Source organism: Stegostoma tigrinum, chromosome 3 (assembly GCF_030684315.1).
Source record: "Stegostoma tigrinum isolate sSteTig4 chromosome 3, sSteTig4.hap1, whole genome shotgun sequence".
Lineage (NCBI taxonomy): Eukaryota > Metazoa > Chordata > Chondrichthyes > Orectolobiformes > Stegostomatidae > Stegostoma > Stegostoma tigrinum.
Window position 1 is genome coordinate 101,594,679 of NC_081356.1, and position 144,179 is coordinate 101,738,857.

General features: G+C 40.0%; 2 protein-coding genes across 3 annotated transcripts; both read left to right on the top strand.

Annotated features, from left to right (window-relative positions):
* The first annotated feature begins 4,443 nt into the window (after positions 1–4,443).
* Positions 4,444–105,732, top strand: mccc2 (methylcrotonyl-CoA carboxylase subunit 2). 2 transcript variants are annotated; one of them, XM_048528008.2, is made up of 17 exons: positions 4,444–4,669; positions 15,250–15,316; positions 19,452–19,536; positions 23,802–23,903; positions 32,628–32,755; positions 35,331–35,443; positions 36,288–36,401; positions 38,315–38,379; positions 41,154–41,253; positions 51,016–51,111; positions 53,377–53,449; positions 59,829–59,905; positions 75,953–76,019; positions 77,064–77,220; positions 81,315–81,429; positions 83,605–83,690; positions 104,980–105,732. In XM_048528008.2, the coding sequence occupies exons 1-17, from the start codon at positions 4,532–4,534 to the stop codon at positions 105,095–105,097; spliced, it is 1,701 nt and encodes a 566-aa protein (XP_048383965.1). In that variant the 5' UTR covers positions 4,444–4,531; the 3' UTR covers positions 105,098–105,732. The 2 variants fall into 2 exon arrangements, with proteins under 2 accessions (XP_048383965.1, XP_048383966.1); XM_048528009.2 differs by lacking the exons at positions 15,250–15,316; positions 32,628–32,755.
* An 18,260-nt stretch (positions 105,733–123,992) lies between these two features.
* Positions 123,993–127,008, top strand: LOC125451125 (cocaine- and amphetamine-regulated transcript protein). The gene is made up of 3 exons (XM_048527891.2): positions 123,993–124,375; positions 124,837–124,920; positions 126,461–127,008. The coding sequence occupies exons 1-3, from the start codon at positions 124,235–124,237 to the stop codon at positions 126,566–126,568; spliced, it is 333 nt and encodes a 110-aa protein (XP_048383848.1). The 5' UTR covers positions 123,993–124,234; the 3' UTR covers positions 126,569–127,008.
* Positions 127,009–144,179: the final 17,171 nt, after the last annotated feature.

A 144,179-nucleotide genomic window follows, 5' to 3' on the forward strand; every position in this document is an offset into this window, starting at 1 on the left:
TTGTAAATTGTAATTGTGTTTCAATGATACAAAAATAATTACATTCCAAAGTACATCATTTGCTACACAATTGTCCAATGGTTACAAAAACAATGCAAGTCTTTTAGCATGAAAATGAATAAACAGATCTGTGTATTGTATAGTTTATTAGGTCTGCAACCATGCCCTGGATTTCCTATTGACCTGACAGTTGTTATTTCAGTCAAAAGGGAATTATGCTTCGAGACCCTGTAAAATCCCAAACACAGCCGACTTCAAAGGAATTGCCTGGCAATTTAAGGATTGTGTGGGAAATTCCCTTACAGTTGGAATTTTTAAAAAAAATCTTTAATTGGAACTCAATTAAATTATATCATTAGTCAGGAAACATTAGACTATTAAATACATAGGCAAACACCTGAGTTCAACTGACTTAAAGTGTACTTCACTAGACCATTTATGCATCTGGACCTTGAACTGATGCCACCCTTATCCCACTTGCCCCTTGTTGGACATGATTCCCCTCACCCACACTGACCTACCCTAAACATTGCATCACTTACCTGACACCCTTGCACTTAACCTCCTTTCATTTTGACATCTTACCCAGATGACACTATCTTGCCTTGTATTTACTTAGTGTGTGACACTGATTGTCAGGTCCTTTAAATGTCAGAAAAATCACAGTTGTCTACTACGAAAAGAGAGGCATGGTTGCCTCCACGGTTCTGCACCAGGAAAGAACTTTCAGAATGAAAACATGCTCTGCACTTCTGACAGAGCCCTCCTGTCATTAGAATAGGAACAGGAGTAGGCCATTTGGACTCTTCAGACTGCTCCCACAGTTCTCCGTGGAAAGCAGTTCCAAAGAGACTCAGCCTTCAGAAGAAATTCCTTCTTATCTCAGTGTTAAATTGGTGCTCCTTTATTCTGTGAATATGCCTAAAGACTCCAATGATGGCAAACATCCTATCAGTATTTACCCTGGCAAGCCACTTAAGAATCCCATGTATTTCAAAACAATCATATCTCATTCTTCTAAACTCCAGGAGAATCCCAAACTGTTCAGCCTTTGCTCTGAAGATAATCGCTCCATAGCACAAACCATTTTGCTGAACCTTCTCTGAACTGCCTCTAAGAAATAAAGACACCAAAACTGCTCACAGAGTACCCCAGAAATGGTCTCACCAGTACCTTGTACAGTTGCAGTAAGATTTCCTTACCCTTCTACTGCAACCCCCTTGAAATGAGAGCCAACATTCTATTAGCCTTCATAATTACCTGCTACAGCTGCGTGTTAGCTTTGTGTTTCAAGTACAAGGAGCCCTAAGTTCCATTGTATTGCAGCTTTACGCAGTTTGTGCTATTTAAATAATACCGGTCTTTCGTTCTCACTTCCAAAATAAACAGCTTCACATTTTCCCACTTAATATTCCATTGTCAACTTTTTGCCCACTTACTTAACCTATCAATATTTCTCTGTAAACTGCTGGTATCCCCCTCGCAAATTGTCTTTCTACATATTTTGTGTCATCTGTAAATTTGGCTATAGTAAATTCACTTCCTCCAAGTTATTAATATATATTGTAAACAGTTGCAGTCCCAAGCCACCAACCTAAAAAAGAACCTCATCTCCATTTGCTGTTTCCTGCCCATTAGTCAATTCTCAATCCATACCTATACAGTACCTCCTACACCATGAGCTCTTACGTTATGACTTAATCTTCCATGAGGGACCTTGTTGAATGCCTCTGGAAGTTCAAACACACCTACCAATTCATTCTAGTTGATACTTCCTTGAAAAACTCTAATAAATTAGGCATGGATTCCCTTTCATGAAGCCATGCTGACTCTGCTTGATTAGGTTATGATTTTCCAAATGTTCTGCCATTACTTCCTTTATAACTGCTTCCAATACTTTTCCAACAATAGGTATTGGGTTGACCGACCTACAGCTACCTGCTTTTTGCCTCCTTCCCATTTTGAATAGAAGTGCCATGTTAAACATTTCCAATCCTCTGATACTTCTTCACAGTTCAACAGTTTTTGTAAAATTACAATCAATTCATCAATTGTGTCTATCTTTCTCCTTTAGGATCCTAGGATGCAAGCCATCATGCTAGGGGACTTATCTTCCCTTCACCTCATTAGCTTTTCTAATACCACTTTTGTGATAGTGGTGGAATTTAATTCCTACCCTGTTTTCTCTGGTATTGATGGGATGTTCAAAATATCTTCCACCGATAAGACTGATGCAAAATATCTGTTAACTCTCCTGCCATGTCCTTGTTCCCGTAACCGTCTCCCCAGATTCATTCTTCAAGGGGCTTATGTTCACTCTGGCCTTTCTATTTCTTATAAATCAAAAGAAATTCTTATAATCAGTTTTTATATTCATTGCTAGTTTACCCTCATAGTTTATATCATTTATCTTTATTTTTGTTTTAGTCCTCCTTTGTTGGATTTTGAATTTATCCCAATCTTCACGTCTATGACTGAATTTGGCATCCTTGTATACTTTTTCTTCCAGTGTAATACTCCTTAACTTTCTTCATTTGCCATGGTTGATTTATTCCTCTCGAAGAATCTTTTCTCCTGACTGGGATGTATTTTTGCTGAGAGTTGCCACTGATTGTCTACTGTCATTCCCCATTAACCTATCTATCATTTTAACTACCTTTATACTCCTTTCATTGTAATTCCCTTTTACTCTGAGGCCATTATTGAACCTGCTGCCTAGTTGGCTCCATTGCTCTAGGAAAATATCCCTAACGCAGTCTATGAATTTGGCACCATAGTTATCCTTTTCAATATAATTAATCTTCACATTAAAGGAGTTAAAGTCATCTGTCAGTCATCTGGCATGGTTGCTTGGTGGTTAACATTGCTACCTCACATCACCTGGGACCCAGGTTTGATTCCACCCTCGGATGACTGTCTGTGCGGTTTGCACATTCAACCTGTGCCTGCACGTGTGCGCTCTGGTTTCCTCCCACATCCCAAAGATGTGCAGGTTTGGTAGATTTTTATTGTACAACATGACAGTTACATATTCTGTCCCTTCTATTTTCTGGTAACAATTGGCCCATCGCTATCTGCAATCCTACCTTCTCCTTTACCTTTGATTTTATAATTTGCCATGCATCTGAACCTATCCTCTCTTGTATTTAGTTCAAACCTCAATCAACAGCCCTAGTTATGCAATTCACTAGGACTCTGGCCCCAGCATCTCAGCATCCTATCAGAACAGCTCTCTCTTTCCCCAATATTGGTGCCCATGTCCCGTGAATTCAAACCCATTTTCCTCACAACAATCTTTAAGTCATGCATTTACCTCTTTAATCTTGTTGACCCTGTATCCGTTTGCTCGTGGCTCCGGAAGTAATCTGGAGTGTATTATCTTTTTGGTTTTGTTCTTTAATTTAGTCCTTAGCTGCTTATATTCCCTCTTTTCACCAATATTGTTTGTACTTATGTGGACCATGGCAACTGGATTGTTCCCCTACCAGTCCAAGCTGTTGAGATATCCTGAACCCAGGAACAAGGCAGGCAACACAGCTTTCAGGACTCTTGACCCTGGCCATAGAGAAAGGTGTCTATTGCATGGATTCTACTATCCCCAATTACGACCACATTTCTCTCCTCCTACACCCCCACTTTGAATGACTTCCCGTATCATGGTTTGCACATCGTCCCTACTCTCATCCACACGTGTGAAGCAAAAATTTCACATTCGATACACAAGCTCAAGAAATGGGTAGCTCTCTTGGTTTGTTTAAAAAGTTGGAGTCAGAGTGGCAATCTGCTGGGATACTTGCGTGTTTTTATTGGAGCAGAAAGAAAAGTTATAATGAACGCCAAACATTAATTTTCTCTCTCCACCAACTATTTCATCCTTTCTTTTCTACCCCTGTCACAATCCATATATTAAAGCAGAATTGTACACTGGAATAGGAAAAACTAAAAGATCAATTTTTAAAATATAAACTCGAAAAACTTAAAAAGACGAGATAATTTGGAGACCCAACGCAAACAAGTTGGGCAGATCGGCCCTCTACCCTATGAAAACTATGTGAAGAGATATTGCTGTCAATCTCTTAAAATCAGGGACAGCTGGCAACCTTAGTAGAGGCGCCAGAATTTAGACAAATCTGACCAGACACATAGAAGAGGTCGTTCGAGAAGTTTTTGTAATTTCCCTCCTTTGGAGGAGGAACTCAATTTTTAAACGAAACTTTTTGTTTCCCTCTACAGAAGCTGTTACTGTCTGATGAACGACCACATTGTTGTGAATAGAGTTGCTGCAGCCAAAACGTTAACTCTGCTTTGCGCCTAGTCTCTATGTTTGTTTGAAAGGCCTGGAAGGATGGGAGGTTTGAAATGTGAGCAGCCTGGTGTATGTGGGCGGGCTCTGTGAAACAAGTGCAAGTCGATTCGCTGTGAGCGGGAGTGTTTTGAGGTGGAGCTCTGAAGGTTGTGTCTCTGTGCAGGCGGGGCCCCAGTGTTTGCAGACCCATTCCTCCCGTAGCTCGCGCCCGGGTCTGGCTGCAGGATGCTGCTCCAAGTGCGGAACCTGCGGCTCTGCGTTCCTCGAGCGCGCGCCTGGCCCGGCCCGCGACCTCGCCGTTACCACGGGGACAAAGTGGCAACGGTTGGCTCGGAGCCTGACACCAACTCGGCCCTCTTCCAGGTAGGCCGCGCCTGCAGCCTTGGGCTCACCCGGGGGGAGGGAAGTCACGGTGGGTAGCACTGAGTGGCTGGGGGAACGGCTTATTCTGACTTGATCGCACGGGGAAGGATGGGCGTACACCGGTCGCCGCTGATACGACATTGAGTTTTGGTGGCAGTTCTTTTCGTCTGGCTCATGTGTCTGTGACCCCCCCGAAGTCCTTGAACGTTGCAGCTGTTCCATGTTTACTCGTGCTGCTGGTGCTAGCTTGAACCTTTCCTGCCACAGCACCAAGACTGGTCACAGTCTTAGAATCATACAGTGAAGGCGGAGGCCATTCTCCCGTCGTGCCCGTGCCAGCAGACTGACTGAGTGACCTGAATAAATCAATTGTCCAACTCTTTCCTGGTACCTCTGGCACTTTTCTCCCCCGTTGTCTAATTCTTCTGTTTTGAATGTTAATATTAAATCTTTACTCTCATTACTTTTCCAAGCGCTTTTTCTGTAGTGACAATTTGAAGTTTCTCCCTGCTGTTTTTCGCTTGATTTTCTACGACTGAGTATGGCAGCATTTATGTTGATCTTGAAAGCTCATGTTGTGCAATTGGTAGAATCATAGAATTGCTACAGTCTTTGATCTGCACGAGCCCATTAAAGAGCATCCCACACAGATTCAGCCCCCTGCCCTATCTCAGTACTGCCCACACATCCCTAGACACTATGGACAGTTTGGCACAGTCAGTCTGCGTGAACTACACACCTTTGGACTGCGTTAAGAAACCGGAGTGCCCAGTGGAAATCCATGCAGACATGGGCTGAATGTGCAAACTCCACACAGTTGCCCAGAGTTGGATTCAAACCCAGGTGCAGTGAGGCAGTGGTGCTGACCACTGTTCCATCATGCTGTCCACTGTAGTGTCGTTCTTTTGGATTAAGTGGCCTTGTTAGAAAAAACAACTTCTCTTTTTCCACTTGGATACCCTACAGAACTCAGTATCGAGTTCAATGACTTTAAGGGTTGAACACTCCTTCCATGTCCTGACTGCATCACCCATGAAAGAAGCCTTGTCATCCATGGGCTGTTGCCACAAACAACCCACTATCAGCTACTAATGGCTCCACTGAGCAATTTTTAACTTCCTCCACACTGACCTTTACTTATTCATTTGACTGTACAGCTGTTCTTTCTCTGGGCTTTATAGCTATCGATTGTTTACTCTTCCCACCCATCCTCAGTGCATATAGCAACCTTTCCCGAGGTACCCTCAATTCTGAAGAAGGGTCACTGGACCAGAAAAGTTAACTTTTCTTTTTCTGTCTACAGATGCTGTCAGTCCTGCTGAAATTTCCCAGTAACTTCTGTTTTTGTTTAATTTTGAGTCACAGGCTGTGGCATCATTGTAAAGACGCTATACTGAATCAAACGTGACACTTTTGGTTTCTGAATCTTTATCAACACTGAATCATCATCTTTACAATTTGTTGAATGACCTGATGGTGGTTTGTACATTAACAGCAGCCCACAATTTGATAATGAAATATTGCAAAAGATTCAACAAAATAAGGCATTTTTTCAAAATCTTTGTGAATGGCTATTTTCCTTTAACCATCTACTTGCCCTGTTTGGAGTAAATGTGATCTTTGAATGGCTTTTTAAGGCACACATTCTTGGGTTAGTGACCAATGATCCTTGCAAATAATTGCAGCTTGGGTGTTATTTCTTCAAAGGTGTTTTTTGATCTCATTGGTTATTTGGCTTCTAAGTCTTTTCCACACTACATTCTTCATTCTTTTACAGAGACTACTGGAATTTCGATAAAACATGTTGAACTGCAGTTTGAGAGGAGGCGATGGCCTAGTGGTATTATCGCTGGACTGTTAATCCAGAGACCCAGATAATGTTCTGGGGACCCAGGTTCTAATCCCGCAGTGGCAGTTGGTGGAATTTGAATTCAATAAATATCTGGAATTAACAGTCTTGTGGTGACCATGAATCCTTTGTTGATTGTTGGGAAAAACCCATCTGGTTTACTAATGTCCTTTAGGAAAGGAAACTGCCATCCTTACCTGGTCCTTACGTGGTCTGGCCTACATGTGAACTCCATGTCCACAGCAGTGTGGTTGACTCTGAACTGCCCACTGGGTAATTAGCAATGGGCAATAAATGCTACCTGGTCAACAGCTCTCCAATGTTTTCCTGGTGGTAGGAAGAAGTTGGTGAAGAGAAGGCATGACGCAGTCATAGAATGAATAAAGAACAAAAAAAATTTCACTCCGTCTTCGTTCATCTAAATGATGTTTGTGAATATGCATAAAAGCTCTTGCAGGAAGTTTGATTAAGTTTGTTCAAAAATGAGCTTAAGTTTTAATGTCATTCTGTCTGACATGCAGTCTGTCACCAATCTGAATCTTGTCATTTCCTGTGGTTTTCATTAAAACCTTTTCACTTCACAGTTTGATTGCTGTGTATGTTGAAATTAATGGGTGTTTCACCTGTGTTCCAATGTACTATAATGGGTATTCATGGGGTACTCATGATTTTTGACGTGAAGAATTGCTGGAAACTGATAAATTTGATATCTAGGTCTTTTGGTAATCTTTGAGCAGTCTTGGTCTTTTGTTGCAGCAGTAGACATTTTTGTTCCATCGATTGGCAATACCAATTAGCTTTCACTCTCAAATATTTGCAGGAATGTGAGTTTGATATGGCCCACTTAAGTGTGTATATATGCATCACATTTTTGACAAAATAACAAATGTTATGATTTGTAGGTTGAAACCAGCTTCATACTTCATTCATGTCTCCCATGTAACTTCACAAAATAGCCTCTACTTCTTACTCCCCACTTATAAGTGTGGGGGAAAATGCGTGGTTGAATACTAATGCAAATTTTGCATATTCTGGTTGAATTGAGGAGTCATACATATTCAATGCAAAAGCATGAATTTTGGGTCTGAGGAAAGTAACGTTAAACGTGTCAACTTGAAAGCCATAATATATGTTGTTCTTGGTATGATTTCTGTTGTTCTGAGGCTGTTTCTGTTATTCATTTTTTGAGAACTTCCTTAAAGGATTTTCAAAACTTTTCATTTGAAAGACTGAGGTATGGATTTTTTTTAAAGTTCACAAAACAGACACTTTGGACACTTTCTTAAAGATACTTGCTTTGAAGTCACATGTTTCAAACTAAACTTGGACTTGTTTTACTCGATTACTTTGCTACAGGTTGACGAAGTGTGTATATATGCATATATATGGTTACTTGCCATTATTGCTCAAGATAGTGAATGCAAGAGCAAGATGATTGTGATGGAGCTGAATGTAGCGTTAGTTAGGCTCCACTAGTCAGAACATTGTGATTGCACTAGATAGTTCCAGAGTAGATTCATCACGATGCTGCCTCCACTGGAGTAATTCAGCTATGATGAGAGACAAGGTAGGCTGGGATTATCATTATAGCAGAGAAGCTGAGGGAGAATCTAATTGATGTGTATAAAGTGCAAGGTAGTCAGGCAATTACTTTTCTGCATAGTTAAAAGGTCATAGACAGGGTAGGAAGAAAACTTTGTTCACCTAGAGGATTGGGGGGGTGGGGTCTGGAATTCACTGTCTAAAGGCAGTAAAGGTAGGAACTGTTGACACTTAACAACTGTTTTGGTGAGCACTTGAAGCACCATTGCATACAAGTCTGTGGGTGAAATGCTGGAAAATAGGATTGGAATATATCAATGTTTGATGACCGGCATGGACGCGATGGGCTGAAGGGCCCTTTTCCATGCTGTAAAAAGTCTTGAGTCACAGGTCTGAGTTTCTTTGTAAATCATCTTCTCAGAGATGTTATGACACACCTCTGGCATAGGTAGGGCGTGAGCTCAGGTCTCTTAGACTAGAGATAAGGGCGCTGCCACTGCAACTCTAGCCCTCATGTCTGAGTTTATCGCTGTCGGGAATTGTGGCTGTCTGATATTATTTGAAATTTGGTTGATGTTTAACTTGTTGAGAGAAGTCACTCAACCTCTTCTCTTCCACTTGCTTGAAAGGTATGTTGATAATCCAGAGCGAGAGCTTGAAAACTGATTCAGCTGTTCTTCTGAAGTTTTTGGAAGGATTCTTCTGTATACGCCCTAAATAAACTGCTTCTGAAAAGGTTTTAGTGACGAGTGCGTGTGCCTGGTAGTGAGCCATCTACTCATACCAGGACACCATGGGAAATCCAATGGGGTTTCCCCGTGCAGGAAGATAAAGATTTGCACAGTTTAATTCTATTCAGACAGGAAGCTTAAGGCAGTATCTGCACACCGATGTATAGTAAGATTAGGAGTTACAAAGTTTTACACCTAATTTCTAGTTGGACAGGAAGTTTTAAGGCAGTGCCTGCACACCTATGTGTAGGCAGATAAAGGACATTAATTTATAGAAGTATAGAAATCAATGGGATATTATCCCAATAACATCACAACTAGACCAAAAGCTATCTGGAACATTTCATATCTTTTTATAAATAACTGTTAAATCATTTTAAAAAAAAATTTATTCTGTACAGTTGCTCTCGTGCTCTTCTTTGCTGTGATATTGCATCTATCTTCAAAGAGGATGGTGCTAGAATACTCATTGAATATCTCAGCTACACCATCTGTCTCATCATTCCTTTTTGTTTTCCAATTACACATCCTTAGTTGTCTTTGATCTGTGTTGTTTGATCCGAGACAACACTCCTTGCTCGTGCACTGTGTCCTGTCCATGAACCAGTTCTGTGGGTCTTTGCTGGTTTCACCCCATTCTACTTGTGCCAAAATAGGCAGTGTGTCTTGAGCAGCAGTTTCCGAGTCCAGTCCCAAACGGTTGCCTCTGAAGTGTACTCTTTTGTTTTCAGTCTTCATGTGTAATCCCTTAGTGAAAAATACGGACAAAGAATCATTTTTCTGACTTATGTTGATGATGCCCACATTTACTATTTTATCCTTAACACCACAACCATAATATTGGCCAAGATATCCAGTTATGAACTAGCAGAACTTCCTTATGTTGAATAGTGAGTTGACTGAATTCACCAAATGGTATTTAATAATGCTTCCTGGTAGCTTGCTCAATCTGAATCAGGTAGTGTGTGACTTTGCTATGGATTGCATGATGTATAACACCATCACGACTCCTCAGATACTGAAGCAGACCATGATCAAATGCAAAAGATCTGGACAATATCCAGGCTTGGGATGACGAGTGGCAAGTAACATACATATCACACAACTGTCAGGCAATAACAGTCACCAGTAAGAGACAATCTGATCACTGCCCCATGACATTCAATGGTGGTATCATTGCTGAATCCCCCACTATCAACATCCTGGAGGTTATCATTGATCAGATACTCAACTGGACTCATCACATAATCACGGTGGCTATGCGAGCAGGTCTGAGGCTAGGAATACTGTGGAAAGTAATGCATCTTCTGACTCCAAAACTTGTCTGCCGTTTGCAAGCACATGTCAACAGTGTGATGGGATACAGTCTGCTTGCCTGGATGAGCGCAGCTCCAACAACACTCAAGAAGCTTGACAGCATCCTGGACACCACATCCACAAGCAACCAGTCCCTCCACCACCAACGTTCAGTGTTAGCAGTGTGTACTGTCTACAAGATGAACTGCAGAACCTCACCAAAGATCCGCCAATAGCGCCATCCACGCCCATGACTGTTTTTATCTAGAAGGACAAGGGCAGCAGGTATGAGAACACCACCTTCAAGTTCCTCTCCAAGCCTCTCACCATGCTGACTTGGAAATATTATTACCATTCCTTCACTGTCACTGGGTCAAAATTCTGGAATTCCCTCAACTCACAGCAGGTGGACTGCAGCGGTTCAAGAAGGCAGCTCACCACCTTCTCAAGGGCAACTAGAGACAGGCAATAAATGCTGGCCAACCAGTGATGCCTACATCCCACAAATGAATTAAAGACATTTGGTTCCTCGCTAAGCTTAAGCCCTATAACCTGTCCATCCTCAGAATTGCTTATTTCTAGCAAAACAGCTTGCTTTCATTATGACTTCACTCCTCCTGTTATGAAACCGTTATTATGATTTTGTTGTCTCCAAATCTGACATTTTTCATTCCCTGCTTAGCCATTACTATTCTTCTGCATTCCAGCCGATACAAATTTCAAAACTCAGCAGTCTGTATTGTATCCTGCACAAAATATAACTGCCATCTCTCCAACCTGGATTGTTTCCATTTCTCCCAGTTTATAAAATTTGAAATCTGTTTTTACCAACCTTTTGGCCTTCTCCTATATCTCTGCAACCTCCCTCAGCCCTCTTCCTAATGCATGCTCTAATTGGTCCAACTCTGAGCTTCTCACACTGTTCTAGTTATGTTAATCAAACTGTTCAGCATGTTATGACACACATCTGAAGAATAGAAAGCAGTTGAGGCCAGAACATTGAATGTTTTTAAGAAACAGAAAGATCTTAAGGCTAAAGAGGGATAAAGGGTATGGGGACAAAGTGAGGACAGGGTACTGCATTGGATGATCAGCCATGATCATGTTGAATGGCAGAATAGGCTTGAAATTCCAAGTGGCCTATACCTGCTCCTTTTTTCTATGTTTCTAAGCCAGTAGGACTTGACCATGGTGTCCTTGTGCAGAAGTTGGAGCATTACTTAGCGCCTCTTGTGGGTAGGGGTAAGTGAACCTGTTCAGGTGTATTATGACACCTGGAATAGATGGGACACAAATTTTGGCTTTCTCACTTCAAGGTAGGAATACCATCACTGCGCCGCAAGAGCCCCTCACACATTGGAATTTTCAGTAGTATCTTTTCTTTCAAACTGCCTCTTGCAATCCCTTCCTTTTACTACTACTTTTCTTGGAAAGTAGTCTTTGAATCTAATTTCAACACCGTGGTTTTGGTCTCTTCTGTAATACTTTCTCTGCTACTGGGGGGTCCATTTCGTCATGAAATGTCTCGGGACATCCCATGTTAATAGCATCACACAAATGCATGTTGTTCTGCTGAAAGTCTGAAACTGATCTGCAGATCACTTTAGTTATTACAGGATAACCAATTTCATCTACGCTACAAAGTTCAGGAAAGTTTTTTTTCCTGGTGTGGTTAACTGTTTTTAAAGAGCTTTAAATAGGAGTTATATATTTTAATCCCAGCTATTGTGTTTTGATGGAAACACTGATATAAAAATAAGCCATTGTTATATGAAGTAACATTGTGCTATGTGGAACTGCCTTACAAGGTAGAGAAAAACAGTTCAATAGTAGTGTTCTTAATCGGTGTTGTAGTGAAACTTCTGAATTTTTAAGCCAAAGGTCAAAATCAATATTGTGTTAAATTATATTTCTCTGTTTTACAGAGGAATGTATAGGCCAAATGTCACAGAAAATACCTGTTTGAACACATTCATTTGTAATTTTAATCCATTAACAGTTTAACCAGTTCACTGTGTTCAATGACTTGTCAACCTTACCTAAAGTTAAAACCTTTAATTTGTGACTTATTCTTCCACCTATTAAAGGTAATAAATACAGGTATTTTTCATATAATGTGTTAGCCGTGTTCTTGTGTGACTTCATGATATAGAAAATTGCTTTGGAAACTTGCGTTATAGGGGAATCACTAAAGAAAATTGCTATCAAAAAAAATATCGATTACAAGAGTAAGTCAGAGGTTAGGAATGCCGTTGTGTGTAACCACCTTCCTCCCCAAAGCTTGTCTACCATTTACACGAGGCTAGAATCATCTCCCCTTGCCGGGATATGTGCAGCTCCAATGAATCAAGAAGCTCAACATCATTTAGGACAAAGCAGCCCACTTGGTTAGTGCCTCATCCACTCCAAGATTTTCTCTCTCCACACCTAAGTTCGGTGGCAACAGTGTATGCCATCTGCAAGATGAACGGCAGCAAATCACCAATTCTCCTTCAAAAGCATCTTCAAAACTCACAAACTTTACTACTTAGAATGTCAATGGCAAAATATTTAAAAGAACACCACCACGTACAGGATCCCCTCCAAGTCATATGTCATTCTGGTAAGGAAATATATTATTGTTCCTTCAGGGTCGTCAGATCAAAATTCTGCAACTTGCTTTCTAACGGCACTGGCTATGCATTTATATGTCATGAATTGCAGTGGTTCAAGAAGGTGGTTCATCACAGTTTTTTTTCAGGGCAACTAGGGATGAGCAATTCATGGCTGAGCCAGTACCGCGCACATTCTGTGAATGAAAAACAACTTAGGACAAAGTTGTGTTATTTTAGTCATAGCAGATGTGATGCTGAAAATGTCCAACCACTAAAAATCCAACAGGATATCGCAGGTTACGTGAAACAGTCCCTCTTCCGCACCTACACAGGCCCCAAACCCCACCTCTTCCTCCGGTACATTGATGACTGTATCGGCGCCGCCTCTTGCTCCCCAGAGGAGCTCGAACAGTTCATCCACTTCACCAACACCTTCCACCCCAACCTTCGGTTCACCTGGGCCTTCTCCAGCACATCCCTCACCTTCCTGGACCTCTGTCTCCATCTCGGGCAACCAGCTTAAAACTGATGTCCATTTCAAGCCCACCGACTCCCACAGCTACCTAGAATACACCTCCTCCCACCCACCCTCCTGCAAAAATTCCATCCCCTATTCCCAATTCCTCCGCCGCATCTGCTCCCACGATAAGACATTCCACTCCCGCACATCCCAGATGTCCAAGTTCTTCCAGGACCGCAACTCCACCACCCCCCCCCCCAGTGATCGAGAACGCCCTCGACCGTGTCTCCCGTATTTCCCGCAACATGTCCCTCACACCCCGCCCCCGCCACAGCCGCCCAAAGAGGATCCCCCTCGTTCTCACACACCACCCCACCAACCTCCGGATACAACGCATCATCCTCCGACACTTCCGCCATCTACAATCCAACCCCACCACCCAAGACATTTTTCCATCCCCTCCCCTGTCTGCTTTCCGGAGAGACCACTCTCTCCGTGACTCCCTTGTTTGCTCCACACTGCCCTCCAACCCCACCACACCCGGCACCTTCCCCTGAAACCGCAGGAAATGCTACACTTGCCCCCACACCTCCCCCCTCACCCCTATCTCAGGCCCCAAGATGACATTCCACATTAAGCAGAGGTTCACCTGCACATCTGCCAATGTGGTATACTGCATCCACTGTACCCGGTGTGGCTACCTCTACATTGGGGAAACCAAGCGGAGGCTTGGAGACCGCTTTGCAGAACACCTCCGCTCAGTTCGCAACAAACTACTGCACCTCCCAGTTGCAAACCATTTCCACTCCCCCTCCCATTCTTTAGATGACATGTCCATCATGGGCCTCCTGCAGTGCCACAATGATGCCACCCGAAGGTTGCAGGAACAGCAACTCGTATTCCGCCTGGGAACCCTGCAGCCTAATGGTATCAATGTGGACTTCACCAGTTTCAAATTCTCCCCTTCCCCAACTGCATCCCCAAACCTCTCTGATGAAGAGTCTAGGCCCGAAACGTCAGCTTTTGTGCTCCTGAGATGCTGCTGGGTCTGCTGTGTTCATCCAGCCTCACATTTTGTTGTCTTGGATATCGCAGTACACAGCTAAAACTGTGAAAGCATTCTAGAAAATAGCTTTGCTGCCACAGGGCTATCTTAACTAAGTGGCCAATGAATGGAGCATTGTTTATCTAGGCCCAAAACGTCAGCTGTTGTCCTCCTCAGATGCTGCTTAGCCTGCTGTGTTCATCCAGCTCCACACTTAGTTATCATTGTTTATTACATGCTCCTTCCTCAGATTGACGTACAAGTAGTCCTGTATTGTGGCCTCAATTTTAGATTTGCCTGCTCCTGAAAGCCACCCTGTACTCTTCATTGTTGTTTCAACATTATTCATGATTGCCTATCAAATTTTTATTCTCTTGTGTGCATAAAATTTTGTCTGTAATCTTCACTCTTAACATTGTTTTTAACTAAACAACATGTAAAACTATATATGTGGACTGCTTTCTACCCCTATATCTTGCAGATGTTTTTAACTAAACAACATGTAAAACTATATATGTGGACTGCTTTCTACCCCTATATCTTGCAGATTTTCAAAATCCTTTGGGCTGACAGTTCTTCAAAAGATTCAAGCGCTGATCTTCTGAGCCTCTGTAGACTGTTGTACTGATTATCCTGAAGTTTACTCCTGATTTTATGATTTTAAATTTACAATTCAAATAAATTTTTAGATGACTGGACAAAATAGACAAAATAGGCTGTCATTAATGCCCAATCTCATAGATGTTATAAATTGGAAAATAAAGCAAAAGAATAAAATCTGGTAATGCATTAAAGATCAATCAGGAACTATGTAGAGGAGTCTTTATTTTGGGTTGCATATTCTTCAAAATTGAATTGTATATAGTCTGTTTTCTTTTGTTTGCTGAATTACCTAATTATTCAGCAATTTTTTAAATACATAAGTCTATACTTAGATTGGATTACTGAGTTGTTTTTCCTCTTTCTCTTGTCATGTAGTTAGAACTGGATGTTGTAAATATAGAGAGAAAATATAAATCCAAATTAACAGCACAGTCTCACCAAATCTTTATTTGTCTTCAAGGAAAACTATGAACGAATGAAGGCATTAGTTTCAGAACTGAATGAGCGAGCAGAGAAGATCAGATTAGGTAAGCGTGTAAGATAAATAATAATGTTAAACTAAGTTATTTTGGCTGGTTGCTTTTCTGTTCCCCATCATCGTCATTTTTTACGACAGCTAGTCAGTCCACAAAGTGTGGCTTCTTTTTGAACAAGCAAATGTTTTTTTATGGCTCAGATTTTAGGAAGCTTTCTTTGAGCAAGAAGCTTGTGGGTTCACATTGCACTCTACCTTTTGCATTTCAGTGCAGTCTTGTGGATATACTGAATCGTCAGAGGTTGTTTCATGCTACTGAACAAACATGACATTAAATTTTACTCAGTAAATCCTGCTTCTCTCCCTGAAAACATGATCAAAAATAATAAACTCTGTACCCCATTGACTATTTTTGGTGTGAACATTCTTTGAATGACCTGCCAGTTGTTTGTGAGACTGATTCACATTTTTGTTCCTAAGGATCGTTCCTGGGCTTTTATTGATCTTTTCTGAGATGTGTGAAATGAATAGTGCATGTAGAAAACGTTATTCTTGGGGCTGTGGCCTCATCCAGTTCATGTGGATTGGCAATATAAAGACTATCATTAACTTGAATTACTGAGCAGGTCAATAATACTTGAGATTTGAAAGGCTGAATCTCTATCACAATTTGGTGTTGATCAGAAATTTTTGTCTGAAGCAACCTAGAGGGGTGCTTTTCACATACTCAGAATTGGTTGCCTAGACGCTTTACTGATAGTTTTTGAGTTATGAGTAAATGGGTCCATCTGTCCCTATTAATGTATATTCAGAAAGGGGCAGTCCTTTTTTTTAGCCTAGTGAGCTTATTATCTTCAAGGAACGCCCTGAACAAATGAAGACACTAGCTACAGAACGGGATGAGCGTGTAGAGAAAATCAGATTAGGTAAGCATGTAAGAAAAATAATAATGTTGAACAAAGATTTGGTGAGACTGTGCCTTGATAAAGTTTGGGCATAACTGTCACCTTCAGGTATTTATTTGAAGTCAGATGCTGATCATACTGAGGGACATGGTTCATAAGCTTTCTTTGTACAAGGAACATATTCCGGATTATTTGGTAATGTTGGGATTGGAATTATAAGGGTTTGCTGTGGAATATAATCTGATCGTGATGATTTTTGTTTGCTGCCTTGGGCTACAGAATCATAGAATCCTCACAGGACAGAAAGAGGCTATTTGGCCCATCGAGTCTGCCCTGAGCCTTGAAAGAGCATCCATCCAATCTCTGTAACGCTGCATTAACTATGGCTAATTCACCTAGCCTGCACATTCCTAGACATTATGGTGCAATTTAGCACCTAATCTGCACATCGTTGGACTGTCGGAAGAAGCTGGAACGCCTGACAGAAACTCATCCAGACAGGGGATGAATGTGCAACTGCACACAATCGCCAAAGGCTGGAATCAAGCTGGGTCCTTGTGTTGTAAGGCAGCAATGCTAGCCACTGTGCTGTCCCTCTACTCTATGAATGTCTGAGCTATCTTTGCTTGTCCCCAGCGCAGAGAGAAGACAGTATTAGGAATATCCTTGTCTTGTGTCTGTCAAATGGCATTACAATCTGAGACCATTAGTGCAGCTGGTCAAACTGTAGTTCAAGTATAGGGATTGAAATTCACTCTTGACCATATTGCTCAATCAGTCCAATACAAAAATAAGGCGTCCTCTCTTCACAGTCTGAAATTGTATCTCGGACTAAAGTGAGGATTTGAGAATAGAAATTATTGCAGGATAAACTTGCTGTATTTGGTTTGGTACCCCACCTGATTGATTTATTTGGCTGTGGCCCAGCTTGGTGGCCAGGATCTTGACTAATATTTTGTAATTAGTTTAAGCAGGAACAATAAGATGAACACAGGATGGGGTATTGAGTCTCCACAATATGCTGTAAGAGTTCGGAAGGCTGTCCGTCCAGGAAGCAGAGATTTTCTATAACTCTGATTTCTACCTGTACCTGTTCAGAATCTTCGCACTGTTGCATGATTGTATTGCTAGGTTTGGGGGCACCGGTAATCATGCTTGATGAAAGGTGGAATGTTGTCTGAGAAGGGACTTTGGATCTGAAATGTACAGGGAGCCATTGAAGTCTGTAAAAACCCTTGTTGATTGTACTTGGGTGTGAGGTTAGAATCATAGAATTCCTACGGTGTGGAAAGAGGCATCAGGTCTGTACCCACCCACCAAAAAACATGCCATCCAGACCCACCCCCCACTCTGTCTCCATAACCCTGCATTTAGCATGGCAAATCCACTTAACCTGTACATCTTTGAACTCTGGGAGGAAATTGCAGGATCTGGTGAATACCCATGCAGACATAGGGAGAATATGCAGACTTCTACACAGACAGTCACCCAAGGCTGGAATTGAAGAGTCCTTTGGGCTGTGAGGGCAGTGCTAACCACTGAGCCACCATACTGCCACGGTCAGCTAACTGTTTGTTTTGCGTTGAGGTTTGTTGTCACAAGCTGGCTATTCGTGCCTCTTATGTTTTTTCGCATCATTATAATATTTTACAGCAGAAGTGTTTTGCTGTCATCTGGTCTTAATTAGGACTTTATCATTATTCTCCAATTTTTTTAAAAGTAATTCCATCACTTTGTGTTTAGAATCGTTTTAGTGCTGAATATTTCTTGGTGGAGAAGAGCAAAGTGATTTTTTTTCATTCATGAGATGAGGTGTTGCTGGCTGGGCCATCATTTATTGCCCACCCCAGAGGGTAGTTAAGAGTCAACCACATTGCTGTGGATCTCGTGTTACAAGCAGGCCAGATTAGGTACGTATGGCGGTTTCCTGCCCTAAAGGACATGAGTGAACCGGATGGGTTTTTCTGACAATTGGCAATGGATTTCTGGTCATCATCAGACCTCTAATTCCAGATGTTTATTGAATTCAAATTCCACCATCTGCCATAGCAGGATTGGAACCTGTGTCCTCAGAATATTACCTGGGCCTCTAGATTAACAGTCCAGCAGAATGAGCACTAGGCCGTCACCTCCCCTAAATGGACCAAAATATTTATGTGAAAATAATGATAAAACTAATGGTATCTGCCATTATTATTGTGAAAATGGGACTGCAATTTCATCTGAGGTTAGATGTGCACAGCTGTGGAGGCTGAATCATTAAATGTAGTCAAGGCTGAATAAGGCAGGTTTTTTTGATTGACAATGAATCAAGGCTTTTTTTTTCAAGGGGGAGTTTGGTGCAGGAAAGTAAGTAACATAAACGCCACAATCAGGTCAGCTATGATCTTACTGAATGGCAGTCCAGACTTATGGACCAAAAGACCTATTCTTGCTCCTCTTTCTTGTCATCCATGTTAAACGTAAAATTCCAAGATATGATGTTCAAGCTATGTTCCTTTGCCACAAACAGCATGAAAGTGTTCTGTCATTGTCTGGCTTCCTGTTCAAATCCATTGAACAGTGTGAAGTTTCTAATATTATAAATACCAACCAAACTTGCCACAGGATGTTTGGCTTGCTTATTTAAGTCAGTGTACTTCTTATCAGTGTGAAAAGCCTTAATTACCTCTCTGGCACTGATTAACATTTACAAATATGGGAGTATCATTCCTTTAGTTTTTAGGTTTTATTGGATCAAGCCTTTTTTTTAAGTTTCTTATTGTCTTTTTTCTCTTATTCCAAATATTGCTTTCCTTATTGTGCTTTCTGCTTCTGATATAGAATTAATTATTCTAACATGCTGTACAATTTCAGACTACTTGCTGCTCATGAACAATTTGTACGAGCGATGCATAGTTGCTTGTCTTGTTCACGTGGGTCCCAGCTGAACTGTTGACACTTATAGCAGTTTACCATGCAAAATCTCATGAAAATGAACTGAATGAAGACAAGTTTAATGTTCCACAACTACGGTTAAGTTTGCCCATTATACTAACAATGAACATATTTGATGGTATCTAGAGCAAATTCGAAACTTTTGTTTTCATCCGTCGTGTTCTGTACTTTGTCTGAAGGGTATCTGTGGTTAATATCAAAATAACATGAGTTGCAAATTCATAACTTAATCAGCGTTGTCTAAGGAATAGTTTATAAGCTTGTCACCTATCAAAGATCTGTTGGAAATTTAACTAGTGATGCATTCGTGCAAGAATTTATAACTTACCTTTTTTTAAAATTTAGGGGGAGGTGAAAAAGCTCGACAGCGTCACACATCAAGAGGGAAGTTGCTCCCCAGAGAACGTATTGACCGACTGCTTGATCCGGGGTGAGCCATCTTGTGCGGTTGATGAATTATATAAAATGTAAAAGTGTGTGGTTGTAGCACCCTTGTTTTTCTTTGGATCTCTCAGCAGTCTAAGAGTTAATGGAATTGACAGTATTAACTCTTCACAATTGAAGAATGGTATGGTGAACTTAGTGAGAAAAAAGCCTGTAGAACTAAGCCCTTTTATGCATTTTGCAAAAAAGCTCAAAATATCTTTATTCATTCACAGATTCTAATAAAAAGCAATAATTTTACTTTTCCTTTTATTAGTTTTAAACAAGTTAAATACAAGCAGATTTTGTGAAGTATATTTAAGGCTTAGGTAGAAATTTTTAATCAGTTAAGGAATCAAAGATTATCGGCAAAGTAGTTTTGAGGAATGAAATCAATGAATGCTGGAGCAGACTTAGGCTTAATGGCCTACTTCTGTTCATACATCTGATGGTCTTCTCCCGAGTTTCCAGTGACTGAATTGATGTAGTGTCCTAGAATAAGCTTAAACAGGCTGTAAAGTGCTTTGAGATATTCCAGGGCCATGTAAGGCACTGTATAAGTATGTCTTTTTGTGTTTTAATACCATTCTAAATATTTATGGATTCATAACCAGAATATATCTCTGATGTAGCAAAGGTTCTCTCTCTTCTTACGTATTTCTGTGGACTGTGTTTTCCTGTGTGTATATATAAGGTATGTTCACAGTTGTTGTCGTTAACTTCATTTTGTCTTGTTAATTTTTTTTTAAACTGTTGCTGCTGTAAGAATTCTAGATACATTGAATGGTAGTATGCTACCAAAACCCAGGTTGCTATAAGGATACACTTCAACTTAAAACCACAACTCAAATGTCCCCAGGCCGAGTGCAATTGTTTGTGGGGTGAGCAGTTGTAATCCTAAAGTATGCATATTTTAAATTCTTTCCACAAGTTTGTTGTAACTTCACTGTACTAATTTCATAGTTTATTTACCTCAACAAGAGTACCCAATGCATACAGAAATTTTACTGTGAGTCTGTGATATGTATGGAAATGAGTTAAACTCTAAGAGATTTACAGGGGTCAGCAGCAGAATGTTGTGGCAGGTTAGCCATGGTACAGGGCAAACTGCCCAGAAGCGATGAATTCAAGTCTCACTGTAGCAAATTGTCGAACTAAATGCAACTAATATACTAGTTAGAGACAATCATTTGGAAAAAAAAAAGGCAATTAAAGTTTCTTGATTGTCATTAAAGGTGCAACTGGTTCCCTATTACCCTTAAAGGAAGGGAGCCTAACCCCACGTGATTCAGGTCTTACAAAATGAGTTGTATTTTCCGAATTCATGGAGGAGTTGTGTAACAGGGACAAGCAAATTATGAGAGATGACAGGCTAATTTGCCAATGTCTTCCTGCCTTCTGTAGCTTTTCCCAGGGATGGTGGTATCAAGTATCGGAAACCTGTCTCTGCCCTGGATTTCTGATTATTGTCCGAATAATTTTTGCCAACTTTCACACCATGTGGCAATTTTTTTCTGCCATGATGTGGATCCTACCCCTGATGTGTTGAGTGCAGGAGGTTGGATAGTGGGAATTCGAGGATGTGTTTTGGTTGAAGGAGATCAAAATGCTTCTGGCAGAAACTGGCCAAAGTTGTTGTCTTCCCATATCATACTATTACCATAGTAATTCTGGGCAATGGCTATCTCTGATTGTTGTGTGCCTGAAATGTCAGCTACTTCCCTGATACTAACAGGCCGGGTGCGGACTGGGGGCTAGGTGCCAGTGCGGTCAGTGTTGGAAGACCACTTCCTGAATTTTTACTTATGCAATGCTAGATGTTTTATTTCTCGGTTTTTTTTAAAGATATTATAACTAAAGAAGCTGTACCTAGATACTTTATTACCTAAGATGGTGGTGTAAGTGGCGATTTATAAACTTTTCACTGTAATTGTTTGAGTACATGTGATAAGTTGTTATTGTAGAAAAGCAAAATACTACTGATGCTGGAAATCTGAAGTAAAATGACAAATTGGAAAATCTCAGCAGGTCTGATAGCATCTTTAGAGACAGAAAAAGAGAACATTTTGATTCAAATTTGACTCTTCCTTGAATCTGCTGATGCTAAAGGTGGCTTTAGTGTATTCCTGATATTTCCCTTCAGCATGGCTCCTCTGGTCATAAAGTGGAGGCTACCAACCTCCCTTGCCATGGGTAGTGCAATCAGCAGCTACTGTCTTCAGAATCTGCTTGTTATCCCTGATTGGGTGATGAATATGGAGGTGACGTACTCGCGGTTTTCTGATCAGAGATGTTGCTACCTACCTCCTGGAGCAGATGGGACTTGAACCTTGGTTGAAACCTTTGAATTAAACCCTTATCATCAAATGGTGGATTTAGAAGGTGTGCTGCGATCTCAAACTGGGCATACAATCCAAAAATGATTCTGATAACGTGTTCCAAATGCTGGTAATGAAATTCAGCCCTATCTCATAGATTAGCTACTGAACATTAGTACTGCTTAATGAGCCACACAATTCTCTAGATGACCTCTAGAAGCTACAGTGTTAATCCTGATGGGTATAACATTTGAAACGTTAACTTTGTTTCTGTCTCTACATATGCTGCCAGATCTCCTGAGTTTCTTTGGCAGTTTCTATTTTTATTATTGAAGACTTCTATAAAAGGTCTCCTGGCTTGGAAATGCCTCACCAAAACACTTTAGTTACATTAACTGTTTCCCTCGAGCTGACCTGATTCCCCTGTTAGCGAAACTGTTTATTTCCGAATTGAACCATGGATTCTTTAGACTAAAGCCTTGAACCTTCTGTTCCAAAGTTTGAACTGGTCTAATTGTTGGAATGTGTTTACCCTACCTGCTGTAAATCAACAGTATAAACATAGTTATTTGCACTGTGCATTTCTTTGAAACACCTGAGTGCAGTCACTTGCTTTCCTGAAATTGGTGCACTGACATCGTTATTCCGAATGCCCTTCTGATTATTTTTTAAAAAATACCTTAATGGAACTGACCCACATTTGCCTGCCTGTCTGTTGAACTCCAAATTTCTATCATATTTCTATATGTATATGGATGCCTTATGTCACAATACAACTGTTGCTAGAGAAAGTTTCAATTTCCAATGCTGATGGCCTTGAAAACCCAATTGTTTGTTCCTGTCTTTAACATATTTGATAACTGCATGATTGAATTGAGTTTGAAATTGTGGAATGTTTTTTAATCTTGAGGAAATCTGTATTTGATTCATTCAGTTTCTAATTTATTATCCTGTGTTGGAACTCATAAAAAGGAAAAGACAGTTGTTATAGTTAGTGGTGGTGTCATGCAAGCAGCAGGTTGAAAGCAACTTTTAATGGCATGAAACTTGTGCACTCTCTGTGCTGTTGAGAAACCTTCATGATGACAGGCGTTTAGTTATTCTTTTAATGTTGTTCCTAATTAACTGAATTTCTAAGGGCCTTTTACGGTTTAATGGTATTGTCCTTGACTCGAAGGTCCAAATACAAGTACGACCTTCCCTGGAGGTGTTTCTTAATGCGCCTGAACAATTGTATAGTTTTTTAAAAACTGTTTTTCTAAACTTGCTTGATGGCATTCTGTCATGTTTTACATGTCCTTAATTCGAGCCAGAGAATGGAGTACAGAACCACCTCAGACACTCACCTGTCCAATAGCTGAGGGATTCAGTAAATGATGATAAAACTGAAATAAGGACATTTTTCTCTAAATTGTCTTTGCTTTAACGTCACCCAGTTCTCCAAATTATTCTGAAGAAAAGTCATACTGGACCTGAAACATTTACTCTGATTTTCTGTCCACAGATGTTGCCAGGCCTGCTGAGTTTCTCCAGCATTTTTTTCCCAACTTCTAGCCTCTTCCTGATCTGATGCTGACATTTTGATGTAAGCTTACAGCAGGCATTTTAAAAAAGTAGAAAAGCATGCATTATGTTAGTCCTAGCATTTCTGTCGGATAAGGATGCACACTTACACAAAGCTATAGGGTTCCGTAACAGTGAGTGTGCTCAGCAAATGGCTGTGATTGGTTGATGAGCAACTACTGTTAGGAAATGAGGAATGTTGGTAAGGATGTTCACCCTGGCATTTGACAAATTCCGTCTTTGTAGACAAACTTCGCAGCCAACTGGTGCATAGTAAAATCTTACAAATGAAAGATAATTCAACTATTGACCAGGCAATGTATTATAAATAGTAATGTTAAGCATGTTAGAATCTTTTTTAAACTTAGAAAAGATAAATTTTATTTAACAGATCTCCGTTCCTGGAATTTTCGCAATTTGCTGGTTATCAACTGTACGGCGAGGAGGTGGTACCAGCAGGAGGCATCATCACAGGTGTCGGAAGAGTATCTGGGTAAGTATATATTTGAATTGCCCTTTACCCTTCTTGCTACTATAAAGAGATGTTACGGAAAGATGTTCAGGACATGTTACATAAGAAATATTGTGCGTGGGAGCTGCATGAGGTGGCTATGGGATTGACTTATAGTCTATTCTTCGGCCACTCTTGTAGGCAACAAGTTTTAAGGAATTATTACTGCTGCATAAAAAAGTTCTTCCTCCTCACATGCCTGTTGCTCAAAGCCTTAAGACTGTGGCATGCAGTCCTGTAACTATTTACTAATGGGCACATCTTCCCTTTGCCTTACCTGCACCTGCCATAATTTTGTACACCTTTATAAAATTTCCCTTCAGCTTCATTTATGTCCAAGGAAAATAATCCCATCCTCTCTAACTTACTCGTAGCTACCCTTTAACCCACTCCTTGATTGTAGTCCATGGCCCAATTCGAGGCCCTTCTTATCTCCTCAATCCTGCAGGCAGGCCCCCTTCCACCATTTTCCAAGTTTGGAAGGCTGTCACTTTTTTCTTGCCTGCTGGGAACAAGATCATTGGATTGTTGATAGGCTGAGGCTGTCAAGTGCTCATTAATGGATTACTGAATAGTTGGGATCAAAAGGGTGATATGTGTTCAGATGTGAGGTAGGGTTAGAATACTGAATGTGTACTTTGTTTTGGTGTTCAGTAAGGCAGAGGTAGCCAACAAAGTATCAGTGGAAGTAGAGATAGTGGAAGGTAATGGGTGAGAAGTGATGCAGTGAAATGGCTGGCTAATCTTAAGAGTGAAAATGCTGCATGATCCAAATGTTTGGCATCTCAGGATGCACAGCAAAGTCGAAGCCAAAATAGTGGAATGACTTGCTAAAATTTTCCCATGACATGAGGGAGATACCAGAGAATTAGGAGTGGTAAATTTGACATACTTCTAGAAAAAAGTGTGAAGAACAGCCTTCAGGACAGTTTAGTCAGTTCAACATCAGTGTGGGAAGAACTTTAAAAACAAAAATCAGTGGAAAACGTTGGAGAAGTTTGAGTTAACTCAGGAAAGGTAGCATGGATTTAGCAGTGAAGGTACAGTGGCATGGTGATAAAGCCAATGGATTCTAATCCAGAGGGCCATGCTAATGCACTTGGATCATGGGTTCAAATCCATTATGTCAGTCGGCAGAATGTAAGTTCAATTTTTAAATCTAGAATATAGTTCCTGTAGTGGTAATTGTGCAAACTCATTTAATTCACTAATGTCGCTTAGGAAAGGAAACCAGCCATCCTAGCCAAAGATAATTTCAGACTGAAAGTACAGTTGTTGATAGTTAACCACCCTCTTACTTGGCTTTGCAAGCCACTCAGTTTGAGTGATTAGGAATTTATCTTGGGTAACAAATGCTGGTTTTGTCCATGACACCAGTATCCCACAATAGAATAATAAAATTGCGGAGGATAGATTATAATTGACATAATCGTACTGACAAATCTAACTGAATTCCCACTGAAGTAACAGAAAGCTGACAAAAAGAGCCAGCCTGCCTGCTTTAGTATTTTCCTATTGGTAGAAGATTTAACTGCCATCTCTTCTCATGTTCATATTTTCCACTTCATTTTTCTTCTCAACTTGGTCTAATTGGCCTTGTTTGAAGAATTCATCCGAGGTGCAAGAACCTTTTTCCTTTTTCATTGCATACTCTGTCTCCCTTGTCATCTTCAGAGCTCTGGATTTGGTGAGTAATCACTTTTTTTAAACATTAGATCACAGGAATTGGATGTCACTGGCTAAGACATTGCATTTATTGCGGTCTTCTATGTAATGGCATAGTGATAAGGTCTAGTTCAAAATCGAATAAATCTGATACATAGATCCTACTTTGACTGCATCTTTACATGTCAGGCATCAATTCATTTGTGTATAATTAAGGTAAAACTTCCCCTTTCTGTGCTTGCAGATGCAGCCAACTGAGACATTAAATTGAAAATTCAGAGTTCATTTTATTTGTCTGCAGTTTAGGGAAACATGGTTACCATTTCATTTTTCTGTTACATACTAATTTCAGGAGTCATTTGTATTAGTTATAATTTGAGAAATGTTCAACCTTGTTACTGCCTTGGTTCAAGTATAGACACGAGAACTGAATGCAACAGGTGTCGGAGAGTGACTGCACTTGACATGGAGGCATTTGACTAAATGTGGCATCACGGACCCCTCCTGATTCCCCAAATCCTGCCTAGCATTTACAAGTCATAAGCCAGGAATGTGATAAAATATTCCTCACTTGCCTAAATGAGTGATTCCTACAGCACCGATAAAGGTTCACACCATCAAGGACAAAGCAGCTGACTTGTTTGGCTCAACATCCACCTCTGACACTTGGTTGCAGCAGTGTGTACCCGTATGCAGGACAAACTGCAGAAATTCACCAAGGCTCCTTTGGCAGTGCACCCTCTTCAAACCTACAACCGCAACTGTTAGAAGGACAAGGGCAGTAGACACATGGAAACGCTACCGACTGCACATTCCATTCCAAGCCACTTGCGATCCTGACATGCAAATATACCACTGTTTCTTCAGTGCTGGTTAGTCAAAATCCTGGAACTCCCTCCCTAACAGCATTGTGGATGTATTTACAGCATGTGGACTGCAGTAGTTCAAGAAGGTAGATTCAAGGGTAACTAGGCATGGGCAGTAAATGCTAGCCAGTCAGCAGTCCTACATCCCCATCAATGAAGGGCTCAGTTTGTCAGACTCTACACAAATGCAAAACCTTACCAAATCAGCCCTCCAGTGATTTGTCACAATCGTGTTATCACACGAGTAAGACTGAAACAGAACTGTAGCAGTGCCCAGCCGGTCTGGCACTAATGATATCTGAAGATAGAGAAATAATGTTAATGTGTCAGGACAATGACTTTTCGTCAGAAGATGTGCTTCATCTAAGCAAGTAAATGAGGATAGTTACTGCTAGAATCCAAAGCTCTCACTACAGCTTTAGAACTTTATCGATTTGCTGCTTTTTTTAATATTAGGAGTGCAGTAGTTTCTTGACTAGGTGACACCTTGATATTTAGGTTCCACCAGAGGGTGCTATTGCATTACTCAACCGAATTGTTCGTTATTAACTGATTTCTTGGCTGTGATCATTTCAAGAAAGAGTTGGTAATTTGATGACAATTTTGCTAATGATTCATGCATAATGTTTTATTATAATAACTTTATTACAGGAACTGATTTGGCCTTCCATTTATGTTCAATACAAGCACATAGGCTAACTGATTCCCAGACTCCAATACCTTACAGAAGCTACTGTAAGCAGAAGATCTAGAATGACCAGCGTGCTTTCACCAGGCCTTCTGTGTGTCTATGTTGCTGTTGACTGTTTGGAACATTACCATAATAGGGAACTAGTTCTGCTATCATACAATAGGATTGTGCAAATGTCATAAGTAGTCACATAATAAATCCCATGCAGATTTAATTGATCTGCATGTTTAAATTTATGTTGATTAACAATCTTTATACATGATCCATCCATCCAAATTAACTGACCCCTTGGTCCTCCATTTCATTTGTTCTTCCACTAAAGAATTTAAGAGAGTGCCAGCTCAGGCTTTTGGGTCATCTTGACATTCGTATATGTGTGAATAAAGTGAATGGAAATTCAGCATATGTAACCAACCACATTGCAAGGTCAGAATATGACCAAAAACTGGCCAACCAATTCCAACACCTCACATGCAGTCAATCCTGAATGCGCGAATGTATTTTTATTTATTTTTTTAACAAAGGATTATTAGCTGTGGTTCTATATTGTTTGAGAACTAAATATTTGGAGATCAGGATGCTTTGTAGGGTCTCTGTAGTATGATAGTCAGAATAATATTCAGTGTCGACAACAGAAATTGCTGAGAAACCTCAGCAGGTCGAGCACATGTGCAGAGAGAAAGCCAGAGTTGACATTTCGAATCCGGTGACCCCTCGTCCGAACCGATTGTAGCTAGGAAAAGTTTGGTATGTTCTGCTGAAGATGGGGTGGGGGTAGTAGTAAGCGATCAGTGGAGATGTAGCCCAGAGAGATAGAGAAAACCAGCAGTTAGACTGACAAAAGAATGAATAAAGGTCAGCCTGGGAGAATCAGTAGCTGCTAGTTAGGACCATTAGTAGTTGATGCTTGTGGAAGCAGCCTGTATAATGACAAGGCCTGGTGTGTGGGGGTTGGAGTAAGGACATGGGGAAAACGGTATTCGGGCCCCACAATTATTGAACTCCGTATTGAGTCCCTAAGGTTGCAGAGTCACCAAGTGGAAAATGAGATTCTGTTCTTCACAGGTTTGAGGGACATGGACAGAGTATCCCAGGAGCAGCTGTTTCCCTTAGTTGAAGGGTCAATCTCACTGGGACGTAGGTTCAAGGTGAGGGGCAAGAGGTTTAGGAGGATGTAAGGAAAAACATTTTTATCCAGAGGGTGGTGATGGTCTCGAATGTGTTGCTTGGAAGGGTGTTAGATGCAAAGTGCCTCACATCCTTTGAAAGATACCTGGATGAGCACTTGGCACATCTTAACATTCAGTACTGTGGGCTAAGTGTTAGTAATTGGGATTAGGTTGAAGGTTAGGTGTTTCTCACATGTCTGCTGGCTCGATGGGCCAAAGGGCCTTCTCTGCTCTGTATGATTCTATGATTGTTTCAGCTTGCACTGAGCTTTGCTGGAACATTGCACCACATCCAAGACACAGATTTAGGGCAGGGACCATGGTGGTGTGTTGAAGTGGCAAGCAACAGAAAGCTCCGGGTCATTTTTTGTGGACAGAACATGGGTGTTCTGGGAAGAGGTCATCCAGTCTGCATTTTGTGTCCTCAGTGTAGAGGAGATTGCATTGTGAGCAGTGAATGCAGGAAACAACATTTAGTGAAGTGCAGATAAATCGCTGCTTCACCTGGAGGGTGTGTCTGGGCCTTTGGTAGTGAGGAGGGAGTTAATAAACGGGCAGGTGTTATGCCTTCTGTGATTGCATGGAAAGGTGCCTTGGGATGTTGGGGGTGAAGGAGGAGTAGTGAAGGGTATTCCAGAGGGAATGGTCCCTGAAAAATGCTGAGGAGAGGGAAGAGGAATGTTATTGATGGCATCCTGCTGGAGGTAGTGGAAGTGGTAGCAAATGATCCTTTGGAAGTGGATGCTGGTGGGGTGGGAAGTGTGGTTTAGGGTGCTACCTATTTGTGTAGTAGGACACAATTATACCAAATGGAAGATGTGTTCTTCTGATACCTTCTGAATTTTTGGATTATCTTTAGAGTTTTAAGCAGAGTTCATATTTGCCAATCATAGCAGATATTTAACCCATTTTTGATGTGGAAAAGATGATCTATTCTTATAAGGGGGAAGTACATCTTGTAGTGAGTGGTGACAGTAACACTTGACTCTTTGTCCATGGCGATCTTGCTTTTCAGTTGGTAAACCCAGCAGAGAGAGGTCTTAATTTTCAAAGAGGACAGTGTCATTTTATCCTCTGTGTTGCTTTCAGAGTGCCTGAAAGCTGGAATATAACCAGAATGGTTGGAGTGCCATGAGCCATCATTTCCTAAAAGGAGTGGAATCTTTTTATTATCCATTTGCGGGATGCATGTATTGCTAGCTAACCAGTATTTATTGTTCATTCCTAGTTACCCTTGAGAAGGTGATTCCTAGATACCCTTGAGGAGGAGTTGCCTTCTTAAAACCACTGCAGTCCACCTGATGTGGTTGACCCGTGATGCTGTTAAGGAAGGAATTCCAGGATGTTGACTCACCAACCATGTCAGAATGCTGATATATTTCCAAGTCAGGATGTGAAGTGGCGTGGAGGGGGTCTTGAAGGTGGTGGTGTTCTCATGTATTCCTAGTCTTTCTAGATGGAAGTTGTCATGGGTTTGGAAGGTGCAGTCTGAGGTTCTTTGGTGAATTTCTACAGTGCGTCTTGTAGACTGTACACACTGTTGCAACTGAATATCGTTGCTGGAGAAAGTGGATGCTTGTGGATGTGGTGCCAGTTAACCAGGCTGCTTTGTCCTGGAGGGTGTCAAGATTTTTGAGTATTGTTGGAGTTGCACCCAGCCAGGCAAGTAGAGTATTCCATCACATTCCTGACTTATGCCTTGGAGATGATCGACAGACTTTGGAGAGTTAGGAGGTGAGTTGCTCATCACAGTATTTCTAGCTTCTTACCTGCTTTTGTAGCCCCTGTGTTTATGTGGTGAGTCTAGTTGAGTTTTTGGTCAGTGGTAACCCCCAGGATGTTGATAGTGGGGGATTCAGTGATGGTAACATTGTTGAATGTCAAAGGGTGTTGGTTAGATTCTCTGTTATTCCTGACGGCCATAGCCTGACGTTTGTGTGGGCCAAATGCTACTTGCCGCTTGTCAGCCCAAGCCTGGATATTGTCCAGATCTAGTTGCATTTGAACATGAACTGCTTCAGTATCTGAGAAGCCACAAATGGTTCTGAATGTTGTGCACTCATTGGCAAACATAGTCACTTCTGATCTTTATGATGGAGGGATGATTGATGAAGCTGAGTCCATCCAATGGAGAGTTTTCCCTGTTACCCATTGAGTTCAGTTTTGCGAGGACTCCTTGAAGCCACATTCGGTAGAAAGTGGCATTAATATCAAGGGCTGTCACTCTCCCCTCACCTCTGGAATTCAGCTGTTTTGCCCATGTTTGAACTAAGGCCGTCATATGGTCAGAGCTGAATGGCCCACGTGGAACCGAAACTGGGCACCGTTGAGCAGGTGCTACTTGTCATTGTCAGCAAACTTGTAGATGGCACTTGTTCGGAATCTGGCAAAACAGCCTTAAGAGGAAAGGGACTACAGTACGGGGCGGAGGATACATCCTTGGGAGGGGCCCAGTATTGAATGCTATTGTGTGGATTTTTAAATTATGCCCGAAAGGAAATGCAAAGCGTGTTGCAAGTTTAAACTTCATAACACGTTCTCCAGTTAGTGGATGTGCACAAATCTTCAAATCTTTTTTAAAACTTGTTCATGGAATGAAAGTGGTTAGGCTACCACACATTGCCCATCCTTATTGCCCTTGAGAATGTGGTGGGAAGCTGCCTTCTTGACGTGTTGCAGTTATTTGGATGTAGGCAAACGCACAGTGCTGTTAGGGAGTTCCACAACCCAGCAGCAGTGAAGAAGCATAGATGTAGTTCAAAATCATCATCATTGCAAATTGAAGGGTAGCCCGCATTTGGTGGGGTTCCAGTGTATCTGCTGTCCTTATTTTTGAAGCTGGTAAAGATCATGAGCTTGGAGGGTGCTGTCTATGAAGTACAACATTTGAACATTCAGAACTAAAAATCCACTTGTTACAATGAGAATTCTTATCCAAAAGATAGTGCTGTGCTACAGGATTTAAAAGCTGATGACTTTTAAATGTTTAAAATTGAAGTGCATCTCTGCTGTTCAGTTTTTTTTCAAACCGCTTGCTCAACATCTCTGACAGCTTTGAATGCTGGTTATGACTAGAACTTAAACTATATCATTCTAGTTTTAGTACTCATTGTTAAATGTTGCATTTTATCATGTGTACAGAATAGTATTGTTCCTTTTTGCTCAGGTCTGAAAGGAGATTTTCCTTTGTAATTTAAATTCTTGATTTCTTTCTAATAAAGAGCGAAACCTGGAATGATAACATGTCTAGGAGATAGCAAGAACTGCAGATACTGGAAGTCAGACTCAATACAGTGTAGAGCTGGAGGAACATAGCAGGTCGGGCAGCATCAAAGGAGCAGGAAAGTTGACGTTTATGTCAGTTCCAGACTCGAACATTGTCTTTCCTGCTCCTCTGATGCTGTTAATATGCCTGTTCTTCTTGTAGGTACAAACTGACCTTTTTGAGTAGTTCCAGCATTTTTTTTTTCTGTGGTTTAAATTTTGCAACACTTGATGAATTTTGCTTTTCATCTGTGTGCTTGGTTGGGTTTACCTCCACCTGGTCTATCTCTGACTCTCTCATTCCTTTCTTTGGCTTCTCTGTCTCCAGTTCTGGAGTTTGCTGTGTACTAACATTCATTGCAAATCCACAGCTCTAAAGATATCTTGACTACATTTCCACATACCCTGCTTCCTGTAAAGGCTTGATTTGATTCTTGCAGTTTTTCCAACTCCTCACATCTACTGTGATGCCACTTTCCACAATAGCACTTCTGACATGTCTTTCTTTATCCTTTGATACCTTTTCTACAATTCTGCCCTTACCTCCTTCCCAGAACCACACTAGGATTTTCCTTGTCCTCAGTTTCCGCTCCATTAGCCTCTACTTTTATCCTCACCATTTTCATACCTGTAGCATTACACTTATATTTCTTTCAATTTAGTCTGCAATGTACACTACTTGCAATGTGGTCTCCGCTACATTGGCAGATCTGATGCATACTGGGTGACCACTTTGCTGAACACCTCGGTCTGCAAGCATAACCCTGTCCTTACAGTTGCTTGCCATTTCATGACACCATCCTGCTGTCATGCCCATGTTGCTCACCTAGGCCTGTTGCACTGTTTTCGGTGAAGTCCAGTGCAAAGGAGAGGAATATCACTTCATTTTTCATTAAGGCATTTTAGAGGCCCTCTTAATGCAACATTCAACAAATTTGGAATGAGTTCTATCCTTCTCCCTGAGTTTTGTCTCCTGTTTCCTGATTTGCCTTTGTTTAACCTATGTTCTTTATCCACAGTTAATTCTGAACTTTGTATATGTTGCTTTCAGGGTTGAATGTTTGATTGTTGCCAATGATGCGACAGTTAAAGGGGGATCATACTACCCAATCACAGTGAAGAAGCATGTAAGAGCACAGGAGATTGCAATACAAAATCACCTGCCTTGTGTTTATTTAGGTGAAACTTTAATTTTCTGCTATATTTATAGATTCTTTAAACTACGTTTTACAAAGTTGATTTATGTTTTGAGCGCTTTTGCATTTTAGTATAAGGTAATAATAGTTCTATTAGTTTTGAAAGTTTGTTGTTTTTCCTAGGCTACAGCCCAGTTTATGGAACCTGAAACAAAACCAAAATTGCTGGAGGAACTCAGCTAGTCTGGCAACATCTGTGGAGAGAGAGTTAACAATTCAAGGTTCACTGGATTTGAAACATTAACTCGTGTTTTCTGTCCAGATGCTGCCAGAACTGCTGAGTTTATCCAGCAATTTATGATTTTTGTTTGAACCAACATTTATTCCTGTACCTGCATTGCCCTTGAGCAAGTGGTGTTGACCTCCCATCTGAACCATGGCAGTCCATTTGGTTTCAGTGAAAGGGAGGGTGTTCTGAGATTTTGACCCAGAGACATTGAAGGAAGAGTGATATATTTCAAAGTCAAGATTGTTAGTGGCTTGTAGGGGAACTTGCAGATGGTGATGTTCCCATGCCTCTATTGCCTCGTCTTTCTAGATGGTAGAAGTCATGTGTTTGGAAGGTGTTGTGTAATGAGCTTTGGTGAATCTCTGCAGTTCATCTTTTAGGGACTGAACATATGTTTGCTATGGGTTGTTGATGAGACAAAGATATTTCAGGTGGTAAATTGTGACAAAGGCATAGAGGTTACATGGGATTTAGGTCAGGCAAAGATTTGGCAGATTAATTACTGTGTGGAGAAATGAGAGTTGTCCACTTCACCAAGCAGGATTGAGAAGTAGAATATTATTTAAATTGTGTGGGGGATCTGGATGTTGCGCATGAATTTAAGTTATTATACAGGTGAAGTAAACTAGAAGGAAGGCAAATGTTGATGTTTATTGCAAGACAAATGGAGTATAAAAATAGGGAATTCTTCTACACCTAGCACAGGACATTAGTAAGAACACACCTAGAGTACTGTACAGTTGTGATCAGGGATTCTTTTTTATATGGGATGTGTGTGACACTGGCTAGCCAACCTTTATTGCCTCTTGATCTGAGTGGTTTGCGAAGGCTATTTCACAGTGCAGTTAAGAGTCAACCATATTACTGTGGATCTGGAATCACATTTAGGCTGGACAAAGTACAGATGACAAATTTCCCTCTGTAAAGTATATTAGTGAACGAGATGCATTTTTACGACAACTGACGGTAGTTACATGGTTGTCATTATGCTAATTTCTTTTAGAATTCCAGATATTTTAAAATTGAATTCAGATTTCACCATCTGCCATTGTGGGATTCAAACCCATTAGATCAGAACTTGAACTTGGATCTGTGGATTACTAGTACAGTGGCATTGCCAGAAATACTTGCAAGCAGTTCAGAGAGGGTTTACACAGTTGACTTCTGGAATGAAGGGATTATCTTTTGAGTTACGATTGAACAGATTGGGTCTAGACACTTTCCAGTGCAGTGATTCCAACGGGCTTGACAACAATAAATGCTGCTGGCATGTTTCCTCTTGCGCTGGAATCGTGAAATAGGTGACCCAGTTTATATATAAGATGTTTTCCATTTAAGGCAGAAATGATGGAATTTTTTTTTAATCCCACAGAGGGTCACTTGTCTGTGGAAGTCTTTCCCAGAGAGCAATGAAGTCTGGATTATTGAATATTTTGAAGGCTATCTTTATATAGATTCTTGATTGATAAGAGAGTCAAAGGGTGTAGGGGACAGCAAGGAAAACAAGATTGAAACCATAATTAAAACAGCCATAAAATTATCAAACAACTGAGCAGATATGATAGGCTGGGGGGCCTACTCATGCTCTTAATCCTTGTATTTGATACAACTGTTTTCATCAAAGCTCGGTCAGAGCAGGATGTATCCAGAAGGACAGTGAAAATGTTTTTGGCATGCTGCCACCACATCCCTCAGGAAATTCTGAATCTTTGTCTACTCATGGGAGACCCTGACATGCGATTGACTAATGGAGAAGGTTCATTAGAGAATACACCAAAACTTCAAGAGTCTCAATCAGGAACAAACAGGCAATGGGGAGAGAGAGTGCACAAACCTTCAAGCGTTTTATCTGCCTAACCCTTCTTGCACCACCTGCCCCACACATGGCAGACATTGAAGATTTTGCATTGTATTTCAGCAAAATCTCAGAGCATGGTTGAAACAAATCATCCTTGATCCTGAGGGACTGCCTAGGAAGTAAGAGGATAAACTATTTGTAGAAATTTGCTTTACATGGATTGCTTGCTGCATTTCCTACTTTACAAAAGTGACTATACTTTGAAATAAAAACCGAAAATGCTAGAAATAATCAGCAGGTTAAGCAACATTTGAGGAGAGAGTAACCGAGTTGATGTCTTAGGTGGATGGTCTTTTGTCAGTTCTCTCCAAAGTGGTGCCTATACCTACGAAACATTTTGGGGAAATTTTGATTTAATTTCAAAATTTCACCAGTGTTTTGCTTTTGTACACGAAGCACTTGGGATATTCTGGGATCGTGAAATGTGATATACAAATGCCCATCTTTTTTTTCCTCATGGCTTCATTTCAGTGGATTCTGGTGGTGCAAACTTACCTCGCCAAGCAGATGTTTTTCCAGATCGAGATCATTTTGGGCGTATTTTTTATAATCAGGCCAACATGTCTGCAATGGGAATTGCACAGGTGAGTGAATAATTTAAAATATATATGCTGTTGTTGAAATAACTCTATAGAAGCCGGTATCCAGTCACCAAATCTTCCTTTATTTATGAGTGGAGAGTCTTTGACATTGATTCAACTCCCTCAGAGACAGCTGTCAGAGTGATAGAAGCCTTGATACTCCTTATCTGTCAACCAGGATTCCCTGATTGGGGCTGTTAATCTGGTCCAATCAGGGAACTCCTATTCTAAGGTCCACCTGGTTGGCCTCGTTTCATTCACATCAGTTGTTATTGTATCTTAGTTAGAAACTTAAATTGAAACAACCTGTAGCATTTTAAAGTAAGAGTTTGGACATTCACCTGAGTGTACCAACTGAATGCTTATTTAAAATGAAGAATTCACCTGAGATCACATTTATTTTCTGTGCTGTTTGTTTATCACAATTACAGCATGAAAAATAACAACTATTTTAAAGTATAGCTAACTTCTTATAACTCTTTAAAATTTGGAATCTATTTATTGAGAATCTTCTTCAGTGTAAGACTGGAGTGTGAAAGTTGTGGAGAAAAGTTGTGTTTGTTTCCCTATCAGAAAGTTGTGAACCTGATTTGCAGCATTATCTGTCACTTAAAGTTGCATTCTTGCATTGAGCATGTTGGAGTTAGTGTTTTGGATGAGGAAACACAAATAGAAGATTGTAATGAAAAGTGATGTTATAAAACTCAGGGAAGGGACCCAAGACAGAATGCAAAAATGGTAGTAATTGTTGTGTGAATGAGAATTGTTGTATTCATATTTGTTTTTGTGTACCAAACTGTTGTCCAGTATAAAACATTAATTCTGTGATTGCCTCCTTTGGTTCCAGATAGCTGTGGTCATGGGTTCATGTACAGCAGGAGGAGCATATGTTCCTGCCATGGCTGATGAAAGTATCATTGTAAAGAATCAAGGGACAATTTTCTTAGGAGGCCCACCACTGGTACGTTTAAAAAATTAGCATATGACTATATGTCTGGGGAGTAATATGAAGGTACACTTCCAAGTTCATTGCAAATTCCATGGCCTGATCTGGGATAAATTTTGAGTTTATAATGGCTCTTCCTGTGAATGCCACCAATGAAAAAACAAAAGTCGAGCTATTATTTTTGCCAGCAATGAAAATTTACTGTTTTTTTAATCTTCATGTCACACTTAACATATGCTCTGAAAAATCAATAAATACCAATTACAAATTTGTTATGATAAGTAATTTCATTTTGGTCATAATTTCTGATTGTGAATGCAATTAACACATTCTTTTTCAAAATTCTGTAATCACTGAGGCGCAATTTTGGTCTTGTCTCTGGTTTATGAATTCATCTTTAATGTCTGTCTTCATAAAGTGGTTAGGAAGGCAATTTTTTAGGCATCATTGGAACAACAATTCGTGATCCACCTCCTCAGACCTGTTACATCAATCAATAAAATTATGGTCAACCAATTTCTTAATCCCATCCACTCAATAGTTCCATAACAAAAATCTATCAATCTCAGTTTCAGCCTAACTTCACCTATTCTCTAGGGGATAGAATTCCAGATGTACAATATCTTTTATCCTCACTTTTATGTGAAGAATTATTTACTGGCAGCACATTTTCAACAGCATGGCTGTTCTCTTAGTTTGGACTCCTTCACCAGAGGAAATAGTTGCTGTCCTAACAACTCACTTAATCGCCTTAGATCACCCCATTATCTCAGGTTATTTTTATTCAACCTGGTCAAACGCATTATGACATATCTGGGGCAGGCGGGACTTACATTGGATCTTCTAGCCCAGAGGTTTGGACATTATCACTGTGCCACATGAACCTCTTGCCTATGTCTTATACTCAAAAACATGGTCATATATCTTTATAGTGATGTGTGCTAAAACATAGGATAAATTTAGCTGTGCTAATTTGTAACAACTGAATAATGCAATAACTTTTCCATAATTAATTTGTGGAGTTGAAGTTCAGCTATGATAAGTTATATTTTGCATTTGTAAAAGACGGTTGGATGCTTGGTTGGTTTTATCACTAATTGTCGTGGTATTCCTTCATAGGAACTTGCCATGTTGTAAAGTTATAAAATTTCGAGACAGAAATTGATGAGAAACTAATCGGTAAACATGAAGTCCTGATGTGAAGATTGTAAATCAATATAAATATCTGAGAAATAAAATCATGTTATTTAGATTATCTCGATTGTGTTTCGCTGTCGTTGGTATTTACTATGGGCTAATTGAATCACTCACTGATTGTCCTTTTTATTTGCTATTCGCCCTCAGTGGGAAGGAGATAGGAAATAATAAATTTGAGTAAATTGCCTGCGTTATAAGGCTAATTTCTCTGTTCTTTGTTAGTTTTGAGTGGATATTCATTTGATTATGTTGCTGTGTTTATTTAGTTTCTCAATGACTTTGTGAAGCTTACCAACTCTCTAAGGAAATTTGTTGCTGCAGCTATCCAGATCTGAAAAATTAAGGCATTGTTGTCTGTTCACAGATGCTGTGTATTTTTGGCGTTCTGTTTTAATTTTTACAGTATTTTAATTATTGTGGAGGTTTCTCTCTCATGTTCAAAATTATAACTTAGTAATGTGCTTGTTTTTTCCTAGTACTCTAGATTATTAATCTAAAGATTATAATGTAAAGCAACACAGCCAAACTTCTAATAGTATAGGCAGGAATAAAGATAGATTCATAGAGTAAAATAGAGAAATACAGTATTATAAATGGCAAGCAGATCGATCAGTTTTTTTTGTGAAAGGAAATAATTTTTCGATGGAACCTTATTTAAAAACTTGTTTTCTGCTGTCTTTCATGCTGGAAGCGGAAATATTTGAAACTATTGTTCTTTTCTCTTTGTATAGGTGAAAGCTGCAACTGGTGAAGAAGTTTCAGCTGAAGACCTTGGAGGTGCTGATCTCCACTGCAGGTAAACTATTTCATGTAGTATCTTTTGGTCATCCTAATGTTTGTGTAATCAGTACAAACAAATCTGCTTGTTGTTCTAATGGCATAAAATTGTACCTTCTAAGTACTGACAATAAAAATAAATTTTTTTTGGACCAAGGTTTGTATTGGGTATTGGGATCCATGCTTTTTCTGATGTATATTAATGATCTAGATCTTGGTGTGCGGCGACATTTTCAAAGTTTGCATAAAATCCAAAACTTGGAAGAATCATAAATTCCGAGGAGGGCAGTGTGCAGCTCAAAAAGGAAATTCTCAAATTGATGAAATGGATGGATAGTTGGCAGATGAAGCTCAATGTAGCGAAGAGTGGGGTGATCCATTTTGATTAGAAGAACATTGAAAGACAACATAAAGTTGGGGGGTAAGTTTCTAAATGGGATGCAGGACCAAAGGGACCCAAATGTATATATGCTTCATAATTGAAGCTACTAGGGCGGGTGGAGGCGGTTAATAAAGTATACAGTGTTTTTGCTTTAATAGGTACATAGAATACAGTATTGATGTGATTTTGAACTTGTATGAGTTACTTTAAGACTTCTACTGGAGTGTTGTGTACATTTGTGGGTGCCACATTATAGGAAAGATATGGATGCATTGGAGAGAATATAGGAATGCTTTACAAGAATGGTTCCAGGAATGAGAAACTTCAGATACTAGGATACAGGGACTGTTCTTCTTGAAGAAAAGATGGCTGAGCGGAGAAAAAGGGCCCAGCAATGATGATGAAAGTGAAGATGGTGATACATTGGGTTTTAATTTTCCAAAACTGATTACATTTGGGGATGTCTCCTTTGATTGGAAAATAGCTAAAGTAACTTGTCTATTCAAATAAGGAGGGAGGCAGAAAACCCAAAACTGCAGGCCGGTAGTTTAACATCTGCCACAGAGAAAATGTTAGTAACTGTTATCCAAGTGCCCTGTTATAACTTTAATAAGTTCAAAATAATCAGGCAGAGCAAAGACGGCTTTGTAAAAAGGAAATTGTCTTTGAAAAAGTAATTTGTGCTGTAGATGAAGGAGACTATAGTTAAGAAGAATCAGAAGATGTATTGTAGAACTAGGGATCATAAGAATTAAAATCGAGGGGCTGCCCATTTAAGCAAGAGATGAGGAAATACTTTTTCTCTGAGCGTGGAGAGCCTTTGGAATACCTTTCCTCAAAAGGCAGTGGATGCAGAGGCAGAGGTTGATTAGCAAGGGCCTGAAGGATTATTAGAGTTGATGTTGGGTTGAGATTAAAATAAGATCAGCAAAGATCTGATTAAATGGGAGATGGAATATAATATGGAAGAAGTGGTATTATCTGCATTGGCAGGAGAAACACTTAGACCACATTTGTGTACAGTTTTGGTCTCCATATCACAGGAAAGATATTATTCCCGGGGCGAGATTCACTAGACTTCATCCTGTGATGGCAAAACTGACCTACAGAGATGATTTGGACACGTTGGGCCTGTATTCTCTAGAGTTATGAAGATGAGAGCTGAAATTTATAGAATGCTTGAGGACAGAAAGGGTAGTTGGAGGTAAGGTATTTGCCCTAGTTGGGGAGTCTAGAACCAAGAGCGCAATTTAAAAATAGAGGAGCAGGCACTTAGGCTTGAGATGAGAGTTTTATTTTCGTTCAGAGGGTTGTGAACTTTTTGGAATTTTGTCTTTGAGTTTAATGTAGAGACTGATTGACCTCTGACCTCTGATTACCAATGGCATACAGGGTTATGTGGACAGAATGGGCAAAAGGCATTTAATTATTCAGTCATGATTGTCTTGAGTAGTGGAGTTGGTTGGATGGGCCAAATGGTCTACTTATGTCCTTGTGTTTCCTGGTGGGAGTGTGAATTAAAAATACAAACAGATTAGCTAAGATCTTATCGAATGGCAGAACAGAATCATGGGCCCAAATGGTCTACTTTTGCTCTGGTTTTGTATGTTCATACACATGATTTTGTGTTGGAAATCTTACCTGTTCTCACCTACTTGTGACTCCAGACCAATGGCAATGTGTTTAATTCTTTTAACTGACTTCTGTAACAGCTTAATAAATCACTCAGCTCAAGCGCAGCTGGGGATGGGCAATCAATGCTGGCCTTGCCAGCGACCTGCACATCCAAGAATAAGTCTGTATTTATGCAGCCCTTCTAACAGTACAGTATTCCCTCGGTGAAATGTCAATCTGGGTTTGGGCTTCGTATCTCTGGAGTTGAACTTTAATCAACAGCATTCTCAATCAGTGACTCATGTCAGTGTGCTACTAACTGATCCACGGCTGATGGGAAGCAGCCTTCGCACACCTAGAATGTAAGGTAATGAGCCACACAGCTGAAATGTTAAATTATTTTAATCGAGTTTTCAGCAAGTTTTGAGGTGGGGACTTGATATTAGATTTCCAAATTTGCAAATGATACAAAGCTAGTTTGTTGAAAAAGCACTAGCTTGTGATATTGTAGTCAAATAAACTAAACCAAATTGATTTTTCACATTGTCAAGTTCTGATTAAGCACAAAAGTGACAGTGAAGGCAAAATACTGTGGATGCTATGAATCTGAAATAAATGCAGACTCTTCAAGTGTTATACTGAACTCAATGTTAACTGTTTCTCTCTCCACAGATGCTGCTAACCCTGCTGAGTTTCTCCAGCATTCTGTGTGCTTATTGTAAATACATTTGATTAAATATTGCAATCTTGTTTATCTTGGAGTGAATTTTAACAATATTTTGCTGTAAATTGTGCAGGAAGTCTGGTGTGACTGATCATTACGCCTTGGATGATGCTCATGCACTTCATTTGGCACGAAAAGCTGTTCGAAATCTCAACTATCAGAAGAACTTAGATGTAGGTACATAACGACTAAAGAAATAAACCTAAATTTGTAGCTTAGCCTCATGCTGGTATATGCTGCATTTTATATACAGAATTTAGACTTGGGGAAGTTTTTATTCTGTGTACAAATCTTTGGACAAAACAGCTGACCACTAGTTTGACTCCATTTTCTTCACTTAGATCTGGTAGAAAGATCACTGAATTTTAATCATTCTTTGTAAAATGCCCTAAAATTCACTGTGTCAAAATCTCATAATATGATGCATATTTAAATGTCCATGTGATTTGCTCAAAAGTATTACATTTATCCCTTCAGCCTTTAGATGATAGATTTAAAACTGAATCTTTAACTTTAACTTTATTTGAAAGGTAAAATTCTTCATTGGATACCATGGTATTTAATGCCAGATGCTGTGATGTTTAGGAAGAAATAGTCTATTTTACGTAGAAGGAGTAGCTTGGAAAATATATCATGTACTATCAGAATTTAATGTAGACCTAAATCTAGATCGCAATGACAATGCAGTTTAATGAATAAACTCTGGTGATCAACAAATAAATGAATAAAACCAGGTAGCTCATGAGATGACAGTATAGCTAGCAAGGATTGCATTCACTGCTGTCCTTGTTAGCCCTTCAGAAGATTTGGGGATGGGCAATAAATGCTAGCCAGCCAATAAAGCTGAGCTTATTTTTTGAATCTCTTCAGTTATCTGATGTAGGCGCACACACACGTTGCTGTTAGGATTGAAGTTGCAGGATTTGTACCTAGTGACAGCAAAAGAATGGCATATGTTACTAAGACAAAATGCTATGTGGATTGGAAGCGTGCTTGCAGTTGGGTATTCCTATGTGTCCCCTGTCCTTCTATGTAAAGATTGCAGGATTCCTGTTGAAGGAGGCTTGACATTTACTACAGTAAGAACAATGATGGGTAGATGGGATAGAGCATGGAATGTGAGTTGTGCTGTCAGGTAGGTTGGAATGTGGGAGAGAATTGTGTCTTCATGGAGGAGGTGAATGTGAACTGGGCCATTGGATGAAGGAGTGTTAGAGCAGACTGGATTTTGGGCTTTAGGGTGAGATGGAATGGGATTTGGTGCCTCAGCAGGGTTGAGTGGAATAAGAAGGTGGCTTGGCAAGGGAGTCAAATCTTTGGGATGTTAGGATGGAATGAGAGTTAAGGCAGAATGGAATTTGGGGCAATGGGAGGGTAGGGTGGAATGGTGGTGGGATGGAATGCGACTTGTGGCTTCGGGTAAGTGGCTCAGAATGGGACTCGGGGAATTGGGAGTGCGGTGCAGAATGGGAGTAAGGGAATTGGGGGTGTTGAGTGGAATGGTAGCTAGGGCATTGAGTGGATGGGGCAGAGTGGGAGTCAGGACATTGAGGGTTGGGGTGGAATAGAAATTGGGTAATTGTGGCAGTCGAACAGATTGGGAGTCAGGGCATTAGGGGTGGGGTGGGGGGATGTGAAATGGAGTGGAACCGGTTCTGGGGTATCAGAGGGGTGATGATGCTGAATGAGAGTCAACAACTTGTTCCATGTAAATTATGTACAGGCTTTAGGAATTCAGGCACTTTTCTACTTATAGTAATGATGCAGATGGTTTAATTAAGTTTCTGGTCAGTCGTAACTCCAGGGATATTGAATATTGGGGTTCAGCAACAGTAATGCTGTTAAACCAAGGGAAGATGATTGGATTTTCTCTTATTGGAGGTGGCTATTGCCTGACACTTATGTGCCACAAGTATTAGTTGCTACTTATCAGCCCAATATGTTGGCATTGTGACGTATGAGAAATTGTTGACTGGGAACATTGGGGAAATTGTTGCAGAGCTTGCCAAGTGGGTTTGACCCAAACCATTATGTACATTAGCACAGTACCATATCCAGAATAAAATTCACTAAATATATAAGAGATGCAAATATGAAAAAAATTACTGCTCATTCTCGTAACGGACAATGAACCTGACCAAATATTGGGATACTGCTGCAGAGATGCTCCACTGAGAGAAGAAATTTCTCCTCCTCTTATTTTGAAATTGGCACCCCTTTCTTCTGAGACCCTCTGGTCTTAGTGCCTGCCATGAGGAGAAACATCTGCTAATCCTGTCAAACCCCTTTAGATTCCTTTTTTTGTTAATGAAATCACCTTACATTCTGCAAAACTTCGGTGAGTCGAGTCCCAACCTGTTTAGCCTTTGCTCGTAAGACAAAGCGTCCATACCTGTGATCATTTTAATGAACATTATCTGAATTGCCTATAATGAAACAATATTTTTCCTTAATTAAGGGGAACAGAATTGCTCACAGTACTTTGATATAGTCTCTCTGGTGCCTTGTACAGATGAAGTAAGACTTCCTTACTCTTATACTGCAACCCCCTTTTAAACAAGGGCCAACATTCCATTTCTCTTCCTGATTACCTACACCTGTGCACTAGCTTTCTGTGTTTCATGTGCAACTACCCCCAAGTCCCTTTCTGCAGCTTTTCTCAATGTAAATAATAGATTTTTTTGTTCTCCCTTCCAAATTAACAACTTCATATTTTCCCACATTATATTGTATTTGCCAGATTTTTGCCCACCTACTTAACCTATTGATGTCTTTCTGCAAGCTGTATGTATCCTTATCACAACTTGCCTTCTCACCTATTTTCATCTCGTCTCCAAATTTTGCTATGATACCTTCTCTTCCCTCTCCAAGTCTTTAATATATATTGTAAGCAGTTGCAGTTGCCATTGCAGCACTGATCCCTGTGGATCCCCACTGATTACAAATCACCAACTTAAAAGAGAACATCTTATCCACACTTGCAGTATCTTGCCCATGAGCCAATAAACAATGGCCAGCACTATGGGCTCTTGTCTAACGTTTTGACGTACCTTGTCGAACACCTTCCTGAAGTCTCAATACAACATGAGAAATAGTAAGAACTGCCGACGCTGGACTCTGAGATAACACAGTGTAGAGCTGGAGGAACTACGGCAGACGAGGCAACATCAGAAGAGCAGGAAAGCTGATGTTTTGGGTCGGAACCCTTCTTCAGAAATGGGGAAGGGGTGGGGAACTCAGAAAGGTGGGTGGGATGGTGATGCGTGAGTGCAAGTAGGCAGTGGTGGGCATTGGTCAATGAGGTGGGAGGAGCAGATAGGTGGGAGAGAAGATGAGCAGGTCAAGGAGATGGGGATGGGGGGCAGCAGCTGGGGTGGGGCTGCGGTGTCACGGGGTTGGGGGTGGGTTTGGTCATAGGATCAGGTTGGGGTGGGGAGATAAATACAACATGTCTGCTCTTCCCTTGTATCAACTATGGTTGAATTTCCTTGGAAAATTCTAAGTTCGTAAGACACAATCTTCCTTTTATGAAACCATGCTGACTTTGCTTGATTAAATTATGATTTTCCAAATATTAATGCTATTAATTCTTTGATAATTGATTCCAGTACTTTTCCACCAATAACTGTGAGGCTAATCAGTGAACAGGGACATATTTTTTCTCTCCCGTCTTCTTGGAAGAGGGCTGTCACATTGGCAGCTTTCCAATCCTCTGGTACTTTTCCAGAGTTCAAGGATTTTTGGAATATTATAAACATTCCATCTACTATCTCTGCAGCTACTTCTTTTAGAATCCTCGATGCAATCCATCATGGCCAGGGGATTTATCTGCCTTTAGCCTCATTCGTTGGACTAGCTCTACTTCGCTAGGAATGGTACTTAATTCCTCTCTTGCAATTTTTAGTATTAATGGGATGTTTAAAGTACTTAAATAAAACAAAGTTACTGGAAAAGCTCAGCAGGTTTGGCAGCATCAGTGAAGGTAATGTTTCGGGTCCGGTGACCCTTCCTCAGAACTGAAGGTGGCTGGGAAAATGGCAGTTTATATGCAGAAAAAGAGGGGAGGGATGTGGTGTAGGGTAGGGAGTAAATTATGGGATAGAGCCTAAAGAGAGAGAAGAACAGTTGGACAGACAGAGTTGATAACGATCAGCCTGGGAGGGTGAATAGTTGATAATGGGGACTGTTAGTGAATAATAACAGGTAGTGTGTAATGGCAGGCTATGTGATAACAAGGCCTGGTGTGTTGGGCAGGGGGCTGGGACATGGGAGAATTTAGGCCCTAAAATTATTGAACTCGATATTGAACCCAGAGGGCTGCAGGGTCCCCAAGCGGATAATGAGGTGCTGTTCTTCCAGCATGCGTTGAGTTTCACTAGAACACTGCAGCAAACCAGAGACAAATATGTTGGCCAGGGAACGGTGTGGTGTGTTCGTGGCAGGCAATGGGTAGTTCGGGGTCTTTTTTTGCGAGCAGAATGTAGATGCTCTGCAAAGAGTTCACCCAGTCTACACTTTGTTTCTCCAATGTAGAGAACACCACATTGTGAGCAGCAAATCCAGTAGACTAGATTCTGGGGAGTGCACGTGAAGTGCTGCTTCACCTGAAGGTATGTTCGGGCCCTTGGATACTGGGGAGGAAGGAGGTAAATGGCTGGGTGTTGCACCTTTGTCGGTAACAGGAATAGAAAAAAACACTTAAAGGCTGAGATGAGGTAGATAGACTTGGTACAAACTTGTGTGGAATATAAATACCAGAATAGAGTATTTTTGCCAGCTGGTCTGTTTCTGTGCTGTATGTTCTGAATATTTCACTGTAATCTGCAGTTTGTCACTGATGTGCCAGAAGCAGTGTGGCCATTACCATTCAGTTTGGATGTGAAAACATACATTGAAACCATAGAAGGACAGAAAATAGGATTGGGATAGGCCATTTGGCCCTCGATCCTGTTGTGTCATTTAAGATCATGGCTGACCGACCAATACAATAATCTGTTCTTGTTTTTCTGTCATATCCTTTGATCCCTTTAGTTCCAAGTGCTATATCCAACTCCTTGAAATCATAGAATTTTTATCTGCTTTCAGTGGGAGTGAATTCATTCTGGGTGAAGAAATTTCTCAAACTAGTCGGTTCATTTTGTGTCCTCAGATTGTAACCCCTGGTTTTGGGTGCCCCTGTCATTAGGAACCTCCTTTCTGCATCTACCCTGTCTAGTTTTGTCAGAATTTTATACGTTTCTTTGGGATCCCTCTCATTCTTCTGAACTCCAGTGGATATAATCCTACTGATTCAACCTCTCCTATGTTAGTCCAACTGTCTCAAGAATTGGTGATGTAAACCTTCTCTGCACTCCCTCTATAGCAAAAGCATCCTTCCTCAGATAACATAGAACATAGAACAATACAGCGCAGAACAGGCCCTTCGGCCCTTGATGTTGCACCGACCTGTGAACTAATCTAAGCCCCTCCCCCTACACTATCCCATCATCATCCATATGCTTATCCAAGGACTGCTTAAATGCCCCTAATGTGGCTGAGTTAACTGCACTGGCAGGCAGGGCATTCCACACCGTTACCACTCTAAGGAGACAAAAACTGCACAGAATATTCTAGGTGTGGTCTCGCCAAGGCTCTATGTAATTGCTTCAAGACGGACTTGCTTCTGTACTGGAGCCCTCTGGCTGTGAAGTCCACCCTACCATTTGCCTTCCTTACTGCGCTGCTGCACCTGTGTGACTGACGTGCGAGGAAGCCCAGGGCTCGCTGCACATTCCCCTCTTGCAATTTGTAGCCATTCAAATAAAAATCAATATGCTTGTTTTTCTATGACAGTGGATAACCTCACATTAATCCACATTATACTTCATCTGCCATGCATTTGTCACTCACCTAGCTTGTCCACATTGCATTGAAGATTCTGTTTTCTAAACGCTTGGCTATTAATTCTTTCAGAATGGATTGTAACATTTGCTCCACAGCCAATATCAGTTACTGGTCTATAATTTCTGTTTTTCTGTCTGCCTGCTTTCTTAAATAGAGGGATTACATTAGCTATCCTCCACTATGTATGAACTGTTCCAGGGGTAATTGAACTTTAAACCATAATGCCATTAGTTATAGAGCAGAACTGAACCATTTAGCCCATTGGGTCTGCTCCACCATTTGATCATGTTTCTCAGCCCCGTTCTCCTCCCTTCTCCTCATAACCCTTTATCCCCTTGCTAATCAATGACCACGAATGCATCCACTGTTTCTAGGCCCTCTTCCTTAAATAGTCTGGGATATAGCTTAGAAGGCTGTCAGTCTTTTGTGGTTGTCAGTCCCATCAATTTCTCGAACATCATTTCTCTACTAATGCTGATTTATTTTAGAACCCCTCTACTTACTAAACTCTGTTATCCAAAACTCATATGCTATTCATGTCCTCTTTTGTGAACACAGAGCCAACGTATGTATTTAGTCAGGCATTACTTTGTTCACCATTATAAATTACTAGGTTTATGACTGTAAGGGACCCATATTTGTCTTCACATACCTGTACAAATTTTTACAGTTAGATTTTACGTCCGTCATAAGATTACCTTTGTATTCTGTTTTTCCTTCTTAATCAATCCCTTTGTCCTCCTTTTATTGAATTCTAAACTGCCCCATTCCTCAGGCCTGTTGTTTATCTCACCATTTTTATGCACCTTGCTTGATCTATTAGCACCTCAAATTTTCATTGTCAGCCATGGTTTGGCCACCTTTCCCGTTATATTTTTGTACCAGGCAAAAACGAATAATAGTTGCAGTTCACTCCAGTGTCTTTAAATGTTTACCATTGTCTTTGCACTGTCCTCCCTTTTTGTAATAATTAATCATAGCCAACACATGCCTCATATCATAGTTTCTGTTATTTAGATTCAGGACCCCAGCGTCAGAATCAAATGAATCTCAAACAACTATTAGGCCCATCCTTCACCAGATTCATTATCTTTACTAAATTCAGCTTTTTATCTTTTGACTATCAATCCTCAACTCAATATCATTAGATGTTCACTCTGAAAAGCATTGTACTCTCACAAGGCACGGAATTATTAATGCTGGCATTCTGAATTTTTTAAAATTTGTTCATTTGTGGGACGTTAGTGTCACTGCCTGACCAGTATTTATTGCCCATCCCTTGTTGCACTTGACATGATGGTGAGCTGCCGCCTTGATCTGCTGCAGTTCACGTGCTGTGGGTTGTCCCACACTGCCCTTAGGGAGGTTATTTCAGGATTTTCACACAGCAACAGTGAAGGAGCAGTGATATATTTCCAAAATAAAACTGAATATGCTGATGAGGGAGCACTTCTGATATCTTCTGCATTGTCTTCAGGTGATTTAACCAAGTTTTGATACAGATTTAGCATAATGTCCTCCTTTTTCAATTCTGTCACTCTAGAAATAAAGCCTAGTGTTTGTTTTGCTTTTTACTTAGTCTTGCTAACTTTGGTGCAGCTTTCAGTGCTTGGTGTATTTGCACTCCTTGATCATCTTTTTCCTCTAACTCGTGTAAACTCGTATCTTGCATGTAATAATTGACTCTACATTCTTTGGACTAAAATATACAGCCTCATATTTAACTCTGTTGCATTTTGCTGATCAATAATTTGCCTCATTTGTAAGTCTACTTATTTTTGCTTGTAATGTGTTTAAGAACCTCTCAAGATTAACTGTCCTCCATAATTATTTGACGTGTGTAAATTCAAAAATTGTTTTTGATCTCAAAGTCCAAATCATTTCTGTGAGTTGTGAATAGCAGTGGTCTTAGCACTGACTCTTGTAGATCACTGTGATCCTACCTGACCTATTATATCTATCCTCTGCTTTCTGCTCAAGCCAGCTAGTGATTGAGTCTATCACTTGTCCTCTGGGTCCACCGGCCTTCTCCTTCCAAGTCCTATGAATCAATTTTTTGTCATCGTGATGTTGGCTGAATTTGCTGCACTGGCAAGCCTGTTGTTAATAATGTAACAATTAGTCATCTCCAATATTAGCTTCTGTTGTGTGAATGTTTTCTAACTCTTAGTTTGATAACCCTGTGAATGAACTGTGAACCAACTAATTAGAAAACTGACACCGCCCACAGGCAGACAAATCGATACATTAATATTATACGGATAAATGTCAGGATAAATATGCGAAGTACCTACTCTACAGAATGATTTAAAAATTGTAAACAACATTTATCAGTGGTTGGGGGAACCGTGCTTGCTTGTTTTCTTTGTGTAAATTAAATCATCAATAATAGTTTTTATTAAACTCTCGAATAGGGCATTTTTCTGTAAAAATGAAATGTTTTCTAAGTCAGTTGAAATCATTATTAATTATATAATTAGCAGCTTGATTCAAGCAGAGAGTAAGTTAATATGGTGGCAATCAGTTTTTCTCTGCTTGGGTTTGTCCATTACAATGTGTTGGATTAATTAAGGACACGCATCCATCATTTTCTACTCACATCATGTAAGTATTCATCCTTTGGCAAATCCAGTAGTAATAAATGTGTTTAGAATTATTAGCTAGTAATCTAGCTCATGATTACTTTAGTGACAGTAATTTCCAAATAATTCTGTAACATATATATCTTCATCCACATCTCGATATAATTATCTACCTAATAAAGATTTTTTACTTTAAAAGTGATCAGATTCTTCATGCATTCAGTTTTCACCTACATAAATTGTATTGATTGGTAGTAATTCCATTTGAGATCTTGTGTAAAAAAACAAAAATACCGCATGAGATTTAAGTCAAATCTAACCAGTTCTGTTCAGAATAATGCAGATTATAACATTAAGTTCATGTCTGATAGGTGTACTTAGTCTGTATTTCTTCCTGGAGTGTGGGTGACACTGACAAGATCAACGTTTGTTGCCGTCCTCAAATACTCTTGAATTGAGTGGCTATTTATGCTATTTAAGGGAGCTGATGCAAATCGACCACGTTTGCTGAGAGACTGGGGTCATATATAGGCTGGGTAAGGATGTCAGATTTCCTCCCTAATAGGATATTAGTGAACAAAATGGACTTTTGTAACAATCAATGGTAGCTTCATAGTCACTATTACTTCGACTATCTTTTCATTTTAGATTCTTATTAAATTTAAGTTCCACTAGCTGCTGTTTTGTAACTTGAACACACATCCTCAAAGTTTTGGTCTGGATCACTTGATTACTATTCCAGTAATGAAGCCATAATGACACTATCTTCCCACTGTGTCCTTACAGATTTTTTTTTTCATCAGCCCCAGTAGATTAATTGAATGGAGAGGTATAGTGCCTAGTGCCTGAAAAAGCCTGAAAACCCACCCCTCTGAGAGGGATACTTGAAAATCTTATTGCTCTCTTTGAATGCTACCAGACCTGCTGAGTACTATCAGCATTTTGTTTGTTTCAGGTTTCCAACATCACATCATTTTCCTTGTGTACGGTTGCATATCTGTTATGAACTAATTGAGGAACATGCTTAATCAGTCGATCATTGGACCATAAGTCTTACATGCTTGGTATCACATCAGCACTGAAATTCATACACAACGTTGCTCAATCTTTTGGTAGGCAGAATGAATTTTAAAAATTTAACATGATGGTTTGAATGCTATGGTACCAATGGATGAGGTAGTTTTCTTTCATTCCACATTAAACTTCTTTCTACAATGCTTTTTGTTGTTTTTGGACGTGTGTGCCAAATAATAATTAAAGAAGAACTTGTTATTGAGGTCACAGCTTTGATTGTTGGGAAAAAGCCATAAGCAAGTTGGACTCTGCTTTAGATGTTCCAGGGTTCTGAGATATATATTCTTACGTTTACAGATATGAATTTAATGCTGTTAAATGAAATTCATATTTAAAATGGTTATGGATTTTATTGTGATTGGAAGCTGCCAGTGACACTACTGTTTGTCTCCCCAGGTGACGGTGGAAGCCCCAGAGGAGCCACTGTTCCCTGCTGATGAATTATACGGTGTGGTTGGTGATAATCTGAAAAAAAGTGTTGATGTCAAAGAGGTATAGACTTAAGAAAGGTTTTCCAGTTAGCATGAAATAATTTTTCAGTGGAATTTGAAGCAACATGCATAACCTTTTAAGAATGTAATTAATTGTCATTTGATAATATGAAACTTGTGTACTGCTATATGAAGACACACTGTCAAAGCTTTTTGTTTTATTCTCACTATGACAGTTCACAAGAATATCAATGCAAGGGGCTAACCAGCATTTATACTGAATGAGAGGAGAATACTGTTTCGTGAATAAGTGGACTCTGGTAGCAACCATGAAGAATGCACCAGTTAATTATGATTGCCAGTAAACTGCTAGGTTCTATTTAACTTTTAAACTGGGCAGGCATACTCCTATTTGAGATTGCTGAGCAAGTGCAGCTTGATCATGGAATCATGTCTCATTTAGTCATGTTGGTTTGGTTTTGCAACCACAGTATGGTTGCATATCTGTCATGAACTAATTGAGGAACATGCTCAATCAGTCAATCATTGGACCATAAGTCTTACATACTTGGTATCACAACGCTGAAATTCATACACAACATTGCTCAACCTTTTGGTAGGCACAATGAATTTTTAGAATGAAAGTAACATCCTGCTGGTGGAAAATATCTCTTGGGTGGTCATGATAGCATGAAAGGCTTGCTTAATCTATTGATATATTTCCATCAAGGACTGCTTACCACTGTTGTCATTATGGCAACTCTTTGGCCAGTCACCAACAAATTGGTGCCCTCTTGCCTGTAATGAACAATTGTGATCATTTGAAATCTGCCATTCTTGTGTTTGTCCTGATAAGTCCAAGACAAAAAGCTTTAGTAACATGTCCTCCTTTACAGCAGTATTCATCTGCTCTATTACTATTGTTGTGAAAAAGCTTTGTTTGCAGATTTCATTTGTCCATCACCCCTATGCAACGTAGGCTGCTGGACCACTAAAAATTTCTGACTTAAAGCTCATTCTTGCTTTCAAATCTCTGTTGCTTTGTCCCTCCCTACCTCTGTAACATTTTCCAGCCCTACAATGATTCAAGGTATGTGCTTTCCTCCAATTCTGCATTCCTTCACCTCTGGGCTGAGGTGAATCTCCCATTTCTTAACAACAACTGTTTGGACCTACTTTTGGAATTTCCTTCTCAACTTTTATGTATCTGAGTCTCTCTCTTTTCAAAATGCTGTATAAAATTTAGCTTTTTGATCATGTATTTGATCACCCTCTTAGTTTAAGGAAGAATGAGCATCAGTGTGTGGTAACACTGCTGGCATTCTCAATGACTTGCCCATAGTCAGTTAGTTTTAAAAGAAATGTGATCAAAAGTCTGCTGCATTAGTTTGTTGTCAGTTGTTCTTTTACTCTCCTATGAAACACCTTAGAATGTTCTACTACCTAGTACAAGATGTTACTGATTACTGCACATTTGCTGGACTGAAGGATTTCTAGCGAGAAATATTGCATCCCTTGATTGTTGAAAAATTATCAATGGCCATCGATTTCAGTGACTGCGTGGCATCCCCGTGTTTGGACTGAACAATCCCAATAACTATCAAGTCATGGTTTCCTTTTGTAATGCTAAACTTTAGGCTGCAAAATATATGGGGCAGAGTGTTGCATGACCCTCCCCCAGCAATTGCTTATTAAGTTCCCCAGATAGCCTTCCCTCCACCATCCTGTCAATGTGGAACTATGCATGATTTCTTAGAGTTGAGCATGGCCTAGCTTAGCCTGTTCAATTTGACCCAAATTGAGATGCTGAAGAAGCCAGTGACTATTTAAGGACTGCTTCCCATGCACCCTCCATTCTGCGGCTAGTAGGTAAATTGCCCAGGTCTCACCTTAGAGGGAAGGTGGTTTTGCCTTCCATCACTGGCTTCCCTTCCCATTCACTTTCTCCTTGCTATTCCCAGCCTCCCTATCAATGTCTTACTCTAATCCCACCTATACTCTGCCTGCAGGCCCTCCCCTTCAGCCTCCATGGCTACCTCCTGACTCTGACAGTAAGACCTGCAGAACTGCGTGAAGCCCTGATATTCATGGGACACCCCAGCTGAAGCTTCCATGTTGTTAAAAGGTTGCTGTAATTAGTGTTAAGAGGCTTTGGGGCAGCGAACATCACCAATAGAAGTGCTATTTGCCATATGCTTTTGATGACCGATTGAGAGAACCTGCCACAGTTAAATTCTATCCATGTTTCCATAATAGAATACTGTAAAGAAATCAAATATTATATTTGATTTTCATGATTGTTGACAGTACATTGTTATCTTTACAGGTTATCGCCAGAATAGTGGATGGAAGTAGATTTAGTGAATTCAAAGCTTTTTATGGAGACACTTTAGTTACAGGTACAATTTCTGATCAAGAAAATATTCTACATGCAAAAGGTGCTTATTTCTTTCAAAGTTTCAAGGAAAAGATTTAACTCGGCTGTTGCTTGCACTTCTACTATGCATAGATAGTCATAAGTTATGTGTTTATGATCATACTTCTAAAGCTTTATTGGACCGTCCCATGCAAAGCAACAATAACTTCTACACGGTTTTACAAAGGTGCAATAATTGTTGATGAGAAGAATTACAGAAGAAGGTGTTGTTGTATTGAAAGGTCGTTGCTTGAAAAGTATGCTGCTCAAGTAACAACTATTTTGTATGAATAAAAATACGAAAATAGGTACACACTGCTGAAGATTTCAGGAATTCCAAGAAAACGTAACTACTGCCTATTAACTTATATTTATGTCTAAAAGAAGCAACTTCCTGGTGGAAGCAATAGGATGATTACTTCACGGCTAGAGAAGTTACACATTGAAGCCCTGGAATGTTTGGCCATTGCATTCCATCTGCCTGCTTCAATCAATTAGGTTCACTCTGACCTTGAACTATGCTGTTGGATGAGATTAACAAGAACAACTTAGATTTATATAGTGCCTTTTAATGTGAGAAATGAATTCAAGATAGTTCACAAACTATCATGTGACAAAAATAGAGCTAAAGTGGGAGATGTTAGTCACACAGAGAGTCAGAGTTAAATGGCACCAAAGCAGACCCTTCAGTCTACTGTGTTTATGCCAACTAACAAACACTAAGCAAGACTAATCCCATTTACCTGCACTTGGCCCATAGCCCACTATGCCCTGCCATTTTAAGTACTCATCCGGATGCTTCTTAAATGTTGCAAGAATATCGGCCTCTCCCACAGTCTCAGACAGGACGTTTCGTATATCTACCACAATCTGGGTGAAGAAATGATTTCTCAGATCACCTCTAAACCACTTGCTCCACACCTTAAACTTATGCCCTCTGGTATTAGACATATCTGTGTTTTGGAAGAGATTCTCACAATCTATTCTGACTATGCTTCTCATAATTTTGTATATCTCAATCACATTCCCCCTTTTGCCTTCTCTGCCCCAAGGGAAAACAAAACCAGCCTATCCAGTCTCTCCGTATTACTGTGTCTTTGCATCATAAACAGCATGCTGTTGAATTTTCTGCACCCTGTCTAGTGCAGTTATGTCCTTCCGATAGTATGGCAGCCAGAGCTGCACACGGTGTTGTATCTGTGGTCTAGCCAATGTTTGATAAATTTGGAACAAGACTTCATCAGCTGGAGCTTAGAATACAGGAATAATGAAGGCAAGCATCCTGTATCTCCTCCTTTTCACTACCTTGTATATCTGTGCTAATGCCTTCGGAGATCTATAGACTTGTACACCAAAGTCCCTTTGTTCTTCAGTATTCCCTAGGGACCTTCAATACGTCGTGTACGTTGTTCCCTTTACTAGACCTCCCAAAATGTATCACCTTACACATATTGCGATTAAATTCCATCTGCCATTGCTCTGACCAGTTTACCAGTTGATTAGTATCCAACTGTAGCTTGAGACTACCCTCCTAACTATCAACAACAACCTCAATTTTCATGTCAACTGCAGCATTACTAATTAAATCTTCGACATTCACCTACAAGCCATTAATGTACATGGGTAACAGCAAGAGCCCCGGTACTGATTCTCGTGGTACGTGACTGGTCATGGGCTTCCAATGACAAAAGCAGCTCTCCACCATCACCCTTTACCGCCTATTTGTGAGTCCATTTTGCATCCAGCTTGCTAACTTGCCTTGGAACGCAGGGCACTTAACTTTTGGACAAGCTTGGGACCTTGCCAGAGGTCTTAATGAAGTCCATGTAAACCACATCAACTACTGTATTTTTTCAATCCATCCCTACAGTGTGGAAACAGGCCCTTTGGCCCGACAATTCCACACTGACCCTTAGCCATGCCACCCAGATCCATTCCTTCTTTAACTCGCCTAATCTACACATCCCTGAATGCTATGGGAAATTTAGCATGACCAATCCACGTAGCCTGCTCATCTTTAGACTGTGGGAAGAAACCAGAGCACCAGAGGAAACCCATGCAGAAATGGGGAGAATGTACAAACTCTACACAGTCACCCGAGGGTGGAATGGAACCCAGGCCCCTGGCACTGTGAGGCAGTGCTATCCACTGACCTGTCGTGCCACCCCAGATGGATGACTTCAGTCTGAAGATGATGATGAAACGACTGAGAGGTGTGGGCATCCAATCCCAGAGTAAAGAATATATCCAGCAATGATGGAACATTGGGAGTCATGATGCACATCAGGTGTTGTAGGGCTGGAGAACAGATGCGAGGCTATGAGGGGTTTTAAACGTAATGATAAGAATATTAAATTATATATACTGAACACCAGGAACCAATGTAGAAATTTTGAATATAGGTGTGGGAGTAAGGCAGTACTTTGTTCAAGGTGGGATGGTGGCAGCAGAATTTTTTAATGAGCTGAAATTTATAGAGGTAGATCGTAAGAGGAGACCACAGGATTGGTCATATCTAGAGAAGGCAGAGTTGTAGATAAGGATTTCAGCAGTTATACATTAGCAATTTGGATGAAGAAAGTCAGCTAAATTTGTAGATGACATAGAGATAAGTGGAGGGACGGTAGTGTTGAGAAAGTGGGGAGGCTACGGAAGGACTTGGACAGGCTAGGAAAGTGCACAAAGAAGTGACAGATGGAATACAATGTGGGAACGTACGATGTTATGCACTTCAGTTGGAAGGATCGAGGTGTAGTCTATTTTTTAAAGTGGTGAAAGCCTTCAGAAATTTGAAGCTCAAAGGGAATTGGGAGTCCAAGACTTCCTTAAGGTCAGTATGCAGGTTCAGTTGGTTGTTAGGGAGGCAAATGCAATGTTAACGTTCATTTCAAGATGGTTAGAATACAAGAGCAGAGATGGGTAGCCTCAGCAGTTTAAGACTCCGGTCAGACCGCATTTGGAATATTGAGAGAAGTTTTGGGCCCTCCTATTAAAGGGGGGGGGGGGGAGTCCAGAAGAGGTTTACAAGAATGATCCTGGGGATGAGGGGTTTCATATGAGGATTGTTTGAGGACTCTAGGTCTGTACTTGCTGGAATTTAGAAGGGTAAGGAGGGATCTCATTGAAGTTAATGGAACACTGAGAGGCCTGGAAAAGTTGATGTGCAGAAGATGTTTCCATTAGCAGGAGAGACTAGGAGCTGAGGATACAGCCTCCATGAAGGGACAACCCTTTAGAACTGTGATGAGTTTTTTTGGCCATAAGGTGGTTAATCTAAGGATCTTGTTGCCTCGGAAGTGTGTGGATGCTAAGTTATTAAGTGTATTGACGACAGAGCTAGATTCCTGATTAGCAAGGGGATCAAGGGTTAGGGGGAGAAGTCAGGAGATGTGGTGCTGAGAAATGTATCAATCATAATCAAATGGTTGAGCACATTTCAATGGGTCAGATCGTCTAATTCTGCTCTTGTATCTTGTAGTCTTCAGGGATGAACTGTTTCAGAGATAGAGATGAATAGTATTATGGAGATTGAAGTAGTCTATTATTGGGTTGGAGAAAATATTGTTTCAGTAACATAGCTCAATGCCAAATATGAGAAGGAGATTGCACACAGTTTGATTCAACAAGAGTGACAAGGAAGGAGATGAATTAATGCTAAGGAAATGTAGTTATGTTGGATGGTGAAACTTTTTTCATGTGGACATTGCTAGCAAACATTTGTTGCCCATCCTTATTTGACCTCGTGAACCACTGCTGTCGTTGGAATAAAGAACCATCCATATTGCTTGAAGAGGGTTTCAGGATTTTGAACTTATGACTATGAAAAATGATGGTGTAGTTCCCATTCAGGATGCTGTGTGGCATGGAGGTGAACTTGCAGGTGGTGTTGCCATGCATTAATTGCCCTTGTCCTTAAGATGGTAGAAGTCAGCAGTTTGGAAAGTGTTGAAGAAAGAATGCTGCTGAGTTGCTGTGGTTCATTTATATTGTACATCCAGCTGCCACTGTGTGTCTTGTGGTGGAGCAAGTGAATGTTTAGGTTGGGAAGGGCAGTGATCAAGTGGGCTGCATTGTTCTGAATGTCATTTTGTAAACGTATTAATCCAAGCAAGTGCAGGGTATTGCATTGCACTCTAATTTGTGCTGTTTAAATTGTGAACAAGCTTTGGGGTCAGGAGAATTCACCTCTAAATTCCTAACCTCTGACCTGCTCTTGGATATAGCACTATTTATGGCTGGGTTAATTAAGTTTCTGGTCAGTGGTAACCCCCAGGATGTTGATAATGGGGGATTCAGTAATGGTAATTCTGTGATTCTGTAAAGCCATTGAATGCCAAGGGGGTGATTGTTAGATTCTCTGTTTTGGACCTGAACATTGCATCGCAGGTCTGTGGTGTGCATGGCTCTTGCTCCTCCTTAGCCAAGCCTTGATTATCTGTAGGTCTTGCTGCACATGAACACAGACTGCTTCAGCATCTGAAGTGTAGTGAATGATACTGAACATTGTGAAATTTTCAACAAACGCCCCCACTTCTGACCTTAGGATGGAGGAAAGGTCACTGATGAAGCATCTGAAGATGGTTGAATATGTTCCCTGTGTAGCTTCCCACCGGAGCATGCTCTGCGGTGGTCTGGTCGCTAATCAATGTGCTTGGAACCTCTGAGCAGCTTAAGGGACCTCGGCCACTACTGATATGATCGGCTCCAACAATCTCAACCATCTTCCTTTCTGCTAGCTATGACACCACCAACAGAACTTTCTGGAAAATGGTCCCTGCTTTGTTCAAACTTATCAGGTGGTCTTGATATCGCACTCAGTCAAATGCTGTCTGAATGTCAAGTGAAATCAAATTGTTGGGTTTAATCCAATGTTGAACAAAATTTGGGTGTTCTGTCTTCAAGTTACAAATGCAGATTCCCTTTTTACCTCCCTGTGGATGCATTGTTAACTTCTACTTTGCTTCCCTTGCATTTCCTTGTTGAGGAATGGCAGAGAATCAGAACTCTCAGTATAGAAAGCAACGTAATAACATGGATTTAGGGTTGACTGGCTGGCAGAAACGAAGAGTAAGTCTGAATGTGTCTTGTTTTGTTTGGCAGAATGTGACAAGCAGAGTCCCACAGGGGTCTCTGCTGTGGGATGTCAAAGTTTTATAATTTACGTCAGTGACTCAGATGAGGAGCCAAGCAAAGCTGAATTTTGAAGTAATTCACCTTTTGAAGTTATTCTTTTGCCAGAAAGAATAAAAAAAAGCAGAGTACTGCTTGAATTCCATGGTGCGGAGGGGTTTGTGTTTGAGTTCGTCAGTGACAAGAAGTTTTGAAATTCAGTTCTGATCTTGTTTAAGCAAGGATATAAAATGCATTGGAGGTAGTTCTGCACCTTGTGTAAAATAGCATTTTTTTTTCTTTATCTCATTTATATTTGAATATACATAATACACAACACTTGGTTACATGTGTCTCATTAATTAGACATTAATAGTGCGGAGACGTGTAGAAGCCTTTTATTCATTCATTTGTAACCTTTCATGTGTTATTACTTGTGATTTTGAAACCTATTATTTCATATTAATTAAAGGAAGAAAGAAATGACTGAATCAAATATTATTGAACAGGTAGATTTAATCAATTTAAATTAATATGATTTCAAGATATGTAAAGTTGATGTTCAGTCACTTTTTCATTCCTCAGAGGTTAAGCATATTGTTTATAATCTATGCCTCCACAACCAGGTTTTTCTTACATTGTGGCTTTTCTTTCAAAAAAAAGTATAGCTGCAACTTATTAGGAAATTGATTTAAAGACCTTTAACTTTAAAAGTTGAATCACTTTTTAAACTCGTAAATAATAACATGTAAGGTCAGCATTACTAAGTATGTAAACGTACATTGGGCAATACCTAAGTCAACTACAGCAGCTATGAGTTTGTAATAGACCCACTTTTGTTATTTTGGTAGATTGTTATCAAATTTGCATCATAATTTATTTTTAACATCATTTTCAAAATGAACTTTGGTTCTCACAATAACTTGCTCCAAAGGCGTAACTCTGCAGGACTCTGAATTTTTAAGATATCTACAAAACTAAATACATTTGCTATATTTGATCAGTGACTACTCTTCAAAAGGCTCATATGGACTTTAAAATATTTGGAGATGTCTGAAGTTGCCAAAAGCATTATTCATATCAAGTCTTTCTTTCAGCAAATGTTGTAGAGAAAGATACCAAAGGCTACACTTCTCACATATTTGCAATAAATCTGTATAAGGATCTGAATATGACTGTAATTTGCAATGTGACCATATACTACCATGGTATTATTTTCAGCATGTCTTATGTTTTTCTTGTGATATGTTTAGGGTTTGCAAGAATTTTTGGGTACCCAGTTGGCATAATCGGAAACAATGGAGTCCTTTTCTCAGAATCTGCAAAGAAGGTTTGTACACAGCATCTATCACGTTCAAATTATGGTTAATTCCTGTGAAAATAATGTATGCAACTAACACTGGTTTCAAATTAAGTTGTGACTCTTATTCTGTGATAGCAATATTTTAAAACCAGTTGTCTTAGCTTACTAGATTGAAAGTTGCCAGTGGTGGTAACTGCAAAAAATGGAATGAGGAATGAAATAGTCAGTGCCAGTAATCTGGCGAGGTAACTTCTGGCCCTTTGCAATTCACAATACAATATTCATAAATGGTTTGAGGTGAGTTCTTTTCGTAATGGGGAATTTCCTGAAAAATAACTAATTACGAAATAGAAGACAGTGGGATTATTTTCATAGGAAATGTAGTAAATTGAATAAATGAGCTAATGAGGGTGAGGTTAATTCCCAGGTGCGCATATGTAAACTAATTCTCATCATTAAAAAAATGAGATTTATATGTGCAGTAGGTGACTGGTCGTTAAAAAATCTGATTATGTTAACAGCAATTCTAAACCGCAGTTGACAAATCAGAGTAATTTAATCCAGCATTCCTCATTCGTACTGTTGCATTTGGAATATAACATGTAATTTGGTGTACACTACTTTCAGAAATGTTCTGAAGACAATTTAAAAGCAAAATGGATTATTTTAGTGAGTTAAATTTTCAGTTTATCTCGCCGGTTAGTGACTAATTCATTATGGAAGCTGCACGATTTGCGTTCCATTTGCAGTCATGTATTACTGTTTTCCCTAATGATGCCACCTCTGCTTGCTTAGTTTTCAAAACATACAATATGCGTTTACCATATATTTAAGATAGACTATATAATATAGATCTATACAGACCTGAACAAAAATATATTACACAAAATTTTGTCTTCAGCTTGACTGATATTTATAAATACTATTGTCATGGTTTAGTCTTGAGGAAGGTCTTAATAGAGGTTGGTTAGCTAAGTTGGCTGGACAGCTGGTTTTGTGATGCAGTGACACCAACAGCACGGTTTCACTTTCTGAACTGGTTGAGGTTACCATGAAGGACCATACTTTGCAACTTCACGCATACTGAGACTTGGTAACCCATAGGTTCTACGGCACAACATCGTGGGCCGAAGGGTCTGTACTGTGCTGTGCTTGTCTATAGGTTAAATTCACCACTGGTCTGTCTCAAATGAGAGAGCAGCTTTATCGTTGTCTGGGATTATGGCAAATTTATTATTTATTAATATGTTTAGTCTCATGTCCTTCAAAATCAGTGTAATTTCTGCCTGAAATTCAGTTGCTTGTTCTCTGCCATTTTGGATTCCCTTAATATTTACATATTTATTTCAATCAAACTCTCCACAAGCACCTAAAAATCTCATCTCTTCTTTTTAAAGAAAATTTTTATTCCCATAAGATAGTGAATGTTGACAGGTTATTTAATCTTTTTGAGTGCTATGACAGCACTCATTCTCTTCCTGCGCTTAATTATTGTTTAATCATAGATGTGGCCTTTGCTGTTTAAGCCAACATTTATTGCCTATCTCTAACTGCTGTGAAGAGGGGTTTTGATCATAGAATTCTTAGTGTGGAAGCAGGGCATTCAGCCCATCGAATCTACACTGACCCTGTGAAGACCCACCCCCATCCCTGTAACCCTGCATTTCCAACACTCCGTCTACCTTCCCTGCACATCTTTGGACTGTGGGGGGAAACCTGTGCAGATATGGGAGAATATGTAAACTCCACACAGCTACTCACCCAAGAGTGGAGTCGAACCCTGGCTCCCTGGTCCTCAAGACAGCGGTACTAACCACTGAGCCACCTTACCACCCGACCAAAAGGTGGTGGTGAGCTGTTTTCTTGAATGGCTGCAGTCATTGCATAACCATGGTGCTGTTACAAAGGGAATTCTCCAATTTTGACCCTGTGACCTGTTGTAGTATAGTTCCAAGTTAAGAAGGTGTGCAAGTTAAGGTGTGCAACTTGGAGGGAACTTTCAGGTGGTAGTGTTTCCATATGTTTGCTGCCCTTTTCTAGACGGTAGTAATTTGAAGGAACTGTTAAAGGAGCAACTTAAGTACATCTTATAGATAGTACATACAGCTGCCATTGTGCATTTGCGGTGAAGGAGTAAATGTTGAAGGTGTTGATTGGCTTCCAAGCATGTAAGTGGCATTCCCTTGAACAGTGTTGAGTTACGAGTGTTGTTACTCGCACCCAACCAGGCAAGTGGAGAGTAAATCTTCACTCTCCTGACTTCCGCTTATAGAAAGTGGACAGGTACTGGGGAGGCAAGAGTTTAGTTACTTGCTGTAAAATTCCTACCTACAGAAACTCCTAACCTCTGACCTGCTTGTAGCCATAGAATTTATGTAACTAGACCCAATCAGTTTTCTGGTCAGTGATTAGCCCAGGGTGTTGAAAGTGGGGAATTTAGTGATAATGATATTGTTGAACGTCAAGAGGTGATGCTTAGATTGTCTCTTGTGAGAGTTGGTCATTGCCTGCAGTTGTGTGGTGTGAATGCCATTTGCACTTATCAGCCCAAGCTGGGCTGATTTTCAGGTCTTGCTGCATTGGCCCTGGATACCTTCTGTACATGAGGAGTCGTGAATGGTGCTGAACATTGTGCAATCAGTAAATACCCTGACTTCTGATCTTGTAATGGAAGTGGAAAGGTCACAGGCTGTTGGGCTTGTAGACTAGCTTGAGAAACTCAATTATGTTAAGTGACCTGAGATGATTGACCTCAAATAGCTACTTAGTGCTAGATATGACTCCTGATAAGTGTTCACAAATACTCAATCCATGCTAATAGCTTACCCAGTCGCTTGAATGTCCTATCTAGTACAAGAAACTTTTTAATAGCCATATTATTTGCCTTCTGGAAATACACTTGATCTGTTGATGACTCTTGATCAACTCTGCTTGTTTTAACTTAACGTTGACTTTTTAATAACTTTTTAGTCAGCTGCTGCTTCCTAAAATATAAAATCCTCAACTTGCTTACCCACCACTAGTTTCCATTGCTTTGAATGCCTTGGTTTTTATTTGGGATGTGGTCCTTCTTTATTCCCTTGTTTTTGTTAACCATAGGCAATTCACCCTTCTAATTGAGTCCTTCTTTTTGACTAGACTTGATTATGACCGTTATGATATATTTGATTACATGTCTGTCTCTGCCCACCCCTTGGTTTATTTTCTCTCCTTCCTTTAGCCAATTGTTTGTTTATACCTCTTTTCCCTTATTCATGTTGATGTCACACTGTGTCCCAATTTGCCCTCCTTCAAACTGGACTTGAAGTTCCACTATGTTGTGATTGCTACATGCTAGATCCTTAACTGTAAGATCTTGTATTCATCCTACTTCATTAATACATTAGTGCATAGCTTGTACAATATACTACAACAAGAAACAAACTGTGTTATACTTAACAAATTTACCTTCAATGTTACTTTTTCCCCTCTGAATGTTTGTGCCAAGACCTTCTGAAAAGTAGTTGAACCAGGTTTGAGCTCTCAACTTGGTAGTGGTAGAGTGGGGATGTGGGAGGCAGTGAGGTTACAGATTATGATTGAATACAATTCTGCTGCTCCTGATGTCCAGTCGTGCCTCATGGGACCCCTGTAAGTTGTCACCCTGGTGAAGCCACTAAACAGGACTACTTACGTGCCAAACAGCATAAGCAGCAAGTAATCAACAGGTAAGCAATCCTATAACTGACAGATCAGATTTAAGCTCTGCAGTCCTGCCACATCAGTTGTGAAAAGTGATTCTCAATTAAACAACTTGCTGGAGGAAGAGGCTCCTCAAGTATCCCCATCCTCGATGATAGAAGACCTCAACACTTCAGTGCAAAAGATAAGGTTGAAGCATTTGTAGCAGTCTTCATCAGAAGTGCCAATTGGATGATCCATCTCTGCTTCCTCTACTGGTCCCCAGCAGCACAGATGCTAGTCTCCCAGTTAATTCGATTCACTCACTGATATCAAGAAACAGTTGGAGGCATTGTATGATGCAAAGATTGTGGGCTCTGACAACATTTGGCAATAGTACTGAAGACCTGTGCTGCAGAACTTGCTGCTCCTCTAGCCAAGTTGTTCTAGTACAGTTACAACATTGTCATCTACCCACCAATGTGGAAAATTACTCAAATACGTCCTGTACACAAAAGGCAGGATACATGAAACCCAGCCAATTACCACCCATTAGTCTACTTTCGATCATCAATAAGTGATGGAAGATGTCATCAACGTACAATTTACAAACAACCTTGTATAAAGGCCCGTGACACAGGTGGCTGAATAAGTTAAATTGCTCTTTGCTACTTTGGACTGGAGTTTTTTTCACTAGTGTTTATTTTTCTGTGAAATCTGCAAAACCAGTTGCCTTATGAATGACACACAGCACTTATCATCGGAATCCTCCTAAAACTTTGAGCTGATGATAGCTGCTTTTTACTTTGCTGTCCTACGTGGATTAAAAGATTCAAAGTGCAGTCCCTGGAAGAATCCCAGTTGTACCACTTGTTGAAATTTCTTCATTAATTATTATAAACCTGTTGATGGCTGACTTACACTGTTGATACTTATAAATGCAAATTCTAGTTAAAACTGTATTGCTCTTTCAAAGATTGAAGACCGTCCGCGTAATCTTAACAATCAAGAAGAGGCAGGTTAAGGCACAGACAAGGTGTTAAGTTCCCAAAAAAATCAAAAATTGAAAATCTGATGTGATCCTGCTTGTTTTTGGGTTTCCCTGGGACACATTCAGAGGACTGGAGAAACTCCCATGGAATAGTCTGATTAATCATTTGTTTATTTATATATCCAGTTGACTGTGACTTTCAAGTGTTTGTTATAAGGATCAACGATAGGATGGCGTTGATTAATGGAATTGCTAGGCTGCGTAGCCTTTAAAGAGTGAAAATGTAAAGCTGCTGCCAGGCTTTTCTGAAAGACCAGCATACTCCGGAACGTTTTACCATTGATTTCCAACTCACTGTAAGTCATTTTGTGTATTGCTCACATTGCCCATTTGAATTTGCAGCTCCCTGTTGTCATCTTTCACTGTAGCAGCCTATTTAGTTGTACCATGGGCCTCTGATGAACAATAGTAGGAGCAGGATCATCATCAGTTGTAGGAGAAATAACAAGAATAGCAGTTGACATCCTCTTAACTGTACGCTCTTCCACAGCACAGAGGGGATAAACATAGACCACAAAGGAATAGCCCCTTGTAAATCTCCTATCTTCGTATTCGACCTCATAAATTTTGAATTATTTCAATGTGATGCTTTTTTGTGGTTATAACTGAGTCAGAGGCAGACAGCTTGAACCTCTGCTCTGACATCTAAATGTCTCTGAGTGTCCTCTGCTATTTTAGCAGTGAGGGCCCACTGAAGCCTGTCTTAGGCGCACCTGTGCGGAATAAGGCTTGACCATCGGAGATCTTTCTGGGTCAACGGTGGTCGTGGCAAGAAATGAGCCATGAGAATAACTTGAGGAGCACCACCACCCGCACCCCCCCCACCCCCGCCCCCAATATACCATTTCTCCATCTTAGCTACTCATGACTCAACTGTATGTCTGTCCTTCCAGTGTTCTGGAGAGCATTTTGCTGCATCTCCGATGCTGAACAGTTGAGCAGGGACTCCTTCATCCTACTTCAAGTAGTATTCACTATACCGGTGTTCAGAGCAAGTGTGTGTGTGGTTGTCTGCTTGATTCTCCATCAGATCCATCTCCTCTTTCCATTGAGGTAGACTTCGAGACAAATGCATGAGACATCATGGCACCAGTGGTAGAGCTGGAATTTTCTAATTTTCATCCATCCTCTTCAGTGCCTCAAAAATACTGTCTGAGCATGTTTTCTGTTGCTGCAGCCGTCCTGGAAATATCCTGTTTGTATATGTTTCACAGTGCTCAGCAACTAAATTAGGTCAACAGACCTCTGTGCTATCTAATGGGGACTTTTCACTGTTTCCCCTGTCTCCCACGCCTGTTTCTGCTCACAGGTGATATGAACTTTTTCATGTGAAAACCTAGCTATCTCCGTTACAGTTCCCACTGAAGTGCTTGAAATTCTTTGAGGATGGAACAAGCAGCTGGATACGGGGGAACCAGCAAATATAGTATATTTGAAATTCCAAAAAGCATTTGATAAGATGCCACATAAAACATTACCACACAAAGTGTCAGCTCATGATTTTGGCAATGAAGTATAAGTATCGATAAAGGAAATAGTATCTAGACAAGAGGATTGTCTTCACTTTGGCAAACTGTAACAAGTGATGTGTTACATGTGCTGGGTGCTCAACTATTTACAGTCTAAATTAATTAGATGAGGGAAATGACTGTTGTAACCAATGGTAATAAAGACAAGGTGTAGAGCTGGATGAACACAGCAGGTCGAGCAGCAGGAAGGCTGACATCTCGGGCCTTGACCCTTCCAGCATCTGCAGTTTCTATTCTCTCTGTAATATAAAGATGGGTAGGAATACAAATTATGAGGAAGCAGAGTCTGCAAAGAGATAAATATAAGATTAAGTGAATAAAGAACAAAATGGTAGATGGCATATGATGTGGGAAAATGAAAGGTTGTTCACTTTGCAGGTAGAATAGTAAAACAATGTAATTTAAAGAATAATACATGATACAAAGAGATCTGCGTGTTCTTGTACATTGATCACAAAATGTTAATGTGCGTGTGCATCAAGTAATTAGGAAATAGTTTGTTATGGATTAAAAGGAGGATGGAGTATAAAAGTAGGTAAGTCTTTCTATAGATGTACAGGGCATTCATGAGATCATATCTGGAATACAGTGTTTAAATTCAATTTCTTCTTTCTTAAGAGGGCTGTTTGGAGAGCAGCAGTTCATGCAGTGTTCACAAGATTGAGTTCTGGGATAAAGGCATTGTCTTGTGAAGAACAGTTGAACAAGTTAGGTGTACAAGGTAATGAGAGACATGGATAGACTTGATAGCCAGAGACACTTCCCCAGGGCAGGATTGACTGCCACAAGGGGTCATAGTTTTAAGGTGTTAGGAGGAAGGTATAAAGGACACGTCAGAGGAGGTTCTTCACCCAGAGAGTTGTGAGCACATGGAATAGTTTACCAGTGGTAGTCGTGGAAGCAGAGTCATTAGTGACATTTAAGCGACTGCTGGACAAGCACATGGACAGCAGTGAACTGAGGGGAATGTAGGTTAGGTTATTTTGTTTTTGGATTAGGACTATTCCACGGCACAACATTGTGGGCCGAAGGGCCTGTACTGTGCTGTACTTTTCTATGTTCTATGTTAGGCCTGTATTGATTGGAATTGAGAAGGATGAGAGATGGCCTTATTCAAATATGTAACATTCTGATCGTAAAGGTTGTTTCTTCTCGGTGAAATCAAACTCTAAGAGATAAAGTTTAAAAATATGGGATCTTTCATTTAATATGAAGGAGAGGAAAAATTTCTTTTGAGAGGGTCATTAGTCTTTGGAACACTTCTTCCGGGAGGGGTGCAGGCTGTGCCATTGAGTGTATTCAGTACTGAGTTGAATGGATTTTTAATCAACAGTGGAGTCAAGACTTGTGTGAGGCAGGCGGAAAAGTGATTTTAAAGCCACAATAGGATCAGCTATGATCTTATTCAATGACAGAAAAGGTCCAGTGGGTCAAATGACCTACACCTTCCATATCTTATGATGGTTAACTGTCCAACGGCTTCAGTTGGTCCTTGGGTGGGTGGGCAGGCTTCTTGACACCATGCTTCTACCAATGGAAAATTTGTAACACATTGGCAGCAGGCATGAGTCTACTGGATTTAATGAATTCCATCCTTACCACCCCATCTTTCAACACACTGACAGTGAGTGATTCATCCAGCCTCAAATCTCAGGACCTGTCTAAGGTTGAAAGGAATTCCTCCTCTTGCAATACTGAATCTTGAATAAGTGTTTTGTTAGTAATCCACAAACATACAGAGTCTGGAAAATTATTAATGAGAATTATTAGTGAGTTTAATAAAAAAAACTTCAAGCATTTGAATAAAAAGCATCTTTACGACAGCAGCAAAAATGACAAACTGCACTAACATCTGTGAGCCACTTCTGAACATACAGTTACAGAAAGCAGTTAAAGCTGCTATTCCAATAGCATTATTACTGTTTTCTTTTAATATGTGGAGTCTTGTGTTTATTATCTCATCTTTCATGGATTGTTGAATAACCACAGCCATGCCCTCATCTATTTGAGTCCTACCCGTCTGGACTGAGGGTTCAAACCATATATGAAACCTTGATTACATTGATCTTTTGTTTGCCCTTTTTAAACCCAATGTACGATTGCGAAATTACCAAAGGCAAGTTTTAATCGTATAAACAGAATGCACTTAAAACATGACATTATTAATAGAGGCAATTCGTGAGCTAATGGAATTCTGAAATGTTTGCGTATAACAGTTAACTTCAGATTGAAACAGCCAAATACTCGGTGACTTAAAGTGACACAACTGATTGAATCTAGGTGACATCAGCAGGCTTTAACTAGAGGTGCAGACAAGTCAGAAAGTCAATATGTTTTGTCTTGTGAAAAATTACCTTGGTTTAAGGTTGAAGACTGATATTGACCTTCTGTTGCAGCTGCTGATGGATGTTTTCATTAAATTTGACATTTTCTTGCGTCAGTCTGTCCTTTTTTATTAAAATAATAATTATATGATTCACTTTTAAGCGATTCTGGTAATTAATAAATTCCCAATATTTTTCTCTTTTCTCCAACTCCTATCCTTCTCTGCTGAAGTGTTGACTTTTGATGGGGTGGAATTGAGGATGTGGGGTGTGCCTTGCCTTAGTTGCCCATCTACTTAATTTTGACAAATGAATTTCAATTCTGAATGCCATTTGATGATGGCTATAGGGCCTTGATTATCACGATGAACCACCGGCTTCAGGGCACCCCCTCAAAAAAACAAATCATTCACCACCTAACTTTCTTTATCTAATAAATATTTAAGAGCCTTGTCAGTGCTTCAATGGAGTTCTTAGCATCTGCCTTCAGGTTTAGCCAGATGACATTCCTCAAAAAATGAGAGTCATCATTTGGACTGCATCATAGCTGTAGCCTGGATACTTCTGATGACTCCACGAATACTGGATGCATACACGGAGGCCTTGACCACTCTGAAACTGGTTGAAAGGACCTACTGTCATCTTGGGCGACCAAAACTGGTGGATAAAGGAAATACCCACAGATAGTGGGTTTGTTGGTTGTAGTTTTCCAAAACTCCTTGTATTCTGGAAAGGTACCAGGGATTGGAAAACTGCCAGTGTGATGCCCCTATTCGAAGGGGAGGAAGGCAAAAAGTGAGTAACAGCAGGCTGATTAGCCTAGCGTCTATTGTTGGAAAGCTGTTGGAATGAACTATTAAGGAGGTAATAGCAGCTTATTTGGAAAATCATAACCTAATTAAACAGAGTCAGCATGACTTCATGGAAAGGAACTCATGTCTGACTAATTTATTAGAGTTTTTTGAGGAGGTCTCAACCAGTATGGATAAAGAGGAATCAATACTTATGTTGTATTTGAACTTGCAGAAGGCATTCGACAAGGTATTGCATAGAAGATTAAGTAGTAAGATAATAGACAATAGACAATAGGTGCTGGAGTAGGCCATTCGGCCCTTCGAGCCAGCACCACCATTCATTATGATCATGGCTGATCATCCACAACCAGTATCCTGTTCCTGCCTTATCCCCATAACCCTTGATTCCACTATCTTTAAGAGCTCTATCTATCTCTTTCTTGAAAGTAGCCAGAGAGTTGGCCTCCACTGCCATCTGGGGCAGAGCATTCCATATATCCACCACACTCTGGGTGAAGAAGTTTTTCCTCAACTCTGTTCTAAATGGCCTACCCCTTATTTTTAAACTGTGTCCTTTGGTTCTGGACTCACCCATCAGCAGAAACATGCTTCCTGACTCCAGAGTGTCCAATCCCTTATACATCTCAATCAGATCCCCTCTCATCCTCCTAAACTCAAGTGTATACAAGCCCAGCCGCTCCAATCTTTCAACATATGATAGTCCTGCCATTCTGGGAATTGACCTCGTGAACCTACGCTGCACTCCCTCAGTAGCAAGAATGTCCTTCCTCAAATTTGGAGACCAAAACCGCACACAATACTCCAGGTGCGGTCTCACCAGGGCCCTGTACAGCTGCAGAAGGACCTCTTTGCTCCTTTACTCAACTCCTCTTGTTATGCAGGCCAGCATGCTATTAACTTTCTTCACTGCCTGCTGTACCTGCATGCTTGCTTTCAGTGACTGATGTACAAGAACACCTAGATCTTGTTGTGCTTCCCCTTTACATAACTTGACTCCATTGAGATAGTAATCTGCCTTCCTGTTCTTGCCACCACAGTGGATAACCACACATTTATCCACTTTAAACTGCATCTACCATGCATCCGTCCACTCACCTAGCCTGTCCAAGTCACCCTGTATTCTCATAACATCCTCCTCGCATTTCACACTGCCACCCAACTTTGTGTCATCAGCAAATTTACTAATATTACTTTTAATGCCTTTGTCTATATCATTAATATATATCGTAAACAGCTGCAGTCTCAGCACTGTACCTTGTGGTACCCCACTGGTCACTGCCTGCCAGTCTGAAAGGGACCCGCTTATCATCAATCCCTATTTCACTTGCCCATACTGTGGCCCATAGTGTTGTAAAATTATACAACAACAAGAACAAAAACGAAGTTGCTGGCAAAGCTCAGCAGATCTGGCAGCATCTGTGAAGGAAATAATAGTTAAGGTTTTGGGTCTGGTGACCCTTCCTTAGGACTCAGTTCTGAGGAAGGGTCACTGGACCCAAAATGTTAGCTGTTTGCTTCTTCACAGATGCTACCAGAACTGCTGAGCTTTGCCAGCAACTTTGTTTTTGTACCTGGTTTACAGCATCCACAGTTCTTTCGGTTTTTGTTGTAGAAATATATATTGACATTTGGAGAATTGGCTAATGAGCAGAAAACAGCGAGTGGGGTTAAGGGATTCTTTTTTTTTTGGGTTGGCAACCTATGACCAGTGGGAGTCCATAGGGATCAGTGCTGGGACAGCAATTGTTGACAATATATATTAATGACTTGAAGCAAGGAAGCAAATGTACTGTCGCACAATTTGTAGACAACATGAAGTATTTGGAAAGGGCAGGTTGTGACGGGAATACAAATAGCTTACAGAGAGAAATGGAAATGCTAAGTAAGTGGGCAAAAAGTTGGCAAATGGCATATAAAATGGGAAAATGTGAACCTGTTCATTATGAATGGGAGACCAAAAAACAGCTGTAACACAAGGGGTCTTGGAGCTGGGTACTTGTGCACAAAGCACAGAAAGCAAGCACACAGGTATGGTGGATAAACAGGCAGCTAAGTAGAATGTTGGCTGTTATTTCAGTGGCGTTAGAGTATGAGAGTTGGGGAGTCCTACTGCAACTCTGCAAGGCATTTGTCCTTCTGATGCAGTGGGGTGAGATATTTCTGTGGACTGGCCACTAGGGAAGGGGAGATCATTGAAGAGTACCTGTGATGATGTATATTGTTAAGATCCTTAGGATATTTGCCTGTGATTCCTGTGTGGCTTAACTAGTTTACTGAATAGGCTGCTACATGTTTTAACTTTAGGGAATTTTTTTAATAAATAATTTGCAAATGCTGCAAATGTGAAATCAAAATACAAAGTGCTGGACGTGTTCAACAGGCCAGTTTGGATATGCAAACAGACAAGTCCGATTTCTTCATGAGAAATGGAAACCAACAGACAACCAAGCAATAAGATTTACAGACAGGGTAGGTGGTGTAGTTGGAAGAGGACCGGAAAGACAGCTTAAATAAATAAAAACGGAAATTACTGGAGAAATTTGGCATGTTTGGCAGCATCTGTGGAACAAAAACAGTGTTTACATTTGGAGTCCTGTGATCCTCCAGAGGAAGGAGGGTCACTGGACCTGAAACTTTAATCTGTTTTCTCTATGTGCGTGCTGCTAGATCTACTGAGTTTCTCCAGCAATTTATGCCTTGGTTTGTTTCACATCTCCAGCATCCATATTTCTTTGTTCTGCAGAAGCAAATAGCTTTTTCTATCAGGAGCTAAAAACATTAAAATGTGAGGTATTTGCAAATGTACAGGAGAAGCTCACACAAAGAAATAAAAGCAAAACATATGAGAAATGTGAAGAGAAAAACATCTTGTAAAGAAATTCAAGAAAAAATGTTACAATGATATAAATGAGGCATATTCAATATTCAGTTCCAGTCAGAGAATATAACGGGCAACAGGTGAAAAACCACTTATTTTGAGACCCCACACATATTTACTTTCATGCCCAATGTTTTCCCAGACTAAGAAGGGGAAATAAACTCAAATAATACTAGGGATGTAGGAACAATTTATTGTCAGCTATATAATCTGATGAGCAATTGGTGATTTAAGTATCGACCCTGCCTTTCAGAGACTAATAGACAAATGACACATATCATTTCCTGTTAAGTGTCTAAGTTTGTTTTTGCATTTTTGACTCTTACAAAATAGTGTTTTTCTCAGGACAGGTGTGGAAATTGCCCCAAGGAATTGAGGGGTTGGGGTTTACATTGGTTCCAGCCCTTCCAGGGAGGGGAATGTGTTGATTAGTGTCTGATCTCAAACCGAGCTCAGTGTTGGAAATTTTTCACACTCTGCACCTCCTCTGAAGCTGCAAAATTGAGATCAGGGTGGGGAGTGACCATTATTGGCAGTTTAAAAACTTCAAGGGCAAGGGCAGGTAGTTTCCCTTTGCAGCCCCCTCCCCATTAAAATTTAGAGCAGATTGGGAGGGTGGTGGGAAGGACGACAGTGAATTTAACGAGCCTCCCCACCAGCAAAATCATTGTGGGCTGTAAAATTCTGCCCGTGTTCTGAAAATGTGTGATACATTTGAGAAAGAACATTTTGTACACCTTAAGACATAGAATCTATTTTTATTGTTCGCCTAATGAGCACCAACATTACAGCAGCACTTGGTTTAAAATTTCATCATAGAATTACACAGCACAGAAGGCAACAATTGTGCCAGTCATCTCTGAAATACTGTCTAATTGGTCTCACTCTCCTGGTCTATTCCCATATCTTTGCTCTTGTTCCCTTTCAAATATTTACAGATTTTGTTTTGAAAGTTACTGATCAATTTGCTTCCAGATTTCTTTTTGAGATTGTTTCAAAGATTGTATTCTCATGTGCTGTTCCTTCAGAAAAAATAAGGATATGTAAAATTCTTAAACCATCATAAACTTTCAGTCTAAACTCAGTTTATTGGGCGAAAAAATAAATAACACTTATCAAAGCACAGCAAATAATTGATCTCCCTTTATTAATTGTTCATGTTTCTGTTGGCTTTTTCAGGGTATTCCTTTGTTGACAGCATCAACAGAGTTGACTTGAAGGAAATTTGACAGTATTAAGCAGTTCAATTGAAAGTAAATTTGATCATAATTTTCACAAAGGTTGTGATTGCTGATGCTTCACGTGTCTTCAATTCTGACCTTAAAGATAACATTGTTCAATAGCTACCACACATTGCCTTTTGTAGCTTCACAGTATTAGTCACCAGCTGTCATTTGTACAGAAGTTACAGTTTTGACTGAGTAAGTGTGGGCGATCCATTGAAGTGGAAGATTGGAGTTCCATTAAATTTAAAGATAGATGAAGAATATCAGCTGTTCTCAGCAATAACGTGAAGGGTAGATTTAACAGTTTAGGTCCTAAACTGCCTTTTAAGCAATTTAGTGTGTCTGGAAAAGCATCTTGAAATTGTTTCCTCTGCCAACATTCCTCTTCAAAATGTGAGGTATCGTAGTTGGCATGTTTTGCCAGGACAAGCAGCAGAATGGATAGTGAGATATCTCTCAAAGTGAAACCGGAGAGTAAATGTTTGTTAGTCAAATTATGAAAAGGTTGGAACTTGTGCAAGAAATAGTGCGGAGACCATGTCAAAATTATATAGAAATGATTTGCACTTTGGGAACTGGAAGAATGATCTCAAAATTTGAAAGGTATTATATTGTGTGTTGCTCATAGAAATGGGAAGACTGAAGAGTGACCTGAAATAAATCTTAAAGGTTTGTGAAAATGGTTTAATGTAGCTGGTAGAAAGGATGTTTCCACTTGTGAAGGAGATCAGTGTAGGAGCCATAACTATGAAACAATTACTAATAAATGAGGCACTTCATATTTAACATTGTTTGACAAACTTAAGTTTTGAAAGGTTGTAAAATTATTATTTTCAAGTTTTGTGAAAATATCTGAAGTGGTTTTGAAAGGTGTCATTGATGGTTCACTGTAGATATTTTTCTTTAAACAAGTATTCCTGTCAATGTCATGTCTGGTAATAGCCACTTGCTTTGCTGTACACCCCCGCTGGGGCTGCTTTAAATAGTGGCTGGCATGCAAAGGTGTTTTTTAAGTCAAAAGAAAAGAACGAGCGGATTTGTAAGAAATTTGTAAGAACAAGTTGTCCTGCCGATTGCTTTCGTTTCTGAAAAGAAAATCCTCGAGTTCAGAGGAAATTTGTTTTGAAAAGAAGGGAGTGAAAAACATCTTAGGATAGCATTTCCTAAGGGACCTGTGACTGTAAGAATTCAGAGACAGCCATGTTTGATTCATGACTTGACCACACCAGCCAAACAACAGAGCAGCAAAGTCTGGAACATTCAATTCTATTGTCTTCAAGAATGACCTATTGGATAAGGGATTTTTTTTTCAGGAAGACAGTTTTTGCAGAGAAATCTTTTCTTCTCTCTTCCTGTTTTGAGGATATTTAGAGGGATAAGTAATTATACTTCTATATTCCTGATTCTACATGTTAGCCAATTATTGCTTCTTTATTGAGTAAGTCTTATTTTGATAATAAATCAATACTTCATCTTTATTAAGAAAGCTGGTTGATAGATCTTGTTTATAACCTGATATTGATATGGCATTTAATTGATATCTTGGTAAATGAAAGAATAAATTTCTTTGTGTTGTGATCTGTGGAGCAGCGGGACTAGAATGACAGTGCACTCGTCTAACCTCAGTCAAGACAGAACGAATAACGAATTGAGGAGAAATGTCTTTAGAACAACAATGTATATGGCATCTTTATCCAATTATACTTCCCAAGGCACTTCATTGGAGCATTGTTAAGCATGATATGACAATTACCCACATAAGAATATAGTCAGATGATAAAAAGTTGGTTAACGGCACAAGTTTTAAGAATCGTCAATAAGGATTTATTCTGAAAATATTTAAAGTGAAAAATATGATAGCGCAAGAAGTAGTTGAGACAATAAGCACAGATACATTTATGGAGAAACTAGTTAAACATGAGTGAAAATGGAATAAAGAGGATGTTAAATGGGGTTAAATGAAAAAAGTGTGGAAGGAAGCTTGTGTGCACCATATGCACCATTATGGAGATATTTCTGTGCTGTAAATACTACGTTACATTGGCTTTCATTCGGTGCTTGGACTTTTTAACAGCGCTACTCCAAAATACTCCACACATCTTACGATATGTGACTGTACTCTGATTTTAAAAACCTGAAAACAGTGGTGATAACTTATCTGTGAACAAAGTGTTAAAGGTAGGTCAAAACTAAACTTAGCACGTTAACAGAAAAAGCTAGCTGTCTTTTAGTATGTTTTCAACAAACTGTACAGCTGTAGGAGACCCAGCAGGGATAGTGTAGGGGGAGGGGCTTAGATTAGTTCACAGGTCAGCACAACTTTGAGGGCCGAAGGGCCTGTTCTGCGCTGTATTGTTCTATGTTCTATGTAACACTGGAAGTTTTCATTTGGTAGGCCAAAGGCTCAACCTCAGTTCCAGTTCAATTATTATGCTGTATTCTCTGCAGACTGTAACAAAATTAAATGTGAACGTGTTTAACCTCAGCATTCTTTTATGTTGCAAAATGTTTCTCCGTTGTTCAGACTATGTAGGAACTCACTGTCTTGCTGAAGGTTCTCCAAACCAGTGTACACCTTTATTTAATTACAGGGCACCCATTTTATTGAGCTGTGTTGTCAGAGGAATATCCCCCTCATATTTCTGCAGAACATAACAGGTAAGAAAGAGAAGGACCATTTTTGGCATTGGCATATCAGAATTAGAACAATTTCTGTTTGTTCGGTTGTGGCTGCTGTGAATTATGCTTATGCCGATGACAGTGGCCTCGAGATACAGACACAGTGATGAAAAATTGCCCAATAAAATAGCTCAAAGACAATAAAACCTTCTTGTATCTTCACAGTTTTATACTCTCTTTAATCAGTTGGATGTTTTATTTACATTAATAGAAGGGACCCTTTGTAAAGTATATCTCTGAGCATCCTTTGCACCTTCCCTTAAAAGTTTAAATTATAACTTACCACTTGTAGATGTATCTCAGTATTGATATTTAACAAATTGTCTTTATTATGTCAGATGGAAGTAACTGAAATGGAGCATTTAGTTTATCCCCAAACAAAACTCTTATTGTTGCTATGAATGTTTGTATTTATACCTTTGTAATAAGGTTTAAAATTAAAATTTGTCTGTTCTGTTTCCCAATTTTGTCTTTTTTGTCCATATAGTCTCAATTTTGCAGCAGTCTGCTGTTGTCCACGTGGTTTCAGCTGTACTCCGTCGCTGTTTCCTTGGCATATTCTGAAAACTGATTTGTTGCATATCAATGTTATCCATCACCCTTCTTATGTTACATTAACAGCTACTGATGCATCCAACGCTGTTGGAGTTCTACATAGTCTAAAATAAAATTCTGGTCACTCAGCAATATTCTTAAGAGCATTTGATGGATCTTAAATTTCTTTTTCTGCCACTTCAATAGTAACAGTAGCCTGAATTATGACACCATGACCTACAGCAACATGAATGTTGACTGAAGGCAAATAGACGAGACTGATTACTTGAAGATAATACAATAGACAGACTACAACGTTTTTAAAAAAAATAAGCAGACATCAAGATGTTGTATTGTTAGATATGTCAATATTTGTCTTTTATCCAATTCTATATTTCACTTCAGTGACCTTGATTTTTTTTTAGATTTATTGTTTAAATGGTGCCAACTTTGTCAATGTGTCAATTTATGTACTTCTGAATCTATAAGGTTTCATGGTTGGTCGAGAATATGAAGCTGGCGGAATAGCTAAAGATGGGGCCAAAATGGTGACTGCAGTTGCATGTGCAAATGTTCCAAAAATTACTGTCATTGTCGGTGGTTCCTATGGTGCTGGAAACTATGGAATGTGCGGAAGAGCATATAGGCAAGTCATTGTCATACGTGTTTTTCTGTATAACATACGTTCAGGATAGAAAATTGGAAATAAAAATGGGAATACTAGAAATATGCATCAGGTCAAGCAGCATATGTGATGTCATTAGAGTTAATATTTTAAGTCAATGACCTTTCATCAAGATGAAGGGAAATTAGATTTTAAGCAAGTGAAAATGGGAAGTGTGAGAAAAGGAACAAAGGGAATGCCTGTGATAGGGTAGAAGATGAGAGGTTGACAAAGTAATTGTTGGTGTAAAATCAAAGGGACTGATTTTGGAGCAAGTCAAGAAACAAAAAGATGTGCCCAGAGGAGGTGTGTCTGGTAAATTGTGAATAGCTTCCTGTTTTTCTTATCTCTGCTTGTAAGAGATCATGTTTATTTTTAAAATGTCTTCCTTTATTTAGACCAATGAAAACCTTGAATTGTTTTGTCTATGACTTATTTTCTCTCTCATTCTGTCATTTTTTCCAGTGAATTTCTTATCCATCATCTGCTGGTATCCAAAACACACTCAATCATAGAGCCATAGAGGTATACAGCGCACAAACAGACCCTTTGGTTCAATTCATCCATTCCAACTGGATATCCTAGATACATCTAGTCCCATTTGCCAGCATTTGACCCATATCCCTCAAAATCCTTCCTAATCATAGATCATAGAACATAGAACATTACAGCACAGTACAGGCCCTTTGGCCCTCGATGTTGTGCCGACATGTCATACCGAACTCAAGCCCATCTCACCTAACCTACACTATTCCATGTACGTCCATATGCTTATCCAATGACGACTTAAATGTACCTAAAGTTGGTGAATCTACTACCGTTGCAGGCAAAGCGTTCCATTCCCTTACTACTCTCTGAGTAAAGAAACTACCTCTGACATCTGTCCTATATCTTTCACCCCTCAATTTAAAGCTACGCCCCCTCGTGCTTGCCGTCACCATCCTAGGAAAAAGGCTCTCCCTATCCACCCTATCTAACCCTCTGATTATTTTATATGTTTCAATTAAGTCACCTCTCAACCTCCTTCTCGCTAATGAAAACAGCCTCCAGTCCCTCCGCCTTTCCTCGTAAGACCTTCCCTCCATACCAGGCAACATCCTAGTAAATCTCCTCTGCACCCTTTCCAAAGCTTCCACATCCTTCTTATAATGCGGTGACCAGAACTGTATGCAATACTCCCAAGTGCGGCCGCATCAGAGTTTTGTACAGCTTCACCATAACCTCTTGGTTCCGGAACTCGATCCCTCTATTAATAAAAGCTAAAACACTGTATGCCTTCTTAACAGCCCTGTCAACCTGGGTGGCAACTTTCAAGGATCTGTGTACATGGACACCGAGATCTCTCTGCTCATCTATACTGCTAAGAATCTTACCATTAGCCCTGTACTTTGCCTTCCGGTTACTCCTACCAAAGTGCATCACCTCACACTTGTCTGCATTAAACTCCATTTGCCACCTCTCAGCCCAGCTCTGCAGCTTATCTATGTCTCTCTGCAACCTACAGCATCCTTCGTCACTATCCACAACTCCACCGACTTAGTGTTGTCTGCAAATTTACTAACCCATCCTTCTACGCCCTCATCCAGGTCATTTTATAAAAATGACAAACAGCAGTGGACCCAACGCCGACCCTTGCGGTACACCACTAGTAACTGGTCTCCAGGATAAACATTTCGCATCAACTACCACCCTCTGTCTCCTTTCAGCAAGCCAATTTCCGATCTAAACTGCTACATCTCCCACAATTCCATTCCTCCGCATTTTGTACAATAGCCTATTGTGGGGAACCTTATCGAATGCCTTGCTGAAATCCATATACACCACATCAACCGGTTTACTCTCATCTACCTGTTTGGTCACCTTCTCAAAGAACTCAATAAGGTTTGTGAGGCACGACCTTCCCTTCACAAAACCGTGCTGACTATCCCTAATCAATTTATTCTTTTCTAAATGATTATAAATCCTATTCCTTATAACATTTTCCAACACTTTACCAACAACTGAGGCAAGGCTCACTGGTCTATAATTACCAGGGTTGTCTCTACTCCCCTTCTTGAACAGGGGAACCACATTTGCTATCCTCCAGTCATCTGGCACTATTCCTGTAGACAATGATGAGTTAAAGATCAATGCCAAAGGTTCGGCAATCTCTTCCCTGGCTTCCCAGAGGATCCGAGGATAAATCCCATCCGCCCAGGGGACTTATCTGTCTTCACCCTCTGAAGGATTTCTAATACCTCTTCCTTCTGAACCTCAATCCCACCTAGTCTAGTAGCCTGTATCTCAGTATTCTCCTTGACAACATTGTTGTTTTCTAGAGTGAACACTGTTGAAAAATATTCATTTAGCGCTTCCCCTATCTCATCTGACTCCACACACAACTTACCACTACTATCCTTGATTGGGCCTAATCTTACTTTCGTCATTCTTTTATTCCTTAAATAACTATAGAAAGCCTTAGAGTTTACCCTGTTCCTATCCGCCAACAACCCATCCAGATGCCTTTTATATGTTGTAATTGTACCAGCCTCCGCAACTTCCTCTGGCAGCGCATTCCATACACCCACCATCCTCTATGTGAAAAAGTTGCCCTGAGATCCTTTTTAAATCTTGCCCCTCTCACCTTAAACCTATGCCAATTAGTTTTCGACTCCCCTACCTTAGGCAAAACACCTGGCTATTCACCCTTGTCTCTCATGATTTTATAAACCTTTGTAATGTCATCCCTAAGCCTTCGATGCTCCAGGGAAAATAGCCTCAGCCTATTCAGCCTCTTCCCGTAGCTCAAGCCCTCCTACCCTGTCCACATGTATGCAAATCTTAGCTGAACCCTTTCAATTTTCACAACGTCTTTCCTATAGCAGGGAGACCAGAATTGAATGCAGTATTCCAAATGTGGCCTAACCAATGTCTGTACAGCAGCAACGTAACCTCCCAACTCCTATACTCAATGTACCGACCAAAAGGCAAGCGTACCACTACCTTGTCCACGTGTAACATCACTTTGAAGGAACTATGAACCTGCACTCTAAGGTCTCTTCATTTGGCAACGCTCTCCAGAACTTTACCATTAAGTGTACAAGGTCCTTACCAGAATACTGTCTCCAACAACATTATAAACATTTTCCTTTAATCTAATACAGTCTTTAACTTGTTAGTCATTTAGACCGCCTTTTCAGTGTCTTTTATTTGTTAATGGATTGCATATTACTTGGGATTAATGAATTATCATGTTATTAATTTGGTATGAAATCCTTTATCTGTTTTGATGATAATGATGGAGTATGAATAATTGTTTTAATTATAGCGTTTCGTCAATGGAATATTCTAAAAACGTGAGGGAGAAAAAGCTACTGAGAACTCATGACCACAGTCAATCTAATTTATTGATTATACCAATAACTAAATTGGCCAAACCTTCAGTTGGCATGTTGACACTCAGTAAATACTGAAGAGAAAAAATAAAAATCAAATCTGTGATTGGTCTTTGCAAGACTGCCCGAGAGCAAATTTTATTTTATGGGACATGTAATTGAATTGCTGTGTACCAACTTGAAACAGATGTTTAACTAAGCTCAACAGTGTCATGCCAATTAAGATAATTACAAAGACACTTGAATTATAGATGTAATGAGGTTAATGTAATGCAACAGTGAATTGCATTCATGCAGAGTACAATATTGCTACATTTCTCTGCCTAATATTAAAAACACAGCAAACCTCTAAGCTTCTGAAGGTTAAAATAAAGGTTTGAATTTTGAATGGAGTCATTTTAGCAAAGGTGCAGTACCCAATGTGTAGACTTGTCTTTTCTCATTCAGGCTCAGCATTTATTGTTTTATTTCAGATTATTTCAGATATATTGATAGTTTGGATTTGCGATGAAAAAGAAAAATTGCATTTGATTTATTTTTAAAGTTTCTTCAAATAAGACAGTTTTATAAGCTGAAATCAAGTGTTTGGGCTTGAAAAATTCTGCCTTTTGAAATTTGAGCATTTTACTAGTGGGGGAGATATTTCTTAATTGTATTTATGAATAAATACTATTAATTTTGGTTTTCTGCTTTTCCTGTCAGCCCAAGGTTCCTGTACATGTGGCCAAATGCACGCATTTCTGTGATGGGGGGTGAGCAAGCTGCTACTGTTTTAGCTACAATTACAAAGGACCAAAGGGCAAGAGAAGGAAAAGAGGTGAGTATTAATGTGATGTGAGGCCTCATAGAGCTGAGACCGGTTAGGTTGAGTTTCAAGGAATGAAAGCAGAAACAACGGTACTAATGACATTCCGGTTACCTTACATGAGGTAAATTCACCTCATTAAAAAAACTGCTAGGTTTGGAATAAGTATTGCATCCTGTTATGAGAAGAAACCTTAAGTATGCAGGAGCAGTTTGTTTTCTCAGTCTAAACACTGGTTTTGTGAGTATTGGCTGTATTCTGTATACTCTGCATAAATTGAGAATCATTAATTAGATTGTTAGATTGAAATGAAGTTTCAAAGCAGTCTTTTCAGTCCTAACGTCCCTATTATTGGAAATCTGCCTAGAACTTTTGCAAAATTTGTCATCTTGATTCTTGCCCTGAATTCTTGCAACCTGCATGAATGAAATTTTGCAACTGACATTAATGAATTTGTGTACTTGAGCTATTTTGAAAAATATATCTTCTGTTTATATCAGCTATGCCTAAAACTGAAATAAGTGACACAATTTTTTGTTTGGGGTCTTTAAATGCAAGAAATCTTCAGGGCAATCTGGGTTAGGGTTAAGATTAGGGTTAGGACGAGGACTCGACAAACTAGGTGCAGGGAGCATGTTTTCCCGTTGGAAATCTAGAACCAGCGGACTCCGTTGTAGGATACACAGTGGGTGATTTAGGACTGAAAAGATTTCTTCATTTAAAAGGTAGCAGACTGTGGAACACTGTGCAACAGAAGGCTATGGAAACCAAGGCACTCGATGTTTTCAAGAAAGCCATTAATACTTTTTTTAGATGGTAGAGATGGCGGGGTATGGAGAGAAAATGGGAATATGGTATTGAGATAGAGAGTCAGCCATGATCGTAGTGAATGGCCATGCAGGATTGAAAGGCCAAATGTCTTACTCCTGCTCCTAGTTTCTAAATAGCACTTGGGAATTACATGAGAGGAACAAAATCTTCTGGTAAATAGAAATTGGAAATTTATAGTAACTTTCCTTCTAGACCTCCTCATTAATACTGAATACACAATCCTGAGTTGTAAATATATCACCATTCCTCCAGATTTCCAGAATCTGCAGTATTTTGCTTTTACTCGACTCAAAACGGTAACTTTGTTTCTCTCTCCACAGATGGAGATTTCACCATTCCTACACTTGCTGGGTCAAAATCCTCGATCTCCCTCCCTAACAGCATTGTGGGTGGAATGACACAAAATAAGTAGCAGCAATTCAAGAAAAAGCTTACCACCACCATCTCAAGAGCAAATAGGGATGGGTATCAAATGCTGGCCCAGCCAGCAATGCCTGCATCCCCAAATGAATTGAAATGAAATAAGAATGCACATTAAGCAATCAATTCAATTCGCAATCTCATGGAGCAATAAAATACAAATAAATAATTGTTAAAATTTTACCACACTTTTAACATTGCCTACAACACAGTTGATAAATTGTTTTTGAAGTAATTTATTTGAAGACTAATATGGCATTCAAGATGTGCTCAACACACTTAAAAACACAATGAGCTGAATCTAGGTGTTAGTGTGGATTGAAGGATATGTGATGGTATGATGCTAAACTAGCTATTTTCTTTGAAATGTTCTGTATGATATTTATCTAACGTCCAGAATTGGATCAGTAGATATTTTACCCCCCAAAAAATTAGGAAAACTGAAACTATTGTGCTCAATCTTCAGCATTTGCTGCTATTGCAGGCCAGGATAGACTGTAGATTCTATGGAGCTGGAAGCCTATGCTGATGAGCTGACCGGTACCTGTCAGCGTGCAAACTTGGACTGTTTGACTTATTGTACTACGGTCCCACTGCTCACGTGCTGAAAGATCACAACATGAAATGTTAACTCCGTTCCTTGGTTCACAGTCACTGCCTATTGAACGGAATTTTGTCAATGTTTTCTATTTTTCTTTCAAACTTCTAGCATGTACAGTATTTTGCCTTCACGGAGAGGTGTCTGGACTACTAGATAAGTTTCAAGTGCATATTAATAGAAACTGGAAGTTAGGAATGCTGTTTACTTGTTTGAATTTGACATTATTGAATGAAATTAAGAAATCAGGCAGCCACAACTGCCATTAACATTAAATGTGCTGCACCAAATATCTCAATGTGCTGATTGTTTCAGAGTTTCTGTATTTTTCCTTGTAGTTCTCTTCAGAAGATGAAGCAGCTTTAAAGGAACCAATCATTAGGAGATTTGAAGAAGAAGGCAGTCCATACTTCTCTAGTGCCAGGTACAAAACCAGTAAAAGTACTATGCTTTAAATAAACAAGATCAAGTAAAATTCCTGCATCAACTGCTTTTGTATTGATAATATAACATAATGCAATAAGAATGCACATTAAGCAATCAATTCAATTCGCAATCACATGAAGCAATATAAAACAAACAAATAATTGCTTAAAAATAATTGTTGTTTATTTAAATGGATACTGTGACAAGCAACATGTTTGATCAGCACCCAGTAAACACTTGTTCCTTTCATCACTGATGCAAAGTTGCAGCAGTGTGTCTGATCTACATGATACACCACAGAACTTGACAACCACCTTTTGACAGCACCTTCCAAACCTGCGACCTCAGACAGCAAGTAGCAAACAGCACTTCACCTGTTGTACCATCCTGACTTGGCACTATGTTGTCTTTATTTTTGCTGGATCAAAATCCTGGTATGCACTTGCTAACAGTAACATGGGTGTACCTATGTCATATGAACCATAATGTTTTAAAAACGCAGCTGACTTCCCTCATGGACACCTAGAAATGGATAACAATTGTTGGCCTTGCTAGCAACGTCAAAGTATATGTTAAAAATCTCGTTTAAATTAATTGCCGTACTGTACAATTGGCAGTGTTACAGCAATTATCTATCTACGAGCATTATGTATATAATTAATAATGATAAATTACCTGCACTCCTTCATTATAATTTCACTCTAATTGATCAAACAGCACACAAGGCACAGAGCAAAATAAATTAAACTTGAAAGTCTCATGCTTATTTGAAAACATACCAATAAAATACAGTGAAGTTTCAAATTGTTTCAATATGCCTGACAAGATAAGTTATCCACTCTAATAGATGAATCAATTTTATAACTTAATCTCAGTTATGTCTACTAATTAACCTAGGATTCCACTGATTTGTATGATTCTCCTCTCACTGTTAGCTTAATTTTATTATATCAGACTTCATTATAAGAGGATTTGAATTCAGAAGTAACAATGTTACTACAATTATACAGGGCCTTAGTGAGATCACACTGGGATACTGCATGCTGTTTTGATCTTCCTGCTGAAGAAAGTTTTAACTTTAACATAGATTGAGAGAGGAAGACATGCGCCTGTCAGAAAGGTAGCATATTTCTGGAGTGTATCTGGGATAGTTTCCTACAGCAATATGTCCTGGATGCAGCAACGTACAAACATTATTGGGTTTAGTAATGAGTCAAATTTAATTAATAACCTAAATGTGCATGAATAATTACCAAATAATGATCATAACATGATTGAGTTTAGTGTGGCTGTTTAATAGTTAAAAGCATTGAAGTTACTTGACTTTTAGATTTAGATAAGGCCAACTTTAATGTGATGAGATCGAGACTGTCCACAGTAAACTGGGAAAATCTGCTAATGGGTGAGCCAACTGTAGATAATAGAGGATGTTAAAAGAAATACAACAGAAAACTAGTGTAGGCAAGGACCAGGAAAAGGCCACAAAGCAGCTTATAGGACTTGCGAGAAGGGATTAAGAAAGGAAACTTGCCAGGGACACCAAAATCAATAACACACAATTTTGTAGTTTCCAAAGAGAAAGCGGGTGGCCAGGCATAATGTTGGCCCACTAAGGACTGAAAGTGGGATAATGTCAATGACTATGTGGAAATGGCAGATATGTTCAATAATTACTTTGCCTCAGTACTTACAGCAGAAAAGGAGGATAGCTTGCTGGAAGTCTTGACGGAATTAATAGTGGATTGGGAACAGAGGCTGAATAAAATTTAATGTAAGTAAAACATGGGCAATGAGAAAATTTATGGAATTAAACAATGAAGAGTACCTGGGACCTGATGGTTTCCAGCCAGGGGTGTTAATGGCAGTAGAGGACCACATTGTAGATGCACTAGCTGTAATGTTTAGGAGTTTGCCAGATACAGGAGTCATCCCTCTGGATTGGAAAATTGCACGTCTCTTTTTTAAGAGGCGGGAAAGAGGAAAAACGAGGTATTACAGATATGCTATCCTAACATCTGTGATGGGGAAATTGTTAAAATCTATTATCAAGGATGGGGTAACTGAACACCTTGAAAATTTTCAGTTCATCAGGGCAAACTAGCATGAATTCATGACAGATGGGTCATGCCTGACAAATTTCATTGAAATTTTTGAATAGGTGACTAATTTAGTGTACAGCGAATGTCTATAGATATTGTTTATGTGGTCTTCGAGAAGGTATTTGATAAAGTCCCATTTAACAGACTGTTAACTAAGGTGGAAGCCCATAGAGTTAAAGATGCTGACATGGCTGGAAAATTGTTTGAGTGGCAGGCAACATAAAGTGGGGATAATGGGTACGTAATCAAATTGGTCTCAATTATTCATATTACTAACAACAACTTGGATAATGGCACAGAAAGTCATATATCCAAAATTTGCTGATGATGCAAAGTTAGTCGGCATTGTAAATAATGTATATGATAACGTAAAAGTACAAAGTGATATTGATCGACTGGACAAAACTGTGGCAGATGGAGTTCAGTTGTAAACAAGTCTGAGGTTATCTATTTTGGATTGAAAAAGAATAGATCAGGGTACTTTCTAGTTGGTATGAAGTTAAGTACGGTGGATGTCCAAAGAGACATGGGATTCAGGTGCCTAAATATTTAAAATGTCATGAACAGGTGCAGACAAAAATAAAAAAAAGTAATGGAATGCTGACATTTATATCTAGAGAACCGAAGTTATTAAATTATACCGAAGTATGCTACAGTTATACAAAATTCTCGTTAAACTGGTATAGTGTGAGCAGATCTGCACTCTACACCTTAGGAAGGATATATTGGCCTCAGAGGGAATATAGCGTAGGCTTACAAGAATGATACCTGGTCTTCATGGGTTGTTATGAGGAGACATTATATAAATTAAGCCTTCTTTCTCTGGAATTTTCAAGTTAAAGAGTGATCGGAGGAAGTTTTCAAGCTATTAACAGGAAATAGATAAACTTAAATAATTTCCTCTGCTTGGGGTACCTAGAACAAGGGCTACATTGTTCAGGAGAGATGTTAGGAAGCGCTTCTATACAGAAAGTTGGGTAGATATTCTTCTACAAACGCTTGAATGCTGGTTCAGTTGGTAATTTTAAGTCTGAAATAAGTTTTTGTTAACAAATGTATTAATGAATATAAGCTAAAGGCAAGTATGAGAGTTAGGCCACAGACCTCATTGACTCATGGAACAGGCTTGAGAGGTTGAATGGCTTATTCCTGTGCTTAAGTTCCTATGCAAGGTTAAACTTGCCATAGGGGGAGTGTAGTGGAGGTTCATTCAATTATTACTGTCACTGTCCTATGCAGACAGTCACAGACGTAGTCATAGAGCTGTCCAGCATGGAAACAGATCCTTTGGCCCGACTTGTCCGTGCCAACTAGATATTCTAAATAAATCTAGCCCCATTTTCCAGCATTTGGCCCATATCCCTCCTAAACCCTTCCTATTCATATACCAAACCAGATGCCTTTTAAACGTTTTAATTGCACCAGCATCCACCACTTCCTCTGCCAGCTCATTCCACACATGCACCACCCTCTGCATGAAAAAGTTGGCCCTTTAGGCCCCTTTTAATTAGGATTTATTTGACTGAGATTGTATTCACTAGAGTTTAGAATGATGAAAAGTGAGCTGATTGAAACTCATAAAATTGTAAGAGGGCCGGACAGAAAGGAGGCAGGGAGGATGTTCCCGCTGGTTGGGGAGTCAAAAACGAGGGGCCAGATAGAAAAAGTTTCTTCAGTCAGAGGTTGTAAACCTGTAGAATTCAGTACCATAGAAGGCTGTGGAGGCCAAGTCACTGAACATTTTCAAGAAAAACATGATTTTTAATATTTTAAAGGCATCAGGTGGATGGGGAGAAGTTGGGAATATGACAATGATATAGAAAATGAGCCCTGACTGTATTGAAAAGTTTAGGAATAAAAAGTAGCAGAAGAAGCTCGGAGGGCTGAATGCTGTTAGTTTCTATGTATTTCTATCTTTTATGCATTCTGACAAGCGAACATGTTTTGTCAGTTTCTGTTAGTGCTTGGAATAGGAATAATTTGTTGCAACCAAATGTATTTAGTTGATATAGATCAACCACAGCATCCTGTCAGCATCATTGCTAAAGGCTTGTTTATTCTACAGAAAATGTCTCATTTGGTTTAAACAACTGATTGGTCACCTGTCATCTGTGAATGGTTGATCCTGTGTTCTTAACTCAATGCACTTAATGTTGCTTTATGTATTTTTCTAGTTCTGACCTGGGTTAGCTTATGAGGCAGATTTCAATTTTATTTATATGTTCCCTTCACCAGTTCCTTTGTAGGCTGCAATAAAGGAGTGACTATCCCAAAATTAGAGAATGATAAGTTGTAAATTTCCTTATTGCTTAGCTTTTTGCCCATTCACAAGTTTTTTTTTCCTTGCCACTAGAATTCTATGCATTGACTGACAGAATAAAAAGAGCAGACCTGATTGGTTAGATTTTATGAATTTTGGGTTGGCAGTCTGTCAGCAGTTGCTGTCGTACCCCTTTGAAACTGTCAAGAACATCAGGCTACAAGACATATGAAGATTAGGGCAGAGATCCTGAATTCGCCATCAGCAACATAGCTCATCACATGCTGCATGTGTTTACCCCTGACCAAACTAGCTATAACTGAAATCATTGACAGTTGCAACATTCCTGCTTCAACATCACTTCTGGAAATACCTTGAAAGTTACACCATGCAAAACTGGATTTTAACACCCAGGTGATTAATGAAATCTGATGACCCTGAAATAAAACTTCAAAAACTAATCACAGATTGGTGTTAAGTTTTAATGAATAGAAATTTAAAGCAATATTATTTTAAAACAACTTTTTAAGAGTAGCATTTTAACTTCTACAAGAAAACCATACATTTGTTACATTTAAAATTTTTAAAAGTGATGTTATTTCAGGACTTTATTTCCTGGTTTGTAGTTTGCTTGGGCAGCCTGCTAATTGGTAACTGCAGCCTCAAGCTGATAATGCTCTGTTTAAAAACCCTACAATCACGTGCAGTACCATGTTATGACTGAGTTAAGTTTGCCAGAGCAAATCTTAGATCTCTCAGAAAGGCTTATTTGAAAATCAACAGCAAATTCCCTTGCTTTGTAAGTGTGTCGAAAGTAGGCTTACACTCCTTCTACTTCCACTGGAACACAGTTTCCTTTCCCTTGGCATTTTTTCATTGATGAAAATTTTGGGAAGTTTCTAGTTATTTGCAAGGTGACTGATGGCTATTTAGGCCTATCCATGATCAGCAAAATTTCACACAGCAGATGCATAAAGCCCACGTTGTTTCTGAGTACAATTGCAATTGCCCTTTTCCTTTTCACACTAGTGCTTTGGCAGAATCAAAGGTCTAATGTTCTCTTCCTTGGCTGTGGTGGCATAAAATGAAATGACACTTCGGAAATAGTTAAATTGCATAACAGCATTCTGCTGAATTCCGTCAATGCTGGTCCCTAGTGATCACTATTCTTGGTTGCAGGTTGATGCAGGACGTTTGCGTGGGGCTCCTCCGTTGCATTTACCAATGGACTGCTCTGTGTACAACATAGTCTCGGCTCTTTAAACTGATTTTCAGCCTGAAGGTTTCTGCCGTTGTGGAAAAACAGCTTACCTATTGCAGGTCTGAGTGACTGTGCTCAGGACGTGCTGTATTCAGCAAACAAGTTCATGGATAGGTTTTTCTGTATCTTTCTGTGAGCCTGAAGACACCTGAGACTGAAAAGACTTTGATCGGTCTGAAAGCTTATGAAATCTTCTGTTGCCTGCTTCAGTGTGATGCTGATGAAGATGGGGAGGAAGATGGGGACAACTAATATTCCTGCTTCACACTGTTGCAAATTCTCAAATGATTCAAGAGGTCATTCTTGTGCCTGACTTGTCTATACTGAATTTCTTGAAGCTGCTTCACTGCAGAGCAGAACCTTGATGGGCAACCAAGATTTTTAAGATTTTCTAAAATCCATTTCTGCTCAGTGTTGACGGCTTTGGAGTTCTGGAAAGTGACACAGGCTTTTGTTTTGCTCACAGTGCTTTTCTTATCTATATCTGAGTGCACATTCCTGTGTCTATTGTGCCTGCCTTCATTCTGAAATCATGCTAACTCTCTGGGAGGTTGTCTTCTGCAATGATAGAAAGAATCCTTTTCAGAAATCCTGCCAGATCTTGTCAACAGTAGAAAGTGGGGTGATTCCACGGTAGTTGTTTCAGTATGATTTTGCTCCTTAGTGTTTGTGCTAAGAGTAGTGTAAGTCTGCAGCAGATGGTGAAAAGAGAGAAACCAAAGAGAAAAACATATTTGACCTCATCCTAACCAATCTGACTTCTATTGATGCATCTGTCCATGACATAATTGGTAAGAGTGACCACCTCACAGCCGTTGTGGAGGCAAAGTCCCGTCTTCACATTGAAGATGTGCTCCGTTGTATTGTTTGGCGTTATCACTTTGCTAAATGGAATAGATTTCAGACAAATCTAACAACACAAGACTGTGCCATGGACCATCAGCAATAATAGAATTGTATGCAAATACCATCTGCAATGTAATGGCAGACATATACCCTATCCTACCATTGCCTTCAAGCCAGGAGATCATTGTGGAGCATTGTTGTTTCATCCTGGCTTCAGAATTTTTCTACTTTTTCCCACTTACTGATGTGAGATTGAGACTTCACATTTTCTTCTCATTCCTAGTTTGGCCATTCTAGGAAATGCCCTTGACAGCAGCAAGAAAATTGGGTGACGGGTTGACAAGCAATATTCTGTCTAAGTTGTGTGTGTTGTGACTTCAAGGTTTAGCACGTGGCGATACCTTTCCATGTGTGGTAGTCCTATGTAACCATTGTTCTTTGGAATTATGGTGGTCATGGGTTCGGAAAGTGATGGTCATTGTCTGGCACTTGTGCAGCATGAATCTTGTTAGCCCAAGCCTGGGTATTACCTAGGTCTTGCTGCATTTGGACATTCACTACTTCAGTATATGAGGAGTCGCAAATGATTCAATCGTCATTATGCATTAATCGACAAACATCCAAACTTCTGACCTAGGATATGAACCTGAAGATCTTGTGCATAGATGCCCTGGAGCTGAACTGACTGTATCAACAGCCACAATCATCTTTGTGTCAGGTATAAATGCAGCTAATGGGGAGACCTCCCCCAATTCCCATTGACTTTTGCTTGGGCTTCTTGAAGCCTCACTTGGTCAATTGCAGCCACGTCAAGGGCGGTCACCCTTGCTTTCAACTCTTGAATTCAGTTCTTTTGTCCATGTTTGAACCAATATATTATGAGGCCAGAAGCTGAGTGGCTCTGGAAGAACACAAACTTGGCATCAGTGAGCAGATAGTTGCTAATCAAGTGCTGTATTATAACATTGATGACATTTTCCATCATTTTGCTGATGACTGGCAGATTGATAGTATTTTGGATTAGCTGCATTACACTGTAACTGAGTAATTTAGTTTTCTACATCAGCAGCAGCTCACTGAATTTAACTGTTTATCCAATAAAATTAAGATCCCTAATGTGCTTAATTAGCTAGTTGAATGCAGTGTAGTAGTGCTTTGTAAAACAGATGTATGTATCCAGACCTGTGCTGCCCTGCTTCAAGAAAACCTTATCTATTAAACCACTTGCTAAGTATGATTCTAAATCTATGGAGTAATTGGTAATTGCAAGTAAGAATATAATTCAAAAGAGATTTAAATTTCATAAGCTGCAAGAATGAAAAAATTAATAGCTCTGCCGAATGGCAAAATTGAATTATTGCCCTGAAATTGTATCTGTTAAGTTTCCTACTCATGTACAAGATTCATGTGAATGGCTTTGGTGACTGATTTTGAAGGTGGCGATGTTTGCCAGCCAAATGCAATACTGGTCATGTGGGAAATCATGGTCATCCAGGACACCAGTAGCATCCGTGTGTGCAGGAAGTGCTGCTAGCTGAAGAAACTTGAACTCCATATTTTAGAGCTCAGGTGGCGGTTGGAGATGCTGTGGCACATCTGTGAGGCTCAGAACTACATGGATAGCCTGATTAGAGATGTGATCACATTGCCTCGTGGTTACCCATTGCCGCCTTTTCACCAATCCCTTGAACCACAATCAAAGAAAATTATGCAGGAAGCGCCATTGGAAAGAATTTAAATATGTTTGGCAGGAGGGGACACTGTATCTCTGAAGAAGGGTCATTCAACCCACGATATTAACTCTGATTTCTGTTACAGCAGATCCTGCTGAGCTTTTCCAGCAATTTCTATTTTGACACAGAATATTGATATAACAGGGGCACAGCATATTTAAGTAAAGGAAGTTCAGCCATATTCATTGTTGAGGAACCAAAAGAAGATTGGATGGTCTCTACTTTAATGCCAGGACTGTTATACATAAGACAGATGAGTTAAGGGTATGGTTGACGCATGGAATTGGATTGTTGCCATCACAGAGACATGTTTGAAGGAGGGACAGGATTTTCAACTCAACATTTCAGGATATAGGATCTTTAGGCAGGAGAGGGGACGGTGTAAAAGAGTTTGTGGCCTTATATTTTTAATTATGGAGTCAGTTACTGCAGTAACGAGGGACAGTATCTTGGAATAGTCTTCAAATGAGGCTTTGTGGCTAGAGTTTAGGAGTAAAAAGGGGCTGTCACTGTTGTGAATGTAAGTACAGATTCAGATAAAAGGGCTGTGAGGTTCTTGAGCAGTTTGACATAAAGAGTGAGGTACTGTTGGAGATTTGGGAAGGCTTAAACATGGACACATTTCAAGTCTGAATGAGTTGTATCCTAGGCTGCTGTGGGAGTCGGGCTCTGACCCAAAATTTTATTTCCCCTCTGGCCACGGAAATGCCAGAAAACCAGAGGACAGATAATGTGGTTCCACTTTCAGGAAGGGTGATAGAGATAAACCTTGAAATTACAGAATAGTGAGTTTCACATCAGTGGTAGAAAAACTACTGGAGAAAATTCAGAAGCAGAGAATTAATCTCCACTTGGAGAAGCAAGATTTAGTAGGGATAGTCAACGTGGCTTTGACAGAGGGAGGTTGTGCCTGACCGATTTGATGGAGTTTTTTTTGAGAAAGTGACCAAGTGTGTAGATGAGGATAGTGCAGTTGATGTAGTTGACATGATTTCAGCAAATCCATGTCAAGGTGCCACGTGAGAGACTGATAAAGAAAGGGAGCATGGGATCGAGAGCAACTTGGCAAGTTGTTCCAAAGTTGGCCTAGTGGAAGGAAAGAGGGGCTGGTGGTAACAATGCACAGTAACAGTTCCCTTCAGCCCACTAAGACAACACTGACACGTGATATCTTTCTAAACCAAAAACATTTTGCTGTATCTATCCGTTCCCTGCCTCTTAAATGTTGCTATTGTATCTGCATCCATCTTCTCCTTTGGCATTGCATTCCAGGCACTTAACACCCTCTGTGTAATTTAAAAAAAAAATCTCTCACATCTCCTTTAAACTTAACCCCTTTTACCTCAAACTTATGTCTCCTACTAACTGACATTTCTACCTAGGGAAAAGACTGAAAATCCATTCTATCCATGCCTATCATAATTTTTTAAACTTGTATCAGGTCACCCCTCATCCTTCAATGTTCAAGTGATGACAAACCAAGTTTGTTCAGCTTTCCTCATAGCTAATGCCCTCCAAACCAGATAGCATCCTGGTAAACTATTTCTGTACCTTCTCCAAAGCATTCGCATTCTTCTGTGGCAACTAGAACTGTACACACTATTCCAAATGTGGCCTAACTAAAGTTTCATACAGCTGCAAATGGCTTGCCAATTTTTATATTCTGTGCCCTGACCAATGAAGGCGAGCATACCATATATCTTAGATAGTAGGAACTGCGGATGCTGAAGAATCTGAGATAACAAGGTGTTGAGCTGGATGAAGGGTATAGGCCTGAAACCTCAGCCTTCCTGCTCCTATGATGCTGCTTGGTCTGCTGTGTTCATCCAGCTCTACACCTTGTTATCATACCATTATATCTTGACTGCTTTATCCACTTGTGTTGCCACTATCAGAGAACTGTGGACCTGTACATCTAGATCCCTCTGTATGATAATACTATGGGTTCTGCCATTTATTACATACTTCCCTTCTGACTAAACTACCATTTCTCCACCCAGGTCTCTAGCCTATCTATATCCTGCTATATCCTCTGGCAATCTGCCTCACTATCGGCAGCTCCCCCAATCTTTGTGTCATCTGCAGACTTAATCAGGCCACCCATATTCTCATCCAAATAATTTATATATGTTTCAAACAATAGGGGTCCCAGCACTGATCTCTGCAGAACACTACTGGCCACAGATCTCCAATCTGAAAAACACCTTTCCACTGCTACTCTCTGTCTTCTATGACTAAGACAGTTTTGTAACCATCTTACCAGCTCATCACAGATCCTGTGTGATTTTACCTTTTGCATGAGTCTCCCATGAAGGATCTTGCTAAAGAGTATATAAGTATAGAACAGTGTAAAATGCTCTTGTTTGACTGGAGGCCAGTGTCCTGTGGCATCCCACAAGGACCTACTGGATCTTTTATTGTTTGTGATACATACAATATATTAGAAAATATGGAGTGATGATAAGTTTAGATGGCACTAAGATTGGCCAGGCGGTTAACAGTGGGGAAGAAAGTGTTAAGTTACAGGATGGTACAGATAGGCAGATTAGTGGTAGATTACATTTTAACCCTGAAAAGTGAGAGGTGATACACTTTGGAAGAAGTAACGAGACAGAGGAGTACCAAATGAAGAGCAGGACATTAGGAAGCTTAGAAGACCAAAAGACCTTGGAGTACTTGTCCCTAGATCCTTGAAGGTTGCAGATCAGGTTAACAGGGCAGTTACAGCATATGGGACATTTGCCTTTGTCAGTTGTGGCAAATGTAATGAGAGCAGGGGGTTTTGAGTTGGAATTCTACAGGACTTTAAGTAGACTACAGCTCAGAGTGCTGTGTGCAGTTCTGGTCACCACAATATAAGAAGGAAGTGATTGCACTGAAAAGAGTACAGAGTGGGTTCATCAAGATGTTGTCTGGGATAGAGCAGTTAGCTATGGAGAGAGGCTGGGTAAGCTCTTGATGTTTTATTTGGAACAAAGAAGATTGAGAGGGGACTTGATAGAGGTGTATATAATGATGAGAGGAATGGACAGAAAGCAGCTGTTCCCCTCAGTTGAAGGGTCAGTAACGGGTACCTAATTTTAAGGTGAAAGGCAGGAGGTTTAGAGGGATTTCAAAGAAATTTCTTTTCACCGAGAGAGTGCTGAGAATCTGGAATGCACTGCCTGGGCGGATAGTTGTAGTGAGAAACCTTGCAAGCCTTTAAGAAGGATTTGGATAAGCACTTGAAATATCATAACATTCAAGGCTCTAAGCCAGAGCTGGAAAGTGAGACTAGTGTAGATTTGGAGTAATTTTTATGGGTGCAGGCTCAAAGCAGTAAAGAGCCCTTTCTGTTCTGTATGATTCCATGAATTACCAACAGCACTTACTGCTAAGAGAACAGAGTGTATGAAAGAAGATGCTTTTAAAAATGTAGCGTGAAATAGATAATTTTAGTTAGGGTTATAAGTTATACTGGTTGATCCTATTAGAATCCGACTCAATAACTGAGTTAATTTTGTGTGATTTATAATTTCCCAAAGACTTCAGGATGCTTCATTGCCTTGCTTCCAGCAGTGTTTGTATTCTCCTACAATGCTGAGGCATTTAAAACCCAAAATTGTTATTGTCTCATAGCATTCCTTAATTAATCCACCCTGCTGCTATTCTTTGTGATAGATTTTGACTCTCAACCTTGGTTTCTTGAAAGGAAAACGTTCCTTTCTGACAATATTCTTCCAGCTTGTGCTGTGAGAATAATTTATCTTTGAATTTATTATTGCTGGCACTTATTTTAAAAAATTTGGTGATCGAGGGTCTCTGATGCATTTATTTCTTTAAACCAATTATTGACCTCCAGTGTTTATCCTGAAATTTATATGAATGTATTCAGTCAGACTGAAAACCCTTTCTGATTACTTTCCTGACAGATCTGTTGTAAACTAAAGTAACTCAATTTTCTTGATAACACTTGGATCAAAAATTAAAAATTTTAAAAACTTGCAAGTTAAATAATATGATTGTTTTTTCAAGTTTGCACATTTCATGTCATAAAGAAAATAGTCTGAAATTGTTTTAATTTAAATATTTTGTGGTTTAGGAATTAAGATAGGAAATAGGAACTGGTAGATTAGAGATGATTAGAAGTTGCAATGCATTAGCAGTCCTATCATCTCTGGACTTCAATAATATCCACAATGGCAGGTCTATTTCCTTGCTCAATGTCTCTCTCACCTAAAATAAATTCAACATTCAACTTTATTTTTGATCGGTGTATTGCAGTAAAGGGTGTTACACCATGGTTGGGAAATGTGGTGGAGTAGAAACTTCTTTAAAGGTCATCATGCAGTGTAATATGGGAATGCTTAATGCTGTGGCTAGATAGGCAAAATGGAAATGTGTTCCTTTCTCAGTGCTAGTATTTTGCATCTTCTGCTCAAAAAAAGTCTGGAAAATTAAAACAAATGTAGATTTTTGAAAAAATAAATATCTTGGTTAACATTGATATTTTGATTTTTAAAAAATCAATGCATGTACACGTACGTTAAAAATAATAGCAATCGAATAATGGAGCGTTCCCTGTTGCTGTACGATGTTTGAAAAAAACCTTGGGCTGTTTCTTTGTGCACACCTTTCATATATTTCAGTGTATTCCTTTTACAGGCTTCAATTTACCTAGAGTCAGATGGAAGGATTTACATCTACATGATTTTGTAATGATTAGAATATTGATTATATTGTACATTAATACCCATAATTACCAAATTCTCACGAATGAAAATGAGTGCCCACTTGCGCCTGTTTGTAGCTCCTATACCAAATTATGCCAAGTTTACCCCTCAGTTGTTTTAATTAACATTGATGTGCAGAAAACCAAATGCAATGAACAGCTACGAAAAATCTTGTTAGGAGGCCAGTGGGTGACCAGTATAGATTAATTATCACCTTTAAAACAAGGCAGATAACAATTCCCTATCAAAATTAATCTGAACAGCAGTGGTAATTCAGGTCAGTTCACCAATTTTATTTCCTCTGGTCTGAATTCCTTAATGCAAATGAATAAAGAGGGATGTGAATAATTCTGTTAAGTAGGTGTTTAATGTATTCAGGAATTAATATAATTTTAAGTATTAAGCATGTGGACAGTCAAGAATAAAGTCAACGTAGTTCCAACTTCATAATTATTAATAATTATTCATCCTAAACCTAAAACTAATTCAAAATCACCTTAACAGAAAAGAAAATGTATGAAGCATATGTCAGTGAATTAAACAATGTATAATAAGTATGTAATATAACACATCTTTGGGTGAAATTAATGCTGTCGCCTAGAGATTTTAGATGGATGCCAGAGTTTGAGCAGTTTATTTGCTATGTGCATTACAAGAGATAGGTCTCCCAAAAGCATTCATTCAGGATTTGTAGACTGGTTTTGGAAGATGAATCAAATTAGACATATTTGAGATAAATCTGTTCAAAACATGCATGTGCGCTCTGCTGAGCGTGATGTTGTACTGTTCCTTAACTGGGAAGCATGCTATTTTGTTATTCTCCTATTTTCTTTCTTCTTGGAAATGATTGTTTCTCTTTAACATGATGTCAGCACAAATGGGTCTACAGCTTTTTTGAACTATTGAACGAAGTGCTGGGAAAGATTCTGAAATGACCAACTATTCTAAACTAGAAGGCAGTGGTTTGCAACTTTTTCGGGAACAAGCCACACTTCAATGAGACAAACAATTCCAACTTCTTAAAATTGATTGTTCACGAATGTTTTGCTTACTTGCATTTATAATGCTGCAATAGGAATGGAGGCGCTAAATGATTTGTGTGGCCTCCTCAGTCTCTGCCTGCTATCCACCTATGCATCATCCAGCTGCCTCTTAGCAAATGGTTATCTTGCAGAATTCATTGTTTGGCTTAGTAATGTAGAGAAAATTGGTTGGGTCTTTGGTGAGGCTGTGAGCTAAACTCCCAACCGAGATTCAGCTCCGACAAAAGGTTGGTTCTGCGTGTTGCAGCTGTCACACAGTCGTAGAGGTCTGCAGCGCAGAAAAAGGCCTTCACACTTACCATGTTCTCAGCTTCGCTCCAGCACAGCCCTGACGAACCACAGTAGCAATGGCATATGATCTGACTTGCTCCTTTGCTGGGCTGAGCCAAAGCCAAAGGTAACAGACCTCACTGGCTCCACATATGATTGATAGTACTGTGCATCAGTCAGGTCAGGTGCTGGGAACTGGCTACACCTCTGAATCCACACCCTGACAGCATTGTTCTTCAATCCAACACTGGCAACTATAGTCTTGACAGTAGTGCCAGGAGGAAGGCCTAAGGGAACCCTAGAGCCAGTTAATTAGAGGTATCAGATGTGGAGTGTTAGCCAAGACTGTCTTAATGAGGGGGATGAAAGAATGCCGTTCAAATTCCATACAAGGAAGAAAAAAAAATTATTATTTTTCCTGGGGTGGAGCAATATCTCCACGTATAAAGAACACTCTCTGCAAAGACAGTATCTGCCTTGGACTTTTAAAAACGTGTGAAAAGGAATAAAAAAGCTACTTCTTCTCACCCATCTGCATATGCCAAACTGTGCTATGGCATAGGCTGGGTAACAATAGGGGCCAATTGAGCTATTACTGTGTTCAGCCAGTCTTTTATTAGCTATTTACAAACATAGGGTAGGCTCCTCATTTTGGCATCCTTCCACCTTTCTATTTATGGGGGTAGTAATGGGTACTGGCAAGAAGGTGGACTGGGCACCCCCTCTGTTTTATAGCCAACCCCATCAACCCACTCTCCACAAGCCTTTGAAAACCTAAATCACCCAGGCCTAGGATTTTTGAGTGAAAAATAGGAAACTATGAACTCTAGTTTTCTATGAGAAAAACATCCAAGAGTTGGTTTTTGAGGGAAAACTGGTAATATTGAAAGGATCAGAGATAATGGGAACTGCAGATGCTGGAGATTCCAAGATAATAAAATGTGAGGCTGGATGAACACAGCAGGCCCAGCAGCATCTCAGGAGCACAAAAGCTGACGTTTCGGGCCTAGACCCTTCATCAGAGAGCTCTGATGAAGGGTCTAGGCCCGAAACGTCAGCTTTTGTGCTCCTGAGATGCTGCTGGGCCTGCTGTGTTCATCCAGCCTCACATTTTATTCTCTTAATATTGAAAGGATGTTGAACAGTGCCTCAGACATCTTCAGAGGCTTGGAGAGGAGGCTGGCTGATCAACGTTTTAGTGCGAATGGGGCAAAAGAGAAGGCAACTTGCTTAAATGCTGAGATGTGGGGTTTTTGTTAGAGTAGTTGCAAATTAATTCCACTTGTCAGCTCTCTCCTGTTAACCCAATAACATGTTCTGCTTTCAGTGTTTCTGTATTGTTACCTTAAAGAATGCTGTCGTCTTTGTTTTAATTACTTAGTTTACTTGGGCAAACACCTCTGATAGGGTACTTATAGAACATAGAACAATACAGCGCAGAACAGGCCCTTTAGCCCTCGATGTTGCGCTGACCTGTGAACCAATCTAAGCCCCTCCCCCTCCACTATCCCATCGCTATCCATATGCTTATCCAAGGACTGTTTAAACGCCCCTAATGTGGCTGAGTTCACTACATTGGCAGGCAGGGTGTTCCACGCCCTTATCACTCTGAGTAAAGAACCTGCGTCTGACATCTGCCTTAAATCTATCATCCCTCAATTTGTAGCTATGTCCCCTTGTACAAGCTGAAGTCATCATCCTCGGATAAAGACTCTCACCGTCCACCCTATCTAATCCTCTGATCATCTTGTATGTCTCTATTAAATCCCCTCTTAGCCTCCTTCTCTCCAATGAGAACAAACCCAGGTGCCTCAGCCTTTCTTCATAGGGCCTGTGCTCCAGACCAGGCAACTTCCTGGTAAATCTCCTCTGCACCTTTTCCAATGCTTCCACATCCTTCCTGTAATGGGGTGACCAGAACTGCATGTGATATTACAAATGAGGCCGCACTAGCGTTTTGTACAATTGCAGCATGACATCACGGCTCTGGAACTCAGTCCCTCTACCAATAAAACCTAACACACCGTAAGCCTTCTCAATCTGGGTGGCAACTTTCAGGGATCTCTGTACATTGTCACCAAGATCCCTCTGCACATCCACACTACCAAGAATCTTTCCATTGATCCAGTATTCTGCCTTCCTATTATTCCTCCCAAAGTGAATCACCTCACATTTATCCGTATTAAACTCCATTTGCCACCTTTCAGCCCAATTCTGCAGTTTATCCAAGTCTTGCTGCAACCTGCAACAATCTTCCGCACTCCGACTTTAATGTCATCTGCAAACTTACTAACCCATCCACCTATGCCTGCGTCCAAGTCATTTTTATAAATGACAAACAGCAGTGGTCCCAAAACACATCCTTGAGGTACACCACTAGAGGTACACCATCCAGGCTGAATGTTTTCCATCAACCACCACTCATTGCCTTCTTACAGAAAGCCAGTTTCTAATCCAAACTGCTAAATCTCCCCAATCCCGTGCCTCTGTATTTTCTCCAATGGCCTACCATGTGGAACCTTATCAGAGACTTTACTGAAGCCCATGTACACCACGTCAACTGCCCTTCCCTCATCCACATGCTTGGTCACCTTCCCAAAAAAATCAATGAGGTTTATGAGGCACGACCTGCCCTTGATGAATCCATGCTGACTGTCTCCACTCAAATTGTTGCTCACTAGATGATTATAAATCCTATCTCTTATAATCCTTTCCAAAGTTTTTCCTACAACAGACGTAAGGCTCACAGGTCTGTAATTGCCTGGGCCATCCCTGCTGCCCTTCTTGAACAAGGGCACAACATTTGCAATCCTCCAGTCCTCTGGTACTAAACCTGTGGACAATGAGGACTCAAAATCAAGGCCAAAGGCTCTGCCACCACCTCCCTAGCTTCCCAGACAATCCTCGGAAAAATCCCATCTGGCCCAGGGGATTTATCTACCTTCACACCTTATAGAATTGATAACACCTCCTCCTTATTAACCTTAATCCTTTCGATTCTAGTAGCCCGTAACTCAGTCATCTTTACAATATTGTCCTGTTCCTCAGTGAAAACAGATGAGAAATAATCATTTAGCACCTCTCCAATCTCCACAGGGTCCACACACAACTTCCCATTTCTGTCTCTGACTTGCCCTATTCCTACCCTAGTCATCCTCTTATTCCTCACATACCTATAGAAAGCTTTAAGGTTCTCCTTTATTCTACCTGCCAATGTCTGCTCGTGTCTCCTCCTTACTCCTCTTAACTCTTTCTTTAAATCCTTGCTAGCTAATCTGTCACTCTCCATCACATCACCTGAACCATCTCATCTCATTGCCACATAAACCTCCCTCTTCTGCTTAACAAGAGATACAATTTCTTTAGTAAACCACGGTTCCCTTACTTTATCGCTTCCCCCCCCTGACTGACAGGGACATACCTATCAAGGACACGCAATATCTCTTCCTTAAACTAGCTCCACATTTTGGTTATCCCTATCCCCTGCATTTTGCTAACCCATTCTATGCCTCCTAAGTCTTGCCTAATCACATCATAATTGCCCTTCCCCCACCTATAACGCTTGCCCTGTGACAAGTTCCTATCCCTTTCCATTGCTAAACTAAACATAACCGAATCATGGTCACTCTCTCCAAAGTGCTCACCTACCACTTAGTCAAACACCTGGCCTGGTTCATTACCAAGTACCAGATCCAGTGTGGCCTCCCCTTTTGTCGGCCCTTCGACATACTGAGTAAGGAAACCCTACTGCACACATTGGACAAAAACTGATCCATCCGACGTATTAGAGTTATAGCATTTCCAGTCAATGTTAGGGAAGTTAAAGTCTCCCATAATGACCACCCTGTTCTTTTCACTCCTGCCCAGAATAGACTTGCCGATCCTCTCCTCCACATCCCTGGAACTTTGCAGGGGCCTATAAAAAAAAAACTCCCAGCAGTGTTACCTCTCCTCTCCTGTTTCTGACCTCAGCCCATACCACCTCAGTAGACGAGTCCTCATCAAAAGTTCTTTCAGCCACCCTTATACTGTCCTTCTATTCAGACAAATGCAAGAAAATTGCCAGGAGCAAAACCAGGGCCTATATATCACTTTTGTCGGTCTTGTAAAGGCATTTGATACTGTGAACAGAGACGGGCTTTGGAAAACTTGAATGTCCACCCAGTTTCAATATTTATTGCCTATCCCAGAGGACAGGTAAGAGTCAACCACATTGCTGTGGGTCTAGAGCCACATGTAGGCCAGATCTGATAAGGATGGCAGTTTCCTCTCCTAAATGAACAAGTGAAGCACAGCAACGACCTCTGAAGTCCCTTCCAAATCTCTTATAACGTGAAGCCAGGATATATGTTGACCCTGACCTCATTCACCATCTTTGGTTGCCTGTTGCTGCAGCATCATGCTAAAGAACACCTCAAGAGAGTTTGCATGACCTTTTTGACTGATGAAGGTCTTTTCAACCTTCATTACCTTCAGGTCCATACAAAGACACAGGAAACTCTCACTCATGAAATTCTTTTCAATAATGTCTGTGCTGTTCTGGTCCATGGTCAGTCAGACTAACAAGGTATAGCAGCACATTTGTCCAGGTGGCACAACTCTTAGACAAAAAATCGAGTTTAAAAAGAACTAAAGTCTCGTACCAGTCTCCACCTGAAGAATTAACTCTTTTGGGGAGCACCATCTCATTTGTTGTGACTGCAGACAAGGATATAAACATTAGGTTTTCAATAGTAAAGAGTACATTGACTCTGTGAATGATTGTGAGGTAACCACAGCCTTTGAGCACAGACCAACCAAAAACTGCGCAAAGTTGTCATCCACATCACTTTTCTGTAATGTGCCAAGTCATGGGTTTTGTATCACCATCGTGTAAGCATTCTGGAGCATTCTATCGATGCTACCACCTCACCATCCTTGGTCTGTAGGCAGGACTGGAATACAGACATTGAAGTCCTGAAAACTGCCAACATCTCCAGTATTGAGGCCATCTTCCTGCAAAACAAACTACTTTAGGTGGGTCACATTGCTCGGCTTGATAACTATTGTCCACAAAGATCATGTTGCATGGAGAGTTGACCATTGGTAGCCAGAACAGAGGTGCCCAAATAAGCATTTCAAGCACTCCCTATCCCTCTGTGTGACATATTGACCATTACCAGCAGGAAGTTCAGAGCATAGATCATGATGCCTGGAGGTGCTGCATTGAAAGTGCTGTGGACACCTTTGAAACTGAGCTAAGAACCAACACCATAGATTAGAAGAGGAGAAGGATAGATCTGATGTGCTGTACAGCTTTCACATGCGCTACAGTGGGGGATTTTGCTGGCCATTGTAGACCTGACTAGCTACCAGTGGGCCTGCGAACAATGAGTAAAGCTTTCTTTAAAAAAAAATTCATGTACGAAGAAATGCTGAGAGAGAGAGCTTTTATTTTAGCTGCTTCCTGTGCCAAAACATTCCTTTATTGTATGTTCTTTGCATGGAAAGATTTATCCTAACCCCTCTCCCCTCTCATTCTGAATTCGATATTTACTTAATCTTTTCTAATCAAAGCCTTTAGAATTCCAGAGGTGAGAATGACTACCCTTGACACGAAGGCTGCATTTTTGTTTCATTTTATTCATTCATGGCTATGGGCGTTGGCTAGGCCAGCATTTATTGCCTATCCCTAATTGCCCAGAAGACAGTTAAGAATCAACCACATCGCTGTGGGTCTAAAGTCACGTGTAGGCTAGATCAAGTAAAGACAGCAGTTTTCTTCTCTAAACAGCATTAGTGAATCACATGGCATTTTCCAATAACAATCAATGGTCTCATGGGCATCATTAGACTTTTAATTCCATATTTTTAAAATTGAATTCAAATTGCACCATCTACCATGGTCAGGATTTGAACCCAGGTCTCCAGAACATCCACCCAATTATGTCCCATGAGGATTTTATAAATTTCAATTAACTAACTTCTAACTCTTCTAAACTCCAGACAGTACAGGCCTAGCCTGTGTAGCTTTTCCTCACAAGGCTTTCAACTAATTCCAGGTATTAGTCTAGAGTAACATTTCTTTGAAATGCTTTCAACGCATTAAGATCCTTCTGTGAATATGGCAAAGAGTACTGCACATAGTGCTCCAGATGCAGCCTAACCAGACTTAAAATATTTGCAGTTTTTTGTTTTGAACTATTCAGAGATGGGCAGAACATGTTTGATTACAATTTTTTTTAAATTGACAATTGGAGAAAACAACATAGATCAGGCATACACTTTCCCAGTAACTGCACCTGGATTGAAGGTAAACATTTAACTACTAAATACTTTATTCCATAAATTTAAAGATAGGATCTGCCAAAAGGAAGGAAAGCAATGGAATGGTTTTGTTGAGCTGCTTGAGAGTCAGTAAAGGGACCGTAGGTCTGGTTAGGATAAGAGATTTGTGGACAAGAATACTCTGGAAATGGGCCAAATGGACTGAACGGTGCCAGGGAAATATTGGTTCCCTTCTCCTGGACACCCTCTCCCAAAAAGGAACTGGACTGTATTTCTGCCATGGCTGTCAGATTTCCAGTCCTGAGTGCTTCCAGATTCTGCCCAGCCCATTTGTTTTAAGGTCTTTGCCCTGTTTGTTTCGCCAATAGATTGCAGTTTCTCATTCCTCAGACTGTTTGTTTTCTTTTCCAAATTGGTTCTGCCTTCCTCAGATTAATTTATTTTATACAGCAATGCTGCTTTCATGTACTCTTGTGAGTGTGTAGGTAAACTTAATATTTACAAATTTACACGCGGTGTGTTTCTGACGTATTGTAAAAACTAAATCTAAAAGTCTTTCTTGCCTGATCTGTTTTCCTTGCCATCTTTTGTTATTTTTAAGCGTGTTATTTTCTGATGATGTAAACCGGTCAGTATATGGTTAGTGGAATCTAATCTGGTAAATATATACATTCTTAATGTTCTCCAAATGGTTTTTGAATTGGCCAATCTGACATTTTCAGGGATTAGGCTTCATTGCTGTTTAATTGCCATTCATTATGTTTCATGTTTTGTAATTGTTTTCTTGTCATTGCAGACTGTGGGATGATGGAATAATCGACCCTGCTGACACAAGGCTGGTATTAGGCCTGAGTCTTAGTGCTGCACTCAATGCACCCACAAAGAAGACAAACTTTGGAATCTTCAGGATGTAACTGAAGCATTTATTATTTCAACACAAATATTTCCCAATTTGCGACGCTAACAGGAAAAAACTGACTCAATCAAAATACTGTAAACTTTGTGAAATAACATTTCAAATTCCAATACCACTTTCTCAAAATAAAATTTTTCAATAACTGTGAAACCCTGATCAATAACTGACAAAACATGCTAGAAGATATGAGAATATGGGTTCACTTTTTAGTGATAGACTTAGATTCAGTTATTTTAGTCCTGGTAGAGACTGATACCTTTGTGGTTTGTGTGCTGCTTACAATAGTTTAAACTCAATGTCTTTCCTATCCTTCTGATTTTTATTTTTTGACATTGTAACCCTTCTCGTGTCAATAGTCTGGCTGTACTGTTTGTAACGGTGAGAAAGGAAGTATGTTTGAGCTCTTACCTGTTTAATTTATCTGTCTCCGTGATTTGTGAGATGTATATGACCTGCATTAGGATTAAAAGTGGAATTTATTAAGCTACGTCTTCCACCCCCACCCTTCCCCTCTACCTTTAGTGCTCTCAGCTTATGTTAATTTGGCCTTGGTTTTTATAGTACAGCAATTTGATTATAAAATAATTTTATAATGCATTGGTCATATCCACATTAAAGAAAAGGTCAAAAGAAGTAGTTTCTCATTAATTTGAATTGGTGATTATTGATGACTACTCCCCTGCAAACAGACCAGCTTCAGAATATTTCAAGTGTTAATAGAGCGCACCTGGGATGAATCTGATCAATTTATCCTTATGTTGTTTAAGTACTACCACAATATATTTTATGTAGTGCTAACCGTCCTTTACTTAAAAGATAAAAATTGAAATAACAATAATAGGGCTAAGGGACAAATAGTTGAAAGTAAAACTGAGCTATCTTTCAGACAAAGTAAGTATGCACTGCTGTTCTTGAGGCATCTGCGTTAGGGCAGCTGTTCTTTGAATTGGTCAACAAAACAATATTTGGAAATGAAATAAACATTGGACGAGGATAATCTCAGTTGGGCATTTTTAGACTAGTGAAAGGGGAAGTCACATTCAGAAGAAATTTTCTGTAGAGAAATGTCACCGTGCAACACAGGAGCAAAAGTAGGCCGTTCAGCCTATTAACTCTGCTGTGCCATTCAATAAAATCATGGCTAATCTGATAATCCAGAACGCTACGTTCCTGCCTTTTCCCCATTACCCTTGGCGTCCTTACTGATTTAAAAAATTGTATCTCGGCCTTGAATGTACTTAATGACCCAGCCTCAACAGTGCTCCGTGGTAAAGAATCCCACAGATTCACAACCCCCAAGAGGAAAACATTCCTCTGTTCTCTAGTCCTAAATTCTCCCACAAGTAGAAATAAACTGTCAGCATTTACCCTGTCAATTCCTCAAAGAATCCTGTAGGTTTCAGTAAGGTTGTTTCTCATTCTTCTAAATTCCCAAGAGTACTGGCCCAATGGACTTGTTGATTTCTTATAAGACGGTCCTGCCATACCTTGTATCAACTTAGTGACCCTTCTCTGGACTGCCTCCTGTGCCAGCATATCTCTCATTAGATAAGTGGCCCCAAAACACTCTGCACTATTTCAGCTGTGGTCTAAAGTAATGCCTTGCGGAGTTTTAGCAAATCCTCCTGACTTTGATACTCCACTCCTTTTGAAATAAAGGCCAATATTCCATTTGCCTTCCCTTTTATACGTTGAAATTGGATGCTAGCTTTTTTTAAGAATCCATAGATTCTTGATTGTGATTCAATCCTCCTGTTCTGTAGCATTCTGCAGTCTGTTTTCATTTAAATAATATTCAGTTCCTCTTCCCATGAAGTGCTGCATTTTAGAAAGAGGAATAAAGAGAATTCTGACATTCTTGGGCACAAGGAATGAAACATTAGAATAATTTGTAAGTAGATAGATACAAAACACTCTCAAACGGATGTTTTATTCAAAAGCCATTGATTATTTTATCTTAGCCATTTTTAGCGTCAGTTCCAGATTTTTATAATATGTCTGAACTGAATGTGAGTTTGCTCGCTGAGCTGGAAGGTTCGTTTTCAGACGTTTCGTCACCATACTAGGTAACATCATCAGTGAGCCTCCGACGAAGCGCTGGTGTTATGTCCCGCTTTCTATTCATCTGGTTAGGTTTCCTTGGGTTGGTGATGTCATTTCCTGTTCTTTTTCTCAGGGGATGGTAGATGGGCTCCAAATCAATGTGTTTGTGATGAGTTCCGGTTGGAATGCCATGCTTCTAGGAATTCTCGTGCGTGTCTCTGTTTGGCTTGTCCTAGGATGGATGTGTTGTCCCAATCAAAGTGGTGTCCTTCCTCATCTGTATGTAAGGATACGAGTGATAGCGGGTCATGTCGTTTTGTGGCTAGTTGATGTCCATGTACCCTGATGGCTAGCTTTCTGCCAGTTTGTCCAATGTAGTGTTTGTCACAGTTCTTGCAAGGTATTTTGTAGATGACGTTCGTTTTGTTTGTTGTCTGTATAGGGTCTTTGAAGTTCATTAGCTGCTGTTTTAGTGTGGTGGTGGGTTTGTGGGCTATCCTGATGCCAAGAGGTCTGAGTAGTCTGGCAGTCATTTTGGAACTGTCTTTGATGTAGGGGAGAGTGGTTATGGTTTCTGAGCCCGTTTTGTTTGGGTTTATTGCTGAGGAATCGGCGGACTGTGTTCATAGGGTACCCATTCTTTTTGAATACGCTGTATAGGTGATTTTCCTTTGCTCTGCGTAGTTCCTCTGTGCTGCAGTGTGTGGTGGCTTATTGGAATAATGTTCTAATGCTGCTTCGTTTGTGGGTGTTGGGATGGTTGCTCCTGTAGTTCAGTATTTGGTCCGTATGTGTTGTTTTCCTGTAGACGCTGGTTTGAAGTTCCCCATTGGCTGTTCGCTCTACTGTGACATCTAGGAATAGCAGTTTGTTGTTGTTTTCCTCCTCTTTTGTGAATGTTATGCCCGTAAGGGTATTATTGATGGTCTTGAAGGTTTCCTCTAATTTGTTTTGTTTAGTGATGACAAAGGTGTCATCCACATAGCGGACCCAAAGTTTGGGTTGGATGATTGGCAGAGCTGTTTGTTCGAGTCTCTGCATTACTGCCTCTGCTAAGAACCCTGATATCGGAGATCCCATGGGTGTACCGTTGGTTTGTCTGTAGTTCTGTTATTGAAAGTGAAGTGGGTGGTGAGGCATAGGTCCACTAGCTTGATGATGTTGTCATCAGCCAATGGGGAACTTCAAACCAGCGTCAACAGGAAAACAACACATATGGACCAAATACTGAACTACAGGAGCAACCATCCCAACACCCACAAACGAAGCAGCATTAGAACATTATTCCAATGAGCCACCACACACTGCAGCACAGAGGAACTACGCAGAGCAAAGGAAAATCACCTATACAGCGTATTCAAAAAGAATGGGTACCCTATGAACACAGTCCGCCGATTCCTCAGCAATAAACCCAAACAAAACGGGCTCAGAAACCATAACCACTCTCCCCTACATCAAAAACATTTCCGAAATGACTGCCAGACTACTCGGGCCTCTTGGCATCAGGGTAGGCCACAAACCCACCAACACACTAAAACAGCAGCTAATGAACTTCAAAGACCCTATACAGGCAACAAATAAAACGAACGTCATCTACAAAATACCTTGCAAGAACTGTGACAAACACTACATTGGACAAACTGGCAGAAAGCTAGCCACCAGGGTACATGAACATCAACGAGCCACAAAACGCCATGACCCACTATCACTCGTATCCTTACATACAGATGAGGAAGGACACCACTTTGATTGGGACAACACATCCATCATAGGACAAGCCAAACAGAGACACGCACGAGAATTCCTAGAAGCATGGCATTCCAACCGGAACTCCAATCACAAACACATTGATTTGGAGCCCATCTACCATCCCCTGAGAAAAAGAACAGGAAATGACATCACCAACCCAGGAAATGACATCACCAACCCAGGGAAACCTAACCAGATAAATAGAAAGCGGGACATAACACCAGTACTTTGTCGGAGGCTCACTGATGATGTTACCTAGTATGGTGACGAAACGTCTGAAAACGAACCTTCCAGCTCAGTGAGACATAACACCAGCACTTCGTCGGAGGCTCACTGATGATGTTACCTAGTATGGTGACGAAACGTCTGAAAACGAACCTTCCAGCTCAGTGAGCAAACTCAGATCCAGAGCCTCAACCTGAGCTACAAGTCTTCTCAAAACTCGCTATGTCTGAACTGAGTTTTTTGAGGAAGAAACAAAGGAAAATTCAAGAGCAAAACTATATTGTGGTTGATAGAAATCTGAATTAAAAACAAAACACGCTAAAAATATTCAGCAGGTCTGACAGCCTCTGTAAATAAAGAAACAGACTTAATTAATATTTCAAGTGTGTGATCAGGTTTCAGTGAAAGCCATCATATCTGAGATGTTAAAATGTGAGGCTGGATGAACACAGCAGGCCAAGCTGTGTTCATCCAGCCTCACATTTTATTATCTTGGAATTCTCCAGCATCTGCAGTTCCCATTATATCTGAGATGTTAACTTTTTTAGAGTACAAAGAGATATTTGTGGTCAACAATTCCAGTGTGTAGCCAATGTAGATATGTGCAGCATTTATAAAAATATAGCCATATTGCCACGCAAATGTGATAGAGCTGACCACTGGCATACAGCATACTGAAATAATGTTTCCACTGCCTGAGCTGCTCCACAGGAGCCTTGCAGTACTTGGTAGAGTGCACATCAAGACTGTCGTAAAGTGTGAAGGGAATGGTAACCGTTATAAACATAAGAAGGATAGGTGAGAGGGTGAATGGAAGGCAAGAAATACCCCAAGATCTCCTCCTTGGGCCACAAAAAAAGTTCTGTGGGTGGCAGTGATGTTAGAAAGCCTAAGAGTTTTTAAACATAAAATCTTTGATTTAGTCATCACAGAGTTTCAAGTAAACATCCACTGGGATTTTCCTTAAACAAAGCTGTGTGTGGAGTTCATTTGAATGACCTTACTGTGTTTATTGAAAAATATTTTCATGAAAATGCTTAAGAAAAATGAAACAAAGATTCCAGTTCAATTAGCAGTTTGTTTCTAATTAATTTTAATTTCTCCAATCCAATGTACTCCACTACTTAGTTACTGCCATTTTGTTTATAATGGTGGACTGCTGCAGAAGTAGGCAGCATGTGTATGACCTGCATGACTCTCAGTATGGTCCTGCGTGAGCTGGACATTGACAGCTGGAATCCTTTTTGGTTGCAACGCATCTGAAAGTTGATATTTCACACTGCCAAGCAATTTGCATGTAGTTACTGTCTCCTTGTATAATGGGAAAGCCTGAAACATTTGCATAATCATGTACTGTCTGTAAGGGTATCAAATGTAGTGCATTCTGTTTGAATAGTGTCTCAGCAACCACTTTCATGCAACCCTGGGGGCAAACCAAAATGCTGCAAGCATGTCCAGCATTAGTCTCGAAGGATGCATAGAAGCTCATGGCCTGAGTCACTTTACATGGTCGCTGTCGATATAGCATTTAATCATTGAAAGCAGTCAGCAGATTTCAGCAAGGTGTTCCTTACTCAAATGGAGATGTCTTGCACTCTAATGGAGACACTGAATTAATATTCCAGGTTCATAACATCTAATTAGAACTCTAGTATTTTCTGTTTTTAAGTCTTATACATGGTTTTGGACAAGATTCATGAAAGAGAATGGCTCCCTGAAAACTCTGGATGGATTTCACCTCCTCGAGCCCTCCTCTTCCCACAGTTTCCCTACTGTTTGTGAATAGGGCTCGAGGACAAAGTCTTTTAGCATCTGCCACATCATTTGGTAAATTTAAAGAATACTAGAAAACATCAAGTCAGCAGAAATCAACAAGTATTTAACCTGCAAGTATTTCATAATCCCTTTACCTAGTAAGAAGTGTCAGAGGTGGGAATGTGCTTCCTGTAGCTAGACATGTTTTGAAGTTGCATGTTTAAAAGGTGTCACTGGCTCAAGCATTGACCTCCAAACTGATAGTGTGGCACCAAATCATCATTACATTGTGATTACAACTGATTACTGTTCATGATTTTAAGCACTAAACTGAGCAGGGATATATCTTGCGACTTGGCACTACTTATTTTATCTATTCTCTCTGTTCTGCTTATTTCTGACAAATGTTCACTGCATGCATGGTAATACCCTCACCATTATGGCATTCAGCACAACTTTTACCAGAAATACGCTAGACCCTCACGGGAGCATTCTAGGATGACTCAGCATCCAATACGGTAAAGCTACACAGGTATTATTTGTGTTTGTACAACATCTGTGGTGTAATGAAGGGCAATAGGAAAGAAATAGTGGGTTAACATTGAGGAAGTTTGATGTATTAGAAATAACTAAATGCTTTTCATGACCTAAGGAAAACCCAACAAGCTTTATGGATAAGGACGTGTTTCTGATGTGTAGTCACTCTTGTGATGTAGGTACTGTAATAATCAATTTGCACAGAATAGGTTCCCATGAACAGTAGTGTTTTTGACTATGTTTGTTGTGATGTTGTTTGATGGTAAATGTCGGGCAGAAAACTGATACCATTCTATCCTCAGTCTTCTCATTGTGCCTTGGGATCCTCAGCACCCTTCTAAGAGAATGTTAGAGCTTTAGTTGAAAGTCTTACTTATAAGGTTGCATCTTCCACACAGCAGTGCTTACCCAATGCTGCATTGAAATGTAAGCCTAGATGATATATTAAAGCCTCTAGAGAGGGCTTACCTTCTAACTTAGGGGCAATCCTACCTTCAAGCAATGCCTCTCAAACTACATGTTGAACATTATTGATGCAATTTTTCTCAAGAATGAGTCAGAAAGTACCAGAATTTTATAAGTTGTTGCTAAAAGCTCATATCTGCTGTATAGTTGTGTTTTTCATTGAAAGCTGTGTTGCAATTCCACATTTGATCAGTTTCAAATCTCTGTCAAGCAAGGAAATTAAAGAAGGTTAATTTATGCTGTGAACAACTGGTTACAGAATGATGCATCATGTCTGGATTCTATTAGTGAAGCAGTCTGACTATTTAATTAGCAATGCTGTGGAGTATTGTGGATGTGCCTGGTTTGGGTTAGAGTATGTTGCAGAAGGTTCACTTCGCTCTACACATTATTGCCCGATGTATCATCTTGAAAGCCACCTTGATCCCAAAGTGTCCATGTTTGCTGCTCATTCAAGAAATATGGTCACTAATAAATCTTTGGATTTAGGGAAGATCCCAGAGGACCAGAAAATTACTAAGGTAACATCTCTGTTTAAGAAGGAAGGGAGGCAGAAGACAGGAAGCTATAGGTGGTCATTGGTAAGATTTTATAGTCTACTATGAAGGATGAGATTGCTGAGTACTTGGAAGTGCGAGGTAAAATAAGGCTGAATTAGCATGGCTTTCAACCAAGGGAGGTCATGCCTGACAAATCTGGTAAATTCTTTGAGGAAGTAGTGAGCAGGTAAGACAAAGGAGAGCTACTGGATGTGATCTATTTGAATTTCCAGAAGGTCTTTGATAAGATGCTGCACGGGAGGCTGCTAAATAAATTGAGCCCATGTGTTAGGGGCAAGATACTGGCATGGATGAGGATTGGCAGACTGGTAGAAGGCAGAGAGTAGGGATAGAAGGGTCTTTTTTCAGTTTGGCAGCAAGTGACAAGTGGAATTCCACAGGGGTCAATATTGGGACCACAACTATCATACTTAACATGAATGATCTGTATGAAGGAACTAAGGGCATTGTTGCGGGGTTTGTAGATGTCAAAGACAGGTGGAGGGGCAAGTAGTGTTCAGAGGCAGCAGATGGACTTGAATAGACTAAGAGAGTGGACAAAGAAGTGACAGATGGAATACAATTTGGGAAACTGTAGATTAAATATTTTGATAGGCAGAATAGAGGCTTAGACTATTTTCTAAATGGACAAATACTTTGGAAATCTGAAGCACAAAGAGTTTGGAAGGCCTAGTTCAGAATTCTCAAGATTAATGTGTGGGTCAGTTGGCTGTAAAGAAGTCAAATGTAATGTTAACATTTATTTCAAGTGGGCTAGAATACAAGAGCGGAGATGTACTGCTGAGGTTGTATAAGGTTCTGGAATATTGTGAGCAGTTTTGGGCACCATATTTAAGGATGGATGTGCTGGGCTTGGACAGGGTCCAGAACAGGTTTACAAGAATGATTGAGGAGATGAATGGAATGTTATATCAGGATAAGTTGAGAAGTTTAGGCTTGGGCTGGAAAGATGAGGGGGAGATCTAATTGAAACTCAGAATACTGAGAGACCTGAGACTAGATGTGGAGAAAATGTTTCCACCAGTAGGAGAGACTAGGACCCAAGCGCATAGGCTAAAAGTGAAGGGACAACCCTTTAGAACTGAGATGAGGAATTTCATCAGCCAGAGGGTGGTTAATCTGTGGAGTTTGTTGCTGCAGAAGTCTGTGGATGCCAAGTTATTGAACATATTTAATATGAAGATAGTTAGGTTCTTGATTAGTAAGGGAATCAAGGGTTACAGGGAGAAGGCAGGAGAATGGAATTGACAAACCTATCAACCGTGAGCAGACTCAGTAGGCTGAATGGCCTAATTTTGCTCCTATATCTTATGATCTTATTATTCATTCGTAAAGTGTTTCCACAATCACATTATATGGAACATTTCACTGGAAAATTTGTTATTGGTCAATGAACTCCTCACTTCAATCCCTACTCTCTTGTGCTCAAGAGGCATTCATGGGCAATAATTTTAAGGGAGTGCTAGCAATTTAGATGAAAGTTTCAGCAATAGATAAGTTGAAATATGAAGAAATTGGTAATGTTCCAGAGGTTGTTGTCATCAGCTAAGCTGGAAAATGGATGCTAAACTAAGCTTGAAATCAAATAAACTGATGCAATCATCAATAGTTTGGCTTAGTCTGAGACAATGGGTCTGGGCTGGGGGTGATGGCATTATGATGGTGCTTCATATTCAATGTTTTTGTGGACTTAGTTTGAAAAGGTCAACGAAAAGACACATTATAATTTATTTTAGAAACAAACACATAATTCTTTAAACAGGCTTCAAGGAAAGCACCTGACTATGTTGTGAATGACTTTTATCGCTGTTCTGTGTGAATAACTTTTGCAGGTTGGAGTTTGTGCTGAGATTTTTCAGTTGAGGAAAGCCTGTCCTCCAGCATTTTGGCTGTGAAGTCAGGGGTAAACCTGATCATTTGGAAGAGGACTGTAAAACTTCTTAATATTGTATTTCCTGAGCAAGATGTATATACCAAGACTCCAGAGACAACCATGCATGATTAGCAACTTGAGCATACTTGAGAGCACACCACATTGACAGACTTTGGAACATTTCAATGTCTTATTCTTTTTGCATTCAAGAACCCCAGGCCAGAATATTTTTTTCGATGAAATTCTGTAGAGATGAATGTTGTTTTCCCCTTTTCATGGTGTGTGTGTGTGTGTGTGTGTGTGTGTGTGTGTGTGTGTGTGTGTGTGTGTGTGTGTGTGTGTGTGTTTTGGGTTACTTTAGAGGGGTAATCATTTATATTTTCATGTTTCAAATTGTGTTTTAACCTACAGCTACACTTCCATTGAATGGCTTTTATCTGATGATAAATCAATAATTTTGGGTTTACTAAATAAACCTGGTTGATCTTTCATTATAAAGAAAACATAAGATTGGTCATATCAGGACTTGTATAATATATATAATTTATGTTGGAAATCATATAGTAGTGGGACCAAAGTGACAGTGTGCTCCTTCCATGAAAAGTGGGGGATTTCTGTGGGATATCTGAATCAGACATGTTTAATTGGAAGTGAAGTAATAATGGAAAAGGATGAAAGAAGACCAGATTTTTGACAATAAATATATCAAAATGGCTTTGGCAGATTCAAAGAATTTTCTTGATACATTAGGGACAATCAAGGGACTCTTGGATAGGCGCCTGAATAATAGTAAAATATTGGGTATTCAGGGTAGTTTGATCTTAGAGTAGGATAATTGAAAACGTCGACATAACATTGTGGGCCAAGGGGCCTGTACTGTGCTGTACTGTTCTATGGAGGCAGAAGGTTTACCCATGAATGATGTGCAGAAAAAAAAAAGCAAGTTTAGGTTATTAGAAATGCTGAATATAGGATTAAAGGCAGGATTGTCGGCAGTGTGGCGGAACAGCGAGATCTTGGTGTTCAAGTGCATAGCTCCCTCAAAGTTGCCACCCAAGTGGATAAGGTTGTTAAGAAAGCATATGGTGTTTTGGCTTTCATTAACGGGGGATCGAGTTTAAGAGCCACAAGGTTATGCTGCAGCTCTACAAAACCCTGGTGAGACCACACTTGGAATATTGTGTCCAGTTCTGGTCGCTCTATTATAGGAAAGATGTGGAGGCTTTGGAGAGGGTGCAAAGGAGGTTTACCAGGATGCTGCCTGGACTGGAGGGCTTGTCTTATGAGGAGAAGTTGATTGAGCTTGGACTTTTCTCTCTGGGAGAGAAGGAGGAAGAGAGGTGACCTGATTGAGGTGTACAAGGTAATGAGAGGCATGGATAAAGTTAATAGCCAGAGACTTTTCCCCAGGGCAGGATTGACTGGCACGAGGGGCCATAGTTTTAAGGTGTTAGGAGGAAGGTATAGAGGAGACGTCAGACGGAGGTTCTTCACCCAGAGAGTTGTGAGCGCATGGAATAGTTTACCAGTGGTAGTCGTGGAAGCAGAGTCATTAGTGACATTTAAGCGACTGCTGGACATGCACATGGACAGCAGTGAATTGAGGGGTATGTGGGTTAGGTTATTTTGTTTTTGGATTAGGATTATTCCACAGCACAACATCGTGGGCCGAAGGGCCTGTACTGTATTGTACTTTTCTATGTTCCATCTATGTTCTAAATGTCAGACAAGCTGAAATTCAAAGCAAAAGTGAAAGTCACCATAGGTTGTTCTCTCATTAGAAAGAGAGATGACTGGTGGTAACTTTAACCTGAGGGTTACCATGCATTAGGTGAGACACAAGGTTGAGAAGTGGGTTGTTCATCGTGACTTCTGTTGGGAATCCAATCCACGCTGTTCATGTCCCTCTGCAAGGCAAACCAGCCATCCAGTTAACTGAGCAGCTATGAAAGCAGATGTAATTGAGATAATAGCACAGCATTTGAAGTTAGAAGACAAAGCAAACCAAAGTTATTTCCGTTGAATTGGTAAGAATTCATTTGCAGGAAAGCTAACATTGCTTGGAAAGACAAACTGAAATTAAAAAAAAGGCAGAAATTGCTCGAGAAACTCAGCAGGTCAGGCCGCAACAGTAGAGAGAGAAAGGGAATTTATGCTTTGAGTCCAGTGCCCCTTCTTCATAATTAGAAGCGTGGTGTTTATGCTAATGACAGAATGAGGGGAGATGAGTGTGAATGAAGTACATGCGGTTGATGCGCAGGAAGAGAAAGCGGGGGTTGGGGAGAGAGAGATTTAAAAAAGGCAAATGAAGATTGCTGATGATAAGCTGAGAGGGAGGTAATGGTGAGTAGAATGCTAATAAGAAATGTAAATAGTTGAAAATGGGTTGGTTGTACTGGAGCGGCCCATACAAAACAGGACTGAGGGGTGTGGGCGGAGAGTAACAAATTTAGCAGGAAGTCTTCATGTTCTGAAATTGTTAAATTCACTGCTGAGTCCTGAAGGCTGTAAGATACTGAGATGGAAGGTGAAGTATTGTTCCTCCAGTTTGCACTGAGCCTTGCTGGTGCATTGCAGTAGTCTGCGAAAGAACCATTGGCATGAAAACAGTGGTTTGTTGAAGTGACAGGCAACTTGATGCTTGAGGACACATTTTATGGTCGGTGTAGATCTTCAGCAAAGCAAATACCAGTCTGCATTTTGTCTCATTAAATATAGAGGAAACCACATTGTGAGCAGTGATTACAGTGGACTAGATTGAATGAAGTGCAGGGAAGTCACTGCTGCCTCACCGGGAAGATGTTTCTGAGCTTTAGATAGGGAAGAGGTAAACCAGCAAGTGGTGCGCTTTCTGCGATTGCATGGGAAGGTGCCATGGGGGTGAGGGGAGATGCTGGGTTTGGAAGCTGAAATCCTGTCACAAAGCAGAGCAAAACTGCTTCATAGTTGGCACACCTGAAAGAGATGTGGCAGTAAATTAAAATAAAAGTAGATGTTGAGTATCTGAAACAAAAACCTGTTTGGCAGTATCAAAAACATGGTTAACATTTCAAGTCCAGTGATCCTTTGTCAGAACTGGAAGATTTATTGCTGAAGATGAACTTGGGGACAATGGGAAATGAATTGTTCTCCTTACTGAAGAAAAAATTTACATGCCATAGTGGTAAATGTTGAAGGGCTGATGAAGTGTGAGTGTTGGACCAATAAGTCATGATAAGGCTGGTGGTTTTCTGATGCTGACTTGCGTGGATGAAATGCCAATAAGGATGGTGACCATAGAACATATAGAGGCATCATTGTGAAGAAACAGTTGGACAATGGTTTCTCCGTAACAGCTTAGTTTACAAATTGGACGTTTGCACCATTTATTTTCTTGGGAAAGGAGAGGAAAGTCAGAAGTTGGATTGAAATTAGATGAGTTGGGCTTTAATTGTTTTTTTTAATTTATTCATTTTGTGGGATGTGGGCGTTGCTGGCTGGCCAGCATTTATTGCCCATTCTTATTTGCCCTTGAGAAGGTGGTGGTGAGCTGCTGCTTGAATCACTGTAGCCCTCCTGCTGAGGGTTGACCCACAATACCATTAGGGAGGGAATTCCAGGAATTTTGCCCAGTGACAGTGAGGGAATGATGATATATTTCCAAGTCAGGATGGTGAATGGCTTGGAGGGGATCTTGAAGGTGGTGCTGTTCGACATATTTACTGCCCTTGTCCTTTCAGGTGGAAATGGCCATGGGTTTGGAAGGTGCTGTCTGAGGATCTTTGGTGAATTTCTGCAGTGCATCTTGCAGATAGAACGCACTCCTACTGAGTATTGCTGGTGGAGGGAGTGAATGCTTGTGAATGCAGAGCCAATGAAGCAAGCTGCTTTGTTCTGGATGGTGTCAACCTTCTTGAATGTTGTTGGAGCTGCATCCATCCAGGAAAGTGGGAGTATTCCATCACACTCCTGATTTGTGCCTTGTAGATGATGCACAGGCTTTGGGGAGGCAGGAGGCGAATTACTTGCCGCAGTATTCCTAGCTAATGTGTTTATATGGTGAGTCCAGTTGAATTTCTGATTAATAATAACTCTCAGGATGATGTTAGTGGGGCATTCAGTGATGGTAACATCATTGAATGTCAAGAGGTGGTGGTTAGATTGTCTCTTATTGGTGATGGCCATAGCCTGGCATTTATGTGGTGCGTATGTTACTTGCCAATTCTCAACCCAATATTGTCCAGATCTTATTGCATTTGGACATGGATTGCTCCAGTGTTGGAAGAGCCATGAATGTTCGATGTTCCGAAGCAATCATCGGTGAACAACCCCACTTCTGACCATATGATGGAGGGAAGGTCATTAGTGAAGCAGCTAATGATGGTTAGGCTTAGGATACTGAAACTCGGGCATGTATGTGTAATGAGGTGTAAATAAATCACCAATCAATGGTGAGACTCTGAAGTCACAATTTAAGGCATGAGGGAAACATCATGAAGTTTTCCTCAATGTTGGAATTCTTTCATTTTTAATTTCCTCTTTTTTTTCCATTTTTCTCACAATTGCTCTTGTCATACTAGGAGGGAGAAAATTCCACCCACTTACATTCCTTTCACCCCCAGAGCTGATGAAATACTGACAAAGTTGTATGATACTATTGAAGTTAAAAATTGGCCCAGCACCTGTTCTTTTAAAACAAAATCAACCAACCTGTTCAGAGATGTTATCACACACCTCTGGAGAAGCTTAAACTTGAACCCAGACGTCGTTCAATGGTAGAGGCACCACAACTTAAAAAAAATCTTACCAGCAACACTCTATAGGCCAGTGAATCGTGGTAATTAGGGTTCTTATTTGTGTAATTTACCTTGACAATGTGTTGCTATGCACTGACATTTGGAAGGACTACTTGGAACACCTAGAAGTTTTGTTTAGGAATTTACTCTTTGTTGATTTGTTCATAAACCCTGCTGGGAGTGAATTTCAGCAGGTGGAAGAAAATTACTGAGGGCATGTTGTAAGATCATAAGAAACAGGAACAGAGAGGAACAAAGTTTACAAAGTGTGGAGCTGGATGAACACAGCAGGCCAAGCAGCATCTCAGGAGCACAAAAGCTGACGTTTCGGGCCTAGACCCTTCTTCAGAGAGGGTCTAGGCCCGAAAGGTCAGCTTTTGTGCTCCTGAGATGCTGCTTGGCCTGCTGTGTTCATCCAGCTCCACACTTTGTTATCTTGGATTCTCCAGCAACTGCAGTTCCCATTATCACAGGAACAAAGTTTAGCCTTTTGAGCTTGTTTTGCCATTCAGTGAGATCATGGCAGATCAAACACTCCTTGCAACCACTTTTTCTTGCCTTTCCTCATAACCTTTCATTTCCCTACTGATCAGGAATTTATTTATCTCAGCCTTACAGGGCAAGGACAATTGCTGCCAAGAACTGCAGAAATAAACACAATAGTGGTGTTCTCTGCCCCAAAACTAAAGTGGAAGTCATGAGGTTTTTGGAGATGTGTGGCTTCCACCCTTAGTTTGTATCAAATCTCAGCACTACAAGCTGTTCCACTAATGGACTCACTCCAAACAAAAATCAAAATAAGGTTATCAGAAAAGTGTTAGGAGTGTTTTGACATGCTGAAAGCAATTTGATCAATTAACCTGTGTTAGCTGCTTAATTTCACTAAGCCCTTTAAGGTAGCAATCAAGTTTTTAAAAGAAATGAAGATATCAATCAATACTGGTGACTTGGGAGTAGGTGCAATTCTATTACATGAAGATGAGTCAGCCTAGAGAAGCCAGTGGGATACTTTTAGAAATTGTCAAATTGACATTTAAAGATATGCTCTGAAGTTGGAAAAGAAATCCTGAGAGTTCTACTGCCTTCTAAACATTTTGAACTATATGTTTATCATGGCATCAGAAATAATAATCATACATCCCCTTAACCTTTGCGAAAAACATTGGAAACCAAAATGTCAAATGTTTTGAATGATTAGATTCCCTACAGTGTGGAAACAGGCCCTTTGGCCCAACAAGTCCACACCGCCACTTGGAGCATCCCACCTCCCTATAACCCACACACCCCTGAACACTACGGTCAATTTAACATGACCAATCCACTAGCCTGCACATCTTTGGACTGTGGGAGGAAACTGGAGCACCCGGAGGAAACCCACGCAGACACGGGGAGAATGTGCAAACTCCACACAGACAGTTACCCGAGGCTGGAATCGAACCCAGGTCCCTGGCACTGTGAGGCTGCAGTGCTAACCACTGAGCCACCATGCTGCCCATAATGAGTTTACAATTACAGCCATTCTTTTAAAGATTATTCATACTGCTGGAGTAAATTATATAATTGCCCATTCTTGCCTAGAATATAACATTGTGTGAATTGTTTAAGTACCAAAGAAGGTATCAGAGATAATTGTAGATTAAAGGTAGAAAGAGCATGTAAACATGGGTGTGTGAATATCTGTTTTTAAAATGCTTTTATTTTTGCCCACAATTTTTGAGACACATATGAAAAATGGCATTTCATTAATGTCAACATGGAGACATTACGCAGCTGCTTCATATTTAATATTTTTGTGAGCTGGACTTTTAAGGATAGTAGAGCTGTCTAAATCAGAAAATTTAAAACTACTTTTTTAACAATACTTTCATTGGAAAGTATATGGTTCCATGTAATTGTTGGTCTTTGTTCCTTGAAATTACTTGAGGGGAAAAAGAAGTCTGATTGTTGTATACAGCAGTTTAATGGCTGTTAGATTTGAGCAGCCTGCTTTGAATTAGTGTTTTAATTTTCAGTTGAGGAATATCTGCTACAAATGAGCTGCTCAGCTCTGTCTCTTGTTTCTGAAGCTCCTTGACTCAGAGGTCAGGGAAAAAATTGAGTTTCACCAAGTCTCCAGAAATGGCTGTTTGCCTTGAGCAGGCCTGGACAGGTCAGACACAGACGATGTTCCTAGTGGTGGGACAGTCCAAAACCAGGGACCATAATTTAAGCAAGTGGGTAAATCTCTTAGGACTGAGATTAGGAGAAATTTCTTCACCCAGAAAGTATAAGCCTTTGGAGTTCATGACACAGAAACTGGTTGAGATGAAAACATTGTGTTTTATAAACTTTATTGTATTAGCATTTCATCCACCTATTGTCCAACTCCATTGAAACTTCAAATATTATGCTTAAATATGTTGATTGAAAGTTTGATATAATTACTTGTCCAAAATTGATCCCTACAGAGCTTCAGCTGGAGAGATCTCAAATTGTACTTCTATACAAGAACTAGTTACATATGAACAGACATGCACACAAAAAAAAATGTAGGTCATTTGTCTTCTTGAGCTTCATCCACATTTAATAAGTTCATGGCTGATGTATTTGTGTTCTCAAATATACATTCCTGCATATCCTAATAACATTTCATCCCCTTGCCTATCATGAGTCAAATCCCTTCTGCCTTAGAAAGTTTGAAGACTCTGTTTCAATCACCTTATGCTTCATTTCTATTTAAAGTAATGTCTTATTTTAAACCAATAACTCCTATCTATAGTTTCTCCCAAAAGAGATTCCCCCAGAAGAGCATCTACCCTCAGGATCTTTTATGTTTCAATCAAGTTGCCTTAAACTATTCTAAACTCCCACAGATACAAACTTATCTTGTCCAACCTTTACTTACAAAGCAACACACTCATTCCAGGCATTAGAGATAACACGGTGTGAAGCTGGATGAACACAGCATCAGAAGAGCAGAAAAGTTAAGTTTCGGGTCGAGAGCCTTTTTCAGAAGAATTTTATTCCAGGCATTAGTCTGGTAAACCTTCACTGAACTGTTTGCAACACATTTATGTCCTTCCTTAAGTAACTGTATATATCACTGAATTTCAGCTACCAATCATATTTAACATTCCTTGCATAATCCATCATTATCTTAAGAAAGTTGTAAAGAATTCATAAGGTTGTAGACTGTTAAACAAGACTTTTAAACCAGCAAGTAGGCGAGCAAACAAAAGAGTAAGACATTAGATTCATGATATTTATAAGATTTTGCCATTCTCCCTTAGCCAATAGTGAGCTGTAATTGGTTTCATTTTCTGTTTTAAACCATTATGCACGTTGAAGTGGATATAAAGTTACTTGCTTTCCATTCAGTGTCTCTGACTTCTCTTTCTTTCTCCTTTGCCTTCTCTTATTGCCAATTTGAATGTGATAGTCAAACTTTTCAAGATGTGTCTAAAACTAACTAAATTTAAATATGTCTCAAACTTAGAAATGTCAGTTCAACATGTTTGTTAGATAAATCTCAGCCCATAAACTGCTGTTTGGACATAAATCTATATTTTCCCAAAGAATCTTTACTCATACACAAAATCCAAGCCATCTTACACTATAAGTAAGCTTTATTTCTGTACGTTCTTAATTATCATTATGCAGTATACATATCTACATTCACTTATTTTATGGCAATAATTTTCCTATAACTATTAATGTAGAATGTGATCTGTCACTGTTTATTAAAAATAATTGTGAAATTTTTGTAGCCTGTAAAGGGGCTTATCCTCATTTATTATTCAGACTTGATACCCAATTAGTGATTCAAATAGATCACAGCTTACACCAGAAACAACCTTCCTTGAAAAACGCTCATAATAGTTTGAGGGAACCATACTGATCCAATTTTAATCAAGTCAAGATTAATATTAAAACACTAGATAAAGGAGCATAATTTATTTTGCTAAGTTATCTGGCCACCATTTCTAGATGTTATTAATGTTAGTGATATAAAAAGATACATTTTGAAGTGGGAATCAAGAGGCAAATATACCGTGGAGCCACCCCGTTGTATCCGAGATCCATAATGATTCAACATTGTAGGTACTTTGCATCTAACGAATGGATATATTTTGTGGTATTTGGTGTATACAGTAGAAAATATTTCAAGATGTTATATATAAATGTCTGCATAAAAATACAGGTGGGAAAATTCACCATGCTAGTGAGCATAGCTTGGAGTTTTAGTGCAGATAAGACAGAATTATTGCCATAGATAAATCTTGTTCTGTATTGTGCCCTGAGAGTCTAGGTTGTTCCTGAATATACATTTACCTACCATTGTTAATCACATAATATATATTTATAGTATATTAAGAAGCTATATCATTTGCAGTTGAAGTGAGGACTGCATTGTACTTTGTTCCATTAAATATTATTTAGATTGGAGTTAATTTTTTTTATCATTCTGACACTTTTAAAGAGGCCACAAAAGGCTGTGGTGTAAACCTCATTCTCAGGTGGCCTCTAATTTTGACAGATACCTGACATTAACTGAGCTATTGTCTGAAATAATTTGTGGGCTAGATTACTTCATGCACATAAATCCATCTGTTGCATTGGCCATCTGGGGAGGTGGGAAAATGAAGAGAATTTACACAAGATCACGAAAATGCACATCTTCACGAACGCATAAATTCAAAGAGAAGATGTTTTTCCCCTCTTTATGCATGAACCTTTGTTCTACACGTATACGACTTAGGTTGTTAAACAGAATGCAAAGTCAAAGACTTCATTTCGCGATCACTGATTCTTATATACAGGCTCATTATTCTCACGCTCTTTGCCTTTGACACTTCTGTCTGTTCTTACGTGTGTGTGGAATATATTACAGTGGTATTGAACAGTAATAATTCAACAGCTCCTTTCCCTGTTTCCCTCGAGATTCCTTTTCCTTCAATGAAGAATGAATGGAGGATTTTTCAAAAAGATTGTTTTCTTCTATACTTCTTCAACGCCGAGAGCTGCGTTCTCTCTGACGTCAATATTCCAAGGTTCTGATTGATTTTTCTGGGGACTTGTTTACTTGTGTCAAAACTGCCGTTTGCTATATAAAGGGCCGGCAGAGTCGGAGTTTGGATCCGCTCTGTGGTGGCCAGACTGTGAGTTTCAGCACCATGGAGAGTACTCGCCTCTGCCTCCTCACTCTGCTGAGCGCTGCTCTGCTCGTCAACTCCAATTGCCAGGACTCAGAGCTGCAGGCCAGATCGATAGACCGTTACTCAGTCAAAGAAGACTCCTCTCAAGAAAAGGAATTGGTAAGCCATCAAAGATTGTCAAATTTTACTTTAAAAATTACAGTTCATCTGTGCAAAGCTAGCAGCAGTTACTTAATTTAATTCCAAAGCAACGTTTCACATTATGGTAACGCATTTGACATTTGTGTAGTATTTTGAAATCTTTGGAAACCGGGTTATTGGGATCCGTTGAAATAAATGCTTCTCTTTAAACTGGCACGTTATTTTGCTGAAAGATCCCAGCAAAAGTGAATTAGGTAAGTGTGAGGACAAATGTGTGCGAAAAGGTACTCGGGATTTGTACATATCTGACTGGGATGGGCGCTGGGGATGTAGTGGGAAATGATCTACTAAGAACATTTCTGCTTCAACGTCGGTAAGGCAAGTTCATTCCGCTTGAACAAAACTCGCCTACCCCGGAGAGCTTCTCCCGCCTTTTAAATGATTTAGTGCAAGAATATAATCTATTTGCTTTCACGCAGATTGAAGCATTGCAGGAAGTTCTTGAGAAACTGAAAAGCAAGAGGATGCCAACCTACGAGAAAAAGTTTGGAATGGTCCCAATGGTAAGATATTTAAAACGAGCAATGTAGAATTAAATTTAAAAAAATTAATGTCCCTGATACATACATACACACACACACACAGACACAGACAGAGAGAGAGAGAGAGAGAGAGAGAGAGAGCATAAGTTTCATTTTAGACTGATTAAATTGACAATATCTTTACCAATATAATAGGATTATTTCTTTATTCATTCACTGGATGAGGGTGTTGCTGTCTGGGCAGCATTTATTGCCCAACCCTAATTGCCCAGAGGGCAGTTAAGAGTCAACCACATTGGAGTCACATGTAGGCCAGCACAAAGGATGACAGATTTTCTTCCCTAAAGGAGAGTTAGGTTTTTTTTTGACAATGGACAGTGGATTCATGGTCATCATTAGATTGTTAATTCCAGATTCTGGGCAATTGATGTGATGTGTATGATGACCTATCTGAGTTAAGACTTAAATGTATGAAATAAATTTTACATTTAATACTTTTGAAGCAAACAGATAAAAATTTTCATTTGCATCAAAGAAGTTCACATAATGAGAAGTAGTTACAGTGGAACAGTTTGAAGCATCTATACTCATTAATGATCAATAGCAGAATAGCTCAAATTATACCATTAATTATTAAATGATGCCAAACATAAGGTAAGTGATGACACAGTCAAGAATTCCTATTAAACTGTTCTCTACATTATCTTCGACAAAGGGAAAAATGCTGCACTATTTAAAGTGAAGCAGATGTCTCATAATAATTTTTACCGTCAATGATTTAGTAGAATAAACAAACAGGGCCAGTAAGCAACTGTACCAATAAAAATAAAATGGTTACTGGAAATTTGATATAAAAACAGAGAATGCTGGAGAAACTCAGCAGGTCTAGCGATATTGTATAGAGAGAAACAGAGTTGAAGTTTCAGGTCCAAAATGATTCCAGCTCCAAATTTACATAAGTATACAAAGCTGAACCATTTGGTTGAAGGGTATTTCAATCCTTGATTTGTGCTGCATTAGTTAATCTCACAATCTCAGTGTGTTGGTTGCAGTATAACATTCTCTCAATGTCTATGGATTAGAATTAGTAAAATTTTTAAAAAAGTTTCACACTCATGATTGTTATATGGTGACCACTTCCAGAAAGTGCTCAAATTTTGACATCAGAAATGAGAGCAAGACTTATTTCAGGTGAAATGTGCTCAATGTTCATAACTTGTCAAGCCTCAATGTATAGGTTAAGGCAAAGCAGCCTGTCTAGCAAGGTGTCAGGAGACTGCTGGCACTGGTTGTACCAGAATGAGTCACACACACCAGGAGTGAAATAGTTCAAATTAGAAAAAATATATGTTTCTTCCCCTTTTACTGCTAGAACATTTTCTGACTTAAAATGAATGAATACTGTTCTGATTTATAAGATCCATGGTGTACTTGGCTGCGTACAAAACCAATATTACTTGTTAGGAAAAATAATTAATTCAGATCAATTTTTTAATTGAATTTTCAACTCATTTTTAATACTGTAACAGAATGAAATAGCTTCTTAATTATTTTTTAACAGTGTGATGCTGGGGAACAATGTGCTGTAAGGAAAGGAGCCAGAATTGGAAGACTCTGTGACTGCCCCAGAGGAACCTTCTGTAATTCATTCCTCTTGAAATGTTTGTAGAGAAGAATGTCCAAATCTGAGTACTCATAATAAATATTGTTTTAAACGCATTTAAAAACTTGAAAAGTCAATTTGGCCATTCAAACATATTCTATTTACAAAAAAAAAATGGGACGGTGAAAATGCATGGACTTGCAATTCTACAGTCTTGTAGATCTCTGTGGGAGGTAGTAAAGTATATTTCCGGCATTGCTGTGATATTGTTGTTGACAGTTGTGTCTTTTTTCCTATGGTGAAAAGTTGTTTCTGCCGGTATGAGTTAATGAGTTACAGATATTTCATGATATACTAAGTGTTTAATTTCTGGTCACAGAGAAGTGTGACTTGTATTTATAAAACTGTATTTTTGTATTTAGAATGCATTAAACCTACTAATAAAATCAATTCAAGGCATCCTTTTCCCTGTCAAAAATTTCTTCATTCCAAGCTTTTAATGTGAAACCGAGGAGCCAAGGTTTTATCCCAAATTTTCATCATGATATTATTCTTCTTTTAAAATGTTCATTATATGTGATATGTAAAAAAACCACAAAAAATACTATTTTGTTTCATAAAGGTATTAAAATTTCATGTGAACATTTACTAACCAGAAATAAGTTTGTATTCAAAGCCAACTAACAAAGCATTACATGCACACATTTGTACATCAGCATTTTGATTTGGCACTTTTTGTTTTGAAGTATATTCCATGTGCTGTATTGATACAAGTATATGAAAAAAGTACACTTTTGACATTTTCACTCAAGCAAACATTATGAAAGATAAACATCACACTTTTGCTTATTAAAAATGTGTTTTGCCTCTTGATGCTCATTAAACTGCTGTCCATTTGCAGTATTTACTGCTGTTACAGGACATACTTTTTGCTCTCCTGAACAATGCATTGTCCACATTTAAACTGAATTTACTTTCTACTGACAAACTTTAGAGTGTGCCCCTTTTAAGGAGTCTTCAAGTTGCAAATCTTTTGCCTGAAAATCACTTTAAAAGTTGTTTTGAAGTTAGTCAATTAAAAACCAATGGATAACTAGCAGCTAAAGAAGTTCTTCTATTTGATACAACAAGGTGTAGATCTGGATGAACATAGCAGGCCAAGCAGCATCATAGGAGCAGGAAAGCTGACGTTTTGGGCCTAAACCCTTCTTCAGAAAATTCTATTCTATTTGAGATGTTGCTTTACATTCCATTCACTGCAAATACATTACATTGTTAGTAACACGTATTGATTAGTAATTGCAATTTACATAACATGAGAAATAGATGTACTTTATGGCTCATTCTTATCTCTATGATAGGCATGAACCTAATGCGGAGTTGGAATCAGCACTGCAAGTACTCAAACTGTGTACCTATCACTGCAACAAAGACCTAAGTAATTCAGTAATCCCTTTCAGTCAAGCTAACTTAGCTTCTGTCCTTCCTGGGTCTTCCTTCAATAAAGAAATTTTTGCATTACAGCATTAGATGCTCTGCTTTCTTTGGATTTTGTTTTATAAATAATGTCCTAAGTGACTGAATATTAAGCAGGCAAATGTAATTTAAGATTATTACCTCTACATATATTTACCCTAAAGTGCTTTAAGATATAATGAGATTTTAACCTAATGGGTAAAATACAACAGAACAATCAGTTGTTGTCTATATCTGTGTAATAAATTTTGAATTTGCAAAGTATTAGAAAAGCTCAGCACCAATTTATATAATTGAATAATAATGATAACAACTTTGGAATAGTAGGTAGTTTCATATCCAAGGCACAGATTTCTGGTATAGATGGATAGGACCTGTCATTAGTTAGGTGGCTAGAAAGACGGATTATAGTTTATGGTTAATGCATGCATATAAATAGTTTCTCTTGGGTTAGTAGCCAGCTAACAATATATGATAGTGCATGTTGATATATCATCCATCTTTTCATGTCCTAAAACAACAGTATCAGATACCTGAAGCAATGGTGTTCATAATTTACTATTTTAGGTAGTTTAGCCTCATTTCATATTGTACACAAACGTAACAGTCCAAAAGAAAATTAAAAATTAAATAAAAATCTCATTAAGGTAGAAAATAAACAACAAGCAGTAGAAAAATATTATCCTGTTCCAAAGAAGTTGATATCATAGGAGGGAGCTGGAATTGTTGGAGGCTAGTGCCAATGATTCACCTCTTTGTTATTTTAAACAGGAGTGTGGTTTTAGGCCATTTTTGGTTGTAATGTAGGAAGATGGATGCATATGTTCAAATTCAGCTTTGTTTAATTTTGAACGCTCAAGATTTTAATGTTCAAAACCTTTGATTTTGTTTATCCATTGTAGCGTACCACTGGCATCTATGGTTACAGAAAATTGAAATAACTTTGGGCAACTTTAGTGAATCCTTACTGTGCTCCAAAATATGTCACTGGGTGCTTTGTCATCAGAACCTGCAAAGTGGGTAACTTGCAGTAAAAGGATCCCACTTTAAGAAAGATGTCAAGGCACGGTGGAGGAAATGTTCAGCAAGCCAACACAAGGAGTGAGGATTTAATATGAAAGAGTAAAAAAACAACATTTGCAGTGATTTATTTTTATATTAATGTTTAATTCACTGCCATATCGCCTCCATTCATTTTGAAAAAAGTCTGCACTTGTCTCTGAGAGTATTTCCATTTGTCTGTTTTCCCTTTTTTTTAACCATTTTTGCTTCCTATTTCCCCTTGTGTTTGATCAGATACGTTCTAAAACTTACTTTGAGAGGCACACCTCCTTTATCAGCAACTCTATTTCCATCTGTAACTTAATCCACTTGGATTCCACTGAAACTCCACCCTTCAGATCCACCCACATTTGCTGCGATGTGTCGAATTCATCAGATCACTGGATGTGACATGAATACTTAAAGCTAATTACAAGTCTGTTAAACACATTCTCAGATCCTCATTCTACAGCAGCACCAGCTCTCTTCATCTCAAAACCGTCCCAGGTGTCATTTCATCCTCAACCTTATCCTGTTTTTGTCAACACCTCTTGGTTTTCAGTGCCCATAAGGATTTATATTTCCTTCCACTTAGTCTGACACTATACTTCCTTCCAAAGTCACCTTATGCCATCTTCACTCTACTCTCTCTGAACTTCTCATCTCTGACTTCAAATGCTTAATCCTCAGCTAAAGCATCAGTTTCAATACTTGATGCCTCTCCTCAACAAGTTTTGAGCTTGGCATAGTGCAGATCTCTTTTTTCCATTGTTTTCACATCAGTGTCCACTTCTTTTGCCAGGAAACTGGCCTGTACACAATGGACTCTTTCTCTCATCTTCAGCATTCCAATTCCACCTTAAACACTCTGTCTGATATAACAAAGTGTGGATCTGGATGAACACAGGAGGCCGAACAGCATCTTAGGAGCACAAAAGCTGACGATTTGGGCCTGGACCCCTCATTAGAAAAGGGGGTGGGGGAGAGGGGGAGGCAGATCGAAGATGGATAGAGGAGAAGATAGGTGGAGAGGAGACAGACAAGCTAAAGAGGCGGGGATGGAGCCAGTAAAAGTGAGTGTAGGTGGGAAGGTAGGGAGGAGATGGGTCAGTCCAGGGAGGACGGACAGGCCTAGGGGTTGGGATGAGGTTCGTAGGTAGGAAATGGGAGTGTGGCTTAAAGTGGTAGGAGGGGATAGGTGAGAGGAAGAACAGGTTAGGGAGGCAGGGATGAGCTGGGCTGGTTTTGGGATGCAGTAGAGGGAGGGGAGATTTTTGAAGCTTGTGAAATCCACATTGATACCATTGGGCTGCAGGGTTCCCAAGTAGAATATGAGTTGCTGTTCCTGCAACCTTCGGGTGGCATCGTTGTGGCACTGCAGGAGGCCCAGGATGGACATGTCATCTAAGGAATGGGAGGGGGAGTTGAAATAGTTCGCGACTGGGAGGTGCAGTTGTTTATTGCGAACTGAGCGGAGGTGTTCTGCAAAGCGGTCCCCAAGCCTCCGCTTGGTTTCCCCAATGTAGAGGAAGCCACAACGGGTACAGCGGATGCAATATACCACATTGGTGGATGTTCAGGTGAACATCTGCTTGATGTGGAATGTCTTCTTGGGGCCTGGGATGGGGGTGAGAGAGGAGGTGTGTGCCAGCAGCTGTAGCACTTCCTGCGGTTGGATGGGAAGGTGCCAGATGTGGTGGGGTTGGAGGGGAGTGTGGAGCGGACAAGGGAGTCATGGAGAGAGTGGTCTCTCCAGAAGGCAGACAAGGCTGGGGAGGGAAAAATGTCTTGGGTGGTGGGGTCGGATTGCTGATGGCAGGGGTGTCGGAGGATGATGCGTTGGATCCGGAGGTTGGTGGGGTGGTGTGAGAGGGCAAGGGGGATTCTCTTTGGGTGGTTATTACTGAGGCAGGGTGTGAGGGATGAGGTGCGGGAAATGCGGGCGACACGGTCAAGGGTGTTCTCGACCACTGCAGGGTGGAAGTTGCAGTCCTTGAAAAACGAGGACATCTGAGATGTATGGGAGTGGAATGCCTCATTTTGGGAGCAGATGTGGCAGAGGTGAAGGAATTGGGAATAGGGGATGGAATTTTTGCAGGAAGGTGCGTGGGAGGAGGTGTACTCTAGGTAGCTGTGGGAGTTGGTTGGCTTGAAATGGATATCGGTTTTTAGGTGGTTGCCTGAGATGGAGACAGAAAGGTCCAGGAAGGTGAGGGAGGTGTTGGAGATGGTCCAGGTGAATTTGAGGTTGGAGTGGAAGGTATTGGTGAAGTGGATGAACTGTTCGAGCTCCTCATGGGCGCACAAGGCGGCGCCGATATAGTCATCAATGTAACGGAGGAAGAGGTGGGGTTCAGGGCCAGTGTAGGCACGGAAGAGGGACTGTTCCACATAACCTACAAAGAGGCAGGCATGGCTTGGGCTCATGTGGGTACCCATGGCCACCCCCGTTGTCTGTAGGAAGTGGGAGGAATCGAAAAAGAAGTTGTTGAGAGTGAGGACGAATTTGGCTAGGCGGATGAGGGTGTTGGAGGAGGGGGATTGGTCGGGTCTGCGGGACAGGAAGAAGCGGAGGGCCTTTAGGCCAAGAGCACGGGGAATGCAGGTGTATGGGGACTGGCCATCCATGGTAAAAATGATGTGTTGGGGGCCGGAGGATTGGAAGTTCTGGAGGAGGTGGAGGGCATGGGTAGTGTCATGGACGTAGGTATGGAGTTTCTGGACCTAGGGGGAGAAAATGGCTCCTCCCACTCACCTTCCTGCAAAAATTCCATCTCCTGCTGTGTTCATCCAGCTCCACACTTTGTTATCTCAGATTCTCCAGCAGCTGCAGTTCCCATTATCTCTTAAACACTCTGTTTTCTGTTTGGCTTGTTCACTGCCAACTGGGCAGACATCAGATAACTCAATTTTACAATTGTGGTCACTTACTCGAACTTAACACTGTAAATGTGAAGGACTTCCTTCTCTGGGGTCCGGCTTGAACATTGTTGTTAAAACTGCTGAAAATGGAAGCACTGTTGTGATGTAGTAGAGTTTATCACCTTTCAGAGGCTGAATGCCAGTTTTCTGACCCACCTGGATCGTGACTTTATGGCTTCGTTCAAAGTGTCATGGAGGGAAGTATAATTCCAAATGCTGAATGGAGACTGGAGAAACAGATATTTCATGCTAGCAATGGTGGATGACCTGTTGAGTGGAGGTGAGGACAAAGTGAATTCTACAGCAATTCTAGGAGAGAGAGGAGAAAAGGTGTGAGCATTGGTCTGGAATTTTGTAAGAAATAAGAGCAGGAGTAAGCCATCTGGCCCTTTCAAGCCAACTCTATCATTTAATAAGATCATGGCTGATCTGTTGGTGCCCTTAACTCCACTTTCCTGCTTGTATCTCATTGGCCGGGGGGGCGGGGGGCAGTGGCATTGAGGCGATGGTATTATATTATGAGTATTTTTGCTGGACTGTTAATCCAGAGGCCCAGATAATATACTGAGAACTTGGGTTTGAATCCCACCACGGCAGATGGTGGAATTTGAATTCAATAAAAATGTGGAATCAAATGTCTAATGATGACTATGAACTTATTGTTGATTGTTGGGGAAAAGCTACCTGGTTCACTAATGTCCTTCACAGAAGGAAACTTCCATCCTTACCTGGTCTGGTCCACATGTGATTCCAGGCCCACAGCAATGTGGTTGATTCTCAACTGCCCTCTGGGCAATTAGGAATGGACAATAAATGCTGCCTGGCCAGCAATCTCTCATCCTGTGAATGAATAAAAAACCCCTTAACTTCATTGAAAAAAAAGTCTTTCTCAGCCTTGATTATATTGAATCACGTGGCCTCCATTGCTCTATAGGGATGAAAATTTCAAAATAACTTAGAACAATATCACTATTTCAAATCCCTACACAGTCGGTGTCTCTATACAGTGAGGACTGTAGTATTTCAAGAAGGCAGCTTGCCACCACTTTTCCAGGGCAGTTAGGGATGGGCAATGAATGCTGGTCTAACTAATGATGCCTGTGAACTAGTAATAAAGAAAAACTCAGCAGGTCTGGCAGCATCTGTGGGAGAGAAGCAGCTCACGTTTCGAGTCTGGTATGACTCTTCTTCATAAAATTCTGGTTCATTTCAGATTTCCAGCACCCACAATTTTCTGTATATTTTTTAAAATGAAGAAAACCTCTCTGGGAAAAGAAATTCTTATACATCAGCAGTTATGTGGGCAATGGGATGGGGTTGTTAATGGCTCTGTCAGTCACAGTGGTGGAAGGAGGAAAGGAATCCTCTATTTTGTGTAAAATAGGAACTGGTTATGATTCAGCTTGACCCATTTACATCTCATCTGGAGCCATCTTTTAGTTTTTCTGTTTGTCCTAATACTGTCTACTTTTGCCTTGTGACATCATTATTATTGTCATTTAATTAGACATGTAAATAGATTTTCCCCTCACAGCGTCCCACTGCTGGAGTATGCATACAATTCTGACCACCCTGCTATAGGGAGTATGTTATGGAACTGGAAAGAGAGCAAAAAAAATTTACAAGCACGTTACCGAGGGTTTGAGTTATAAGGAGAGGTTGGATAGGCTGGGACTTTTTACCCTGCAGCGTAGGAGGCTGATGGGTGATCTTATAGAGGTTTATAAAACAATGAGGAGCATGGATAAGACGGATAGGAGAAGTCTTTTTCCCAGGGTGGGGGAGTCAAAAACTAGAGGGCGTATGGTTTAAGGTGGGAGAGGAAAGATTTAAAAGGGATCTGAGGGGCAAATTTTTTGCAGACAAGGTGTTGCGTACATGGAACAATCTGCCAGAGGAAGTGGTAAAGGCTGGCACAATAACAACATTTAAAAGACACTTGAACAGGTACACTGATCAGGAAGTTGAGAGTGATATGGGCCAAAAACAGGCAAATGGGACTAATTCTGTTTAGGAAGCTGGTCGGCATGGACGAGTTGGGCCAAGGAGTCAGTTTCTGTGCTGTATGAATCTATGACTCTAGTCTTAAATTCTGTTCCCCTTTGTTCTCCTGTGCTGGTTTAAAACCTGTTGCAGCTCGAATTAAAAGTCATTTCTGCATGGAAAAGGGCTTAGCCTGCTGGGGGTTCACAGCATTTTCTTTGTACTATTATGAAGGGCATCTTTTCCATAATCTCCCCTCCCCTGCCCACATCCCAAAACCAGCCCAGCTAGTCCCCATCTCCCTAACCATTCCTCCCACATCAAACCCCATCCCCATCTCCTACCCACTAACCTCATCCTGCCTCCTTGACCTGTCCTCCCTGGACCGACCTATCCCCACCCTAACTCCCCATCTATGCTCACCTTCACTGGCTGTAACCCCGGCTCTTTGACCTGTCTGTCTCCTCTCCACCTATCTTCTCCTCTATCCATCTTCTATCTGCCTCCCCCCTCCCCCTTTTATTTCAGAACCCCCTTCGCCTCCCCCATTTCTGAAGAAGGGTCGCGACCTGAAATGTCAAACTTTCCTGTTCCTCTGATGCTGCTTGGCCTGCTGTGTTCATCCAGCTCTACGCCGTGTTATCTCAGGTTAAGAAGAGATTTGTTAAAGTTGTACAAACGTATGATGAATCTTTTACTCACTAGGGTCCATGTCCCAAGAAAGTTTTATTTAGATCTTTGTGGCCAAATAGTTCTTTGGAAGGCTGCATGTCTCCTATGGATTTTTGAGGAAACGTTTCAGTTTCTGACTAAAGATATTAAGCCCACCTACATCAGTCAAACAGTATAGCGTCCATTAGTTAACTTCATCACTGTACCTAAATTACAATATTACAGGAATGGCATTATACATGCTATTTGGCCTATACAGTCCATACCAATGTTTATGCTCCAATTAAACCTCTTCCCATCTTTCTGTACCTAAATTTTGCATCATAATATCCTTTCCTTTCTCCGTCATATGCTTATTTATCTTCCCATTAAATTCATCAGTTCAACCAACCTCTTTTTGCAGCAAATTCCACATCTGCAAATTCAATGACACTTTGAATTCCCTATCATATTTCTTGGTAATCATTTTATATTTACAGCCTCTGGTTATGCTGTTCCTTACAACTTGAAACATTCTCGTTGCATCTTTTCCATCAAAACCTTTCAGAATTTTAATGATCCCAGAGGTCACTTGCCGGTCTCCATTCTTCAAGAGAAAAGAGGGGCAGCCTGTTGTTCTATTGCTGAAATGAAAACCGACACATTTCCAATATTGTTCTTGTAAATCTTCTTTGTCACCCTTCTCCCCATGCCTCTATTCTTTTTAATGTGGCACCAAAACCACATACATTACTCTCAAAAATAGATTTAGGAGACCTGAAAAAAGTCCAGAAAAGGCTCTACACATGCTTTGATATGGGTTTACCAAATCATCCCTACCTTAAGTTTTTTTACTCAAGGAATGAAGCTTTTTGCTTTTTGCTCTTTCTGTGGCATTGCTAATCTGTGGCCCACTGTGACTGCAGCTCACAGCTTTGCCACTATGGTGAGGCACTTGGCTCACAATTCATTTTCTTCTTCATGTAAGCTGAAATAACTCTACAGAGGCCAGTATCCTGTCACCAAAGCACCCGTTATTTACATGTGCATAGTGCTCGATTCTGGTCCAGCTGCCTGAGAGCCATCTCTCAGTGAACTGAACCTCTGACATGCCTGTTTGTATCTGTCAGCCAGGGCTCCCTGATTGGACCAGATTAACAGCCCCAATCAGGGATCTCATATTCTAGGAGGTCCACCTGGCTGACCTCATTACAATCACTACATAAATAAGCAAACAAGAGCAGAGATCTAGGCCCGAAACATCAGCTTTTGTGCTCCTGAGATGCTGCTTGGCCTGCTGTGTTCATCCAGTCCCACACTTTGTTATCTTGGATTCTCCAGCATCTGCGGCTCCCATTATCCCTGGTTCCAGATATTGGCAGGATTTCTGCAGGTGCCAGGAGTAAATTGACAGATCACATGTTCTGCTTTGCAATATGCAAGCCCCATGCAATGACCTCCTTGATTCTATAAAAGAAAAGGTTTTCATTCTATTTATGTGTACTTGATGATCCCAGTCACATTTTTATGCATTTCAGGGTCATGTACCCCAGGAAACTGTAATGCTAACTTAGCCATTCAGAAATTTTCCATTCTTGTCCTCTTGATGTGGAATTTTAGATGCAGATTGCAACTAGGTTTAATGCCTGGCCCTAACAATCACAGCTGAGTCGAATAAAACCAGTGCAGACAGTAAGTGAATAAAAGGAATGAGACCAAAAGGAATATCAAGGCTAAAGTCAGTAACGAAAGTGGCACAGTGCAGATCGTAGGAATTCTCAAATCGTATACCAGATGCCTGGATATACTACTTGGCAGTGCAAGACTCATAGTCCCCGGTGAAGATAGACAGCTTCACCTCTTCCACTGTAACCCTCAAGACCGGAGTCCCCAAGGATGCGTTGTCAGCCCCCCACCGTACTCCTTGTATTCCCACAACTGTGTAGCCAAATTCTGGTTTCGCGCCATCTACAAGTTTGCTGATGACACAACAACGAGTCAGAATACAGAAAGGAGATAGAGAGCTTTTGTGTTGTGGTGCAATGATAAAAGCATCTCTCTCAATGTCAGCAAAACAAGACAAATGATCATTGACATCAGAAAGACAACCCCATCTGCATCAATAGACAGGAGGTTGAAAACACCAAGTTCCTCGGAGTGATGATAGCAAAAAACCTGTCCTGAACTTCTCATGTAGATGCGATGGTCTAGAAGACACATTGCCTCTTCTTCCTCAGGTGGCTCAGGAAATTTTGCCTGTCCACAAGGTCCCTCACCAACTTCTACAGATGCACAAATGAAAACATACTGTCTGGGTGCATAATGGCCTGGTATGCTCTGCCCTGAACCATAAGAAACTACAGAAGGTTGTGTGCACAGCCCAGACAATCATGGTAGCCAACTTTCCATCCATCTACTCCATTTACATGGCTCATTGCCGCGAAAAACTGCAAACATCATCAAGGACTCCTCTCACACCAGTAATGTTATCCCACAAACACTTCTTTCAAGCTGAAGATACAGAAGCTTGAAAACATGCACCAACAGGTTCAGGAATTGCTCCTTCCCTGCCATTACTAGACTGCTAAATGGACTCTCTAACTTCAAATAATGCTGATTCTGTTAATGTTGATCTTGCTTCACCCCCCTCTATGTACCTTACTCTATCCAGGCATGTTATGATCTGTACGTCCTTGCTTACTATGATGTGCCTCTACTGCTTGCAAACAAAGCTTTTCACTGTACTCCAGTATACATGAAAACAAATCGAATCAAATCAAGCCAGACAATCTGCATCTCTAGAATCATTGAAGTTTTCTGATAATATCACACCGAAGAAACACTGAATTGTAAGCTGAAGGGAATGATAGAAGGCCATCTTCTTCACAATATGAGAATCATTCAGAGGAAGCAGAGGAATATGTTAAAACATCAAGCAGAGAAAAGACTGCAACTGATGGTCCAGTCTTTCTTTAATCAAAGGATGACTTCATATCTGCACTCACCCCAAAACCTTTACAAAGTCTTACACTGTCACACTTCTGTCAAGTTCCATCGGAAAATAAAGTAGAAAGTTCTTCCACCAGCATCCTAATGCTCAGTCAATAGGACATACTGTATTTACATGAGAGAAATAGATTCGCTGCAAAATAACTGCTATCTAAAACCATCCAATTTGCTTATTCTCCTGATCCATGTTGTGCTCCCTGAGTAAAAAGAGGTTGAATGGTGAGCTAGACACCTTAGAGGCCCGAAATGAAGTGTATTACAGGGAACAGGTTGTGCATTTTGATATGGAAAGAGTTGAGGTAATGATCAGAATGATTTAATTGAATAGCAGAACAGACTTGAGGGGCTAGATGGCCTACACCTGTTACTAGATTCTCAAGTTCCTTCAGTATTCCTTTTGCATCTAAACCATGTCAGAAGGCTTTTTAATAGCAGGCTCAGTACACTTCTTTAGAAAGGTGGTATGATATGTGCCCATTCTATTCTGACTATTGATTGTGGGTATGGGCTAAACAGTTGGGAAAGCTGGATGTGGTCCTGACTGCCTCTGCCTTCTCTCTCAAAATGGCTTGCATTATCCTGTGTGCTCAGCAGACTTCCTCTGTTGGAATCCCACCCCTCCCCCCTTGTCCCCAACTTTAGGCAGTTGCTGTCCTTTACTAACTGCAACTTAATTACGCTTTCCTAAAGTAAAATGGAAATGGGGAGACATTTCTTCAGTCAGAGAGTGGTGGGCTTGTGGAATTCATTGCCACGGAGTGCAGTGGAGACCGGGATGTTAGATGCCTTCAAGGCAGAGATCGATAAATTCTTGATCTCACAAGGAATCAAGGGCTACGGGGAGAGTGCAGGGAAGTGGAGTTGAAATGCCCATCAGCCATGATTTAAGTGGCGGAGTGGACTTGATGGGCTGAATGGCCTTACTTCCACTCCTATGTGTTTTGGCCTTATGGTCTTATGCTCTGAGAGGAATCACTGTGGAATCATGTTGGCAATTTGTTAACCTTGCCAGTGGGGTAAGCGTTCAACCTATGCTGACAAATGATGAAAAGTTTGGATAAGACAAACGGCTGGAGAAAATCTTAAGAGAGCGAAAGAGATTTAAAATGGGGAGGGGTGAGGTATTGGAATAGAGGCCCTGAATCCATCTGAAATATCTTCAGTGCATGACATTCCAAATATAGGCACAATTTTTACTTCAATTTTCATGAAATCTCAAATAAATACTCAGAACACTAACAAAACCCTAATACAAACTCTGTGATGTATGTAGTTAATTATCATTAAAACAAGCCTATTGAATCCATAATTTCAGTATTCATGAGCTGTCAAATCTTCCTCACGATTCTGCTGTTTATATCCGTTTCTTTTCTTTCAAAAGAGACAGGTAATTTTTAACGTACCTTGAGTGAGGAGTATCATGAGCGTGACTCATCAAGGTGAAGTCAGCTGTCTCTCAGTTGTCTCTAGAAATATCCAGCATCTTAAAAAAGTTGCAAAAATCTTTGTAGGAGCAGAGAGTTCACGTTCAGTTCCTATCACTTTCATTCCGCCTCGTTAGTAACAGGTCCATAGGCAGTAAAAGAATTGCAGAGGAAATGTATTAAAAATGTGTGAAGTGAAGGCTGCAAATTTTGACTTTGTACCACTAGTAGTTTTGGTGTTACTGGTGCAATTAATGTATTCAAAGCATTTCTGTTCACTTCTGGTACAGTCTTTACCTGATGCCATCTCTGTGAGGGTGTAAACATGGATTTTGGAAATGTGCACTGGAAGTAAGCAGGGCACATAGCCTGTCTCATTATTTAAGGGGCTAACACTAATTTGATATGAGCTGAGATATTTTGAATACAATTTCAACCTATAGCAGAATAACAGGTCTTTTCCCTAGAGTGGGACAGTTCAAAACTAATGGACAGACCTTTAATGTGAGAGAAGAAAGATTTAAAAGAGGCCTGTGAGGCAGTGTTTTCACATATAGAGTGGTTCAGAAGTGAAATGAACTGCAATAAGTGGTAGATGCAGATTCAGTTACAACATTTAAAAGAAACATTTGAACAGGTACATGAATAGGAAAGGTTTAGAGGGAAATGGGCCAACACAGGCAAATGGAACTAGTTTAGTTTGGGATTATGTTCAGTGCAGACGAGTCGGGCCAAAGGGTTTGTTTTCGTGCTGGAAGATTCTATGACTGTAGCAGTTCAAGAGAGTAACTCACCACCACCTTCTCAAGGGCAAGTTGGTGTGGGCAATAAATGCCGGCCTGGCCAGTGATGCCCACTTCCCACAAGTATGTGAAAAAATTGGCAGATGATATTTTGCTAACCTTGTCAGTGGGATAAGAATTCAGCCCCTGTTGACAAATAGTGAAATGTTTTTGTGGGGCGATGGGCCAGAGAAAGTCCTGCAGGAGGTAAAAGGAACCTAAGGGCCAAAGGAACTAACCATTTTTGTCCTTGTTTATGTTCTCCTTAAATATGCACTGCTGAACATGAATTCAGCAAAGTGAGAAACATGACAGCATCAACAACTAACAGGTTAAATCATTTTACTTTCCACTTGCTCTGTATAAATTAAGATTTAAGTGCTGAGTGTTTTGAAGAGTTGATTGTAATTGCTGATATCTGCAGCGAGTGGAGCAACATATGATGAAAGCATTGGCTGTGACTTCGAGAACTTTGGAACATCAATTGCTCTTAGGAATGGGTGTCGCAGAGGCAATCTTTCTTCAGCTGCAACAGGAAAAAGATATGCTTTGGACCAAGGCAGTAAATAGAAGAAAAGGTCTTCACAGAGGCTACAGGTAGTGTGGGTGAAAGGTTTTCAGCAGGAAACCTTATCCAACTTTACTCTTCAGGAACAGTTCTCTTCATCTCACCGATGCCAGTAGCTGTTTATGTATCTCCTGCGATTCATTAAGGAAGTACTGACAGAATGCTGCCATTGCTTGGAACCAGAGCTGCAGCCTCAGACCAGTTGAATGATAGTGCTGCCAGTGGCTGTGAAGGTGAATGTGACCATGAATTTCTTCATGTTAGCATATTTCCATGATGGTACAGGTAAGATATAGTACACTGTACATTGTAACAGCACTTAGGCACATGGAAAATTGTCATTAACGAACAAGATTGATTGCATTCTATGTGAAATTATAACAATGCAGTCCAGTGCAGAACATCCTAATGAATGGGAGCATACCTGAGCAGGGGACTCATGATCATGTCTGACTAATATCATTGTTGTAGAATAAAGTTGAATAGAATTGTTGTCTGTGGAGGCATATATTTCAGGAATATAGACTGAAATAGCAAGAAGATTAATAATAGAGTGATGAGAAGTTGTGGGCCATTGTGCAATGCAAATTTGGGATTGTACTCATGGAAACTGGGGTTTGAGTTCGTTGTAGAGGGATTTAGTTGAGTTTTTGAGTTTGTTGTGGAGAGTCCTCCCATTTTTCCATTGGACAGACTGAAGAATACCTTCCAAATATCTTCAGCTATTCTCAGGCTGGAGAAGTTCTGGCCCTTGTGCTTTAATTTTGAAGATTTTACTACACGTTCTTGCATGTTAGTCCATGCCAGCAGGAAATGCTTCTAATAATTAGACTGACTTACACTAGTGAATTCACTTGTGGTCAGGTCATCATGCTGCCAAAATGCAGTGTGTAAAGAAAACAGAGGTGCAACGTTGTTATCTATATTATCAACTCTCACCTGAAACAGACTCTCTTATGATAATTGGCATGTCTACTAATTTCTAAAGTGTCAAATAATGAGCATAAAATCATACGGAACTTAAAGTGTTGAAAAAGTCTATTTGGCCCAATTCATCTCTTCTGGTGCTTGTGCTCTGCACAATTTTCACCTCACCCAACGATGTATCTTCCTAATCCTTTCTCTCTGCATGTACTTCTCTTGATTCCCCTTAAACACATCTTGAACTTGGCCAAGTCTAAAACATTAAGCATTTTAAAGAAGGAAATATATACAGTTCTTGGGGCTAAAGGGATCAAAGGATATGAGGTGAATACAGGCACAGGATGCTGCATTTGATAATCAACCCTGATCATTTTGAATGGAAGAATAGGCTCAAAGGGCCAAATGGCCTATCTTTGTTCTTATGTTTTATCTCACAACTAGTCCTTGTGATGGCATATTCCATGTTCACCACTTCCTGAATAAAAAGGTTCCTCCAGAATTCCTTACTGGAGTTTTGGACATACGTAAAATCTGCATAAATCAGAGTTTATATGATAAGAAGTGAAAAAGTAAACACCATTTCATTTCTGCTTCAAAATTAAGTTAAATGAACATTATCTGCAATTGGATTTGAAGGCATGCAGCACACTGCTCATTTCACTATCACACTGGTGACTGATGCTACAATTAGCAGTATCTGCATTTTCAAATAAAGCTAACATCCATTATCAAATGTCGCAATTAAGATGAGTGACAATGTTTTGACAGGTATGGTGCAAAAGGCTTAAGGTGTGTGACTTTTATGGACTTTTATTTTGCATATTTACCTCTTCAGGCCCTTCTTTTTTCTGTTTATGGATGTAACCCTAAAAGGTTTAAAAAGAAACAGCAAAATGCAGCCTATTTTTCTGACTGCCTTGAGCGCTTCTGACTGCACTATTATTGTTACCTTTCCTTTGCAAGTAATTGCGCCTCGAGCAAACGGGTTTCATTAGCTTTAAAAACTTGTGTCATCTTCTTTCTCCTCCTTCTGAGACTAATAAGGCTACTGGCCAGCTTTTGTAATTCCCCTTGGGAATAGTACTCTTCCTCACTACAAACTTCTTCATCGCATCTAAATTGTTTCATAAATTTCTCAGACATACACATTAATTGGGCAACAGTTACCTGATTCTGTCATAATTACCAAAATGACATCAGCCATAGGACACCAATGTGGAGAAAATTATATCTTTCCTTATCAACGAAAACCAGTAAACACAATTTTAATCCAAAGAAAAGTGTAAAATGAGTTATAATTAAAGATGGCTAGGCAATGTCTACAGTCCTCCTATGAAAGCGTGGGAACACTAGTTCTAATACATACATTTAAAAATGGGTTAAATACCAAAACAATAAAGCTTAACAAAGACCATCAATATTCAGGATTGTTATCATTGCATTTACATCTGACACCATTAAAATGAAAATCAGTTGAAGATGGAAATTTTGTGACTTATTCAGCTTTACTTCCATCTTTTGTGACCTCGTTGCTGGGTTGAAAATGTAATGATAACCCTTGAAGCACACATTTTGGTGTCGGTTAGCTCAGTTGGGTAGACAGTGACGTCAATAGTGTGGGTTCAGTTGTTGTACTGACTGAGGTCACCATGAAGGCCCTGCCTTCTCAACCCTTGCTTGAGACATAATGACCCTCAGGTTCGGCTCACCACTCATCATCACTCTCTAATGAGAGAGCAGCCCCTGGGACTATATAACTTTCACTCGCACACATTTCAGACAAAAACAGACTGGCAGTGTATGGTTTGTGGTTTGACTGCCACATTTCAAACGCACTTTTCAGATCCAGCCAACGTGATTATTTACTATATTTCTGAATGGATCTTAAAAGTTGAAGGGTTTTATATTACCACCAAAGTACTGATATCCCCAAGTGAAATTTAAAATGTATGAGAGGGTTTACAAGTTCTTTTAGGGAGTGGTGAAGCCTCATCTCCATCCCATATACACAAAGTGGGAAAATTTTAACCAGTTGCTACTCCTTTTAATCTCAATATCAGATTCAACTTTAACAATTGCCTCTTCATTCACTAAAATAGCATCTACTGCATTTTCTCTAGATATTAGAGTAGTGAATTCCACAGGTTCACTACTCTCTGCTTGAAGAAATTTTGCCTCACCTCAGTCCAAAGTGATCTTCTCATATACTTAGACTGTGACTCCCGCTTCTGGCTTCCCACATCATCTGCATTATTGTTTTTACATCTATCCTGTTCATTCTATTAGAATTCTATAGGTTTCTGAGACAACCCCCTGCTCCCAATTCTTCTGAACCCCAACAAATATAATCCTAACTGATTCAACCCAACAGCATTCTCTCCGTAGCAAGAACAATCTTCCTCAGATAAGGAGACCAAACATGCACAGATTGCTTCAGGTGTGGTCCCACCTAGGTCGTGTATATTTGCAGCAGGGCACACTCACTCAGTTTGTCCAAATCAGATTGCACCCTCCTCACAGCTCACCCTCCCAGCCAGCTTTCTGTCATCTACAAATTTAGAGATAATACATTGAGTTCCTTCATCTAAAAATCATTAACAGATATTGTAAATAGCTGGGGTCCTAGCCCTGAATGTTGCAGTACCACACTAGTCACTGCCTGCCATTCAGAAAGAAACTTTTTTGTCATATCATTACTTGGAAATTAAAAATTGAAAGGTCAAAGTGAAGGTTGTATACCTGTTATTTACAAAAGTTGACTGATTTTGTTGGAAGAGTATTCTGCGAAGCTTTTAAGAAAGGATGGGAAACGTGTTTGTGACTTAATTGTTGGATAAGCAGAGTTTGAAAAACACTTGGACCTGTGCTGAAGATTGTGGAGTAACAGCCTCCAAACT

Excerpts from the sequence above, each read along its gene's own strand:
- LOC125451125 (XM_048527891.2), top strand. The coding sequence starts at position 124,235 with ATGGAGAGTACTCGCCTCTGCCTCCTCACTCTGCTGAGCGCTGCTCTG. Across the intron at positions 124,376-124,836 it reads CCTCTCAAGAAAAGGAATTG|ATTGAAGCATTGCAGGAAGT; the intron begins GTAAGCCATCAA and ends GCTTTCACGCAG. Across the intron at positions 124,921-126,460 it reads AGTTTGGAATGGTCCCAATG|TGTGATGCTGGGGAACAATG; the intron begins GTAAGATATTTA and ends ATTTTTTAACAG.
- mccc2 (XM_048528008.2), top strand. The coding sequence starts at position 4,532 with ATGCTGCTCCAAGTGCGGAACCTGCGGCTCTGCGTTCCTCGAGCGCGC. Across the intron at positions 23,904-32,627 it reads GGTGTCGGAAGAGTATCTGG|GGTTGAATGTTTGATTGTTG; the intron begins GTAAGTATATAT and ends TGTTGCTTTCAG. Across the intron at positions 83,691-104,979 it reads CCATACTTCTCTAGTGCCAG|ACTGTGGGATGATGGAATAA; the intron begins GTACAAAACCAG and ends TTGTCATTGCAG.